The sequence below is a fragment of the Nomascus leucogenys genome, chromosome 7b (assembly GCF_006542625.1).
Source record: "Nomascus leucogenys isolate Asia chromosome 7b, Asia_NLE_v1, whole genome shotgun sequence".
Classification (NCBI taxonomy): domain Eukaryota; kingdom Metazoa; phylum Chordata; class Mammalia; order Primates; family Hylobatidae; genus Nomascus; species Nomascus leucogenys.
Window position 1 is genome coordinate 75426872 of NC_044387.1, and position 144179 is coordinate 75571050.

Here is a 144179-nt window from a genome sequence, read left to right on the forward strand (position 1 = left end):
TTTAGGGATGATTTTTGAGATGCCATTTGGCCTCTGACAATTAGAACCCGTCGTAATAATATCTGATATGGTTTGGCTGTGTCTCCACCCAAATCTCATCTTGAATTCCCATGTGTTGTGGGAGGGACACAGTGGGAGGTAATGGAATCACGGGGGCAAGTCTTTCCCATGCTGTTCTCGTGATAGTGAATAAGTCTCACGAGATCTGATGGTTTTAAAAACAGGAGTTCTGCTGCACAGGTTCTCTCTGTTTGCCTGCTGTCATTCATGTAAGACATGACTTGCTCCTCCTTGCCTTCCACCATGATTGTGAGGCTTCCCCAGATATGTGGAACTGTAAATCCAATTAAATCTCTTTCTTTTGTAAATTGCCCAGTCTCGGGTATGTCTTTATCAAACATGTGAAAACGGACTAATACAATGTCCTTAGAGGATATCACAGAAAAAAACTAGAGCCCTCCCTTCCAGATTCCAACACCCTAGAATTAAATGAGATAAAAGAATGACAGATGAAAAAGAACAAGTGTAAGGTATGTTACAACATGAAATAATTATGACCAAAGGGCAAATATTCTAGATTATTCTTTTTGAAAGTTACACTAGGTGAACTTTAAAAACGCCTGTGATTTCTGGTTTAAACTGCTATGTAGATGAAAAACTTTATAGGTTTTTAATTATCTTTAAAGAAAAAGGTTGGGTTGGCTGCCGTGGCTCACGCCTGTAATCGCAGCACTTTTGGAGGCCGAGGCGGGTGGATCACAAGGTCAAGAGATTGAGGCCATCCTGGCCAACATGGTGAAACCCCGTCTCTACTAAAAATACAAAAATTAGCTGAGCATGGTGGCATATGCCTGTAGTCCCAGCTACTGGGGAAGCTGAGGCAGGAGAATCGCTTGAACCCAGAAGGCAGATGTTGCAGTGAGCTGAGATCATGCCACTGCCCTCCAGCCTAGTGGCAGAGTGAGACTCCATCAAAAAAAAAAAAAAAAAAGAAAAAAGAAAGAAAAGGTTACTGAATTTTTAAAAATTAATCCTATGTGATCCAATTTCAGTTCCACTCACATTCTTTATGAGTAAAGTCTGGATGTTAATAAAATGAAAGTTATTCTATGTAGCCTGACTTAAAGGCAAGTCACTGTAGAGAGAAACCAGAATAAAAATAAGTGTACTTAAGTCAAGCGTGCAGTTCGTACCTACAGAGGCAAACACAGGCAGCTTGGTTCTTAAGAGAGAGCTAGCTGCCCACTTGGAGTTCTCCCAATTAAGAAGTTGGAGACAAAAATCTATTTTTTTTTCTATAGTTGCATGAGACTTTTAGGTATGAATCAGCTTCAGTTGAACTACACTGAATTTTTAGCATGGTGTAAGATAAGAGTATATTTATAACACTGTAGGATGACTATAGTTAATAATATTATGTAGTTTCAAATAGCTAGAAGGAGGATGTTGAGTGTTCTCAACATAAATAAATGATAAATGTTTGAGATGATGGATATGCTAATTACCCTGATCTGATCACTATGCATGATATGTATCAAAACATCACTATGTACCCCATGATACCGTACATTTGTTATTTTCAACTAAAAAATTTTTAAAAATTTGAAAAAGTAAATGTAACTACAAAAGACCAGAATGGTGCACTGACCTCCTTTCAAATTAACTTTAGATATTAGACATTATATTTTCAAAAAACATATCAACAATAAGTATTGCCACAAATTATTGATGAGATAGTGTGCATATGTCACTTAAAATTTCTCTGCAATTGAAGATACATTATTAAAGGAGCCATTGATCTTCAACACCCAATTGCTGCCAAACTCCTGCTCAATCTCTTCTTGTTTTCCTATGGAATTACTCCTTTACTGCAGTATGAATGACTTCTTTTTTCCTTTTAAAACAGTTATTATGGATCCTATTAGGTTTTCTAAGTACTAGACAGTGATTGATCTTCTTTTTCTTATAATTACTCCCCTGAAAATTGACTAGCAGTTAAGACACTCTGAAGGACCTGAGTAATTTGATTTTTGTAGGCCCGGTGCTCCATGAACCCGTGGAGGGGTTTAGAGAGCATCTCATTCCAGTCTAGCGCAGGCAGGACACTATACACATAAGGTCTCTGAGGCCTCAAGAGGGTCAGCAATCTCACAGAGCATCAGATATGAGTATTTAAAGCAAAGCATGATATTAAAAGTTATTTGTCTTTATGTCTCTAAAATGTCTACCTATTTAGTATTTTTGAAATATAGTAACAACATTCGTTGCTGCTCTGGTACTTGGTAGTACTGATGTTTCTCAATGCTGGTCTGTTTCATGATAGCAATACCCAGTTTCTCAGTACATTTCCTATACGAATACAGTGGCACTGCAGCTGTCTTCTGAATTTCTGAATACGTAGCCAAAGGCTATAGTCATATTTCCTTTTGTTAACAATCCTGGGTCATCCAATATTCATATCTATTATTGTCTCATAATAATAAATTAGGATCTAAAGCAAACAAGATTAACTTATAAAGTAGTTGCTATATTTCTTCCAAGTGACTAAGAAGTAACATGGCTTGCTGTTTATTGTTTATATTTGAAAGTGGAATATGCTTTATGTTTTGTGGGCATATCAAATGTTTTACTCATTTCTTGATATCATTTTATCATTTCTGAAATAGACATTTGGGGTGTTTTCTGCTTTGTGAGAGGCATTTTTGAACAAATGCCAGGTTTTAGTCTTTGTTTTTATGATTATAAACCACTTTATTGGTGAACAGCCAGAAGAGCTGAGCTCTGAGAAAGCTCCCAAATCTCCTGAGTGTGAGTCTCTGTGTGCTGGCTGCATACTGACTGTCTGTGTCCATTTTACTCAACTCCAAAACACTTGCCTGCTTCCTGCTCACCCCTGTGGCTCTGTGCCAGTCCTCAGAAGGTGTCTGTGAGTAAAGGTATGTCCTTTGTCTACACTGCATTCTTGGATGACTGTGCTGTCAAACAAGAAATGGAAAAGCCCCTCTGCCTTACTTTATTTCTCTGAATAATACAAATATTACAGATGATGCATCACATTATGAATTTTCATAGAATGCTGCAATGTATTTGATTCTGTTTAGTTCTCAAAATAGCCCTCTGGAATAGTATTTGCATTTTAGAAAGACGGAATTGAGGCTCAGAGGTGGCAAGTGACTTGTCTGAGATTATTTTGTTGTAAATGGCATTTCTAGGCCCTTAACTCAGGATTTCTGCCTTTCTGCCTCCTACCTCTCCATCACAGCTGCCTCAACTTGTTGTTAATTTTATATTAAGCTGTATTAATTGGGGCTAGGAGTCTTCATAATGCTAAATGTAAATTCTTTGTTTTGTTCAATGTTCTTATTCTATGGTCGACAAAAACAACAAAACAGCATTGACAACAACAACAGAAACAACCAACTGAAGCTGCAGCTTTTAATCTTTCTAAAGACAATAGGCTAAAGTGAGGTCCTCATAATAAGATGCTAGTCACCAGGAAGGAAGCCAGGGAAAATCTCCTCCCAGGGGGTAATTGATCCCTATTGGCCTAACACTGCATGTAGCACTGAGTTAGGAGGCTCCATGGAGAAGTGTCTGCTTCTTTTCCTCTGCTGTCAGAACAAAGTTCACAAACACCTTTGTTTTCCCCACACCCTTAGAGTTAGCTAGTTAGGGCCCCTATTTATGTCCAGGGGACCAGACCTGGACATTTGTAAAAGAACTGAATATAGATGGATAGCTAAGAAAAAAACAAATGTTAAGATTATCATTATTTATAGCCCAATGATTTAGTAATCTAAAAAAAATCTGAGAACAACAAAATAATCCCTAAGAAGGACAAGAATTTTAAAACATGCCGTTTAGAAAACCAAATTTATCAGGCCTAGAGTTCAAGTAAAAGAAAATCTGAGATAATGAAGTCTGGAACACTGGGCCTACATTCTGCTCCTGACTGTGCCCTTGGGTAAGACATTGAACTTCCCCACCCCAGATTCATGTGTCTAAGGAGGGTGTAGGATTTTGTAGCCTTCCTAGTGATGGCATACTATTAATCAGAACCTTAACCAGCTCTATTCTCACTATCCCAGTAAAATGATGTTAAAAATTACACCTCGTGACATGAGAGAAGAGGGGAAATTAATTACAGATTACAAAGAAAGTGTGGGATCTAATTTTAGGGTGAGATGTTTTACTGAACCTCTAGTGTTGGTCATAGCACCTGCCATATAGCAGGTATTCAATAAATGATGTGTAATGGGTGGTTAGACTGATGGAAAGGCAGGCCTTCCCAGTGATGGTAAAGGACCTGGAGCAAAAGAGACCTGTGGTTGAGTCCTGATCCCTACCCATTAGCACAGTGACTAGACGAAGTTATAAGCCTCAATTTCTTCCTGTGTAAAATGGAGATAATACCTCATAGGGTTATGAGGATTAAATAAGAAAATGCTTAGTTCAGCGCCTAATACACAGAAGCACACTGTAAATATTAGTTATTATTATTACTAATACTGTGATCATATCTTCCATCCAAAGACTTCTCTGAGGAGCAGGGGGCATTCAGAGATAAGAAGCCTGCAGGTGGGAAATCTGTTAGCCTTCTAGGGCCTTAGGTTTCTGCGGAACTCTGCACCTCTTCCCTGTCCTAGTTCTTAAGAACAGAAACTCTCCAGGGACCTCCGGTGAGGTAGTGGTGGGAAGATGAGATGCAGAAGTAAGCTGGGACGTGAGCCTCAATTTCGGCATCTTCTGCACTGAGACCCAAGCGGATCTTGCTTGGCCTGTATGCGTTACTGGGGGAAATGGATGTAGGCCTGAGCGCCGCAGTTGAGAGGGCGCTGCCTCGGGGCCGACCACCCGGCGGGGACACTGTAGCTGTCATTCCTCCTTCTGCAGGCGGGTAGGGGAAGCGGTGAACAAAGTGGGAGTCTACCGCTCAGCACAGTCTGAGTGTTGACCAGAAAAGTCTAGGCTCTTTCTAAATCTCGCCGCCAGACCTGGTGACCCATTCGCATGTATTTAAGGCGTTTGCACGCAGAACGTTATCACAGAATGTAGCCACCTTTCTTACGATCCGGGAAACCAGAGGTCTCTCCAGCTACTCAGGGTAGAGGAATTTCTCCTATCTCCATGTGACATCTTCTGATTTAGAAGAACTAATGTGAGATTTCTCTTGGGCCTTTCCACCTACAGCGATAGTCTTCCCTTTGTTTAGCTAAAATTGAGGCAGGTAGGAAAATATTATTGGGGGGCATAAGCCCATTAGTGTGTAAACGTATTTTTATGAAGTGTGCCTCCAGGGAGCCATTAAAAACTGACGTCTCAACCACAGAAATAGATGAGATTTTGAGAACACTGAGAAGCTGACTTTTGCAAAGTAAATTTGCAATGGTCCTTGACGAAGGGGGGTCGGGGGCGGGGAGAAGTCCAGCCGAGAGAGGAGCTCATGCCACGCTATATTTTTGCAGTTGAAAAGCTGCCTAATCATCGCTAACCGCTTCCCGCATAAGAGTTCTGGGAAGACTTCAGAAACAAGGCAAATGAAGACTTTTCACTGCCTCCTTCGGGCTGCCGCTTCCGGAAGCCGAAGTCCTAGCACGCAGAGCAGCAGGAGAGGGCTGCTTTCAGGCAATTCCACTGAGCAAAATAAATCATTTAATGGCATAACGTTCTGGCTTAAAAAATTGGAATTTATCAGAGGCAAAAATATCCTTCAAGAAACTATGGACACTCCGCGCCCTCATTCATTTCCATGGCAGCAGAGTATCTGCATCTTGAGCCACCTATACAGATTCATGACTCATATCGCTCTCACCTCCTTTCTTTTTGAAGTAAAGCCCTTTCCAAAGAAGGCGGCCAGAAAATGGACCCCACCGGGGGAAAAAAGAAAAATGAAACGCAAATCAGTTTGGCACTGCTTGCGTCTTCCAAAACGCGGTGGGGACAAGGCTATTGTCTATAACTAATTCTTTTATGTATATAAAATGTATACATATGTATTTTATATACATAAAAGAATTCATATATATGTATATAGCTATGTGGAGCCGTGAAGCAATTCTCCATGCTTTTGTCTCCCTCAAGTTCCCCAGGTGGAGGCAGTCATAAGCATTATAAGCCGCCTTAGTGACCACCAGGGACGGAAACCGTTAATTATCACGTTTCCTTTCATCTCCAGGGGCCCTTTGGCCCGTGACACAAGAGGCTTCGGTATTGGCGCTTTCCCAGAACTGGACCAGAGGAGCCAGTTCAGAGTCTGACGTCGGGTCTGCATTGAACGTACACACAGAGGTCTATCAGACTCCCCCGATTTTAGCGAAGTGTGCTGACTGCTGTGCTGCTAGAGGCTAGCAAGCTCCCTGTGTGCAGCTGATTAGTTTCAGCAACTCGCCACCTGGGCGCCTTTCTTTAAATTTTGAGAGTAAACTGGGAAAATAAAAAAATCTCCACGTCCACTGGCTCTCTCCCCTTCTCCAACTTCCTCTTTCGACTCGTTTGTGGTCCTCTTTGCTGGGACTATAATGTGATGCGCAATCGTTTGTGAATGAACAAAAGTCACCGGCAAGCAGGGAGACGGGGACAGATCGCTGACGACAGATTGAGGGTGGCAGCAAAGGCCCGGCCTCCGAGGATAATGGGGAGCCGTTTTCCCTCACGCCTGGTCTCTATGGCCTCCTTCGTCTTCCAGGTAAGATGAATGTTCCTTCATCCATCATCCGCAGAGTACCCTCAGGCGTGCGTAGAATCTGCTGATGAAACCTATTAGCCCCGACTGGGCAGCTTTGTGGAGCCAACCGAGGCTCTCCATTGTGGCCTTTGTCTGCAGAATTTAAGCATTTACATAATGCATTAGCACGGAACTCAGCACCGGGTGGGGACATCGCGTGCCGAGCCTGGCGCGGCCAACGCTTCAGCCGCTCCCTTACCCGGCAGCTGCCTAGGACCACCCTCAAGGATGCATTGGAGTCGGGCTGCAGGCGCACGGGCAAAGAACTTAGCATCTCATCCAGGTACTTCGCCTTCCTCGGCCGTCTCCGGGAGGTTATGCTTAAAGTCATAAAAATAAAAATAAAGGGAGGCGGACAAAGTTTCGGTGGGTGAACTGAAGCTGGGTCCATGTGACCCTGAAGCCGGAGAAATAAACTTAACATGAATCTTGCTTTCCTGGAGGAGGTTGGGACTTCGCCGTTTTTCATGCCGACCATTGGAAGCTTCGTACTCAACGGCCACAGGTGCCTAGGAGCGCAGAGAGGCCTCGAGTTCGAATCGCCGGCGCACAGGGCCTGGACTGGCAGGTAGCGACCCCCCTCAAACCCCCCCCCCACACACACACACCCGCGCGCCGGCTGAAACCATGGGGGATTCAGGGCATTTGAAGAAAGAGGGGCTGGGTGCGGTGGCTCACGCCTGTAATCCCAGCACTTTGGGAGGCCAAGACGGGCGGATCACTTGAGGTCAGGAGTTTGAGACCAGCCTGGCCAACACCAGCCTGGCCAACATGGTGAAACCCCGTGTCTACTAAAAATACAAAAATTAGCCAGGCATGGTGCCTGTAATCTCAGCTACTTGGGAGGCTGAGGCACGAGAATCGCTCGAACCTGGGAGGCGGAGGTTGCAGTGAGCCCAGATCGCGCCACCGCCCTCCTGCTCTGGGTGATAGAGCAAGGCACTGTCTCAAAACAAAACGAAAGATTCGGTCAAGAAAGAATCTGCAGGCATTCGAGGCCCTCGCACTTGGCAAAGTAAATGCAATCTATTAAGCCGAAGTCCCTCATATCTATCCTTTTAGAAGAAGGTGGTGCAACTCAGAAATCTCGCCCAAGAGGACTTTCCACCAAAGACGACCCCTAAGTGCCAGGAACTCGCCCCAGTCCCGACAGGTGCAGGACCTTTCGTGCCGCCACACCTTGGGACTCTACCTCCCTAAATAGGCCACTTAATAGCCAGTAGTGCAACCGGGATCCTGCGGCGGGAAAGAATCACTGTGCAGAACCCTGGAGCTGGGAGTCGGCCCGCCCTCCTCCCAAAGAAACCGGGATCCCGCGTCCTCCCCGCCGCCAGCGCTGCGCCCCGGCGGCACCCAATCAGTGAGCTTTCCGGGTCTGTGACGGCCTTCGGCTCCGCCCCCTCGACGGCCATAAAAAGTCGCAGCGAAGCCTGCACCTCTGAGCACGGCGCGCGGCCCTGTCCCCGGCACGGCCCCCAGGTGCGCTCCTTCTCCGGCTGCTTGTAGCACTGGTCTCACTGTCCCCGCCGTCAGCCACCGATTCCTTGTCCGTCTCATTCCCCATTGTGGCTTGGCTGAGCCCGTCGCCAGGCCTCGCTGTCCTCCTCCTTTGCCTTCCTCTCTCCTCAGAGGCCGTACTTTGCGCCATACCTCTCCTGGCCTGCAGGTGAGCAGCAGCGCAGCGCCCCTGTCCGGTGAGCTTAACTTGCCCAGCCCGGCCCCTGCCGGAGTGGCGCCGGCACCTCTCCAAGACTCCCTCTTCCCTGCAGGATGAAGAACCCCATGCTGGAGGTGGTGTCTTTACTACTGGAGAAGCTGCTCCTCATCTCCAACTTCACGCTCTTTAGTTCGGGAGCCGCGGGCGAAGACAAAGGGAGGAACAGTTTTTATGAAACCAGCTCTTTCCACCGAGGCGACGTGCTGGAGGTGCCCCGGACCCACCTGACCCACTATGGCATCTACCTAGGAGACAACCGTGTTGCCCACATGATGCCCGACATCCTGTTGGCCCTGACAGACAACATGGGGCGCACGCAGAAGGTGGTCTCCAACAAGCGTCTCATCCTGGGCGTCATTGTCAAAGTGGCCAGCATCCGCGTGGACACAGTGGAGGACTTCGCCTACGGAGCTAACATCCTGGTCAATCACCTGGACGAGTCCCTCCAGAAGAAGGCACTGCTCAACGAGGAGGTGGCGCGGAGGGCTGAGAAGCTGCTGGGCTTTACCCCCTACAGCCTGCTGTGGAACAACTGCGAGCACTTCGTGACCTACTGCAGATATGGCACCCCGATCAGTCCCCAGTCCGACAAGGTATGATGTGTGACTCCCAGGGGAAGCGGGCTCCGCGGAGATGCCCCCTCCCATCCCTGACCTTTTCTCTTCTCCGCGAGTAGGGATCTAATTCCTGGACACCTCCCCCACCACTTCCATACCATTCTTTTTTTCTTTTTGAGACGGAGTCTCGCTCTGTCGCCCAGGCTGGAGTGCAGTGGCGCGATCTCCACTCACTGCAAGCTCCGCCTCCCGAGTTCACGCCATTCTCCTGCCTCAGCCTCCTGAGTAGCTGGGACTACAGGCACTCGCCACCACGCCCGGCTAATTTATTTTTGTATTTTTAGTACAGACGGGGTTTCACCGTGTTAGCAAGGATGGTCTCGATCTCCTGACCTCGTGATCCTCCCGCCTGGGCATCCCAAAGTGCTGGGATTACAGGCGTGAGCCACCGCGCCCGGCCTTGCATAACATTCTTAAGGTTCTAGATTAAGTAAGGAAAGTTCTGGTGTTCCTAAGGTAGGCTAAGTAAATAAGCAAATGGCAACGTGCCTTGCAGGGTATCTCGAAATGCATAGAGAAAGGGTGTGGCAATGCAGGACCGCTTCCAGAGATTCCAGAGCTGCCCAGTATTGCTGCAGAAGTCATCAGGTGCCCACCCACAATGTAGTTCAAACGACAAAGGGCAAGTGACTGGGGGTGGGGGATACAAGGAATCAGTCACTGCTGCTTGCAACTTTAACCAAGAATTTCACTTGAAAGGAAGAGGTCCAGAGTTTATATTTAATCCATAACACTATAAACAAAGTTTGTGCCTTTAAAATAAGGAACCACGCAGTTTTCTCCCTTTGAAAGTTGCATAGAGGGATTTTTCATTGCTTGCTATAAGCTATCAAAATTCCCAGTAAGAGGGCCTCCCTGGTAGGTCCCTTATTCTTGTGTTGGTGCTTCAGAGTTGTATTTTCCTTGGTATTCTGAATTCTTTCTGGGTTGGCTTTAATCCCCATCTAGACTTCCTCATTGTTAAGGATCCTTTACCCATTAGCCCTAAAGGTAGAGTACATTGTTTATGGGTTCCCCAGAGATCAATACAACTAGTTTTCAAGAAGAGATGTTAAACATTGGAAGGTAATTTTTATGAGTATTTTGAAAAATACTCATGATTATTAAATTAGCCACAAATCCAAAGGGAAAAATGGATTTTTATTTCCTTTTAAAACCTCTTAACTTTTAAAGATAGTTAAGATTTTAAGCCTGAAACTTCATTTACAATTGGAAACTTTCTCAGCCTTCATTGCACTTGTTAAAGAAGTCATTGTTAATGTTCAGTCTTTATAATGGAAACCCGGGCAATAACATAATGAGCTTTAGTGTTACTCTCCATGTTTAGATACGTTTGGGACCAGAAAAAGCTAAGTCAATTTTTTTCATGTAACCAGTTTTTAATTGCTCCACATCTTGGTTAATATTTTTGACCCATTTGGGAACATCTTTCTCTATCCTCTGTGGGAGAGCATGGAAGTATTTTGCTTTTATAGATCGGTGTATGAAACTCCTTGTAGATTTTATAGAGCCACAAAAGACTCAATCTAGGAATTCTTTTCCAAGTAAAATAAAAATACAGTTAGAGCACTGTGCAGCGATTCAAGAATCACAGCTCTAGTCCAGGCCTGTTTAGAAATGAACTCCACCACATTTACAAACACTGGCTCCCAAAGTGTACAAAAGGAAACATGTCAGATTTGCTTAGGAACCAAGCAAATCGTTTCTCTAAGGAAAAACAGTATTTCTATCAGGTAATTAGGAGTTACCCTTTCGTGGAACACATATAGCGCTGCATTATATATTTCTACAGAAAAACAGTAACTAGTGCTTTTGTAAGGTAGTAAAATATTTAATCTGCATAAATAACTAGTCGGAGTAGTTTTTCATCTTTGGAAACTTTGTCAGGGTCTCCAGAAGTAGAGAAGTGTTTTAATTGCTGTTGCTGCATAGCACCTCTTGTGAAACTGAGTTTTGTCTTCACTTTGAATGGTCTAACAAACAATTTGGCCACAGAGTAGATTTCCCGGGGGAAAAAAAAAGTTTTCATCCCAAATTTCCTAATTCTACAAACTGTTTCGAACACGCACTGAGAGAAGTAGGTCATTAATACTGAAGGAAGGACTGGTTTCTACTTTTTAGAAACATAAGAAATTATTTGATTCTGGGTCTGATTGTTGAGTTCTCCATATATGCAACTAATATTAACATGAGAGTTACAAAGTTGCCTCTTACTTAAATTTGAGTTAATAAAAACTCTCAAGAACACACTACCCCTAAGGAAAACACTGTAATTAGTTTGCAAATGAATGAACTGGAAAATAACATTTACTCCTTTGTGGTAATACTCTTTTTTACAAGTTTAGAAGTCATAAAATTATGGGATTTTTATAATGCTGTTGACAATCAGTATTTTGTAAACTAAAAATTCCTTTGGTTAATAACTATTACTATTACTTATGCTTTTCTACTATTTTTTTTTTACTTTGTTAATACTGCTCTTTCATCGCCAAAAATGATTGCAAATGCCCTTTTTAATTTGTGTGGATTGAGTGCTCACAAAAGTGTTCCTACAGACTTATTGACCCCTTCTAGAAATTTCCTACTGTTGAGCACCACTAAAGATGCCTGCTGGTCTGCTGACCAAGTGAACAGGAACAGGGCATTAGACATGAGTTGCTTCTTGAGAAAAATCTGCTTTTGTGGGAAATACAGTCGAAAATGATTCTGATTGACTTAATTATAAATTATCAAGGAAAAAAATAAGGATAACTGTATTTACAACTTAGTCATTTACCAAAATATTTGTCTTCCATCAACCTCCTTTTCTCCCTGTCCTGAAAACTTCAATTTGATCTTCACCACCTTAAAATAGTATACTTCTCAATGCCTTGCTAATTTATTAAAAAGAGACAAATAGTATGTCTGATAGAAAAATAGGCCAACATCTAGATAAGAGTTTCACGCTTGCTTAGGTAATTGTGTAAAAGTATGGATAGAGATAACCATACTGTCAAAATGGTATATTAAAACATATTGAACTTGTTCATTCTATCCCTTAAGAATTTGGAAACCTAGCTGCCCAGTACCATGTAAGCCACTGTAGAAAACCCTAAAAGCATATACAATGCCATGTCTAGAAACAGAGCTTAAAATTAGTATGAATAGCAAAACCCATATAGAAATGACAATCACTGCATTCTGGCATCAACGGCAATATGGTAGAGATAATTGTCAACAAATAGAGTACTAATAATAATCATTGTAATACCTTACATTTATACAGCATGTAGAAGAATACAGAGGACTTGTGCATCAAACATCTCAGTTAATCCTCAGAACAATTTGAGTGTTCCCGTTTGACTACTTGAGGTGACACAGCCAATAAGAGCTGGAGCCAGGACTCAGACATAGGCCATCATTTCTAAGTAAAATTATTTTTCTAAGGAAAACATTACACATATTAGAAGGATGCATTCCTCAGGGGTAGGAACAATATTTGTCTTTTTTTCCAGCAGCCAGTTATGTGTCACATAATTGATCCTGAATTTAGCATATTTAGTCAGGAAGTGGGATTTGACAATAAAATTAGACTTTCTATGCCTGTAGATTTTGAGACATAAAAAAGTTATCATTGGTGTCATTAGATTTTAGAATGGCAGATTGGAGGAATTGAATCTACCTTTAATTGGCCAAATTCTATTATTTTTACTCAAGATTAGAGACACCTCTTTGCTCATCTAATTTTAAAATATGCTGTTGTTATTGATAAGCAGTTTGATATTTTAAACCTTTAGTCCTGGATAACTATGTGGTTTTGCTTTCCATAGTTTTCTATAAATGCTGTATTTACATAGGCAACTGCCATTATTAACTTAGTTGCCTAAGGGATCATTTCTGCTACTATATGGTATAGAATCAGAACTGGACTCTTAACATTGTAAATTTTCTTGTAAGTCATAAGAGAAATTCTAGTTCTTCTGGTAAACAGAAAATAGCTGGGAAAATGATTTACTGTTTGATATATGTGATTCTTCTTGGGTTTAGCCACCTTTCTTAATTTTCCAAAATTTTATTTTCCAGTTTTGTGAGACTGTGAAGATAATTATTCGTGATCAGAGAAGTGTTCTTGCTTCAGCAGTCTTGGGATTGGCATCTATAGTCTGTACGGGCTTGGTATCATACACTACCCTTCCTGCAATTTTTATTCCATTCTTCCTATGGATGGCTGGCTAACTTCTTACCCCCATGTCAGTGTGTGTATTCTGTATGTAAATATGTTTATATTTATAGAGCATCAATCAGTATAAGCATTATTGAGAAAAATGTGACCTGTAACACTGTGTTCTGGATAAAAATGTGATTAGGAATCACGCAAAGTGCTTACTGTGTAAGCCCAAGAACAAAGGCTTTCTGAATCTTCTCAGGCAGTTCAGATTTAAAGTTCCAAGTTCATCCAAACCTTGGAAATACGACAGGTTGTGATAGAATTCAGCAATATGAGAAAACCAGCCCCTAAGATGATAGCCGCAAGAGATTAATTGTGTTATTTTTTTTCTCCTGTAATCCTTGTACTGTTAGGCTGAATTTGAAGATTGGAAGACTTATATTGAGACCAGTAAGTTTACTGTAAATTTACTTTGTTTCATTGAAAAAACAAATTGACAGACTTATACTAAACTGGAAGAATTTTCCTTATTCAAATGAAAACATATTTGATAACTGGTCAAAAAATAAGCTCATAATCTATTTTTTTCATGTAGTATATAAGTCAAGAATGTTTTATTGTCATTATGTGAAACCAATATTGGCAAATAGTACTTTAATGATAAAGTAAATGACCAGAAATTATAGAAATCTGTGTTTTCCAGTAAAAATAGCACTGTAGTATCACTTGAACGATTCGACTTGGCTTTAGTTACTAGGAAGCCTGGAATTCATTATTTTTTTCCTTTTATGTGCCACTGTGGCTACTTTAAATCACTCTGAGAGGTAAATGGATATAGGATTGAAGTTATGTGGGTATTTGGCATGTGTGTGTGAAATAAATATGTAGATAGTCACATATACACAGATTGAGAGACAAATTGTTCTTGATTGCTTTATTATCATAATACTAGTGTGTTCATTATAGAGTATCTGTAAAGGTGAATGTAAAAGTAAGTCCAATCTATTTTCTTATGTCCTTGAATTTGTAGTGTTAACTTGCATATATGTTATTGGATGGATTTTCTTTTAAAGCATTTACTAATGTACTCTGAAATTTTTAAAAGCCTTCAGATTTGTTTTCTAGTCACTTTTCTCCATATCATTTCTAATTATAGTTTATATCCTTAAAAGAAGGATGCCACAGTAGTATGTAAAACCCAAACAAGTAGAACCCAAGCGAATAAAATTATTTAAAATAATTTTAAAGTGGCTTAGTACTGCCAGTCATGTAAATTGATTTTGCTGAGGGTCTTGTAAGAATTGAGATATAACAATGGTAAAACAAGCATTCAAGCACTTTTGCAAAATTACCAAATTCTTAAAATGAAGCCACAGCTAGGCTTGCATTTCAGGTATTAAAATTGCTTTCTTAACTGTCAAGAATCACAAAATAACAAATCATATTATGAGTGAATATGGGGAGGGCGGGGCCAATCAGTCAATGATAATCTGAACAAATTTTAAGAGCAGATTTTAGATTAAATAATGTTTTATCACCACTAATTTGCCCACAACAAACTTAGTGTTTTTCAAATTAAATATTAAATTATTTAAGTATTTTAAATAATTAAAATATTAAATGACAACACCACAGAATATAGGTGTTCTCTGAACCTGTTCCAATCACTTAAAATTATCTTAAGTATGCATACATAAAAGCAACCACTATAAGAACTACTGTGTTAGTGGTTTTTCACTTACTGTGTATTACCGTTGTAGGAATAGTTTAAGGAAATTCATTTCTTAAAAATATAGTATCCTCAAATAATTAAATTTTTTTGCAAACTTTAGTTATTACAGGCAGCAAAAACCACTGTCTGAAACTAAATCTGTGTTCAAAGATAAAGACCCCTCATTAAAAGCCAAGGACATTCTTAAGATTGGAACTGACATAATTAGTCTTGACTTACTTCATTAAAGCAAGATTCAATTCCTTGTTCATTAGAGTGTTCATTATATGCCAGGCATTGACCAGTTGCAATTTTATGGTCCAGAATTAATATTATTATTCGTAAACTAGCTATAATAGAGTATATACAGTGCTGTGGGAATACAGGGGAAGAAGCAATTAAATCTGCTAGAAGGGTAAGAGAAATCTATATGCAGGAGGCAATGCTAGCATTAAGCCAAGAAATAGTGTGAGGCGATCTTATCACACTGATGTGTTCAACTGTTTATGGGAAAAGGAAACTAGGATGGTTTTATTTGTGAAATGTTCTACAACACTAGAACTGTTGAACTTCTTGGGAGAAAAGGAGAGTCTTTGTTTTGTTGTGCTGAGTTTGATTAGTTGCTTAACAAAGTAGAAAGAAAAGCACATCTTCCTGATCACAGTTATAAAAGAACCCCTGAGGCTGGATGCAGTGGCTCAAGCCTGTAATCCCAGCACTTTGGGAGGCCGAGGAGGGAGGATCATGAGGTCAGGAGATCAAGACCATCCTGGCTAACACGGTGAAACCCCATCTCTACTAAAAATACAAAAATAGCTGGGCGTGGTGGCCAGTGCCTGTAGTCCCAGCTACTCATGAGGTTGAGGCAGGAGAATGGCGGGAACCCAGGAGGCGGAGCTTGTAGTGAGTGGAGATTGCGCCACTGCACTCCAGCCTGGGCAACAGAGCGAGACTCCATCTCAAAAAAAAAAAAAAAAAAGAAGAAACCCTGAGCCATTAATGTGTCTCGTAACTTGAGGAAGTTCACAAATTTCTCTGGGCTTCATCCGTTAAGATTCATCCTTATGCTCCTGCAAGTCTCTTATATTTATGTATTTCTATTCTGATTTCTGAAATGATAACCTAGTAGTGTCTGATGAAGTTTTTTCATGCTTATTTTATTCTTTGTCATAGATGAAGGAAGAATAGGACTAACTGGGGCTAAGATGAATTCATGTGTCAGATACTAGGCAGGTGTTAGGGATGAAATGATTAATGAGGCATGGACTTGTTCCTCAGAGTTTATGGCCCAGTAGACATAACTGTATTAGGACTTTCTGCAGTTGACATTTGCATAAAGCTGACTGACTGAAGGAACAGAAAGTGAGACGGTTGATTTTAACAGATATGACCAAATTTATACAAACCATGTACCAACACTTGAAAGATGGGTGGATATTTTCCAGGAAACAGATTTCGGGCAGGACATTCCATGCACTGAAAATAGCATGAGCAAATGCATGAAAATTGCCTACAACATGCCTGGCACATAGCTGTGAGGTACCCTACGAGTTGTTGACTTTGAAAACATGGACTGCACAGGGCATTCAGGCAAGTGCAAGTGGTTCAGGGGCCAGGGCAGAGCAAGAGTGCTGAGTAAAGATGTCAGAAAAGGAAAGCAATGGTCTGGTACAAGTCTTGTGTAGAACAAGAAGTTTAGACTTTTGAACAGGCAATCGAGATTTGGGGTTCAGAAAGATAAATCCCAAAAATATGGAGGACAAAGGGATTCATTTTAAAGGACTAGCTAAGATGCTCAATCTCTAAAAAAAAAAAAGGATCTGTAATCGTGAGAGTGGAGAGAAAGGTTGTTAAGGAAGAGTCAACAGACTTTAGCAAAATCCTTTTATTTGATTCATGCATAACTCTTGATGGAGTGTCAAAGAAGACTCATTCACTTTTCTTTCCTGCCAGAAAGTTGGTTCTTGCAAAATAGATTAACTTGATGACTATGTGTATATTGGATACTCCTAATTTTAGCTCTGTTAGATATGTTTCTTTCTAAGGACAAGCAACTATGTATAGATTTGTTGTTTAAATTTTTTTTCAGTATATATATGTTTCTTGTTTTTCTATTTTTCTACTTCATACTGTTAATGTCAAATATCAAAAATGTTTTCCAGTAATATCAAGTTATGGCAATGGCAAAAGTCCTTGTTGTAGATGAGAAGCATATAAGAAATGGTTGCCAATCTTTGTTTTGTATGATCTATTTAGGGTTTTAACCAACCTAGATCTGTCAGCTAAGCTAATTTTATATTTGGTATACATGCATGTCAAATAAAGTTAATTTTACATACTATTCTCTCTTGTCTTTGAATTTTAAATACATAAATGTAGATCACAAACTTTTTTTTTCAGCATGGTAGCCTGAAGAATTTTGCCTCTCCAAGCTTCCTTTACAGATTACCAAACATAGTTTTATGCATTTGAAGTTAAAACTTTATGTGGCTCTGTCTTCAGACTGATAATATCTATGTTATCCATATCTTGAAGCCTACCTTGATTGTGTAGGAATAGGTTCTGTGTAATGTTAAATAACATATCCCTTCTCCATTGCACAAAATTAAGTAACAATGACAACAAATAATTAGTCATAACATGAACTCTATACAGTTGACCCTTGGGCAAAACAAGTTTTGTTTGTTTGTTTTTGTTTTTGAGACAGCCTGTCTTACAGGCTGCAGTGTAGGGACAAAATCCTAGCTCACTGTAATCTCAAACTCCTGGTCTCAAGCGTTTCTCCTGCCTTAGCCTCCTAAGTAGCTGGGACTACAGGTGCATGCCACAATGCCCAGCTAATTTTAAATTTTTTCGCAGAGATGGAGTCTTGCTATGTTGCCTGGGCTGGTCTTGAACTCCTGGCTTTAATTGACCCTCCCACCTAAGCGTCCGAAAGCACTGGGATTATAGGTGTGAGCCACCAGGCCCAGCGACAACATGGTTTTAACTGGGTGGGTCCATTTACATGCAAAATTTTTCAACCAAATGTGGACAGAAAATAAAGTATTCCTAGGATCTGAAACCTGCTTATATAGGGAGGGCCAACTTCTGTATATGTGGGTTCCAGTTCCTGCAGGGCTGACTGCCAGACTTGATTATGTGTGGATTTAGGTGTACGTGGGGGTCCTGGGCCAGTCCTCTGAAGATATCGAGGAACACTGTAACCAGATTTATGGGTGAGGAGGGGATGGGATGTGAGTAGAAGCAAATTCCAGGGCCAGTCTTGAAATGCATTCATAGCAGTGCCAAGGACCATAGAAGTTACTGAGCTTAATGCTTAGCCATCCAGCAACATTTAAAGATGTGGAAAATCAGGCTCCTAGGGGTTGAGGTGCTTCAGAGAAAGACCCAGAACTTTGCTCCAGATTTCATTCCATTATACCTCCTTGAGGTATAATGGCTCCCTGAGGTCTCCCAGGGATTAGAAAAACTTTTCTCCAATGAATGTATTTATTTCTTGCACACCTTCTATGTACTTTAAGCAGGATCACACAAGAATAAACTGGTTAGAATCTTAGTCCTGGAATTGCTCAGACTAATGTAAAAGACTAATGTAAAAGAATGGCAAGATTTTAAAATAATGGTAGGCTTGTACAAGTGTCAGAAGAGCAGATATGAAACCTTTACCTGTCTGATAATGGTAGGCTTGTACAAGTGTCAGAAGAGCAGATAGGAAACCTTTACCTGTCTGATAATGGTAGGCTTGTACAAGTGTCAGAAGAGCAGATAGGAAACCTTTACCTGTCTGATGGGGACCAATGAAGGAGAGGGGTGTCATGTCACAGAAGTCTTCATTAATACCTTAACTGACCTGTAAAGAATATGAACACTTAAGGTGAAAAAGACCTCCTTTTTCCAGGCCTTTCAGGCACAGGGAGGAGCAACTATTACACAAAGCGGTGGAGTCAGGAGAACCCATATCACAGTTGGGTTACAACAGGGCATTAAGAACAATCACTTGAGATTATATTGTTGCTGTGAGAGAAAGGTGCCAGTCCTGCCACAAAGAACTCACCATTCCTTTGGAGAAGAACAAGTCTGACTCAGATGATGCTGCAGACAGGAGGCAAGTTCACAGAGGACTCTGCATTGTGAAAGTTTGGAGTGGAAAGAAAGCATTTCCCAAACTTTTCAACTGGCTCCGGTGAGTATTAGGAGCATGTGATTTTCTGAAACACATGAAGAAGAGGTGTGTAGTTAGTTTGTGAGGAAAAGAAACACTTTTTTTGTTTTGGATGGGGTTTCATTTAAGGTTACATGGAGAAGTGGGAAGTATAGAAATCACTTCAGCGCTCAGCAGATGAATAGTCACTGCTCCCTGCTCAGCTCACAACTGTTCCTGCATCCTCAAACAACTCTAGTGATACCTTCTTCTCGAGTCCGGATTCTGGTGCTGCTATTTGCTCCCATTTAGCTTATGATGGCTACTTGCATGGCAGCCCACCTACTGCCACTAACTCATACTGCACCATTGTTTCTGCTGCCTTGTGGTTTTCATTACACTTCTACCCTGTTACTTTTAGCTTCTGCTCCACCGTACCTGGTCGCTGTCTTTCATTTAAAATTGCAAAGGGCACTAACCAAGCTGACCAGTCACTACGCAATATTTGTAGTCACAGTAAACAGTTCTCTAGCCAGGCTACTGCGTGGACCATTGATTCCCCTGATGGCCTTTAGGTCTGGTACCTTCAGATCAGGTGACATCCTTAGGCTAATCACTTGTTGCCAAATTGCATGACCATGTGTTCCCAGGCATGGAGATCTACTCTTATTCTTAAGGAGCTACTCATAACTGATATCGCTTAGAGGATGGCTGTCTGCTTTAGTTTAAATGTGAGAGCTATATCTAATGATCACTTTAGAGAGCTTATTCTGTAGCAATATAGAGAATGGATTGGATGAAGAGATGTAAATTAAAGAATATGAAGTCTATTACCAAGATGCAGAAGAGAAATGATGAAGACTAGATGAAGTCAGTGTCAGTGGAGATGGAGGGGAGAGAATGGATTGATTTGAGGGGTGTGAAAGATGGAGAGTGTTTCATATAGGGTCCAACCAAGGAAACAAAAACCATTCTAGGTACTGTCCGGTGGTGTGTGTGCATAAGAGATACCATGGCTTCTCCTTTCCTTTCCTCTCACCCTCCAATCTCCTGTGAGGACTTCACATTGGGCAGCTAATGCAGAAACCAGCTAACAGGAGAGCCTGGAAAACAGCCTGCTGAGCAAGGCAAAAAATGTATCTGAGGGACAATAGGCTGAGGCAGGCACTAGATTAGTGTGACTGATTGTACTGTGGCATCATGGCTAATTTAGGGGAATTTTTTAAAAATGAGGCTTGGGAGAAGTATGAATCTGGATTTGGATCTATGAAGTCTGAGTAGCCCAGGGTCTCACAGTTCTCACAGGTAGGCAATAGGAAATTGGAGTCTCATAAGACAGAGTTCAGGGATAAGAATGTATTTGGGAGTTATTATAACAGTGGTGGTTCAGGCCAAGGATGTGAGTGAGCTAGACCATCCTGGGGAAGTTTATGAAGAACTTTTTTTAAGATGAGGATGGAAGACTAGGGTCACAAACAAGGGGAAGGAAGAATGATCCAGAATAGTTCTAGGAGGAGACTGCAAAATAATGGTACAAAAAGTTACAGCAGACCTCATACAGGAGAGATTGTATGAGGAAGCCAAGGAGGAGTGAGCTTTTGAAGGTATGGGTGTGAACAGCATCAAGATACAGAAGTGAGAAAAGAACTGATTAGTGCCTACATTGGATTTGGCAAAAAGGAGAATGTGAGTGACCTTGATTAACAGGCATTCCACTAACTTCAAGTATGGGGGTGTTAGGGATGTTGCGGTTGCCGGGAGAAGGCAGATTGTGGGTTGAGATGTAAATGGAAAATGACTACGAGCTTCTCTTTGTAGCAGTTTGGTGGGAGAAGAAAGAAACAGATAAAGCCCAAAGACTCAGAAAGCAGTATAACATGATATCTCTTACTACTTCCGCATGCTTTAGAACAAAATGTACCATGACCTGTCGCAAGTTAATTTTTGTAATTATTTTCTGAGGGACAAACACTCTTTTTTGTCACATTATCACAATTGTACTTTTTTTCCAAAACTGATTACTGTCAGAGGTTCAGTCTAATCAATGAGCATTCTCATTTCTACTGGCTTCTTTGAAAAGAACACATATTCAGATTCAGAGTCTAACAGGCTCAGAGGATTGGGAAAGGGTAGAAATTAAAACCACACTGCATGGGAATCTCGATTCTTGGGGTCTCATTCAAACAACCTGTTGAGGAAAGTTCATTACCATTCCTTCCCTTTCACGGAATGATGGAACAGTGAGATCAAGACACAGTGCAAGACTCAAACTTTCAGAAACTTTTTGACCAGCATGACCTCATAAATACTTCAGATTCTTTATAATTAAATTATTCATTGAAAAATATAATTGAAGGTTAAATAAATCCAGGTGGCTAACAGAGCCAATGACAATCAGACAAAGTAATGGTTTCTTATCCCTTTGTCCTATACTAACCCAATTCACATAGCATTTTGAGACCACTATATCTGGCACTTGACTGAATCACCATCCTTTGAAGAAGAATATGTTAATTGGTATTCCCAAAAAAACTTTCTTGTTTATGATGAGCCAAACAATGATTCCAAATTCAAAAATTTATCAGATAAACAACACTTGTCTGCTAAGCCTGGTTCAGCAGCAGCTGCCCCCAAGAATCTGTTCAGGCAGAAGAATCAGAGCTTTTTAAGCTTTATGTTGGTCTAGACACCTGATCTGACCAGGTTTCTCACTGCTGGGTAGAAATCTAAAAGGTAGCAATTGCTACATGCTTGATGAACATCAAGATTTATTTCTTCTTCAACCCCCCCATGCCCCCAATTCTCTTCTTTATACATCACATCTCCACACACATCTCTCTACCTCTGACAAGTCACAGACAAATGACTGCCAGGGAATTTAACCATGGTAAATTATTTCACACTACATGCAATTTTTCTGGATGGGAAGTTGAGGTGACAATAAACTTTACATTTAAAAATATAAAGGCATTTAAGGAATAATTCAAGATGGGAGAAAATCTGAAAATGAGATTGAAAGAAGTGGATTTGCACCACCTCAGTATGTTTGAGGGGGCAACTCCTCTGCAAAATGAAGCAGCAGGCAACCATCAGGGTTCATCTCACTGCTGCAGCAGCAGCTGGTGCATCGCCACAGCTCAGCCAGATTTCTCCACTTTGCTAGTGCTCCTCCTGAACACCCTGCGAGCCAGTGCAATGGGGATTCTCCCTCATCAGATATTTTTGAGACAATGTTCTTTTTGCATTTATTCTTGATACACCTCAGCTGTAGGATTTCTGGTCTCAAAATATGGTTCTTTGCTTGGTTTTCAAACTCAAACTTATCCCCGAAAAAGGAAGTCCATTCTTCAATTTGTACTAGAAAGTGGGAATGAATGGCGTACATTAGTTGCAGTCTTTTTCTTCTTCTAATAGGGCAGAAATACAAGTTTCAGTCACTATTTTGGGGTACTGTGTGGTTTGAATGGGCGTCACTGAAAGAATTGTCATCATGGCTTTACCTGAGAGTTTGGACGTTTACCCTCTTACAGTGTAATTAATCACATAAAATTTATCAACTTGCCGGTTTCCCCTTTATGTTTTATTATTATTTTATTTTATTTTATTTTATTTTTTTCTTGAGACGGAGTCTCACTCTGTCGCCCAGGCTGGAGTGCAGTGGCGCAATCTCGGCTCACTGCAAGCTCCACCTCCCGGGTTCACGCCATTCTCCTGCCTCAGCCTCTCCGAGTAGCTGGGACTACAGGCGCCCGCCACCACGCCCGGCTAATTTTTTTGTATTTTTAGTAGAGACGGGGTTTCACCGTGGTCTCGATCTCCTGACCTCGTGATCCGCCCGCCTCGGCCTCCCAAAGTGCTGGGATTACAAGTGTGAGCCACCACGCCCGGCTATTTTCTTACTTAGAGGAAAATGAATCAACTTTCATTCTCAGAACTTGGTCTTTATTTTTTTTCCAATGTAAAAGAAAACTTTGTGCTCATGTTCCCATCGTGTCTAGGCTCAGGTGCCTTAGCTCTCAAGGACTTCACCTGCTCTTCTGGACTTTTCCATGCAAGGTGAACAGATGCAACATGCAGAGTGAGCACTCTGCAAGAGACCAGAGTGTGAAAGCTTTATTAACATACTGAAACTATGGAATGTCACCACAACCTTGCCAAGCTGATTTATGATCAAAGTGCAGTGAAATGGCAATGCTATCTTGTAGTTACGTGACCAACGCTGAATATCATTCATAATAGCACAGAATGGGATCACAAGTTTCTTGAGGAGCCATGGATGCCCAAGTGTAGGGGAGAATCTTTAGATCATGAGCACTCCTGAACTCCAGTAATTATCAGTCAGAAGTGGACAGCCATGGCAACTGTTGGTGTGATCATCTAGTGAATCAAAAATGACAACACATTCAGAGCTCCTGGATGATAGGGCTCCCAGATGACAGAGAGACTTAGGCCATAGCCAATCTAATCCCTTCTCTTTATATGCAAGTTAGAGACCTATAATAACATAGGAAACTCCAGGAAATTTTGTAATAGAACCAGAGCAAAAAATCTGACATTCCTGACACTTATTCCCTGCTCTGCTCTGGGGATTCTATACTTATGTATTGTTTGCAAGCTCGCCAGCTGATATGATTCTTATTCCACACTGGTATCATTGGTAGCTTATTTGGAGAGAAAAACTTTGATCCCAAAGTTATCGTCCCACCTAGACAGCAGGGCAGACTCTTAGAAAAGTAGAAAAGATCAATTTTTATCCCTTCTGCCCCCTTTTTTGGACTGCTTGATTCTTTTCCTTGCCAGGCTCAAATAACTTGTACAAATTTTGCCTGGTATGGAAGATACCTGGTAGAATCAAGGAGTTCTTCCAAGAACCCAGAGGATCTGTAGGGTTCCACATTTGTAGCCTTAAAGCATTAACTTTTTCCTGGCAGGGCAAGGCAGCCAGCTTATTCCCATGATAGAGAATTCAGTTCCTTCACTCCTTTCATTCAGTTCACATGTATTCACTGTCCACAATATGCTAGGCATTGACTTGGCAGTGGGGCTACAGAGGTAAAGGACAAAAGTTTCCATTCTCATGGAAAAGGTATGTTGTGACCACAGAGTTACAATTATCTGAGTTGAAAACAGCTTCAGAAAATATATAGCATTTTAGGATTTATTATTTCATAACATACTTTCACATAAGTTTGCTCATTTAATAACTGTCACCTCCATAAGGCAAAGAAGAAACTGAGCCTATAAATATCAAATGACTTAGCTTATCATATAGCCATTTTAACCAACAAGGTAACTGTGATTCTTATTTTACAAACAAGAAGACTGAGGCTAAACACACTAAATGTTTTATTCAAGATCCTATAGTCAGTGGTGTTATATTAAGAATCATACCTCAGTATTTTCACTCAAAATTCTGTAATATATCACATGCCCTATTTGTAGGGAAACCAAGTAAATATAGTCATTACTTTCTTTCCAAGATCACAGTGCTACAGTTAGCCAGTGGCCACTTGACATGATGAGAAGGCAACACATTTATTTCTAATAAATAAATGTGCTTTTTGACTCACCTCACCTGTGCTTTTTGACTATAGAGTTTAAAGTTCAATATGACATAACACTTCTTAAGTTCTTAAAATCCTCACCTAGGGAAGTAGTATGGAAAGATATGGCAGTGCCTGCCCCTGGAGCCTGAAATTTAAGCTGACACAATTAATGCCTGGTTTTAGTTTTGTTAATGTATCTGTTATGGGCTGACTATGTGTGTATCTGCTAAATTCATATACTGAAATCCTAACCCGCAGTGTTACGATATTTGGAGGTGGAACCTTTGGGAGGTGATTAGAGTTAGATGACATCATAGGGTGGTGTCCCATGATGGTATTAGTGTCCTTAGAAGAAGAGAGACCAGATCTCTCTCTCTCTCTCTCTCTCTCTCTCTCTCTCTCCCTGCCATGTGAGGACACAGTGAGAAGGTGGCCATCTGCAAGCCAGGAAAAGGACCTCCACCAGGAATGGAATCTGCCAACACCTTGGTCTTGGACTTCTCAGACTCCAGAACAATGAGAAATAAATGTCTGTTAAGTCTATGGTATTTTCTTATAGCAGGTTGAGCTAAGACAGTAGCCATGCAAGTTGCACCCAGTTACACCACATACTTTTCATGTTCAGCAGTCCCCAGTGAGGACAGTATGGGGTTTATGAGCTGACACCATTATGAACAGTCTATATTCCACAGTGAACTGTTGGCAAAGCAACTTCCTTTTGTGAAGCAACGTCACAACAGGTATTAAGATGAAACAAAAGCCTGTAATCGTAAGAGATGTATCCCTGTATCTTGTTTGTTGGTATACATACAGATGCACACATAGGTTCCTAAACTGGGCATCTTGGTAATTGGGATTTACTCTCTAGGTGTATGAGAAAAGTTATTTCTGGGCAATAAAATGTGCCTTCCAAATTATAGTGCTGAAACTCACCTGGTTCAATGCTGAGAAGCTGGGATGCAGTGATGGCAAATGGACCACCCTGGCTCTCCACGAGTGGGGAATGGTGCAATCCTTCTCAAGGCCTCCAGGCCTATTGCAATGACAGACCTGGTTACAAATCAAAGGATATCATTTACATGTGTGATGTACGTAATGTTGATTCAGCAGAAATCTGTCTTGGCCATTTTCTAAGAGTAGACAGGCCTTAATCCTCCTATAGTTCTCCCTCAGAGTCTTTAGCACTTACAACCCAAGCCCTAGAATCTTTGCTGATGTTGTTGAGAATCCAAGAGCGAGGCCACTGTCAGGTCAGAATGGTGAGGTCCTGAAGAAGAAATTAGCCTAGGAGATGGGATATATGTTGGAAGGCAAAGTGGAAGACAGGCAGGGCAAGTGGTTCATGACAGTGCCTGTTGGAAGGCCATGTGGTCCAGTCTATTCTTATAAAGACAGTCCTTCCAGCTTCATATGGCCCCTCTAGGCACTTACTAAGTGCCAGCCTGAACATTTGCAGCAGTGTGGGAAAACAAAGACTATATCAAGTGCTCTCTGCAGATGGGGGCTCAATTGGTGGATGTAGGTCCAGCACCCTTCTTTTACCAGGGATTCTAAAATGAGGGATGGGAGGCTGAGTACAAAGGCTGGTTCTTGTAATCTCAGCTACTTGGGAGGCTGAGGCAGGAGGATGACTTGAGGCCAGGAGTTTGAGAACAGCCTGGGCAACAGAGCAAGACATGGTCTCTAAAAAATTTAAAAAGTTAGCCAGGTGTGGTGGTGCACCCCTGTAATCCCAGTTACTCAGGGGGCTGAAGTGGGAGGGTCACTTCAGCCTGGGAAGTCAAGGCTGCAGTAAGCTATGATAGTGCCACTGCACTCCAGCCTGGATGACACAATGAAACCCCGTCTTATAGATGATAGATAAAATGGGCAGTGGAGGCAGACAGAGCTCAAGAGGCTAAGCCACTCCAAAACACCTCTGTGCTGAAAGTTTGAAATTGATGAGTTTGCCTTGTTTACAGTTTGTCTTACTCTTTAACAAAATTATACACTTTTCAAAGGAGTTTCTTAGTGTCTAGTAGTCACAGTGTACATAGCACTCATAAATTATAAAGCGTGAATACAATTTCATGGTCCCCCAGAGTTATTTTATTTTTTATAAAGTCCTATAGACAGGCAATCAAGGTAAGGAAGATCTTTCATTTCTAGCTGCTCAGGAGACTTACCTGAGCATCTAACCAACCATTCTTTTTCTTTTTTCTTTCTACTTTCCTCCCTGCAACAAGTTTATACTGAGTACCTGAGCACAAAGCAGGTGCTGTGCCTGTTTCTGCTCTGGTTTAGAAGAAGAAACACCAAGTCTTCCTCACAATCAGAATGCAGAGGGTAGGTCTGTGTGGTCTCTCAATCTTATGCCTGACAGTATTAGTGGTGATATTATTCAGGCTGCGGCTTACATGCGTGCATAAACCTTGTACTTATCTCCATGCATTGTAAATTTCCTATTTAATCCTTTGCTTATCTTATCCCAGAGTTTGAAATCTCTATTCTTAAGACTGGCTCTGGGTTTAAGGTACAAAGGATTTTTCCTTTCTGTCTTCTTAAATTTCTTCTGTTGCCCAGATGACTATCATATAAAAAACCATTTTGATGTGCACCAATATGAAGTGGATTTGACTGGCTCTGAGAGTACCACAGTTTTCCAGGGTGTCTGCCCCACTGCCTGCTTGTAGGAACCCCATCAATTCAGCACATGAGCTTTTAGGTTGGCTACATTACCCATTTCCATCATTACTCTTATCATTAAAAATATATATAAATAAAATAAATAAATAAATACACTGCTCCTCTCTTGGATGTTCTTCTGTGTACCATCTAATTTAATGGGAGACTGTCAGGATGATTTTCTTATTTCTAGATTTAATGGGAATATAACTAGTCAAACTGGAAGTTTTGTTATTCAGTTCTCTAATTTTTCTGTATTGTTTCACAAATGTGGTCACATTTATTTGCAGTTCCTCACCACAATATGATTTTTCTCTGATGAGTTTATTCAGTCTTCATGGGGAAATCTCTGCGATAAAACAAAAAGGCCTGACATTTTTGTCTTGCTCCATTAAAATGATCCCCATTGAAAGTTATTACATCCACTGAAAATTATCTGTTTTAATTTTATCTAGTATAAATGGGGGTATTACTATTTACCTCTCAGGATTACTGTGAAGGTTAAAGTATGTTGAGCCCTTCAGTGGGCTTGGCACATAGACGTTCTTAATAAATGTTAACCAAGAGGCTGTAGGTAGTATCACCCCCTTCATATTCTGAACACCGTTTCTAGGCTTACAGTTCCTCCTAGTACCTACATATCAATTCTTTCTGCTAATGTTTATTAAAGAGATCCTTGTGTCTTCTAGCTTCTGCATCACAATTGAGCTCTCAGAATCAAAGCAGCTGCTTGGCCCTCCTGCTGCCAAACTTTGGGGAGCATGTCCAGGCCCTGTGGTTTCTGGGTGGCACTATGAGCCCTGGGGTGGCTGTTAGTCCCTCTAGCCACTCCATTTGACTGATCTGACCCAGCTGCCAAACTTTTGGAACTTTTGGAAATTCCAGTAATGGCCGGACTGGCTTGGCTTACAGCAACCAGATGTGATGGCTCTTTTAAAGCAATCAGTTTTTGAAGAGAAAGGATATGGGCTGTAAAGTGCTTTTTTTTTTTTTTTTTGGTCAAAGCTGCTGAACAAGAAAGTTTGTTTGTCAGGGAAAGGATGAGGGAGGGAAAAGGGAAGTGTAGCCTAAATAATAGAAGCCAGGAATACAAACCAAAGCATGTTTTATAAACGAACACCTCTTTTTCTGAAATCAGAACTTAGAAAAGTAAAATAACTGTTCAGTTATAATTAGCAATCATACTGATAATTCTGAGGTTTTACATCATTCAAGATTCCATCTGAAAGATTCACTTGTCTTTCCACCTGAAAGATTCACATAGATCAAGCTGTGTGTGTGTACATGTGTGTGCTGTGTTTCTTCTAAATATTTGGAAATAATAACACACACATAATAAGGCAATACTTAGTTAACTAAAATTTTTAATTAACACTGATACCCAATTTTCCAATATTCGTTATAAAGGAGAGTACATTTTCCTTGGGCTTACTGCCTCCATCAAACAGACTTCAAAAAACCGCCATAACGTCAGCCAATTTCCCCCTTATTCTGATTTCCTATGATACTGTTACTTAATGTGCATTCCATGAGCCACTTGCATCAGAGTTTCTCAGAAAACTTGTTAAAATTTCAGGTTTCTGGGGCAACATCCTACATCTACTGGAGCTTACTAGTTGGCTACCCCAACATCATAGTCCCTTTCCTCTTTAATAAAATGATCTTGACTTAAGTGGAATTAGCCATACACTTGGCCTTCTTTTCCATGTGACAAAGTTTTGACCAATCAAATAAAAGGAGATATGCTGCACAGGAATCCCAGGAAGCCTCCTTCAATGGGAAAGAATACAAAGTTTTCTTCTCCCATTTCTCTTGCTGCTAGGCTGGAAGTGGACAGCATGGCTAGAGACAAGAAGCCATTCCAGATCATGAGTGACTCTGTGGATGGAAGCTGGGCACATAGGGTGGTAAAACAGAAAGAATCTTGGGTCCCTGTGGTGCCAGCAGGTCGAGCTTGGACTGTCTTCCTCCAGAGGAAATAAGCTGCTAACTTATTCAAGCAGTTGAAGTTATTTTAGATTGTTCTCTTATATGCAGCTGACCTAAAGCCACTTGCTAATTCTCCTGATTTAAAATATATGAGGGTTGTGAAATCTGCATTTTGATAAACACCTAGGACAATTCTTGGACACAATCAAATTTTGAAAAAGCTGCCATGAGATACAAGATCTATAAATAATTTTATAATTATTTCTTGGAGATAGACCAGAGACAGGGATTGTATACATTATACCTTTACTTGTATTCTGCCGGATTTAGTACCATAACAAATAGGGCTGGTTCATCAAAGTTTGCAGAATAAATAAATTATTAAGAGGAGTCTTCTTTTCCACCCCTAATTTTCTTCTGTAAGCTACCAGAGAAAATGTTTCTTAATTGTGGACAGCCTTGAGGAACACCTGGCAGATCATTTCTCTATTTCTTTGAAAGGTCTAGATATATGACTGAACCACAAAACAATGAGCAGCAGCTTTGCAGTGACAATACAGTTTCTCAAATATGGTGGCTATTTTGCCTCTGGTGTCTCTTCCAGAGCTTGCTACCAGGATAGCATAAGTCCAGTAGGCGTACCAAGTCCTTCAATACTACTAGTCTCATGGGGAGGAAAACAAAAACCAGTCCTACACACCAAGCAATTAGGTGCTCACTGTGTTGTTTTTATGGTATCTTATTATATATATATATATATATGCATATATATATGCATATATATATATGCATATATATATATATACACATACACGTATATACCTATGGACAAATATACATGTACGTATGTGTACACCTGCACACACAAGACATCACTTTATAAATAAACTTCCAACTTCTCAGATATGTTTTCCAACATTATGGCAATTCATTACTGTGATAATTACGCTAATGAAATACCAGTTACTTGAATGAGAAGTTGTTTGTGGTGCTCAGAAGTAAAGGATGATGCCTGTTGGTGATCTATAGGATTCTCACTATAAATCCTGGAAATAGTCACCTGCATCCTTCAGCACATTCATTATCCAACATTTCTAAAATAGGGTTAGTCAATTTGGCTATTTGCCTGAGTTTCCAGATTCCTTATAGAGTCTGTCAGCTTACGCAAGTTGACAGACTCTATAAGTCAATAAACTGATTGCTGAAACAAAACAAAACAAAGAAACCTAAACTCTCTAAGCTTCAGCTTCCTTCTAGGTAAAATAGAGATAATAATAGCACTTTTCATAGAATTGTAGTGAAGAATAAATGAGATAAGGTATTTAAAGTTCTGGTACAGTGTCTAACAAAGTAAGTGCTCAATAAATGATAGTTATGATTTGTATTTTCTCCTTTTTGCTTTTTAAAGATGGAGTTTCACTCTTGTTGCCCAGGCTGGAGTACAATGGTGTGATCTTGGCTCACTGCCACCTCCACCTCCCAGGTTCAGGTGATTCTCCTGCCTCAGCCTCCCAAGTAGCTGGGATTATAGGCATGCACTACCATGCTTGGCTAATATTGTTTTTTTTTTTTTTTTTTTTTTTTTTTTTAGTAGAAACAGGGTTTCACCACATTGGTCAGTCTTGAACTCCTGACCTGAGGTGATTCACCTACCTTGGCCTCCCAAAGTGCTAGGATTACAGGTGTGAGTCACTGCACCTGGCCTGTATTTTCTCCTTTTATTAAATGTTTCATCTTCCTTGTGTGTTTCTGTCCAGAAGATAAAACATCTGTTAAACTTTATAAAATACATTATTTTAAACCTATTCTTTTAGGATTTTAATAAATGGGAAAATAGGATCACTTTTCTGAAAATTACCCATTTTTCAATTACTTCTTCAAACATCATCAAAATTAATAACAGAATGAAAACCCAGTGCTGCCACATTGGTCCAATGTTCACCAGGTCAGTTCGTTGGGGCCAGGGTTACAAGCCCAAATCCATAACCAGCTTTTCATTCCCTGGACCCCACCATGCCCACTTTCTGGTATTCCAGGTCACCCTAATTGCATGATGGGAAAAGAGAAAGAAAGAATAGCAGAAGATGGTTACAGAAGCCAAGTTCCATTTATAGTCTATTTATACTTCCTCCATTAAACTTCCTCTAAGGAGATGGAGTGATGAAAAAAGAGGGAAGCCTTGGAGTCCGTCCTTACAGGTTTGTATGTACCATTAGCAAGAAATGATAAAATAAGCTTACCAATTGAGTACCGCTGAGGGATAATCTTCATTTACATTATGAATTGTTTATTTGTATTATATCAAAAACATTCTCTTCTCACTTCTATATTTTTTAACGACTGAGTTCAGGGTTTCTGGTTCCTCATTAGATGGCTACTTTGCATTGGCAGCAAGCAGTTCCCCAGGACCAAACCCTGGAGTTGTCACAATTTCAAGACAGACCTCAAAGGATCTAAAAACCTATTGTTAAAAATGTGAGAAACCCTGAGAAGACTAAAAATGTTTTGGCAAAAAACAGCAGTCAAGATGTAGCAGGGTGGACATCATCGTGGGCGAAATTTTGGGAAGAGCTTGTGTGACATAATTTCATCACACAAATTCTACTGGGTGGAATACAACTTTGACACAGAAGCAGGAAAATGTCAGCACAGCTAGGGCACCTAGTGGGAGAGTTACATCAGCATTGGCTGTGGTGAAGAGTAGATAAAAATAGAGGCAGGTCCTGGAGTTGTCCCTTCTTCTCTATTCATCCCACGAGCACTGGGTACCATGACTAAAACATAGGAAGACCCTACTGGCTGATGGCCAGCTGCTGACTCCTTAAATAACCAAGAGGGGTACATTGTCCCTTGCCGCCAATTCACATTACTAATGAAAACTGCAGATGTGACTATAAACTCACAAAGAATATTAGACAACCAGATAGGGCAACGCCTACACAATAAACAAGCTATAGTAGATTAAGTTAATATCTTCCAAATGAAAATAAACTAACATATATTCTCCAAGAAATAAAGGAGGCTAACAGTAACATGAAGCAAGAACTAGTAGTTATTTAAAAAAAATAGGTGGAAACAGTTGTGTATTAAAAATATGATTTAAAATAAAATCTCAACAGGAAAGATAAATAGCAGAACAGATACAATCAATAAGTTAATTAGGAGCTGAAACCTACAAAGTCAAAGAACTTTACCAATAGCATCAGGGACAAATAAAAGGCCACACGGCGTAGTGGTTAAAAGTGTGCAACCCTATATCCCGAAGCCTGGGTTCAAATCTCGACTCTGCCAAATATTAGCTGAAACACTGAGCAATTCACTTAACTAATATGTAGTGACTTTTTTCATCTATAAAATGGGTAGATAACAATAGTACCTACACTATATGATTGTAATGAGGATTAAATGAGTTAATATATGCACAGTACACATAAGAGTCTCTGGCAAATAACTAATCCTGCATAAATATAAGCTATTACTATTTTAAAGAGTAGGAAATATAAAAGGGCTATTTGTGGGAGATGTAGGAGAGACACAAACATGTCACATAACTCACAGCAAACCTTGATGAGAAAAACAATTAGGTAGAAAGAAGGAAATATTAAAAGACTGACAATATTCTAGAATCAAAGAAAGACAAAAATCTCTGATCCTTCAGATTTCAATCTTCAGATGGATTATCACAGAGAATTCAACAAAATAGATGTAAAAAACCCTATATCTTGACACATTGTGATAAAATTTAAGATCAAAGAGAGAGAAATAATAAGTGATTACATAAAGGAAGAACATAAAATCCTCAAAAGAACAAGATTAAGTTGACATCAGACTCATCCATAATAACACTGGATGAAAAAAGATAATGATGTACTATTTCAAGGTACTGATGTAAAAAGAATTTATACACAGAAGAACTAATATCTAAAAATGATGGAGCAAGAAATATGATGATGTCAGACATTCAAGGCTCAGAAAGTTTGTATTCAAAGCCCAATTTTGAAAAGACTATTGGAAAAAATATCCTAAGAGAAATAAATCTAGGCAGTCATATAGGAATAAGGGTTGAGTAAATAACTAATTTAAATAATTTTTAAGAAAAAATGTGTGTGTGTGTGTGTGTGTGTGTATGTGTGCGTGTGATGATCCAAAACTAAAATTCTATGTAACAGCAACAAAGCAGGTATGTGTAGTTTGGCTGGGGAAGTGGGGAAGAAAACAGGGAGCTGAGAGAGTTCTGAAGTCTCTGTCTTAATCAGAAAGAAAACACAAATGTTGATAGGTATAGGTTGTAGTGGGTTAGTCAAATAGAATATATAATTTTCATATCAGCAGAAAAATAATAAATCTATCATAGGAGGTGGGAAAGGGAAAAAATAAAAGAACTCATTCAGTATCTTCTCCCATTGTGTTAAATCCCTACTTCCTTTATTCTTAAGTTCTTAATGCGTAAATTGGCAACCTCAGTATGAATTAACAAGTGGTAACACATTCAATTTGCTTATTCCCTTGTCACTACTAAGACCGGTAACATAGTGGCTTTAAGTTATGTACTGATATACCTAAAGTCTCATTAATTCAGATCTCAACAATTTGTATTTTGTGATATTCCTGACAGGGATGGGCTAAGGTTTAATTCTGCCAGAGTTTAAAAAAATTAGTAGCATGGCCAAGGGTACAAGACAGAAAAATTACTTTAGACAATCATTTAAGGATCCCAAACACTTCTGAAGAAGTCATTTATTTATACCCATTTACTTGCAAGTACACTAACTATAAATCACTCTTATGTATTCAATAAATCTGTTCTTAAAAGAAGTCATTTGGTCAGAATTTATTTTTCAAATTTCTGTATAAAATGGTAAATGCTTATTGTTAGTCTGGACATATAAAATATTTTAATTGTTTCTCAAGACAAAATCCCTTTTCCTCCTTTTAATCTGAATTAGTGAGGTAAGTTTCTACTGTAAAGAGAAATCTAGTGTTAAATCTTTACTGAGTGACTTCTTATAAACTTTAACCAATAGTGTCCACCCCATAGGTGAGAAGCTGACCGCCCCTGTGGTCATTCTAGTTCTCAGCCTAAACAGTATCTAGGTTTTGTGTTTTTTTTAACCTTGTGCATACATATCATAGGAGGTTGTGTTCAGACATGGCAACAAATGGTACATAATCAACTTACACATGCCTTATTAAAACAAAATCCAACACATATTTATTCAGCTAATTACAATGTTATCTTTTTTTCTTATGGCAGATGAAGGCTTGTTTTACTGAGTGACTGATAGATATAATTAGCCCATTTTCACATTGCTATAAAGATCCTACCTGAGACTGGGTAATTTATTTAAAAAAAAAAAACGTTTAATTGACTTGCAGTTCCCTATAGCTGGGGACGCCTCAGGAAACTTACAATTACGGCAGAAGATGAAGGGGAAGAAAGCACCTTCTTCACAAGGCAGCAGGAGAAAGAGAGAGTCCAGGGGAATCTGCCACTTTTAAACCATCAGATCTTGTGAGAACTCCCTATCATGAGAACAGCATGGGGGAAACTGCCCCCATGACCCAGTCACCTGCCACCAGGACCCTCCCTGGACTCACAGGGACTACAGCTTGAAATGAGATTTGGGTGGGGACACAGAGCCAAACCCTATCAAACACCATGCTTACATAAGAGAGGGGGGCCTTCATGTCTTCATCTCTTCCTGCTTGGACAGAGTCTTGGTTACCTCCTTCTTGGCCTGAAGTGGCTCCTCAGGGCACTCCTGTACTTCCTTGGTCTTAACCTTGGGGGCCTATCTGGTTAGCCAGGGGCTTCTTGCAGGCCTTCTCTGCCTTCAGCTTGTGGATGTGTTCCAGGAAAATCTGCTTGATTCTCATTCACCTAAAAGATAATGTAATTTTTAAGAGAAAAAAAGTCAGATATGTTATTTTTCTTTGAGTACCGTGGCCACAGCCATGCATCTTGCTCAGGCAACCGAAGAGGCATGCCTCCAGCAACCTCTGCCATGACAAAAAGGCCTCACAGGATCCCAATGAAACCAACCAAACAGTCAATGCCAACTCTAGCCAGCAGATCTGGAAGTTGATCAAAGATGGGCTGATCCCACCAGACTATGACTGTCCATTCTCAGGTTCCATGCCAGAAAGGGGCAGGCACATGGGTACATGTAATCCTAACGGCCCTGCAGATGCTGGAATGTCCCAGAAGGTAACCTGCATGAGGAAGAGGACTCTGCACCAGCTTCTTAGAAGATACAGTGAATCTGAAATTAACCACCACTTGTATCACAGCCTGTACCTGAAAAAGACTTGCAATTTTAGAACCTAGCACTGACTTGCCCATGCAGGATCCTGCAGAGTCTCCTTTCTCTCTGTCATGGCAACCTGCAATGTAACAACTAGTGATGCTCCATCAGTCTTGACTCCTGAGTAAAGAGCTGAAGGATGACTGCTTAGGATCAGAGCTACAGACACCACAGCTCCACAGAGAGATACACTTTGTTTTAAGCTGGAATTTGTGGGACTGTTTATTATTGCAGCATAACCCAGCCCATCATGACTGACACAGCATCTTACTTATTCCAGACAACAATCAGACAAGGTAAACAGTATTGCTAAAAAAAAAAAAAAAAAAAAAGGTAACTTATGTAAAAGTGGAGACTTGGGAAACTAAATAATTCATGTCCAAAGTTACACTGCCAGCATTTGACAGTGTAACTTGTCTCATTCCAAAGCCCACTGTATTTCCACCTTATCACTTTGACTCAAAAAATGTTTTGAAGTACAACTCATTAGACTTGCTATCATGATTAGAAATCAGAAAGTTCCAGACAAATATTTGTTGAGCAATGTTGAACATGCCCTTGAACCACTCTTTCAGTGATGAAGAGGATGAAGTCCTCTGTGCCAGCTAAGAATACTTCCAGAGGCTAAAGAGAAGGCTGGCTGAAAAATTTCCTTTAGGATATGCAGGAATTTAAGCTTCACCATAATTTCCATCACGGGATAAATGAATAAGAGCCACATAGATTGTCTAAAACCTAATTTTAGAGTCACATGCCCATCAATTTCAACATACTTTAGCCAAGACTTCTCTAAACTCTGGACATTACAAATGTCTTTCCACTCCTATTTTTTTAAAGGAACACTTTTATTTTTATTTATTTATTTATTTATTTTTATACTTTAAGTTCTAGAGTACATGAGCACAATGTGCAGGTTTGTTACATATGTATACATGTGCCATGTTGGTGTGCTGCGCCCATTAACTTGTCATTTACATTAAGTATATCTCCTAATGCTATCCCTCTCCCCTCCCTCTACCCCACAACAGGCCCCGGTGTGTGATGGTCCCCTTCCTGTATCCAGGTATTCTCATTGTTCAATTCCCACCTATGAGTGAAATCATGTGGTGTTTAGTTTTTCGTCTCTGCAACAGTTTGCTGAGAATGATGGTTTCCAGCTTCATCCATATCCCTACAAAGGACATGAACTCACCCTTTTTTATGGCTGCATAGTATTCCATGGTGTATATGTGCCACTTTCTTAATCCAGTCTATCATTGATGGACATTTGGGTTGGCTCCAAGTCTTTGCTGTTGTGAATAGTGCCACAATAAACATACGTATGCATGTGTCTTTATAGCAGCATGATTTATAGTCCTTTGGGTATATACCCAGTGATGGGATGGCTGGGTCAAATGGTATTTTTAGTTCTAGATCCTTGAGGAATTGCCACAGTCTTCCACAATGGTTGAACTAGTTTACAGTCCCACCAACAGTGTAAAAGTGTTCCTATTTCTCCACATCCTTTCCAGCACCTGTTGTTTCCTGACTTTTTAATGATCGCCATTCTAACTGGTGTGAGATGGTATCTCATTGTGGTTTGGATTTGCATTTCTCTGATGGCCAGTGATGATGAGCATTTTTTCATGTGTCTGTTGGCTGCATAAATGTCCTCTTTTGAGAACTGTCTGTTCATATCCTTTGCCCACTTGTTGATGGGGTTGTTTTTTTCTTGTAAGTTTGTTTGAGTTCTTTGTAGATTCTGGGTATTAGCCCTTTGTCAGATGAGATTGCAAAAATTTTCTCCCATTGTGTAGGTTGCCTGTTCACTCTGATGGTAGTTTCTTTTGCTGTGCAGAAGCTCTTTAGTTTAATTAGATCCCATTTGTCAATTTTGGCTTTTGTTGCCATTGCTTTTGGTGTTTTAGACATGAAGTCCTTGCCCATGCCTACGTCCTGAATGGTACTGCCTATGTCTAACATTTAGGTCTCTAATCCATCTTGAATTAATTTTTGTATAAGGTGTAAGGAAGGGATCCAGTTTCAGCTTTCTACATATGGCTAGCCAGTTTTCCCAGCACCATTTATTAAATAGGGAATCCTTTCCCCATTTCTTGTTTTTGTCAGGTTTGTCAAAGATCAGATGGTTGTAGATGTGTGGTATTATTTTTGAGGGCTCTGTTCTGTTCCATTGGTCTATATTTCTGTTTTGGTACCAGTACCATGCTGTTTTGGTTACTGTAGCCTTGTAGTATACTTGGAAGTCAGGTAGCGTGATGGCTCCAGCTTTGTTCTTTTTGCTTAGGATTGTCTTGGCAATGCAGGCTCTTTTTTGGTTCCATATAAACTTTAAAGTAGATTTTTCTAATTCTGTGTAGAAAGTCATTGGTAGCTTCATGGGGATGGCATTGAATCTACAAATTACCTTTGGCAGTATGGCCATTTTCATGATATTGATTCTTCCTATCCATGAGCATGGAATGTTCTTCCATTTGTTTGTGTCCTCTTTTATTTCTTTGAGCAGTGGTTTGTAGTTCTCTTTGAAGAGGTCCTTCACATCTTTTGTAAGCTGGATTCCTAGGTATTTTATTCTCTTTGAAGCAATTGTTAGTGGGAGTTCATTCATGATTTGGCTGTTTGTCTGTTATTGGTGTATAAGAATGCCTGTGATTTTTGCACATTCATTTTATATCCTGAGACTTTGCTGAAGTTGCCTACCAGCTTAAGGAAATTTTGGGCTGAGATGATGGGGTTTTCTAAATATACAATCACGTCATCTGCAAACAGGGACAACTTAACTTCCTCTTTTCCTAATTGAATACCCTTTATTTCTTTCTCCTGCATGATTGCCCTGGTCAGAACTTCCAGCACTATGTTGACTGGAGTGGTGAGAGAGGGCATCCCTGTCTTGTGCTAGTTTTCAAAGGGAATGCTTCCAGTTTTTGCCCATTCAGTATGATATTGGCTGTGGGTTTGCCATAAATAGCTCTTATTATTTTGAGATACATCCCATCAATACCTAATTTATTGAGAGTTTTTAGCATGAAGGGATGTTGAATTTTGTCGAAGGCCTTTTCTGCATCTATTGAGATAATCATGTGGTTTTTGTCTTTGGTTCTGTTTATATGATGGATTACATTTATTGATTTGCATATGTTGAACGAGCCTTGCATCCCAGGGATGAAGCCCACTTGATCATGGTGGATAAGCTTTTTGATGTGCTGCTGGATTCGGTTTGCAGTATTTTATTGCGGATTTTTGCATTGATGTTCATCAGGGATATTGGTCTAAAATTCTCTTTTTTTGTTGTGTCTCTGCCAGGTTTTGGTATCAGGATGATGCTGGCCTCATAAAACAAGTTAGGGAGGATTCCCTCTTTTTCTATTGATTGGAATAGTTTCAGAAGGAATGGTACCAGTTCCTCCTTGTACCTCTGGTAGAATTCGGCTGTGAATCCATCAGGTCCTGGACTCTTTTTGGTTGGTAAGCTATTGATTATTACCACAATTTCAGAGCCTGTTATTGGTCTATTCAGTGATTCAACTTCTTCCTGGTTTAGTCTTGGGAGGGTGTATGTGTCGAGGAATTTATCCATTTCTTCTAGATTTTCTAGTTTATCTGTGTAGAGATGTTTATAGTATTCTCTGATGGTAGTTTGTATTTCTGTGGGATTGATGGTGATATCCCCTTTATCATTTATTATTGCATCTATTTGATTCTTCTCTCTTTTTCTTATTAGTCTTACTAGCGGTCTATCAATTTTGTTGATCTTTTCAAAATCCAGCTCCTGAATTCACTGAATTTTTGAAGGTTTTTTTGTGTCTCTATCTCCTTCAGTTCTGCTCTGATCTTAGTTATTTCTTGCCTTCTGCTAGCTTTTGAGTGTGTTTGCTCTTGCTTCTCTAGTTGTTTTAATTGTGATGTTAGGGTGTCAATTTTAGATCTTTCCTGCTTTCTCTTGTGGGCATTTAATACTATAAATTTCCCTCTACACACTGCTTTAAATGTGTCCCAGAGATTCTGGTATGTTGTGTTTTCATTCGCACTGGTTTCAAAGAACATCTTTATTTCTGCCTTCATTTCGTTATGTACCCAGTAGTCATTCAGGAGCAGGTTGTTCAGTTTCCACATAGTTGAGCAGTTTTGAGTGAGTTTCTTAATCCTGAGTTCTAGTTTGATTGCACTGTGGTCTGAGAGAAAGTTTCTTATAATTTCTGTTCTTTTACATTTGCTGAGGAGTGCTTTACTTCCAATGATGTGGTCAATTTTGGAATAAGTGTAATGTGGTGCTGAGAAGAATGTGTATTCTGTTGATTTGGGGTAGAGAGTTCTGTGGATGTCTATTACGTCTGCTTGGTGCAGAGCTGAGTTCAATTCCTGGATATCCTTGTTAACTTTCTGTCTTGTAGATCTGTCTGATGTTGCCAGTGGGGTGTTAAAGTCTCCCATTATTATTGTGTGGGAGTCTAAGTCTCTTTGTAGGTCTCTAAGGACTTGCTTTATGACTCTGGGTGCTCCTGCATTGGGTGCATATCTATAGAGGACAGTTAGCTCTTCTTGTTGAATGGATCCCTTTACCATTATGTAATGGTCTTGTCTCTTTTGATCTTTGTTGGTTTAAAGTCTGTTTTATCAGAGACTAGGATTGCAACCCCTGCCTTTTTTTGTTTTCCATTTGCTTGGTAGATCTTCCTCCATCCCTTTATTGTGGGCTTATGTGTGTCTCTGCATGTGAGATGGGTCTCCTGAATACAGCACACTGATGGGGGGCTCTTTATCCAATTTGCCAGTCTGTGTCTTTTAATTGGAGCATTTAGCCCATTTACATTTAAGGTTAATATTGTTATGTATGAATTTGATCCTGTCGTTATGATGTTAACTGGTTATTTTTCTCGTTAGTTGATGCAGTTTCTTCCTAGCATCAGTGGTCTTTACAATTTGGCATGTTTTTGCAGTGGCTAGTACTGGTTGTTCCTTTCCATGTTTAGTGCTTCCTTCAGGAGCTCTTTTAGGGCAGGCCTGGTGGTGACAAAATCTCTCAGCATTTGCTCATCTGTAAAGGATTTTATTTCTCCTTCACTTATGAAGCTTAGTTTGGCTGGATGTGAAATTCTGGGTTGAAAATTCTTTTCTTTAAGAATGTTGAATATTGGCCCCCACTCTCTTCTGGCTTGTAGAATTTCTGCCAAGAGATCTGCTGCTAGTCTAAGGGGCTTCCCTTTGTGGGTAACCCGACCTTTCTCTCTCACTGCCCTTAACATTTTTTCCTTCATTTCAACTTTGGTGAATCTGACAATTATGTGTCTTGGAGTTGCTCTTCTCGAGACAATTATGTGTCTTGGAGTTGCTCTTCTCCAGAAGTATCTTTGTGGCATTCTCTGTATTTCCTGGATTTGAATGTTGGCCTGCCTTGCTAGGTTGGGGAAGTTCTCCTGGATAATATCCTGCAGAGTGTTTTCCAACTTGGTTCCATTCTCCCCGTCACTTTCAGGCACACCAATCAGACGTACATTTGGTCTTTTCACATAGTCCACATTTCTTGGAGGCTTTGTTCGTTTTTTTTTTATGCTTTTTTCTCTAAACTTCTCTTCTTGCTTCATTTCATTCATTTGATCTTCATTTGATCTTCGAATCAATCTTCTGAACAATCATTCCGAATTTACATCTTAGTCATTCCACTGATCACTCCCCTTCTTACCTCTTGAACCTCCAACTAATTGACCTATGAGCTACTCACCCAATCTTTACCCCACTAAACACATACTACAGAGTTATTCTATCTCATAGAATAACATTTATTAATAGAACTAAAGACCTCTATTTGGGTTACACAGAGCTACTGGACTGCACCAGAGAGGAAGTTCTAACTCAGTCTGGTTAGCCTGCCCCACATACATAGGGCCACAGGACTCAGTCTTAATGAAAACCAGAATTACAGATTATAGATGTTTTGAAAGTTTACATTTGAATTAATTATTCTGACAGCAGAACAAGACTGTTTTTTGGCCTTTTTTCTTTTTTTCGTCAGAAGGGTTTAGTAATTCAGTGTTGTTAAGACACAGATTGAGAGAAATGTATCTAATTTATTAAGAATCAGAATTGGAGTGGAGTAAGTAAAAAGTGGTAAAACATAAAAAGCCCATGATTTCAGGGATGCCCTAGGGATTGGGCATACAAGCTGATCAATGCAAATTAAGAGAGATATGGTGACTCATTAGAAAGATCTGATGCTTAGTTTGGAACCCAGACTGCATTATGGGTCATAATGGCATTCCTCTTTCCCCTTCGAGTTCCATGGACTCTCCTTATTTCCTGCATTTGAGAAATGCAAGCAAAGTGCCCTCTTGGGCACCAAGTGGGAGTCTCTCTCTGCTTCCTCTGCAGTGACAAATGACAGAGTTGGACTGTCACAGCTGGAATCATCTAGGGAAGATGCCATCCATGGAGTGCTAAGAGAGAAATGTCATGCCTAAGAAAGTGCTTTGCCTCAAACATCCTTCATGGCCAGGTGTTCTGAAGTGCCTGAACCAATGCTGGCCCTGCTGTCCTCAACCAAAATAATTTTCTTCATGGAATATATTTATGATGGCTTAAAAAAACTTAAAATGCAATTTAAAAGTTTCTGGGAGAACCAGAGTATCAGAATGAAAGTTATAAGAGAGGAGTTGGAGATCCAGTATTGCTGCTAAACTGGCTCTTTGATTGGGGTAAGTTAATTTCAGCTTTCCCAGCCAAATGATTGCTAAGGTGTCTTACAGCTCTGGTTTTCATTGTAACTTGTTACCCAGGGAAGCACACTACCAAACTTATCAAGTGAGATAAGACAGGAAAGATTTAATCACATTCTCTCTCAACCAAAGTTAATCAGTCTTCACTATCAGAAACTTATTTTTTTATTTCATATATTAGTTTCTTATGTTGTGAGTTAATCCTAGATCTCTCAGAGAAAAATAAGCGTATTTCCTCTGGCATCACCTATTTCTATTATTGTGGTTTATTTATGTATTTATTTTTAATAATTAGATAAGTGGATTCTGACGTTAACTAACAACTAATACCAATCTGAAAAGGGTTAGCTTTATGAGTACTTCCTTTAGTTTGCCCCTATGTCAACTGAGGCCTTGGTCATGGGTTTGGTCCATATATAGGCCATTATCTACATGTGAAGAAGATCTCAAGTTCTGATTTGCTGCCTTGGGAAGTGAGGTTGTTAATCATAGGAGGTACACTGACAGGATGTAAATATGGCTCATCACCATAACTGGAAAAAAGCAATGTTAACGTGCCTCTCCCACCACATGTAGTCATCTTGGTGTTGATGCTCACCTTCTAGTATAATGAAAAGTTCAAATTCATGTGTCAGGCAGAATGCATTAAACCAGGATAAGAAAGTAAGGGTCAGTGAATTAGAATAAATATACTTACTACATACATAAAATAAAACAAAACCCAAAATCCACACTTCCAAAACAGGTTTGAGATGACATTTGAATTGAAGATTCACCACATTAAAGAGTTCCTTGCTCCTGAGCGATGTGCTGTAGATCATTAATCCTATAAACATGCAAGTAGCTGCCATGTTTTTGGTGGATCTGTGTCATATCACTGCCACAGTGATAAAGGAAGCTGAAGAAGCTCCAACACATGGAAAATAAACCAGACCACTGCACAGGCTCATTTATATGGAACAGAGGACTAAGTTGGATTTTAAACATTTTAAAGATTTCCCATTGCTTCTCTTTCCTTTGTGGGGGGGTGTATTTTGCAGAATGTATATGAAAATAACTTCTAAGTGATATAAAAGCTTGCATTTTATATGGGGGAAATACATGTATTCAGAGTATTTTTAACCACTTGAATTTTGCATCTCTTCCTTTTTTTTTTGAGACGGGTTTTGCTCTATCATCCAGGCTGGAGTGCTGTGGCACGGTCATAGCTCACTGCACCCCCAAACTCCTGGGCTTAAGCGATCCTCTTGTCTCAGCCTAACTCAGAGTAGTTAGGACTACAGGTGTGTGCCACCACACCCAGCTCCTTCCAATTTTTTATTGATAACTTTTACTTCCCACGTCACACAGTCACTATTATTTCTCTTTCTGGTGTTTGCAGAGATCCCCTTCTATTTTCTCCCTTGTATGCCAAGTATCTTTCAACTCTTCTTTTTAGTCACAAACACCTTTACATTGCTTATCGTCTTCCTTCTTACTCATTTGGGTCACCTTTTCCCATAAGCTCAAATAATCTTAAAACAAATCCAATTTGGAACCTGTTACTGAAGAATTCTAGCTGATAAAAGTGTTTTGGATCTCTTTTGCTGGGAGCCTTGAGAAATAAAGTTAAAGGTCATTTCTTTAATTGTACATGCAGAAAATAGTTTTCATAGCATTTGAAAAGTATACTTATTAATAAACTTTTGGATAATAAAAACTTAGACAAAATCTAACCAAAATGACATACAATGTTAAGTATGGGAAGGGTCTTTAAACAACACTGTCTCATCTATGGCAAGGTTCTATGGTCTGACTGTAATGCCTGTTGAGAAGCCCTTGTCTATTTGGTTTTCTTTATACTTGGGGAGAAAAAAGACAAAAAGGGAAACAAGAAAACCAGCAATGTTCAACAACCTTTCAGGCTGTTTCCAAGAACAATCTTTGTACCTCACAACATCTCCACCTAGTGACTCCTTAAGGATCTTACAACAATTCCTAGAAATTACTTGTTTTAAATTTACACTAATATGCCTAACCTCATTTCAGACAGTTTAACCTTCAACACATGTATTTAGAATTACTAGGAATTGAGAAGGTACCGACATGAAAATGAAGAATGCGGAGAATCTTTTTCTGGAGAAATAAAAGAGCAACAAAAAATAGTAATCAATATAACAATCACAGTTCCCGAGGTAGAGAATTGGTGACATGTCAAACAAAGCCAACTAGTTCTATCAGTCTAGGTTTTCTAGTTGCTTTATTTTGAATGCATACATCTTATATAAAATGACATTTGTATTCATTGACTAAAGGGCAGACGGCTTACAAAAAATATTTGTTGAGCTCCCAGTGTGCATCTAGTATTATGCCAAGTTTTCTACTTGCTTCTGGACGTATTTTGAGACAGTACAGTAGAGTAATTATGTCTGTAGGTTTCAAACTGGAGCCACTTACTTGCTATATGACTTTGCCCAAACTACTTAAGGTTTCTGCATCTGTTTCCCCATCCACAAAGTAGGGCTAGTAACTTTACCAAAGTTACTGTGAGAATTAAATGAAAATATGAAAAGTCCTTCGGATTGTTTCTGGCATCTAAAAGTGCTCAATATTTGTTAATATCATTTATTATTTTATTCTCACAATCCCCACTTTAAACAGGGTCTGTCTGGCTCCAAAGTCCCTGCTAATTCCTCACTGTTGTATATTTAAAAATTAAAAATATACTTTAACAAAATTTAAATTGGTAGACATTCATTAGTTCCTTGAACATATGGAGAAAATACATTAGGAGTTAATGTGGAAGAAATCACCTTGAGGTTGGGAATAAGGAGATCCGTGTTACTCGGTGAATATTCTGGGCATGAAGTTCCTTGTTAATTAGAAAATCTACATGAGCTAGGTTCTTTATTGTCTAATATTCCATGAATCTAATATTATCTATAGATAAATAGTTTGTTCCTAAAGGTGGTTTTTTCTTTCCTCGTCTGCGTTTAATCTCGAGCTGTCTTCAAAGGAAGCAAAACTGAAGTTATGCGTACAGAATGCCAAACAACCCTATCTGTGAAAGTTGGTTTTACAGGAGCATAGAAACCAGTTCGGCAGTTCGCCTCTGCCAAACGTCTCTGCAAGCTGATTAGTGGTAGCGTCAGGCCTATCGCTAGTTCTCCTCATTTAACCCATTTTCTTAGCCATTTAAAACACTTATACTTTATACTTCTAGTCCTATTTGCAAATCCATCTTTAACTTTATAACCCACCTCCCGCCAGCCCTTAAGTTCAAAGGTCCACCGGATATATGTGGTTGTTTTGCGCCAAACTAGCAGTGGTTGTTTTGCGTCAAACTAGCAGTTTACGACAAGACTACATCAAACAAGAAATAGAACCATTACGATACATCTATGTTTTCCCTTAAGTACGGAATTTCACACTACAGCCCTTGTCTTCAAACACCTAAACAATGCACGTACGACCTTCATTTATTATTACGTGCCCACCCACACCCTAAAAATCGCTCTCTTCACCCAATTGCTCGAAATGCCTGTCACTCCAAGCACTTTGACTAGCCCCACTCTCTCCTCCTCGCCCCGCCCCGAAGCTAATCCCTGATTGGATGAGGCACCACTCCTCGTGGGGCTGCTTAGGCCACCGCGCGCGCTGCGCGCTGGGAAACCAGTGGAGACACGAGGACCAGCGCGAGCGTTCCCGGTGGGCTCCCCTCCCCCTGCGGCGACCCCCCCCCCCCCCCGCTCTGACCGACTGGTCCCCTAAACGGTGGTGGCGGTTTTTGGTCGTTGGGCCCCGGGATTTAGGACCAACATTTGGAGACCCGAAGGGGTGAGGAGGGGAAAGGGGAAACGGGGTCACTACCAGGCCACTGCTAACGGCTGGATACAGTGCCCGGCTCACTCTCACGCCGAATACACAGTGGGGGCTGGCGGCGGTGGCTGCGGGGTTCACCCCTCGTCCTTCCCCAGCCCCGTCGAGCAGTGGGAGGGCAAGTGTCCGAGACGCTGCTTCCCGCCCCGGCAGCATCTGGCCAGAAAGCGCCCTCGCCGTCACCCAGGCGCTGCATGGTGAGGGCCCAGCGGCCAGTCTCTTTGGGGCTTCTGGCGGCTTCTTCCGCCCCGCGGCGCCCTGCGCTCTCCGCCTTATTTCCGCTCTCCCCCGCTGCCTTCCGGCTGCTTCCCACCTGTGCTGCTTTCCGTGTTATTTTCCTGACACGCTCACGCCGACGACCAACGACCGATGCAGGCCCGGGCCGCCGCCTGGCCGTTGTAGGGCCCGCGCGTCCCCTGGAGGCTTTGGGACGCCGTCTGGGGCGTCCCGACGGCTGGGTGAGATTCAACAGTCTCGTTTCAGAATTGAATTCAGGCTGGGTGAGCTTTAGCGGGCTCCTCGTCGTTTTCATGAAGTTCTAGCCCGGGCTGAGCCTCGAACTTTACTCTGCCTTTGTCTCCTTCCTGTTTCTTCCCCAAGTACCTCCTGTGTGCTGGGCTGTGGGCAGTGGGAGGCCGCGGTTGTACAGGGAAGATAGCTAGCCTCTACCCCGACATACGGACGGCAGCACACGTCGTGGCACCACCTTTGTTTCCTGACATCTGGTAGTTTTTAAACCACTAGTTTAAAAATGTTTCTTTGGAGCTGCTGGAAAAACCACAGAACCAGCGGGAGTTAATCCTGGCGTTGATATTCTGAGATATTTCGAAGCTGCTTGATTTGGGCACCAGTTTTCTCCTATGTAAATTTAGCTTAGGTAATATTTAAGTTCTTTAAGCTTTAACTGTAAATTCTTGATAAATTCCCCGTAACCTTTATGTTATGTGTTAATCCTAATACAGGCAAATATAAAAGAGGAAGTATCATAAGGAGTTTTTTTGTTTTGTGTTTTTTGTGACGGAGTCTCGCTCTGTCGCCCAGGTGGGAGAGCAGTGGCAGGATCTCGGCTCACTGCAACCTCCGCCTCCCGGGTTCAAGCGATTCTCCTGCCTCCGGGAGTAGCTGTGACTACAGGCGCGCGCCACCACTTCCAGCTAATTTTTGTATTCTCAGTAGAGACGGGGTTTCACCATGTTGGCCAGGATGGTCTCGATCTCTGGACCTCATGATCCACCCGCCTCGGCCTCCCCAAGTGCTGGGATTACAGGCGTGAACCATCGCCGCCGAGCTTTTTAAGTCTTGGCTCCTCTTAAAAATTGGCATGATTTTGTGTTTGAGAATGGCGTTGTAACAGGAAGCAGGATATGTTGCGTGTATAAGGAGAATAACATATAAAGGACATGTTGAAGGGTCGGTAGAATTTTGCTTGTTTAAATAATGGGAAGATACTTTCGTTTCAAGAATCACCATGATGTATATATAGTTTGACAGACTTCCATTTGGATCTTTTCAGAATTGAATCTCCTTATGGGGGTCTAATGATAGACTTGTTTTCAGGGCACACATTTAAAACATTCTACTTTAAACTTTGTTTGCATCTGTCTGCATCTGTTTGCATTGTTAATAAAATTTGTTTGCATCTTTATAGACATAAAGATGACAGTGCTGCAATCACTAAATATTAATGCTTTCTGCTTAAGGCACTGCTTTGATTGCTAATTTTCACTTGAGGTTGGAGTAATGGACTTGAATATTATTGCCAAATATAATACATATCAACACTTAAAATATATACATTACTGGATATATCATGAAACAAGAATTATTAATGAGAACAAACCCAGTTTATGGACTGAAATTAAGCCTCAGGTTTAATGGTGTTATTTTATTGTTAGGAGAAGGAAGACATGTCAGTTTAAGTAGAGTTTGTGAATACAAATCAAGTAATTGCTGTAAAAATTGTCCAGATTTGCATATTAATGCCGAATATTATTTCTCATTTTACTACCCGATGATTGATGAGGCAAGAAAATGTGATCTCTGTGTTCAAATTGGTAACAGATTTAAAATAACAGATTATGAAGGACCTTGTGTAAGGAATGGTGTACTTAATTTGGACAAGAATATGTAAATATCTTTATCCTGAATTCAAAGAGCATATACACCTTTGTGTTCAAAGCAATATTTTTTAAAAGTATTAGTTACAGTTTTTTTAAGTAGTTCAATTTTTAAGTCATTCTGAATTTAAACTTAATATTAAAACTTTTTGTCCATTATATATTTAACTTCTAGCAATAAAATGTGCTCTCATTCTTTAATAAAAACAACTTAAAATGGAATTGAACTGATCCATCTATACACTTATTTCGAAATAATTTTAGACTTCCATATCCACACACTTTTGATTAACTCTTCTCATTTTCCAACCATGTTGGCTGTAGTGCAGTCTGTCACTAAAATGAATTGCTGCTTAAAAACAAACCGAAAACCTCCATTGACCTGGCAACCATGGTTTCCATGTACTAAATGACAACTGAACTAACAAATCAGCGGTTTAGTACCATGTAATTCAAGGACTGTCATAAACATTTAATGTGCACCTATAAAGGCACATTTTGATATTCTTAATTTTTTTCATTATTACATTGAGTTTTTAAAACCCACAGTAAGATTATATAATGTTCACTTTCACAGCTTTCTAAATTTTTACAGTAACTTGGAAGATGAAGTTTCAATTGAAGTAGTGTTAATACAGCTGACACAGTTCCTTTAAATAATTTTCATTAATGTTTTGCTTAAATTGTGCTTGTCTTTTTTTATTAATATACTTTCTGTTTTTGAAAGGCAGTACAAATTTGAAAATATATATTTTTTATAATTATTAAGAAGGTTAAAATTAAAGGAGATATAGTTAGCACTTAAAGATAAAGGCTTGATTCAGAGATTGTTACTTGAATAGCTTGTGATTTATTATCCTGTCTTGGCCTTTTGCTTCATACCTTAGAGAGGTTTTTTCCTTTCTTCTATTTTTTCTTTTGAAAGTGAGCTAGAGAGGAATCTTTGAAAGTCCACAGTTTAGGGAAAAAAATACATATCTGAAAGCTAGAGTTAAATATGGCACAACTTTTAATTTCTCATTCTCAGTTTGCAAAACCATTTTTGTCATTCTCCTGCTCAGAATCCCTCCTTCTCTTACTTGGATTACTTGGGTCAGCAGGGTAAGGAAACAAGTTTTTAGAACGCTTTGTAGTGTGACTCCACACCTGAAAGTGGCAGAGGACAAATTGAGTCTGGAAGCCTCAATTGGTATGTCAGTTTTGCTCTAATGTATAGGATAGTTGTGCTTTCTTGGATATTTAGGTAACAGGTTGATTCTGGAGTATTTTAGAATGAATGTATTGTATGCTTGTTTTAGATTTGATTATATTTCTCTGGCTATTCTTGAATTTTGCCTCTTTTAGAAATATACTTTTGTTAAATTAATATGTTAAAGTTAGGGAATTTTGAATTTTCTTGTGAATTATACACATGCATATATTTTGTTTTGGAGGCTTTGAGATAACGCTTTTTTTTTTCTAAAGAGAGTACAGGATTGGTGACTCTTCTGTGCGTCTTTTACTTCTGTAATTTCAAGCTTTTATAATATTTTGACTGAGATTTCTTGAGATATACAAAGTCTAGCATATGTTTCTAGTCATTATCTAGTAAAAGGAGCCTTTAATGTGTATGGACTGGCCTGTTATTTCAACGTAAAAACCTAGGTAATGTCTTTAAAAATAGAACTTTAGAGACATGAATTAACCCAAAAAATAGATGTGTAAGGTAATTGTAGAGAGGGGTTGGATTGCAGAAATCAGCCATTTGGAGGTAGCTATGAATTGTAGTAAAAAAAAAAAAAAGTCTTGTTTATTAAGTTAAATTCTACATTTTGGATAAAATGGGAGCATATTTATTACTTCTATAACCAGTAAGTAGCGTATGTAAGGTACCATATTAAGGTTGGTGCAAAAGTAATCACGGTTTTTGCCGTTACTTTTAATGGCAAAAACTTTTGCAACAGTCTTAACTAGATTCTTATTTTTTCTCTCACTGTTTTTCCTATAGCATGTTTAAAAAATACATATCTCGCAATTCCCTATTCACATTTTATCAACATGATCTTTAGTGTAGTGGGCCAGTATGATATCCTGTGGGATGTCGAGGCCATTAAAGACTCTCTCGACTAAATTATGGAAGAGAGTTCAGAGTTATGAATTTCTGAGGCTCCATGGTTTGGGCTCTTGGTCTTTTCGATTACTAATTTTGTGACTTTAAGCAGAACTCTTCACCGTATTTGCTTTTGGTTTTCTTGTCTACAGTATTGGAGGTCATCTAAGGTCCACTTGCAGTTCTAATATTTTCTTACTACAAAATCTTCAGTGATGGTGTAATGGCAAAACCTAGAGTCAAACAGTGTTAAGTTGAGAAAGGTAGTTATATCATTTAAAATGCTCTTAATTTTAAAGAAATGGTGATAGAAAAATATTGAATTTTTTAAAAGACAAAAGACTGAAATTGGTTGCTCAGTCAGTCCTTATCTTTTTTTTTTTTTTTTGAGATGGAGTCTCATTCTCTCCCCCAGGCTGGAGTGCAGTGGCACGATCTCAGCTCCACTGCAACCACTCTCAACTGCAACCTCCACCTCCTAGGTTCAAGCAGTTCCCCAGCCTCAGCCTCCTGAGTAGCTGGGATTACAGGCACATGCCGCTACACCTGGCTAATTTTTTTGTATTTTCAGTAGAGATGGTGTTTCACCATGTTGGCCAGACTGGTCTTGAACTCCTGACCCCAGGCAATCTGCCCTCCTCAGCCTCCCAGAGTGCTGGGATTACAGGTGTGAGCCACCGTACCTGGTCAGTCTTTATCTTATTAATGGTTCTGATTACAAAAAATAACATTTCTTTTATCTGAATCTATTAATAGTACATTGTTTTATTTATTGCATTTGGTGTCACATAAATCTGTCCATGAAGTATAGTGTAAGATATGCAGCTGATAATACAGACATAAGACTTTTCCCTTGATAAAAATTATTTTCTACTTTCTCTTTCTGCCATTTAATAAATGTGTGAGGATATTCATCTTAAATCTTCAGTTAAAAAAAAAAAAAAAACAGTAGGCCGGGTGTGATGGCTCACACCTTTAATCCCAGCACTTTGGGAGGCCGAGGCGGGTGGATCACGAGGTCAGGAGTTCAAGACAAGCCTGGCCAACATAGTGAAACCCCATCTCTACTAAAAATACAAAAATTAGCCGGGCATGATGGCACATGCCTGTAGTCCCTGCTACTTGGGAGGCTGAGGAGGGAGAATCACTTGAACCTGGGGGGTGGAGGTTGCAGTGAGCCACGATTGCACCATTGTATTCCAGCCTGGGTGACAGAGCAAGACTCCTTCTTGGAAAACAAAAACAATAAATGTGTGAGGTTAGTAAATTATAAGAACCTAAAAACAATATAAAGATAAATGAGATAGTACTTATATTGAAATGAACAAGAAAGGAGGAATTGAGGGAAAGCTGAATAGCCTTTTGTCCCTCTCTGGAGATAGATCTTTATAATATAACTCTATTATTTTTTAATAAGTGAGTTTCTATGGCTTCTTGGCCTTTTGGCCAAGATCAAGTATAATATGTGTTCTTACCAGTTTAATATCTGATATGTCTTCTATCTGAGGACAAATCTTTGTTTTTTTTATACTTTAAGTTCTAGGGTACAATGTGCAGGTTTGTTACATTATGTATACATGTGCCATGTTGGTGTGCTGCACCCATTAACCCGTCATTTACATTAGGTATATCTCCTAATACTATCCCTTCCCCCACCCTCCACCCCATGACAAGCCCCGATGTGTGATGTTCCCCACCCTGTGTCCAAGTGTTCTCATTGTTCATTTCCCACCTGTCAGTGAGAACATGCAATGTTTGGTTTTCTGTCCTCACGATAGTTTGCTGAGAATGATGGTTTCCAGCTTCATCCATGTCCCTAAAAAGGACATGAACTCACCCTTTTTTATGGCTGCATAGTGTTCCGTGGTGTATATGTGCCACATTTTCTTAATCCAGTCTACCATTGATGGACATTTGGGTTGGTTTCAAGTCTTTGCTATTGTGAATAGTGCCGCAGTAAACATACATGTGCATGTATCTTTATAGCAGCATGTTTTATAATCCTTTGGGTATATACCCAGTAATGGGATGGCTGGGTCAAATGGTATTTCTAGTTCTAGATCCTTGAGGAATCGCCACACTGTCTTCCACAATGGTTGAACTAGTTTACAGTCCCACAAACAGTGTAAAAGTCTTTCTACTTCTCCACATCCTCTCCAGCACCTGTTGTTTCCTGACTTTTTAATAATCGCCAGTCTAACTGGTATGAGATGATATCTCATTGTGGTTTTGATTTGCATTCTCTGATGGCGAGTGATGATGAGCATTTTTTCATGTGTCTGTTGGCTGCATAAATGTCTTCTTTTGAGAAGTGTCTGTTCATATCCTTCGCCCACTTTTTGATGGGGTTGTTTGATTTTTTTCTTGTAAATTTGTTTAAGTTCTTTGTAGATTCTGGATATTAGCCCTTTGTCAGATGGTTAGATTGTAAAAATTTTCTCCCAGTTTGTAGGTTGCCTGTTCACTCTGATGGTAGTTTCTTTTGCTGTGCAGAAGCTCTTTAGTTTAATTAGATCCCATTTGTCAATTTTGGGTTTTGTTGCCATTGCTTTTGGTGTTTTAGTCATGAAGTCCTTGCCCATGACTGTGTCCTCAGTGGTATTGCCTAGGTTTTCTTCTAGAGTTTTTATGGTTTTAGGTCTAACATTTAAGTCTTTAATCCATCTTGAATTAATTTTTGTATAAGGTGTAAGGAAGGGATCCAGTTTCAGCTTTCTACATATGGCTAGCCAGTTTTCCCAGCACTATTTATTAAATAGGGAATTGTTTCCCCATTTCTTGTTTTTGTCAGGTTTGTCAAAGATAAGATGGTTGTAGATGTGTGGTATTATTTCTGGGCTCTGTTCTGTTCATTGGTGTATATCTCTGTTTTGGTACCAGCACCATGCTGTTTTGGTTACTGTAGCCTTATAGTATAGTTTGAAGTCAGGTAGCTTGATGCCTCCAGCTTTGTTCTTTTTGCTTAGGATTGTCATGGCAATTAGGCTCTTTTTTGGTTCCATATGAACTTTAAAGTAGTTTTTTCCAATTCTGTGAAGAAAGTCAGTGGTAGCTTGATGGGGATGGCATTGAATCTATAAATTACCTTGGGCGGTATGGTCAGTTTCATGTATTGATTCTTCCTGTCTATGAAGCATGGAATGTTCTTCCATTTGTTTGTGTCCTCTTTTATTTTGTTGAGCAGTGGTTTGTAGTTCTCCTAGAAGAGGTCCTTCACATCCCTTGTAAGTTGGATTGCTAGGTATTTTATTCTCTTTGAAGCAATTGTGAATTGTTTCACATGATTTGGCTCTCTGTTTGTTATTGGTGTATAAGAATGCTCGTGATTTTTGCTCATTCATTTTGTATCGTGAGACTTTGCTGAAGTTGCATATCAGCTTAAGGAGATTTTGGGCTGAGACGATGGGGTTTTCCAAATATACAATCATGTCATCTGCAAACAGGTACAACTTAACTTCCTCTTTTCCTAATTGAATACCCTTTATTTCTTTCTCCTGCCTGATTGCCCTGGCCAGAACTTCCAACAGTATGTTGAGTAGGAGTGGTAAGAGAGGACATCCCTGTCTTGTGCCAGTTTTCAAAGGGAATGCGTCCAGTTTTTGCCCATTCAGTATGATATTGGCTGTGGGTTTGTCATAAATAGCTCTTATTATTTTGAGATACATCCCATCAATACCTAATTTATTGAGAGTTTTTAGCATGAAGGGCTGTTGAATTTTGTCAAAGGCCTTTTCTGCATCTATTGAGATAATCATGTGGTTTTTGTCTTTGGTTCTGTTTATATGATGGATTATGTTTAGTGATTTTTGTATGTTGAACCAGCCTTGCATCCCAGGGATGAAGCCCACTTGATCATGGTGGATAAGCTTTTTGATGTGCTGCTGGATTTGTTCGGTTTGCCAGTATTTTATTGAGGATTTTTGCATTGATGTTCATCAGGGATATTGGTCTAAAATTCTCTTTTTTGGTTGTGTCTCTGCCAGGCTTTGGTATCAGGATGATGCTGGCCTTATAAAATGAGTTAGGGAGGATTCCCTCTTTTTCTGTTGATTGGAATAGTTTTGGAAGGAATGGTACCAGCACCTCTTTGTACCTCTGGTAGAATTCGGCTTTGAATCTGTCTGGTCCTGGGCTTTTTTTGGTTGGTAGGCTATTAATTATTGCCTCAATTTCAGATCCTGTTACTGGTCTATTGAGGGATTCAGCTTCTTCCTGGTTGAGTCTTGGGAGGGTGTATGTGTCCAGGAATTTATCCATTTCTTCTAGATTTTCTAGTTTATCTGTGTAGAGGTGTTTATAGTATTCTCTGATGATAGTTTGTATTTCTGTGGGATCGGTGGTGATATCCCCTTTATCATTTTTTATTGCATTTATTTGATTCTTCTCTCTTTTCTTCTTTGTAAGTCTTGCTAGTAGTCTATCAATTTTGTTGATCTTTTCAAAAAAACCAGCCCCTGGATTCACTGATTTTTTTGAAGGGTTTTTTGTGTCTCTATCTCCTTCAGTTCTGCTCTGATCTTAGTTATTCCTTGCCTTCTGCTAGCTGTTGAATGTGTTTGCTCTTGCTTCTCTTGTTCTTTTAATTGTGATGTTAGGGTGTCAGTTTTAGATCTTTCCTGCTTTCTCTTGTGGGCATTTAGTGCTATAAAATTCCCTCTACACACTGCTTTAAATGTGTCCCAGAGATTCTGATATGTTGTGCTAAGGACAAATCTTAAATGGATTTTTGGAGCAAGGAGAGGGAATAGGAGCTTGCTCCATCTACTGCACTCATCGACTTGATATTGCAGTACCTCCAGGTATGGTGCATTCCCCTCGGGGGAATAAATTTTTAGAAAAAGCAAAATGAGTTTCTTCAGAATATCACATATACCTATTTTTCAAATGTAAATACATCGTTTTTTTTTTTTGAGACGGAGTCTTGCTCTGTCGCCCAGGCTGGAGTGCAGTGGCACGATCTCGCCTCAGTGCAAGCTCCACCTCAGTTCACGCCATTCTCCTGCCTCAGCTTCCCGAATAGCTGGGACTACAGGCGCCCGCCACCACGCCCGGCTAATTTTTTGTTTTTTAGTACAGACGGGGTTTCACCGTGTTAGCCAGGATGGTCTCGATCTCCTGACCTCATGATCCACCCGCCTCGGCCTCCCAAAGTGCTGGGATTACAGGCATGAGCTACCGCGCCCAGCCGTAAATACATCTTAAAATGAATTATCAGGGCCCAGATTGTATTGATGGGTAGATATTCCATGATATTACAATTATGAAACAATGTTGACTATTTAAGACAGTGCAGAATTCTATTACTCATTGGTCAAACTAGGGAAGTTTTAATATGTTTTCTATTTATATTTGGACAGATAGCTCTTAAGTTTGCTAATATGAAAAGTTTTATCTTGGAAAAGGGGGAGAAGTTAGCCATTTCATGCATGGGACAAGTGAGTAAAAGATCAGATAGGAGGTAGGAAGGACTGGCAGGTTGAATCTAATAACATGAGATTAAGTTGATTCTAAAATCTGGTTACTTGATATAGGGCGGGGCAGATTTGAGGTTTTTGTTGATAGCATGCTGAATTTCAACCAACAATAGCATGCAGCTTTGTAGAACACCATTGTGCTGTGTCTCTGTATTGCTGGAGTTTTCCATTTTGGCCAACCACACTTTGAAGGAAGAAGAGACAGGATAATGAGAGAACATAAACTATGTCATATAAGAAACAGTTAAGTAGCATTTTCCAGTGGTTCTGTAGAAACTTAATAGATAGGCCAAGGACAATTAGGGTATCATGCTGAAACACTTGAGTTAAAGCTGGAAAGTTCTTTTTAGCTGAAACTTTTCTTGGCCTTAAATACGCAGATGATCATTGTGATCCTTTTAAGAGGGATGTATAGTGATTTCTCAGATGTGTTTAGACATGGAACACATTTTGGAGACCTGTTAAATCACCTCTGGAACAATGTTTTAAGGGATGCCAGTTTAGGAAGTGTCTGGTTAAAATAACTGGTAATGAGGTCAGGTGCCGTGACTCGCGCCTGTAATTCCAGCACTTTGGGAGGCCAAGGCAGTGGATCACTTGAGCCCAAGAGTTCGAGACCATCCTGGGTAACATGTTGAAACCCCATCTCTATAAAAAGTTAGCTGGATGTGGTGGTGCATGACTGTAGTCCCAGGTACTTGGAAGTGAATCATCTTTAAAATGCAATTATATGAAAGAGGCAGGTTCACTTTTGCCAGAAGGTTAAAATCAGGATCGATATGTGAAAGCTACCAGGAAAGAGATTATGATACATTATAAGAAATAACTTTCTTAAATAATTATTCAAAGTTTAGTTGCTCTAGAGGATAATGAGTTCTTTGTAAGAATCAAAAATAAGATGGATATCTTCTTTGTGGCATTATTATAAAGAAGATACACATATCAGGTGGGTGGTTGAATTAGATGATTTTTAAGGTCTCTTATAAATCTGAAATTACTTTTATTAAGGATTTTCCAAAAGTTTTGTTGCTGAACTTTTCCATCTAAGTTAATGTTTGGATTGTTTTAAAAGCATGCAATAGTTTTTCAGAGAAGGTATGAATAATTGATTTGATGTTATAATCTAAAAAAATTGTGAAAAAATCTGGATTCAGGTACTTGTGTTGCTATTTGTAAGTTATATGAACTCAGGTAAATCACATAGCTTTTCAGAGATGTGAATTTTAAATATCTAAAATTAGGGTAATACAAGTAGGAGTTAGTAGCCCAGCATTTGGGCAAACAGATTTCTAATTTGAATACTGTATTTACCTTATCAATTTAACAGCACTATTACTTTCTCTCTTAGTCTCGTTTTATGTATTTTTTAAATGGGAAAGAAAAATATTTAGATTACTATAAAGAATAAATGAGATAATGTATATAAAGTGCCTGTCATTATATGTGGTATTTAATATGCCAAATCATTAAATGTAGAAGTAAAATGGAATTTCATAGATTAGGAAAGTAAAGGTCAGAGTTGTAAAGTACTTGCCAAAATCTCCTGACCAACAACTGGAATTCAGGTCTTCCACACAGTTGCATCATTTTTAGTTAAATCATGATGTCTCTCCTTCCATGTCTCATTCATTGAATGAACATTTATCATATGCCAGGGAGTCTGCATGGTGCTTGGGATTCAGAAATGAAAGGCTAGACCCTTTTCAATGTCTGGTAGTGGGAGGGAGATGGAGGGAATTGACAGTCACGGGACTCTGAAATGGATTCTGTGATATAAGTATGTATAAGGGAATACTTGATTTAGAGTTGAGAGGGAGAGTCAGGGAGGGTTTTCCTGGAGAATATTAGGAGTAGGAACGGCCAAGAAAGTACAGAAGGACTATAGGAACAATCTATATAAAGGAACATCTATGAGCACCTGGCATATTTGAGAATTTGCAAATAGGTCAGCATTGTTGTTGGCATATCATAAGAAATGAAGCTGGGGGGAGAGATGATGAAGAGATCCTTATGGCTTTCTAAAGAGTTTAGATTTTACTTTTTAGGAACTGGGAAACCCCTGAAAGGGCTTTTTATTTAATTGAGTAGTGCATGCTCTTGATAATCACAGAAAAGTGAAAAGTAAGGGTTACTTGACTGCTTATTCCTACTCACCAATAATAACTACCAGTAAAGTTCCTTGTAAACTGTTTCAACATTTTTATATTCCTACACAGCCATCTATGAATGTGTACATGTGTATCTTTAAAACAACACATACACAGCTGATATGAAAGTAAATATATTTTCTACTTGCTCTTTCTCACGTATTTCTTGAATATTTTTCCATATCAGTACACGCAAATCTATGATATTCTTTAATAGCTTCATAACATTCCTTGTGTAGTTGTATCCTGATTTTTGATGCAGTCCTCTACTGAAGAGCAGCTAGATATTTTCTAGACTGTTATTTCTATAGACAGTGTTTCAATGAACATTCTTATGCTTATATCTTTGTATACTCTTGCAGTTATATCTGTAGGTTAAATTTTTAGTAATTATGAAACATGTGCATTTTAGATTTTGATAACTATTATCAAATTTCCCTCTAAAAGGATAATTTCAGTAATGCATACATGCTAGCAGTGTATGCAGTCTTAAGTTTTCCCTGAGTTTTCTGGTGGGCTTCCTAGCAGGTAATTATTGAGGACCTTCTGTGTGCCAAAGACAATGGTGGGTACTAGAGAAAGTGTTCAAGGCCGAAGTGGTCTCTGCCCTCATGCAGCCCAGAGTTTGAACCATAGGAAGCCTGCAGGTGTTTTGTTTGGTCTGTACACTTTCATTACTGTTTGACAACTAATGTCAAACAGTAATGAAAATTAAAAGTAAATTAATTTTCAGTTTTTAAATATTGAGAGATTTTGAAAAATTGGAAAATTTGGTATAACTAGGCAAGCTGGATTCTCTTGTATTAGTTTGCTGGAGTTTAGTAGCCACTGCCTTTTTCAGATGGTGCATTGGACTTTCTAGGAGCACGGTCGATTCCATTTCTTATGGTCTCATTTCTTGACCTCTTAACATTTCTTGCCAGAGCCTTGTAAAAGCATTTGAGTGATCGTTAGATGTTCAAATTTAAAATACCTAAAACTGAACTCTGATCTTACCCCTAAAACCAGTTCTACTCAGTCTTCATCTCTCTCCTTGCTGCTTAGGCCAGAACTGTGGTATCATCCTTCACTTGCCTATTTACCTCACAGTATGTCAGAAAATTCTATTGGATGTACTTCAAAATATATCTTAAGTCAGACCACTTATCCCTTCCACCTCAACCTCTCTGGCCCATGCCACCATCATCTCTTGCCTGGATTTTAGTAGTAATCGTTTAAATGGTCTCACTGCTTCCACCTTTGCCCTTCTACCGACTCCCCACGTAACAGCCAGATGATCCTTTTAAAATGAAAGAACCTATTACTCGTATGCTCAGAATCTATAGTAGCTCCTCATTTAACTCAGAATAAAAGATAAAGTTTATAAGAAGTTACCTAACTTACAAGGTATACCTTGTACATGCCAAGTACACCTTTATATAAGGACTTTGTCTTGGTTTCTCCATTTATATGAGATGTTCTTCCCAGATAACTGCATGGGTAGGCTCCTTAATTCTTTGCTGGAAGGTTACCTTTTTGGTGAAGTCTGCACTAGCTTTCCTGTTTAAATTTGCAAGTTCTCTTCCCTTGTCAATCTTCCACTGACCCATGTGCCCTATTCCTGTTCCTTTTTTCCCTAAGTATTCTTACCTCTCATTTGCTTATTTTTTAATCATCTGTTATTTTTTCCCCATTAGAGTGTAAGCTATGCAAGGGAGAAATTCTGGCCTTTTATTTACTAATAATGTCCCAGATGTAAGGAGTAGTGCATAGAATATAGTTGTTCCTTAATAAATATTTGTTGAACAAATGAATGCATTTTGAATTTGCAGGCTCCGCTGTGCAGTTTGTTTTTCTTACTGTTTTATTAGGTAATAATAATAGGAAATACATGTATAGTGCTTATATGCAAAGACCTATTTTAAACCCTTTATTCTGAATCCCCTGAATCCTTCTACCCTGAGGTAGAAACTATTATTATCTACTTATTAAAGACAGGTAAACATAGACATTGAGAGGCTAAATAATTTGTCCAAAGTCAGAGCTTAGTAAAGGAAGAACCAGGATTCAGATTTTTTAGCCAGTCTTGAACCTGAGTCTGTACCTTATAACACCATGCTGTCCTTTTTATTTTAAGGAAATTAGCTCTTTATGATGTATTGCAGATCATTTTTCTGTGTAATTTTTTTGACTTAGTTTTTATGGATTTTTTTTTGCCTTGTAAAGTATTTTTATGTAGTAAAAAAATCTATTAATGTATTTTTTGAGGGATTTGTTTCAGACAGGATCTTGTCCTGTTGCCCAGGCCAGAGTGCAGTGGTTTGCAATCACGGCTCACTGCAGCCTCAAACTCCCAGGTACCTTTGAAGCTTTTAAACTTATTTTTTAGAAGGATCTCCCTAATTTTAACATTAATAATTTAGTCATTTTCTTCTTTGTTTTTGATTTGAAATAGAAGTTTAAATTAAGCAGATGTATATTTTATATCACCTTGACAGCATTATGGAGATTTTGTTTGAGGGCAACAAAATTAAAAGTTGGAACAATATTTAGGAACCTAGCACTAATTTAAGTAAGAAATAATTGTCTGAGAGCAGGCTGTAGGGATGGATGGGAATAGACTGATTTCAAGAAATATTTAGGGCTGGGTGCAGTGGCTCACACCTATAACGCCAGCACTTTGGGAGGCCTAGGTGGGTGGATTGCTTGAGCTCAGGAGTTTGAGACCAGCCTAGGCAACGTAGTGAAACCCAGTCTCTACACACACACAAAATAAATACAAAAATTAGCCGGGCATGGTGGTGTGTGCCTGTAGTCCCAGCTACTTGGGGGACTGAGGTGGGAGAGTCACCTGAGACCAGGGGGCCAACGCTGCAGGAGCCACCTTCACACCACTGCACTCTAGCCTGGGTGATAAAGTGAGACTGTCTCAAAAAATGAAATAAATAAATATTTGATAAAATCTTCCAGTCTTAGTGACTGATGAGCTGTGCATCAAAAGACTCTGGGATAACACCCAGATTTCTGGTTGTGAGAGTTTAGAAGAGAGGGATAACACCCAGATTTCTGGTTGTGAGAGTTTAGAAGAGAGGAAATATGTTTATTGGGGTGCCATTTATTGGTTGAATGTATGAATCATTGAAATGAGGTAAAACAGGAAGGAACAGGTTTGGAAGATAAAATGATACTCAGTTTTTCATATGTTGAATTTGAGATGCCTCATGGATATCTCGTTTTCAACACTTAAGTTCATTGGGCAATTTGATAAATGAGAGTCTTAGCTTAGAAAAGAAAATTGGGCTTAGAGATACTAGGTTTAGGGAAATACTAAACTCTGTGAGTGCATGAGCTACTTTTTTGCCTTGTTTTTTTTTTCCAGGATTATTACATTGGATATAATATAAAAATAGCTTGGGAACAGCTTTAAAGACTGTAAAAAGACTGTATGTTTGTGGTATGTATGATAGGGTGTTTTTGTAGCTATTTTCATTATCACTCAGAAAAGAGTATTAGTGTCTCTACAGGGGAGTCTGTCACGAAGGTGGGAGTAGAAAGGATGTCACCAAGGATCACTACTCTAGAGCAAAAATTCAGATATTTTAAAACTAGGAAGGACTTAGAGGCTACCTAATTTAGCAGTGACAATTTATAATTTCTGAATATTCCATTTGCATAAAAGCCAACTTGGGGGGCTTCCTGTTCTTTAGAAGACTCTCAGGTAAAGTTGCGACAGAAGATATGCCAAAATTATTTTCTTAGAAGAAAGGTATATTTGTGATTAAGCAGACCTGGGTTTGAATTCTGTCTATGCCACTTTCTGGCTCTGTGATCTTTTAACACAGGGTAACAAGGGGATCTTTTAACAAGGGGTAGTATGATTTTTCTCTCTCTCTCTAAGCCTCAGTTTCTTCCACTGCTTAAATGGAAATGGTAATTTTCTTTTAGCAAGGATGATAAATAGCTTCCACTAGCTTAGAGATTAGAGATAATGAGTGGAAGTGTCCCAACATTTCTAATAGACCTATTAAGTAAATAGAACCTCTTATGATCAATATTTTTTCAGCCTGTTTTTATCTTGTATCACAGCTTTATTTTGAAGCCAGTTACTCTAAAGAGAAGTTGAACAACTGTATTCTAAGCTATAGTTATTTGCAGATGTTTAATGATTTGAAGGGATCCAATGTATGCATAAAAATTGGCATTTGTGAATATTTGTATTGTCTAAGCCAAAAAACGACTCCTAGAGGATTTATTTTTACACAAATTAACTTATTTGTTATTCATAAAAACTCTGTGAGATAGGCATTATCTGCATATTGCAGATAAGGAAATTGAGGTATAGAGGTGCTAAGTAACTTATACAAAATTATATAGCTAGTAAGTGAAAAGAAAGTATTTGAATCCAGACAGTCTGGCTCCAGAGCCTCTGCTATACCAAGTACTACTGAGGATAACTGCAGTGACAGTTTCACTTACCTTAGAGCAGTGATTCTTTGTTGACATCTTTTCCATCTCCACCCTCATGACAGAATTCACAGTAAAGATGCTGGTACTCCTCCCTAGGTATGTATCTGCCATATCACATGTACCCCTCAACCTTTGAGAAAATGAAAGATGTTTCTGAAAAAAACAAATGATGCCTGTGTCAGCAGTGTGGGTTCACAAAAAATTAAGAAGCACTGCTTTCTAGTATTTATCAGAACTAACCTTTATTTGATTCTTATGGAAATTCAACAAGCTTCTTACATACTTAGTTTCCATAAATTTTAGCCGCAGCTATGTGGTAACTTGTATTGATACTCCATTTTCAAATGAAGAGACTAAGATTTAAAGAAATTGAATAAATTGCCCAAGGTTGTACAACTCAGAAGTCTGAAATGAAAGTGCTGTAACTCAAAATTTCATACTTTAAAAACGTTATGCTATGATGACTTGGTTTCTATTTATAATATGGAAGGTTCTATTGAAAGCCAAAATAGCTTTCTCTGTGTACTCTCCATTCTGTGAATTTTAATGTTTGCATTTATTCATGTTAACACTAAATGAGAGAGATATAAAATTAACCAAGAGACAGAATAAATCAAAGCATTATTTTTTTAGGGGAAAAACCTGAAGTATATGCTAATTAAGTTCATTTTAAAAAATTAAAATACATTTTTATATATGTGGTCAACATAGATCTCAGCTCTTCTACCCTAGCTCCTGCTCATCTATTGACATAACGTTAAGTTGCTGCCAATAGGAATTCACAGTAGCTCCTGTTTTTGCTCAGATGATAAGTGGTTGTGCTCTGTTCTCTCTGGTAACAACTTCTAGTAGATAGGAACAGGGGTTGGTTTGATGCTCTGTTTACTTATTCCAGCCATCTATTCAATTTTTGGTAACTGGTGAAGCTCTTGAAGATTACTGACAATGAGCAGTTTAGCTTTAGGCTGTGTGTATCTGACAAGTGTAAGCCACAGAAAAATCCAGTTGGCCTATATGATAAAATGATTTAAACTTTGGGCTATGTAGATTGGCAGGTATATTCATTGATGGCTTACATTTTGTTGTTATTCTGTTTGCTTTCCTTTTTCTTCTCTTTCACTTAATTTTGTTTTTCCATTCTTTGTTGCTTTCTCTTTTTCATTGTTTGCGTCCCTTTCTTACAACTTAGGCCTTCTAAAGGTACTGCATAATTGGTCAGTGACATCCAAAGAAGTTTCTAAGTTCCCACTGTAGGGAAGAGCTTTGGGGCAGAACCTCAGAGGACAGTGAAGGCTAATCAAACATGCCAGCCACAACTGTCTTTGTTTCTCTGCAACCCAAAGAAATGCCTTATAGATTCTTGGTATTCTGTTGTAAACTTAACCAGCGTTATTAAACTTTATTTTAGGAACTGCAACCATGAATGAAGAAAATATAGATGGAACAAATGGATGCAGTAAAGTTCGAACTGGTACTCAGAATGAAGCAGCATTACTTGCTTTGATGGAAAAGACTGGTTACAACATGGTTCAGGAAAATGGACAAAGGAAATTTGGTGGTCCTCCTCCAGGTGTGCATTTGTTTACAATTTTAAATTTAATTTTTAAATTTAATCTTTTAAATTTAATTTTTAAATTTAATCTTTTAAATTTAGGTTTTAAATTTAATCTTTTAAATTTAGGTTTTAAATTTAATCTTTTAAATTTAGGTTTTAAATTTAATCTTTTAAATTTAGGTTTTAAATTTAATCTTTTAAATTTAGGTTTTAAATTTAATCTTTTAAATTTAATCTTTAACCCGTCAGGTAGATTAGACGTGTATCCCCACAAGTATTCCAAACAATAGCTCTCTCCTTATAACTGCTTTAAGACTTTTTTTTTTTTTTTTTTTTTTTTTTTTTTTACTGTTGAGGAGAGTTAGATTACAAATGTTATTCATGTCTTACCATTACATTTTTTCAGCCCTGCTCTTCATCTAAGAAGCAGTTGAGAAAGAAGCTGGGCTAGGTTGAGAAAGAAGTCAGGATTAGGAAAGTAGGGAAAAGGGTGCTACTCTAGGTGTTAAAGAGGAGATCATTGGGGGAGGAATTTGAAACAGCAGTGAGTAGGTGAGTGGTGTTTAAACTAGAAAACCAAGTGGAAACAGGTAAATAGAATGTTCGACTTTTCTACCAATAGCCAGTACAATTCCTTTGCTCGAAACCCTTCAGTTTATCACACTTAAAATAAAAATCTGGCTTCTGGTTACCTCAGTGGCTACAGCACTTACCACTTCCTTTCTCAAGTACATGTTAGCTGTACAGGCTTCCGTAATCTGTGTTGCTCTGATATAAAAGCACTTGCTTTTTCTTCTTTCCGAATGCCCTTTTCCCAGGTAATCTTCATGGCCCACTCTCTCATTCTATTCAGGTCTCTGCTTAAATCTCATGTACCCAGAGATTTGCCTGACCACTCCCTTGATTTTCTTTGTAGCACTTATCACTCACTTGTTATCTCCCTTCTCTATTGAATATTAGCTTCATAAGGGAAGGGGCTTTATTTTGTCCACTATTGTATCACCAGTACCTAGAATTGTGAGTGGTGCATAGCACAGCAAATTTGTTGAATGAATATATGATTGAGTAATGAGTACAAATATCCGATTAGAATTTATGTGTCTATTCATTTTGTCTTTCAGGTTGGGAAGGTCCACCTCCACCTAGAGGCTGTGAAGTTTTTGTAGGAAAAATACCTCGTGATATGTATGAAGATGAGTTAGTTCCTGTATTTGAAAGAGCTGGGAAGATATATGAATTTCGACTTATGATGGAATTTAGTGGTGAAAATCGAGGTTATGCTTTTGTGATGTACACTACAAAAGAAGAAGCCCAATTAGCCATCAGAATTCTTAATAATTATGAAATTCGACCAGGGAAGTTTATTGGTGTGTGTGTAAGCTTAGATAATTGTAGATTATTTATTGGAGCTATTCCCAAGGAAAAGAAGAAAGAAGAAATTTTAGATGAAATGAAGAAAGTTACAGAAGGAGTTGTAGATGTCATTGTTTATCCAAGTGCAACTGATAAGACCAAAAATCGTGGTTTTGCATTTGTGGAATATGAATCTCACAGAGCTGCTGCTATGGCAAGGAGGAAACTAATTCCAGGTAAACTGATTCTTTTAAAGGTTGTTTTTCAATATTAACATTATTACAAATATGGAGAAATGATAGTACATCAGGGATCAATATTATCAAAATACATAATGCCACTTAAAGAGGAGTAAAGAATTGTTTGAGTAATGAAGTAAAATAAATCACATGATTCTAAAAGACAAGAAATTGTTCCAGTAAAATGAGTCCTATTTATGGTATTTTTACTGGATGTATACACTTTGAGCTGTTAATTGTTGTTTAATAAAAATCCAAAGGGTTAATTCTTCTGATAAAGATCTTATCAATTAATTCTTGTGATAAAAATCTATCTTTGAAGTGTATTTGTTCTATTGACTCTTAAATTACATAGTAAGTTTTAGTTGTTCAGTAACAATTTTTGTGTGAATAGGAAACAAATGCTTAACCAAATTTATTGATTTGTAGTTGAGTTTCTGCTTCTCTGGGGAAACAGTTTTACTGAACATCTTTAACTTTTATTCTTTATTTTAATTCTCTTCAAATTAATTTTTTTTTTTACAGGAACATTCCAACTATGGGGCCACACCATTCAGGTAGATTGGGCTGACCCAGAGAAAGAGGTGGATGAGGAAACCATGCAGAGAGTTAAAGTTCTTTATGTAAGAAATTTAATGATCTCAACTACAGAGGAAACAATTAAAGCAGAATTCAATAAATTTAAGCTTGGTGCAGTTGAACGGGTAAAGAAACTTAGAGATTATGCTTTTGTTCACTTTTTCAACCGAGAAGATGCAGTGGCTGCCATGTCTGTTATGAATGGAAAATGCATTGATGGAGCAAGTATTGAGGTAACACTAGCTAAACCAGTAAATAAAGAAAACACTTGGAGACAGCATCTTAACGGTCAGATTAGTCCAAATTCTGAAAATCTGATTGTGTTTGCTAACAAAGAAGAGAGCCACCCAAAAACTCTAGGCAAGCTGCCAACTCTTCCTGCTCGTCTCAATGGTCAGCATAGTCCAAGTCCACCTGAAGTTGAAAGATGCACTTACCCTTTTTATCCTGGAACAAAGCTTACTCCAATTAGTATGTATTCTTTAAAATCCAATCATTTTAATTCTGCAGTAATGCATTTGGATTATTACTGCAACAAAAATAATTGGGCACCACCAGAATATTATTTATATTCAACAACAAGTCAAGATGGGAAAGTACTCTTGGTATATAAGATAGTTATTCCTGCTATTGCAAATGGATCCCAGAGTTACTTCATGCCAGACAAACTCTGTACTACGTTAGAAGATGCAAAGGAACTGGCAGCCCAGTTTACGTTACTTCATTTGGGTAAGTTTAAAAATACTTTAAACAATGTATAATATGAAATTAGGAAATACTGTAGATTATTTTTAAATTCATTTATTTTGAACTCTTAACATTAGTGGTAAGTATGTAACATAAATTTTATCTCAATTTCAAAGTCATGATAACTTTTTTGAAACTTGTGCCCTGTAAAATCTTCCTACATTTAGCTTTTCTTTTTTTTTTTTTTGAGAGATGGAGTCTCACTGTGTCGCCTAGGCTCGTGTGCAGTGGCACGATCTTGGCTCACTGCAACCTCTGCCTCCTAGGTTCAAGCGATTCTCCTGCCTCAGCCTCCCACGTAGCTGGGACTACAGGTGCGTGCCACCACGCCCGGCTAATTTTTTGGCTAATTTTTTGTATTTTTAGTAGAGATGGGGTTTCACTGTGTTAGCCAGGATGGTCTCGATCTCCTGACCTCGTGATCTGCCCGCCTCGGCCTCCCAAAGTGCTGGGATTACAGGTGTGAGCCACTGCACCCAGCCTACATTTAGCTTTTTAAGCATTACTTAACCTGCAGGAAAATTTGGTTTTGACTTACTATAGTGTTCATAACCCTGTTTTATTTATTTATTGTTTTTTTAATGACTAATTCTCATTAGTCATTAAATTTTTTTTTATAAAACAAAATATTTTTTTGTATAAGTTACAGGATATGTTAATTAAACCAATTTATAATAGAGTGTCCCTGCATCTTTGGTGAAGTCTACATAATGATCTTTTTAAGCGGCAGGGGTAGGGAGTTAGTAAAATCAGTGGGATTTCAGATGGGCAGATGGGTCGTGTGTAGGCACAGCTTTATGCTCACCAATCTGGAAATTTGTCATTATCACTCATGAAAGACAAAAAGCATCATGAAGAGATGTTTGTGACCATTCTCTTTTTTAATTTCATGTTTTTCAAAAAGTAAATTTTCTTTAAAACGTTTGAAGGATAATTATGAAAGGCTTTGCAAAAGCATAGAAAGATATGCTCACTAAATATTTGACTTTGTGAAGGAAGAGACATAATATCACTATGGTGTTTTCCTACTTTTTACTGTTAGGTTAGCCTCCCCCACCTTCATCCCCCGAAACCTGTTTATTTTTTAATGCGGCTATAGATTTTAGTTGATGATTACTTTGTGTCCCAAATAATATTTATTGGAAGAGTAGTGGTTTCCTGAGAATCAAATAAAAGAGAAAGATCTTTTGAGGGTTATCATTGTTTCTAGATTATAATTGTGAAACTCTTCACTGAAAATTATTTTTTATATGGTTGCAGAACCATAGTACAGAAGCTTACATGTATTTAAAATTCATATTCTCAAGTTTAAGAGAAAATAGTCAAGAAAAACATTCTCAAAAGGGAGAATAATTTTTATATATTGTTTAGGCTTCCTTACGTACCATTGCCACTGCCATAGTATTATGAATTTTTTTTTTTTTTTTTTTTTGAGACGGAGTCTCGCTTTGTCACCCAGGCCTGAGTACAATAGCATGATCTCGGCTCACTGCAACCTCTGTCTCCTGGATTCAAGCAATTCTCCTGCCTCAGCCTCCTGAGTAGCTGGGATTACAGGCGCCCACCACCACGCCCAGCTAAGTTTTGTATTTTTAGTAGAGACAGGGTTTCACCATGTTGGCCAGGCTGGTCTCGAACTCCTGATCTCAGGCGACCCGCCCTCCTTGGCTTCACAAAGTATATTACAAATATTTTTAAGAGATTCTGATAAGGAGAGATCAACAAAACTTGTGGGACTAAAGGTAGGGTTCCGCTTGAAGACACGTTTAAGCAGTGTCCTCAATTATTAGTTTGGAGATATTTGGGGATTTAGCATCACTGAAGCTAATAAATTCTTAGTTCTTATTTCTATTGATGCACACAATAGAAGCCTTCAATTTTACTTTTAATAAAGACCGTCTAAGTTAAAGATAAAATTGTTAGATAGATAGCAAATAATTCAAATTAAGTTTCTTAGAGAAAAATGGGTCAAAACATTATTTTGGAGTGGGACGTAATTAGTTGCTAAGCAAGTTTCTCCCAAGGATACTTGTGTCTGATCTACCATGCTAATACTGAAAGATTTTTAAAATTTCTATCCCCCGTCATTCCCTTACACATAAACTTCTAAAATTCTTACAACATAGCCATGTTAGTTTAATTTATGGCAAAATTGTATGTAGACATTGTTTGCCCATTTCATAAAGAAGATTCAGATTCTATATGGAAGCAGAGCTTATAACTCCCTTATTACCATAGTTAACTAGATAACATAGTTAAACAAACATATAGTTCCCTAAGAAAACACCTAATCAGGTACAATATTTTCAACTTAATTATGGTTAATTAGTGATCAAGGTAACGTCAATAAATGAAATCCTTAGTGGGCACATGCAGATTGCTTTAGTCATCTATTCCAGATTTTATCAACCTTGTATCAATGCTGATTTTAATAAAAAGTTGAACAATTTGTATTTTATGTATTTCCTCAATCTGTATTCAGTCTCAGAACAGTTAATATAATGTAAGCAAAATTCACATATAAACAAAAAGATTAAACAAAACCCTAGGTCCTGTTTTGGTGGAGTACACAAAGCCTGAGGTCTTGTCTATGGACAGTAATACAGAAATCCTTATGGTGCTTGACTACCTATGTAAGTGAAGATTGTTGAGTTTGAGGCAGGAAAATATATTTAGGCAACTGAGAAGGTGAAAGAGAATTCAGGGAAGCAGAAGAGCCAGAGATCAGGGGTCTAGGAAACTTTGATCAGAAAACAAATGTCAGCCCTTCAGAGGTCATTAAAGTAGGGCCAGGAGCTGTAGACAGCAAGGAGGTTCCATGTTGCCCCATGGCAGGTTAAGAGTAGATTTGAGTGTTGCTATAGCAGTGTTCTGGATCACTTTTTCCCTTCTGTTAATTTTGGAGCCTCTGGGTTTTAAACAGTTGATGCCTTTCTAGTTATACCTTCTTTTGGTTAAAGGTAATAGGGTTTCATCGAATAGCTCAGAGTTGAGATCAATTGGTGGTAGTGGTGTGTTCTTGACATCCTAGTAAATACTTATGTAGTCCAAGAATTGAATTGTTTTGAAGTCTTGAGAGGTTGTTATTAGTTCCTAGAGTTTCTCAAACGAAGTTCCTTACCTATTAAGTCATCCTTTGGCTCTATTAAAGAATTTGAGAAGTCAAATTTTCTAGAGAATCCATTTAACTACTGTTTTTAAGATATTTTCTTTGGGGATAGTAATTTTTTTAAAGAATTTGCCTCAGTATCCTTATTTTAACCCTTTCAGTTCGATGCTATTTTGGGAATTACTGTCCAATCTTAACCTTGATGATCTTTTACTATTATATGTGATATAAACAGTCATTTTTTAAATTAATATTTCAGATCTCTTTAAGAGTGTACTTTTAATATCCACACGTTTTTGGTGCTACCACTTCTATTTCCCAAGTTTGAAAAATAAAAGAAAAAAAATTAGGCTTTATTTGCTTAAATGGCCATCATTGCTGTTATGAAAAAAAAATGTATGTCTTTTCAGGGATACATGAGTACTAGAAGTCATGGAGTTTACTTCTGGTGAGCATTTAGTGATCTTGCTAGCATCTCAAAAGTTCTTGGTTTACAGGTCCTTAAAATCAATTTTTAAAATATTTAGGTGCTTTTTTTGGTTCTATCTAAAGCAAGCTCTATTTTAAGCACAATACTGTTAATAAAAGAAAAGCTGGAAGTTGGGGTTAATGCCAAAATAGAATCTTCCTTATCCTTTTCACTTACTTCAAAATTAGAGACTATCTTCATCTTCATAATGGCAAGAAATGACCTCTCATCTCACTGGAAACTCATTACCTAACCAGCAGGATAAGAAATTATGGGCTGGGAGCGGTGGCTCACGCCTGTAATCCCAGCACTTTGGGAGGCCAAGGCGGGAGGATCACGAGGTCAGGAGATCGAGACCATCCTGGCGAACACGGTGAAACCCCATCTCTACTAAAAATACAAAAAAATTAGCCGGGCGTGGTGGCAGGCGCCTGTAGTCCCAGCTACTCTGGAGGCTGAGGCAGGAGAATGGCTTGAACCCGGGGGACAGAGCTTGCAGTGAGCCGACATCACGCCACTGCACTCCAGCCTGGGCAACAGAGCGAGACCACGTCTCAAAAAAAAATAATAAAAGGAAATTATGTATTTACTGGGTTATTTTTAGGGATCTGTAATCTGTAGATTAGTCAGTGAGTTTAATGGGTAGAATCCTGATATAGTTTGGACATTTGTCCCTGCCAAATCTCATGTTGAAATGTAATCCCCAGTGTTGGAGGTGGGGTCTGGTGGGAGGTGATTGGATCATGGCGGTGGATTTCTCATGAATGGTTTAGCACCATTCTCTTGGTGCTGTCTTCGCAATGGTGAATGATTCCTCACCACATCTGGTTGTTTAAAAGTGTGTAGCACCTTCTTGCTTTCTCTCTGTTGCTCCTGCTCTTGCCATGGGATGTGCCTGCCTCTGCTTCGCCCTCAGCCATGAGTAAAAGTTCCCTGAGGCCTTCCCAGTAGCCTAGCAGATTCTGGCACCATGCTTGTAAAGCTTACAGAACTGTGAGCCAATTAAACCTCTTTTCTTTATAAATTACCCAGTCTCAGGTATTCCTTTATAGCAGTGCCAGAATGATCTAAACCAAATATAGACTGGAGGGTTAGGATAGATAGGTTCTATATTAAATATTTGCTATATGGAGATATCTTGGGTCATTCAGTATCACTTATTTTTAAATAAGTCTTTTCTGTCTTCACAGTCTCGTTATCTGTTTAGTAATAAAGCACACTATCAAGGCGAATAGTACTGCTCTTTCTAAAAGTCAACTCTGTTTTGAATCTGGGTCTTTCAGTATTGCCACTGCTTTTCTTTGGAGGATTCTTTGCATTGTAGAAGTGGAATAAACAAAATCAAGGAGATCAAGGAACGTCCTGGAGAGTTAGAGTTTTGAAGAAGAAAGTCCTGGAGAATACTTAGTGGGAAGAGGAAGGTAGTCTTATCTGTATTGATAATTCACCTTGTTATATAATTTATTAGCAAATAATTTTAAGCAGGGCATCTCTTCTATGTTTGTGTAATACTGATACAAGTGGTATTTTTTTCTTACTTGTATGGCTGTTGGAAACTTTTTAAAACAGGGATGAAGAACCTGTCACAAACCAACTTGTGCCACTGATATAATTTCATCAGATTTGTGTACTGTTGTTCTGGCCAAAAATGATTAAGGTTTTTGTTTTTGTTTTTTTGAAGCAGGTCTTTTTTGAAAGCCTCTTACATGCTAAGTGTGTTTTCCTAAGCATTCTGGAGCTAAAGATAAATAAAACATTGTTTTTTTGTTTAACGAGTCACAGTCTAGTGATGAAGGCAGATTACACAAATTCTTTGCATAGGTTATTCTGGGCGTAGAAGAGGAAAAAGGTATGCCTCCCTGACCTCAGTTGTAAACCCTTTGCAGAGTTTGTGGTCAGAGAGGGGCACAACGTGAGCAAACTCCTCTTAGAAAAATAGCATAGTGGTGGTTTAATGGCAAGTAGTTCTGTATATTGTTTGCTTTCATGATTTCAATGAGATCTAGGAAGAATTAAAGGAGTTGAAAAGATGTAAATATTAGTTAATTAAAATTTCATTAGCCCTGTTTCTTAAAACTTTGCATTTTTTTTAGTGCATCTATGTTGGATATATCTGCTTTACCTCTGAGCAAATTTTTTTTTTCCTAGATGAATCCATCTTGATTTGCATGGACCATTTTTTGTGTGAATATTCATTCTTACAGTATCTTTTGTGCTTACTTATTTCAATATTCATTTTGTAATGGACTTGTATATTGCTTCTTATATTTGACTTTGAAATGGCATACATCAGTAGAATCTTGCATTTTTTTCTAGTAATTGAATAGTATTTAGTATATATATATTCTAAGCATGATAGTTGCTGTTAGCTTATCCTTTTATTCAAATGAAGCTTCTATTTCTGTTATCACTTGTAAATTTGTTGAAAGTTACACTTTTGTGAAACTATACTATTGTGAGAAGTTTTAATCTGAAAAACATTTGGTGCTTTTTTTCTTATGAGCTATTATTATTTCCAGATTGATGGGCAGAAATGCAAAACTACAAAATAATTTCAGATAAAAATATTCCAAACCATTGCTTTGAAAGAAAGAGAAACTTTCTCCAGGTTTTTTTAATTTAAGAAATAATTATAGGAGGCACTTAAGCCAAACATGAAATAATGATTCTATGATATTATAATGGAGTTATAAATTATAAATAGAAGAAAAATAATACTTTTCAGACTATTTTTTTCCAGTTTTAACTACAGCTCTAACTTTGATGATATTATTCAAACTGATATTTTAAAGAACAAAGGTAATTTGCAAAATTTATTTTAAAATTCACCTACTTAAATGAGAAATAGGCATCAGGATTGACATTTTACACATTTGTTTTCATATGACCAAGTGGTGACCAAAATTCCATTAACTCAACTATGTGTCTTTGACCCTCTGAGAGGGCTTAGTCATGAAAATGTATTTGTATTACTCTTGAAATTTACTTTTTTTTTCTGAAAGACCATTTCAATGAACATCTAGCAATACTTATAATTCTTATCTTACTAACACTTGTATTATTGCACCATATATATTATGGAGTTAGTACAGTGAGAGAAGCAGCTTAATAGAATCATTACTAGAATAATAGTATAAGAATTGAGAATCCTTTCTCAGCCATCGACAAACTGTGTAACCTTAGAATGGCAAATGAATTGTTTAGTCATTGGACTTCAATGTCCTCAGATCTAAAATATCAGGATTTTATTTAGTAAGTTTTAAGGAATCTTTTTTCTAAAAAGATTATGGTTTCATTTAAAATATGGTCAAAATCCTATGTAGAACCAAAAATAATACTTTTAAATATTTTATGTCTGCAGAGATACATGTTTGAGTACAAATAGTTTAAAACCAAGAGCTGCTTTTGCAAGAAATAATCCATCAGTTTAATATCCCTTCCTTTACAGAATTCAAAGCTTATGCCCCCCTACTTCACAGCAGAACAGCTGGACAAAAAGAAAAAAATGAAAGATTTAGTCAGTCAACTGTTTTATTTGCATGATGACAAGTAATTGTTTTTCAGTTATTTTCTTCTCTGAATCTGCTAATCAATTACTATAGCCAAAACCAAGGTTTTTATAAAACAAGTCAACTACTTAAAAGTTTGGAAACTAAGTTTTCTTTTTGTAACAAAGGATCTAGGAAAATAATGATGTGTATCAAAACATGCCATGTGGGGAGTATCTGTCCCATAGGTTTATTAACTGGTGAAAGTGATCCTTATTATTTCATTTACTTCATAAATCTATCTGATCATGCTTGATTCTTTACCCTATAACTTCTTAATGTCTTTGGTTAATACAGTCCTAAAATACTCCTTCTAATAAACTAGTTTTAATAGCAGCTACTGCTGTATTAATCTAATGTCTAATCTTATTTAATTCATATTTTAAAAAATGGTTTTAAAAATTTCCGTTTGTATCAGATGCCATTAGAAATTGTGTGTATATGTTCCATTCTTAAATGTTAGTAGCAGTTCATAATTTTGCCACATGATGTCCCTAAATACATATTTTTAATGTAGCTTTAAAAGGAAATTTAATGTTACATTGATTTTTAGCTCCTCTTTGTCTTACCGTTTCTTTTTTTTTTTTTTAGAATCAGAAAAATCTCTGTGAAATGCTCTACTTAGCCTTCTTCAGCCTGTCATGCCCTTATCTCTGCTTCCTGTTTAATATTTAGTAGACAATAATTTTTTATGGTATAGCAGTGTAATTAAGTGAATGGACTCATGAATAAGGAGACAGAAGATGTAGATTGATGGTTTTACTATGACGAATTTATTTTGTGCTTTTAACTACTTTAAAATTCAGTGTTTCTTCCAGGTCTTTTAGGTAAAATCAAACATAGTATCTGCCCTTACTAGTTAATATCTGATATATCATCAGTCCCAGAGCATTTCATCCTCTTTCCAAGACCTGGTAGTACATTATCTCCAAGAATGTTTCACTTTCCTGTGACGCTTCAAAATAGAAAGACAATAATTAAAAACCTTAGTATCCCCAAATAGTTAGAAACTTTAAATCACCAGAATGTGAATAACTCCATGGATTTTCATGCTACTTAAAGTGATGGTATTTGGTCAGAGATGTATTAATGACATGCGGGTCCTTATTTGTCTCATATATAGCAAGTAACATTTGAGCTATAAGAATGGCCTGCATATGAAATTTTATGTACATAATAGTTCATATTTTAAGAAAATAATTTGGGTAACTAAATAAATTTAGTTTGCCTATACATTGCTTTGATTCAGTAAATATAATCTTTATACTACACTAATAGTATTATCAGCTCTACTATAATTCTGTTTATAACTTTGGATTAAAAAGTATATAGGAGTACAATCATCAGAAAACATCAGCCTCTTACAGTTGTATTGCCTGATAATTTGGTTTGTGTACTTTGTGACTATTCTTGTGTGTTTAAACAGTATACCTTGATTTCTGTACACAAATTCAAGGGATTGGCACTTATTTAAATAAAAATGTAAACCATGACTTAAAACTCCAGCTTCTTTTTATAGAGTAGATAAATCTTTGCTGACTTATGCTTTACTTTTTCTTTTGTGCAGTTTGATTGTACTTCCATTATGTGGTCTAAGGATGTTTTTATTAGAGTTACTTTTTTTCTTTGTACTTTTCTTTAATCCTGTTTTGTATGTGGATTTTTGTAAGACTGAAGCCCATTTACTTAATTTTTTTCTTGTTAACTTTGTTTCAGCAATACATAGTTCCAGTCTACTTGTTTACTGGCCAGATTATGGGGTAAATGAATATTCACAAAATTTGCAGCATATGTGCCATATATGTGGATGGCTTTTTTTTCCTGCTGCCGCCCAGTTAATTTTTGGTCCAAGGGTGACCAAATCTGTAGTTACGAATTTATGGAAGTATTGGATAATTTGGGGCACAGAATTGATAAGGTTCCAGGTGAGCCATTATCAATATTTGGAAAACAGGTTAAGATTGTATTCTGCACTATAAATAATTCAAGCAGTGAAATGCTTGTTAATTTAAAGGCATTTCACCTGTCTACATGTGTATACATGTGTTTCGTTGAGAGAATAAGAATCCCTTAAGGGATTCCTTGGTGTGAACTTAGGTGTGTATATCAAGTATAGAAATAGTGATTATACCAGAACATTGAAAGATTATTTCTTTTCATTAAAAATTAAAGGGAAGAAATACTAAGCAAAAATATGATTGCTTTCACTGTGAAGGCACTCACTTAGTTTCAGAGAGGGATTTACAAATGAGACAGTAATGATTTTCTCTTTATTTCTTAATATTTTCCCTATTTTACTTAGTAGATAGACTTAAGATTTTTAAGTTATTGTATTGAAATACATATATGTATGTGTGACTCTTCTATTTCTCACTAATATACTAGTATTCTAAAACTCACTTTTACTGATTTTTTTAAATCTTTACATTTTATTTTCTTATTTATGTATTTTTTTATTGAGATTTATGCTTCAAGCAGGGTGTTGCTACATTAGCTAATGTGGCTTGGGAGAAGGATGGACAGGGTTTTCATCAATCCTCTGAGGCCTTGGAAAGCAGCTTGATGATGTCAGATGCTCTCATTTGAATTGATATATTGGTGAATTATTTCATTGCCTTTAGATTTAATCAGAATTTTTCAGTAATGATTCTTAATTTTAGTTTTTTTATTCTGAAATTACTTACAATGAGTTTTCTATGACAAAAACTTCTATAATCAACTCCCAAATATTTAGCTAGGAGGCATGAATAAATGGAAAGGAAATAATCTGAATATAGTTAGCTTATTTAATTGTTTATCCTAGAATGCTCTTTAAATATATAGTATATTGATTCTAGAAATTTACACAAATTCTATACAAAACCTAGCTTGGGAAAAGTTGGAAAGATGTTCAATTTCTCCTCCACTCAATTTCTTATCCTGCAGATATGACATTATTTCATACTGATGCAGTGCACTTACCTAAGTATTACATTAGTCTGCCCTCTGTCTTGTCTTCATCATTTTTACTGGTAGGGGTAGGTTATTCACTTTCATTCCTGCCTTATTCCACAAAAGATTTTAGGTGGCTCCTTAAAAATATGTAAAATACAAAAGGATTCAGATTTTAAATTGAAGAAACTGAGACAATTGGAAATTAGGAAAATAAAGCCAAGTGAAACCAAACAATAGGTTGTTTAGGGATAGATGATTATGAGTTAAAACCATAAAAATGCCAGGGAATTACTAGTATTTAAAAGTTACTAGTTGGAGGGAGAAATTGTAAAGAATTCAAAGGGACTTCTGAGGTATTGGTAATTTCCTATTGCTAAACCTGGGTGGTGAGTACATGTTTTCATTTTTTTAATTATGTAAGGCATACACATCTATATTGTATATATTTCTCTGTTTGTATATTTCATTATTAAATTGGGAAAAAATGAAAGCCAGCCAAGGGTGAGAACTTGTGTTATTTTGTCAAAATTGGAATAAGAGTCTTTCTACTCTAGAGATTCTGTAATATAACTCAAGGTAAAATAAGAAAGTTACATAGTATCAAGACTAAATAATTTTATTCTACTCAGACTATATTTGGAATGTTTTGGTTGCTTATGGGCACCACAATTTAATTCAACCTTGACAACTAGGGTGAGCTTGGAAACTCCATAATATGTAATAGGACAGTGAACAACTGAAATATTTGGAGCTGTTTAGTGTGTAAATACTAATACTCACAGAGGAAATGTGATTGCAGTTTTCAAATGTTTGAAGTGCTTGCACATGGAAAAGAGACTTTAGTCTTTATCTTTGGAGCTCTAGGGAGTGGAATTAAGTCTAAAAGAGAAAAGTTTTAAGGAGGTAGATTATGGCTTAATATAAGTCAGAACTATCTAAGCGTTTTGGCTGCTAAAAATTCTGTATTCCTCTCAGTACAAAACAACAAACAAAAATAATTTTTTTAACATTTATTTTAAACCCATGAAATATATGGGGGGAAGGAAAGAGTCTTTACTAGACTATTGTAACTCAGAATTATGTTCCCTAATACCACTTGGAATATAATGGCCTTGCCATTTTCAAGCCCTCTGAGAAATTTACTTTTTGCAAACTGATTAAGGAAGTTTCATTTGGGAATTTTTATTCTCATAAGAATATCCCTTTTGTTTATTATTCATTCCTTTAGGCTTCTGTTCTCATGTTTAGTTTATTAACTGGCAGATGGCAGACTGTTAAATCTTGTTAAAATGTGTTCCTTCAACAAATACTTACCTAAGGCTGTTTTGTGTAAAGTTATGAGGATCACTGTAGTGAATTAGACACAGTTGCTGCTTTCATAGACCTTACATTCTGTTGAGACCAATATTCAGTTAGGGTTCTGATAAATGCTCTGAAGTAGTACGGGGTGTTATGAGAACATACAATTGGATGACCTGACCTAAACTGGTATTGGGGTCAGGAAATGGTACATTGCACTTTAGAAAGAATTTCAGGAAAAGGAAATTAAGTACTATGGCATAGCATACAGGCAACATAGGAAAAAAGAGTATGGCATTTGGAGCCAGATTTCCTGGGTTCACGTTCTAGCTTCATTACTTAGTTGGAAAAGTTACTTAACTTCTCTGTCCTTCAGTTTCATCATTTGTAAAACAGGAATGATGGTAACAGTATTTATCTCATAGGGTAATTACATATATTAAATCAGTTAAAATTGTAAAGGGCCCAGAACATTCCCTTTTATATATATTAAGTACCATGTAAATAGTGAAGAATAATTATTCAGAAAGAAAATCCAAGATACAAGTTTCCAATCATATGTAATATAAATATTAGAAATAATAATAGTTGGCCAGGTGCAGTGGCTCATGCTTGTAATCCCAGAACTTTGGGAGGCCGAGGCGGGCGGATCACGAGGTCAGGAGATCGAGACCACGGTGAAACCCCGTCTCTACTAAAAATACAAAAAATCAGCCGGGCGTGGTGGCGGGCACCTGTACTCCCAGCTACTCAGAGAGGCTGAGGCAGGAGAATGGCGTGAACCTTGGAGGCGGAGCTTGCAGCGAGCCAAGATCGCGCCGCTGCGCTCCAGCTTGGGTGAGAGAGCGAGACTTCGTCTCAAAAAAAAAGAAAAATAGTAATAATAATAGTTAAGATTCTTTGAACACTATGTGTTCGATTTTGTGCTAAATGCCTTTACATGATGTATTAGTCTCACAGTTCTTTGTGGTAGATAGGGGTGTGTGTGTGTGTGTGTGTGTGTGTGTGTGTGTGTGTCAGTTTCTCTGTGTCACCCAGGCTGGAGTGCAGTGGTGCGATCTTGGTTCATTGCAACCTCTGCCTCCTGGGTTCAAGCGATTCTCCTGCCTCAGCCTCTCAAGTAGCTGGGATTACAGGTACGTACCACGATGCCTGGCTGATTTTCATATTTTTAGTAGAGACGGGGTTTCCCTGTGTTGGCCAGGCTGGTCACAAATTCCTGACCTCAAGTGATCTGCCTGTCTCAGCCTCCCAAAGTGCTAGGATTACAGGTGTGAGCGAACACGCCTGGCCTGTGGTAGATAGGATTTTAATGTTGACACTTCTTTACTTTTTTTTTTTTTCTTAACAAACAGGCTTCAGTATGTTAAATAATTTGCCCAAGATCCTAGTTAGCATAAGAGGCTGTGCTCTTAACTGCTATCCTTTTAAATTCACATGATTCCAATGAAAAACTGGTTTTTGTCTAATATTAAACATTTGGTAACAGACAGTGGACTTGTGAAATATTATTGGCAAATTATGTTTCTGTAAGTTAAAATACAATGAGATGGGCTTTTGGTCCTGCCTTACCTTTTTTCCAGAGACTATTTTGGCTTTAGGAAACCTACAGGCCCATGTATGAGACCCCACTCCATTGTAATGTTGACCTGAGACATCTGGTTGAATTCTGAGTTATTCCGAGTTAGAAAAATCCTGTAAACATATCTTGTTCACAAGGTAGCTTCATGATTTTTTTAATTTACCATAGGATCAGCATTACCAGCCAATGAATGGCATGTGTCAAGGTGGCAGATGATGTATGTCTTTCCCCCATCCAGATTCTAGACAGAACATCAAACAGGCAAAGTTTGTTTATATCTATTTCCTGGTCCCCTGTTACTTGGTACTCATTTTACTCTGATTATATTCAAAACATCCCAGTACATAGTTTAGCCATATAATTTATCAGTCCAAATAGGTTTATGCTTTTTCATTGTTACTTCCTTAGGAACCTATCATGGCTTGCTATTGTAGTATAATCAAATACTCTGAACTCCACATTCTCCTGTTCAGAATGCTCTACTGTTTGGCCCCACTTAACCTAACCATAGCCATACATTTCCTGCTGTGATCATCTGAATTTGCCATGCTCATTGGTAGGTCTAGGCCCTTCCTATTGCTGTGCACTGTGCTTAGAATATTCTGCTTATCATATACTTTTATATTAAGCTTTTATTGGACATAGTAACCCAAAATGACTTTTTCTTTATGATATTACTCAATAATTTTTGTATTTTTTATTTACTCAGAATTTTTCATCCATCAGTGTATATAAAGCCAGTGGACTTTGTACATGTATGATTTGTTGTTATTCCCTGCATTATATGGGTGAGTACTGTCTCCTTTAGTACTCAGCATACTCAGCATATGGTGCTTTCCAAATAATTTAAAGTTAAAAGATAAAGATTCCAAGGAAAGATTCATTTTGGCTGTGCTTTGAGCAGAAAGAAGAAAGGATTGGGAAAGAAATATATGAGATAGGAAGTTGACAGGTATGAACACAGGCATGGTTAAATTATGAATGGTGGTTAATGGGCTGAAATATCTGTATATATGTCACCAAGTAAAAATTATCAGTATATAATTTTTAACATGCTCATGTTGGAGGTTTCAAAATAGTAGAAACCCTTGAAATATAGACAGGGGCATATGGATGATTTTATATTGGATATGTGTATATTTTATATATATGTTATGTATATGTATATAAATTTGTATAGTGGAATAGTAGATTAAGGTTGTAATTGTTATTTTTAAACCCTCTGAGAAAACCGTTGTGTTTATATCAACCAAATATAGTATAGAATATAATGATTTATGTTATGTGCAATTTTTAAATCTTTTAAAATTCATTATATAATCCACAGTTATATCTAGCGTAATCTATAACGTTTGATCAAGGCTTCACAAATAGGAAATGTCAGTCGCTTATTGTATGTTACTTCTAATCTTAGTTTATTACTAGCATTATACTTTTATATTCTTCTACACAGGTTTAGACTGAGAAGATGGTGGCGTTCCTTTCAGTTTAGTTTCCTAAAGATAGGAAAAAAGCTTGAAAATTCGGGGTGCTAATATAGCAGGCTTATTTGGAATACACCGGAATCCTATGCACTCAGTTATTTTCTGTCTTCAAAAGAAGAAACAGTATAACATATCTGAGAGTCTGAAAATAATTTTTATTTTTCATATCATTTACTTTAAAATTTATATGGAATTTTCTCTCAAACTAAAGACCAGTAAAGGCTTCTTCAAAGATACAGAATATGCTTTTGTAATTAGTTTTCAGTGACTTTTTAAACCTCATCACATCTTTGTAGAACAAATCATCTATCTACAATGTGAATGTTTTCTTGAAAACAATGAAAGTTAGGAGCCTACTTAGATTTTTACTTACTTTTCCTTTATTTTGGCCCTTATTCCTACATAACTTCTAGAAAACTAAATATAAAACATTTAATGATTCCCATTTTACAGAGAGGTTGTAAAGATCCTGACTCTGGTGTCTGAAGTTTAATTTATCCTATTCTTATTCTCCGCTTTTTGACATGCCTTTTCTTTCCCCTAGTCTCTTTCTTATTGTCTTGCCTACTAAATAATCACTTTTGAAATAATTTCTCAGAATGTATTCATTAACAGTTGTCGCTTTTAAAAAGGAATGACACAAATAAGATGGTAAATTAAATTGGGTGAAAGTACCAGTAAGTAGCAACCTTGCATTTGACACGAAATTGAGACTCTGCTGATAGTTTTTGCTTTTGTTATGAGAATTATCACCATCTCTTCTGTATGCTGACAGAAATTTAATTCCTATACATTGGTAATTTAAATCCCAGCATTTTTCCTGTTAAATTTGATTTAATTCAAACCAAAGATTAACAAAGCTAATTCTAAAACTCTAGGTGGTAGATAGTGAAGGCATTATGAAGAAAAGAATTGTTCTGTATTTAATAATATTTCTATGTAGCATCTGTACTGAAAATCATTATAGTTTTAAAATTAGTCTGAATCACATATGCTCTATTTTGGTAGTAACTATAAAGTGATTTTATATTTTATCGTAATTATACATTATCAACTTCTCCTTTACATATATCACTGGCAGGTTTTTATCCCCTCCCCCCCCTCTTTTTTTTAAACTCCTTAAGCTATAACATTACATGCAAACAAACAGAAAAGTGCACAAATAATGAGTGTAAATTCAGTAAATTACCATGAGGGACTATGTCTGTATAACTCACCACTGAGGTAAAGACATAAAATATCAACACTCCAAAAGACTCTTTTGTATTTTCTCCAGACATTACTTTCCTTCGTGCTCAAAGGAGGCCACTCCTCTGACTTATTCTATGTATTTTTGACACTTATATACCATTTTATATCATCTTGTCTGGCTTCTTTTTACATTATGTTTGTGGATTGATTCATACTGTTTCAGGTAGCAGTACTGTTCATATGCTCTCATTGATACCTGTATTTCATTGGAATGTTATATATAACTTGCTGTCTTTGTTGATGAAAATATAAAGAACTATCAATTTGGGGCTGTTTGAATAATGACACTCTAAAGATTCTTGAATATAGTGTTTTTGGTGCTCATTTGCACACATTCCTGTTGAATATATAGGAGTGAAAGTGGTGGGTCATGTTTTTTAAACTGTAGTAAATAGGGCCAAATAGTTTTCCAAAGTAAGTGTACTGATTTACACTTTGCTAGCAGTAAATGGGAGTTCCAGTTGTTTCACATTCTTGCCAACACTTAGGTATCAGTCTTTTACATTTTGGATATTCTGATTAATGTATATTTCTTATTGAGATTGTAATTTTTATATGATGATAACTTACGATATTGATCATCTTAGGAGGATTATAGGGCATTACACTATTGTATTGGTGAAGTATCTTTCTTGTTCAAGTCTTGCTCCTTCATTTTATTGGTTTGTCTGTGTTTTTTATTAATATACAAGTCCTTTATTGAATATATTTTTGAAATATCTTGTTCCACTCTATGACTTACCTGTTTATTCAGGTATGTTTTGAAACATAGAAGTTCCTAATTTTCAGTTGATCAATCTTACTAGTGTCATTTGCATCCTGCTTAGAAAATCTTTACTCACCACAGGGTCATAAAATATTTTCTGTATTATCTTTTAGAAACTTCCTATCATCAAAATTTAGTGACAATGCGAAGTATCAGAGTCCCCCCCCCGTATGAATATTCACTTAACCAACACCATTTTTTGAAGACTTGCCATTTTCCCATGACTCTGCAGTGCCACCTTAATGTAAATCAAGTATGTGTATATACACTGCCTTCTAATACACACATACATATATGACTTATTCTGGATATTAACATTCTATTCCATTGATCTGTTTGTTTTTGCACCAATACCATATTGTCTTAATTCTGTAACTTTATATTTTGTAAATAATATTTTCTCACTTATTTTTCCTTCTTCACAATTATCTTGACTTTTCTCAGCCCTCAAGTTTCCATATGAATTTTAGAATCAGCTTGCAACTTTATACCCAAAACCAAAATCCTAATGGGATTTTGATTGGAATGGAATTGAATCTGTAGATCAATTTGAGAACAATAACATTTTTATAGTATTGGGTCTTCTGATCCATGAACAAGATACCTCTCTTCATTTACCTAGTAGTTTACCGCTTAAATATCTTCTACATCTTTCTCCAGACTTATACCTAGTGTTTTTCATAATGTTATCATAAAAAATAACTTAATTTCAGTTTCCAATTGTTCCTGCTTTATGTGAAAACTATTTTTTAATATATTCGATAAAACTACTTGTGTCAAATAATTCGACTCTTCAGTAATTTTTCTGCATACACTTTTATCAACCAAATGTAAACATCTTTTTCTTCCTTTCCATCCTTTATACATTTATTTTTTTTCTCTTGCCTTACTGCACTGGCTAGAACTACTTTTTCAACATTGCATACAAATGATGATAAAAACCATCTTTATAAACTTTCAGTATTTCTCCACTAAGATATGATGTGTGTTGTAGCTTTTATTGTAGAAGTCCTTTATCACTTAAGATATTCTCTTTTATTTCTGCTTTGTATGAGTTTTTATCATGATTGGGTAATGAATTTTGTCAAATACTTTTTTTTGCATCTAGTTAATTACATCATTTTTGTCTTTTATTCTTTTAATGCAATAAGTTGCATTGATTGATATTTTAATGTTACATGAATCTTATTTCCGAAGTAAACTCAATTTGGTCATGGAACATTATACTTTTTATATACTGCTAAAATTTATTTGTTATTTCCTTTAGGATTTTTACATCTGTGTTCATTAGTGAGATTGACTCATTCTTTTCCTCATAAGAATAATTAGGAAATGTTTTAAATTTCACTGTTCTCTGTAAGAATTTATATAAGATTGGTGTTACTTCATTTTTGAATATGTAGAATATTATTTAAGAGGCCATCTTAGTTAGAATTTTTAGCCTCTCTTTTATTAAGGTTACAAATATCTCTCCTAAGTATGGTTAGAGCTGCATCTCATACAGTTGGTTTTTCTTTCTTTTTTTCTTTTCTTTTTTTTTTTTTTTTTTTTTTTTTTTTTTTTGACACTGAGTCTCTCTCTGTCGCCCAGGCTGGAGTGCAGTGGCATGATCTCGGCTCACTGCAACCTCCGCCTCCTGGGTTCAAGCAATTCTCCTGCCTCAGCCTCCCAAGTAGCTGGGATTACAGGTGCGCACCACCACACCCAGCTGATTTTTGTATTTTTAGTAGAGATGGGGTTTCACCATGTTGGCCAGGCTGGTCTCGAACTCCTGACCTCAGGTGATCTGCCCGCCTTGGCTTCCCAAAGTGCTGGGATTACAGGTGTGATCCACCATGCCTGGCCTTGCGTTCCATACATTTTGATATGTTTTATTTTTATTATTTGTTTAAAAATATTTTCTCTTTTATGTTTTGATTTCTTCTTGAACCTTCAGTATTAATTTCTAAATATACATTTAATGTCCTTGCCAATATGCTTGGGATTAAGTCTCTCATTTTGCCGTTTGCATTCTGTTTTCTCTGCTTGTTCTATTTTTTTATTTCTTGCCTTTTTTTTTTACATAGTGTTTATTTTGACTTTCTTTAGCTGTATTGGTTATACAGTTTTTAATCTCTTAGTCCTTACTCTATAAATGCCAACATGCGTTCCTAACTTACTGAAGTCTAATATTAATTAGTATTTTATCACATCCTAGACAATACAAGGAACTTAGTACACTTTGACTTCTTTCATTTCTTTTACAATTTATGTAGTGTCATTGGTACTTATATATATTTTAAACCTTATACATTTAAAACCCCACAATACCCAATATAATAAAAATATCTAGTTATAATCGTTTTTAGACTTAATATACATTGATATTGATTTACACATTTATCATTTCCTTTGCCCTCTGTTTCTTCCATCTCTGAGCTTCCACTAGAATTGTTTATTTATTCTACCTAAAGAATACTTATTCATATTTTCTTTTGTGTGGATATGCTCATGACAAATTATCTCAATTTTTGTTTGTCTGAATGTATTCTTAGTTCACCTGCCATTTGAAAGGGTATTTTGCTAGGCCAACAGTTATTTTACTTCAGCCCTTTGCAGTTATGATTCCACTGTCCTTTAGCTTCTGTTGTTTCTCTTGGGAAATCTGTTGTTGATCAGCTTGTTACTCCTTTGAACGTACATTGTGCCATCATTCGCTGTACCCAACTACTTTTACTATTTTCTTTTTATCTATGATTTTCAGAAGTTTTACTATTATGGATGTGATTTTTGTATAATCTTCTTAGTTTTCTCTTGCTTGGTACTTTCACCACTTCTGAAGTCTAGATTAATGTATTAGTAAGTTCTACGTTATTGTGTTTTCAAATACTGCATTTGTTCATTTTCTCTCTTATTTCTTTACGGTAATGCAGCTACACATATGTTAAACCTTTTTACTGTAACCTGTATATTGATTATATTTCTTCTGTATTTTCCATCCTTTTGTATGTTCAGTCTGTATATTTTCTTACCTGTCTTCTGGTTTGTAATTTTTTTATCTGTAAAAAATTTAAAAGGTTTATCATAAGAACCATTCATTTAGATTCATTTCTCAGTTCTAGAATTAAATTTGAGTCTCTTTTATGATTTCTACTTCCTTCCAAAAATTTTAGTCTTTTATTTTCTTGAGTGTATTAGGCATTGTTATTTCAATACTCAGTTCTGAAATTTAATGATCTAAATACCCTGTGGATTGTTACTGTAGTTTGCTGTTTCTGTTGGTTTTAGGTGATACTGATTTTACCTCCTTGTATGACTGGTTATTTTTTATTCAATACCAGATATTGTGTATGAAAAATTGTAGAGACAATTTGAAGGCTAGCATGATGTTATATTTATTCATAGAAGATTTATTTTGGCTTCAGAAAGGTGGCCAAAGGACTGAAAAACCCAGATTGCTCTAATCGAGGCAGGGATTGAAGTTAAATTTAGTCTCTGTTAAAGTTTGTCTGTTTCTGGTTCATTTTAACTCAGTTCCAGTCATTCCTTGTTAGTAGTAGCTCTTTAGTTCTAGTTTTTGTCTTCCTAGCTTCATTTGTCTCTTGGCACCTTCTGTTAAATCCCAAGAGGGAGCTTTTGGGAATTGGCCAACCCTTCCAGGGGAAATGCACCTCCCAAAGAGGTGCATATACCTTTGGGTTTTCTTCTTGTCTGAGATCACAGCCCCATAATTCGTCACTGTCTTGGTTCTCAGTGATTTCAAACAAATGTTTGTTTTTAATAATTGCTTACATTTTCTAGTTCTTACCAAGAGGGTTGATAAATGTTACCTAGTTCATCATGTAAAAACAGAAGCTATTGTGACTATTTTTATACTGAATTATAATCTTTAGATGGTTATTTTTATGTCTAGTTTTCTATAGATGATGAGAAATTTTTCATTTGTTTATGCTTTTATACACAATTTCTTGCGTAGGTTTGGATACACATCCATAACAAAGCTTTAAGGCATACAAAGAGACAACCACTAAAATAGATGGATGCCCACAGTTGTACTATATATGACTAAATTAGATTTCAAGTAGATAAAATTTAGCTGTTAGGAAGAAAGATTTAAGTTTAGTATTATTTTGGCCATCTCTCTTTTTTAAGACAGCAAGGAAATGGTGTTTCATATGTAAAATAACTACACCTTATACAACATTTCTATTTCCCAAATTTGCTTAGATTCTTTGGCTTTCTGCTTATCAGAAATTTGGTGATCTCATTTATTTTTGAAGTCTCTTCTTTATCTTAGCAGGGTAGTAATATTTAGAAAGATAAACGATAATTTGTTTAGAAAGATAAATTTTTTTCTGATAATGTATTACTCATAATTTTCATTCAAATATCAAAATACTCTTCTCTTTGTTCATCTTTGTAGAACTCCAGAAGTAACTATTTGCCCCTTACTTCTTTTTCTCTAAATTTGTTTTTTTTATTTACTGATCAAAAGGTTTTTAACTAAAGTTATCAAGGATTCCATGCACTTCCAAGATAGGGATAACATCAATCTAAAGACTCAATTATTTTCTGTCTTCACTGCTTACAGATAGGGAACACAATCTCTTCAGCCTGGACCTGTGTAGAAGAATTTGGAGAAAATAAACAGGTAAGAGTTTATTAGGTAAAAGTCTCTTAGGAATATTAAGTAATATATTTAGTTGTCAGAAAACCAGTTTTAAATTGTTCTTTATAATGAAACAAATGAAACTTTATGAAGTATTTTTTATAATAGCCTTGTTAATTATAGACTCATTAAGCAAATGTTTTAAAAAGTTAAAGTGTTTTCTGTATTTCAGGTCTTCTCAAAACATTTAACATGCTAGTATACCTTGAACCACCAAGATGGTAAACAGTATTATAAATTAGATATATTTGGAGTTAGTGTGTTATTTATAGATTATCCAAGTATTTCTCAGAAGTATCTGAAAATAGGACTGTCTTGTTTTTCAACCTTAAATCTTATTGAAACAATTTGGGATAAAAGTTGTATTTACTAAGACATAGTGTTTAGTTTATTCAACAAGGTACTTCTTGAGGAAGATAAGTTTTAGTAGGAAGTTAAAAGATAGCTTATTTGAGTCAAGATTATTACTTTACAAAGTCTTTTTTTACATGTAGAGGCAAAAGAATGTGATGTTTTCTAGGATGTAATTCATGTACTACATCTGTGTCCTTGAGTAAGTTAACTTGACCTTTTTGTGCTTCACTTCCTCACTGACAAAGGGGATAATAATAGTACTTATAAGTCTGTTAACGTGGATTCAGTTGTACTAATCTTGTGTGGTTATTTTTATCACTTTATAAGTGATAAATAAATATTGCCGTTACAATTAATATAATCTGTTCTCAGACTCAGAAATGCTTGTTATACTTGAGACTTAAAGTTTTATTTTTACAGATCTTAATCTTAGCATAAAAATTCAAATAAGTGATGCCAGTCTTAGAGGTCCTTACAACTTTTTATAGTTCAAAATTTGAATTACAAGGACTGATTTTACTTATAGAAAAAAAACTTGAAAAGAATTGCTGTATTTTCTAAGGCTTTTCTTTTTTGCCCACATGGTTTATTTAGTGAGCTACAACTTTTTTTTTAACCTGTACTGAAGCCTACCTAGATTGCCGCAGCTCTGATTGTAATGTTTTCTCTCGTAAGCTGCTGTTCTAGTACTCACTTTCCAAATGGCCTAGAAAGTAGCACTAAAAGGAGTTGGACATAATTATCTCTTAATACAAAGGTAGCAAACTAGAAGCTCAAGATGTGATATTTTTTTTTAATGGAAAGCAACTAGACTTATTTTCAGTACAAATAAGTATCTGTTTTATTCTTGACCCTCTTTGTGTTCTTTTTGTTTGTGTGTTGCCTTGCCTCTGAAGGCATTTGAGCTTTTAATCGCTGTGTTTAATATATTTGAAGATTTGGGTCTGTTTTGCTTTTAATGTTTTCTCATTATGTATTAACTCCATTAAGATTTCTTCCCTGATATTCAAAATTCAGTGAAATAACTGCTTCTAGGTCAAACAGGTTTGGGAAAAACTGTATACTAAATACTTCCTTTGGAAAATCATAGTGCATACTAGCATCCTAGGTAATTGAGGTAGCAACCTGTTTAACGTATAAGCCTATCTGTTCTAAATTTTTCTTGAGATTATTTGGCTATAGGATGCTTGTTTTAAGAAATTCTTGCATTTTAATTGTACGGGATGTAGTTTGGGAAACACTGAAGCTAACCCAAAGACACACTTGAGTTTTATTTGTTTTTATTTAATATGTTTCTGACGTTATTGAAGTATAAATAAAATACAACAAAATGCCCATACTTAAAGTGTACAATTTGGTTCATTTTGATTTATGTCTACATCTATGAAATGACGCCACAATTAAGAAAACAAACATTTCCTTCGCCCCCAAAAGTTGCCCCTTGCCCCATTGTAATCCATTCTTCCTTCCATTCTCTTTCTCAGGCAACCACTCTAGATTAGTTTGCATTTTCTAGAATTTCAACGCCTTGCTTTTGAAGGCTTAAATTGTAATCTTTAGATAATTTAAAATTTCATTTCTTTAATTATTTCCTCTGCTTATTTAGCTCTTGATTTTCTGTACTAGAATAGAAAGTTCAAAATAAATGATAGATATTATTTATACTTATATTTTAATCTCTGTGTTTGAACCCAGCCATATTTTATGTTCTGGAAATGTACAGTAGTATAGCTAAAAAAAAAAAAAAAAAAAAAAAAATTTTTTTTTTCTTTTTTTTTGCAGATAAAATTTAGTGTTTCAGTGAAAGTAAGTTATTGAGATAGTTATTTCAGTTATGGTTATTGAATGTTAGAAATTGAAATAATAATAAAATGGTACAGTAAGGATTTTTTAAAAAAATTTCAACACAGATCTCATAGGTATCTAAAGAAATGCTTAAAATATGTGATAAAGGTCTGATAAACATACTTCATAGATGAAAAGATCAGGTGTCTCATCCTTAACACTGGTGGGAATGTAAAATAGTGTAGTCTTAGCTACCTTGGAAAACAGTTGAGAAATTTCTCAAAATGTTATACTGGGAATTACTGTATGACTCAGCAGTTTCATTCCTAGTTACTTACTAAAGAGAATTGAAAACATACGTTCACACAAACACTTTTGCATATTATTCCTTAGCGGTAAATAATGGCCAAAAAGTTGAAACAACCCAAATGACTATCAACTGATGAATGGATAAACAATGTGTAATCTAGCTATATAATGATATATTATTCAGCATTAAAAGGGATGAAGTTCTGATACATGCTACAACATGTATGAGCCTTGAAAGCATTATGTTACGAAGTCAGTTCCAAAAGACCACATAAATTTATACAAAAAGTCCAGAATAGGCAAGTCTATAGAAATACAAAGGCTAGTAGTTGCTGGGGCTGAGAGAAGAGAGAATGGGAGTGACTGCTAATAGATACAGAGTTTCTTTTTAGGATGATGAAAATGTTCTAGAATTTTATAGTGGTGCTAGTTGTACATGTGATAAAAATCACTAAGTTGCACACTTAAAGATATATCAGAAAGTGGATGGATGTGGTGGCAGAACTCACGGTAGCTAACAGAGAAGAAAGAAACCAATTATGAGGAATATATTTTTTAAATGAAAAATTAGTCTAAAGAGTATCTAGTCAGAAACAAAAGAAAAAGGGAGTCAAAATTAATATGAGAAGACACTTTTATCTCACTTTAAAGTCTCCAGTAAGGGTTTTCTTCATCTTTAAGACAGAAAAGCAGCTAAGAATTAGTTATGTTTGGTCAAGATGTGTAAGACGAGTTAGAAATAAAACAAATACATTGAAGCAATATATCTATCCACTGTTTACATTTTCACTGAGAAACGTACTGGTATTATTCACTACCAGACTGTTTTTGTGTTGAATACAGAAAGGTGGTAGACCAAGTTATAGTAGCCACATAGACAGGCCTGACAAGTATGTGGTGTATGTACTACCTACCAATCTCTACTCTTGCTCCTGTGTCAGTTGTGGCATAAGTCATCACTCCCTTTCCTGTTTATTCCAGACACACCACTGGAATCTTTTTGAATCTGGAATTCCTATTAGCCATTACTGCTTAATTAGAATTGCAACTTAAGGTTAAGCCTATTTGCTATTCTTTGTATATATCAAATTTGTTCTATGAAAATAATTTGTATTCCATATATAAATAGGAAATTAAAGATAACATTTGATCAGGTTTTCTATAATAATCCATTATGTCAGAGCAGTTGTTCTCTTTTTTTTTTTTTCCATGAAACAACCTTTTCTTCAAGTGAAAGTTTAGCATATAAAACAAGGGAATGCAGAGCTGCATGAGTTGAAATGAGAGGTTGGAATAGATATGATTAAAATTGCTGGCAGTACCAAATGTTAGAATGTGGAGCAACTGAAGTCTCATATTTTACTGGTGTGAATATAAAATGGTCATACTGGAGAACTCTTTAAGCAGTATGGGTCATCTATCCTATGACCTAGCAATCTCATTCCCAGATATTGACCCAAAAGAAATGAAAACATATATCCACCAAAAGATTTGTATAAAAATGTTCATAGCAGCTTTATTCATAATAAAACTTAGAAACAACCCAGATATTCATCATTAGGCAAATAGAAAATGAAATTGAAGTATATTCACACAGTGAAATAATAACCATAAAAATGAAGAAACTACTGAAAGATACAATATGAAGGAATCTTAGAAATTATATTGAGAGATTGTCTGGGTTATCTTTCTGGAATAATTTTACCAAAACAAGCTATTTGAGTTTCGACTTGGCAAGGCAAGATATGTCAGTGGATTCTCTTTGTGAATGGAAAAAAAAAAGCATTCTTATTTTGTATAGAGGCCTCCTCTTTTTCTAACTAATTTTTTATTGGTAAAAATTAATTCAAATGTACTTAAAATTATGTTGAGAGAAAGAAGATAGACATAAAAATACTTAATGCATATTATGTGAAGTCTAAGAATAGGCAAAACTAATCTATTGAAATAGAAATCAGAAGGTGGTTGCCTCCAAGTGAAGGTCTGTTGGCTGGAAAAGGGTATAGGAAATTTCTGGATTGGGGATATGTTTTATATCTTGTTTTGAGTATCAATTACATAGATTTATACAATTATCAAAACTCATTGAAATAAACATAGGATGTATGCATTTTATTTTATATAAATTGTATATCAATGTTCAAAGTGTTAAGGCAGTTGAATAACACTTAGTGCAAAACTTATATTCTGAAATTGGCTCTGTGTCATTCCTTAAGAAGGGATCTGTACTTCAGATCCCAGTCTGAGGCAGAAACAATGGGATTGAAGAGCTAAGGATGTTAATTGGGAAGAAGAACTAGGAGTGGGCAAATAAGTATATGCTAGGAATTTTAACTAATTTATTAATGTATTATTTTCTAAAAATTAGAATTTCTGCTTTTTATTTTCTATGATATGAAAATTATATGTTATAATAGACCTGAGGAAAACATGATTGTACTTTTAGGTTCATCCCACTAAGCATTTTCAGCTTACATTTCATTCATTGAAGTTTGGTTTGTATTGTATTTTCTAACTAGCTAGATGTCTTCCTGAATATATTTAGATTCTTAGTGATTTTAGTAATAAAATTTATTTTTGAAATGCCTGTAAAAATCTTATAAACTTCTGACACCTTTTGTTTCCTAATCTTTGTTATTTGTGAAGGTTTTTTTTTTATTTGTACTTTAAGTTTTAGGGTACATGTGCACAACGTGCAGGTTTGTTACATATGTATACATGCGCCATGTTGGTATGCTGCACCCATTAACTCTTCATTTAACATTAGGTATATCTCCTAATGCTATCCCTCCCCCCTCCCCCCACCCCACAACAGGCCTCGGTGTGTGATGTTCCCCTTCCTGTGTCCATGTGTTCTCATTGTTCAATTCCCACCTATGAGTGAGAACATGCGGTGTTTGGTTTTTTGTCCTTGCGATAGTTTGCTGAGAATGATGGTTTCCAGCTTCATCCTATCCTACAAAGGACATGAATTCATCATTTTTTATGGCTGCAAAGTATTCCATGGTGTATATGTGCCACATTTTCTTAATCCAGTCTATCATTGTTGGACATTTGTGTTGGTTCCAAGTCTTTGCTCTTGTGAATAGTGTGCATGTGTCTTTATAGCAGCATGTTTTATAATCCTTTGGGTATATACCCAGTAATGGGATGGCTGGGTCAAATGATATTTCTAGTTCTAGATCCCTGAGGAATCGCCACACTGTCTTCCACAATGGTTGAGCTAGCTTACAGTCCCACCAACAGTGTAAAAGTGTTCCTATTTCTCCACATCCTCTCCAGCACCTGTTGTTTCTTGACTTTTTAATGATTGCCCTTCTAACTGGTGTGAGATGGTATCTCATTGTGGTTTTGATTTGCATTTCTCTGATGGCCAGTGATGATGAGCATTTTTTCATGTGTCTTTTGGCTGCATAAATGTCTTCTTTTGAAAGTGTCTGTTCATATCCTTTGCCCACTTTTTGATGGGATTGTTTGTTTTTTTTTCTTGTAAATTTGTTTGAGTTCATTGTATTCTGGATATTAGCCCTTTGTCAGATGAGTAGTTTGCAAAAATTTTCTCCCATTCTGTAGGTTGCCTGTTCACTCTGATGGTAGTTTCTTTTGCTGTGCAGAAGCTCTTTAGTTTAATTAGATCCCATTTGTCAATTTTGGCTTTTGTTGCCGTTACTTTTGGTGTTTTAGACATGAAGTCCTTGCCCATGCCTATGTCCTGAATGGTATTGCCTAGGTTTTCTTTTAGGGTTTTTATGGTTTTAGGTCTAACATTTAAGTCTTTAATCCATCTTGAATTAATTTGTGTATAGAGTGTAAGGAAGGGATCCAGTTTAAGCTTTCTACATATGGCTAGCCAGTTTTCCCAGCACCATTTATTAAATAGGGAATCCTTTCCTCATTTCTTGTTTTTGTCAGGTTTGTCAAAGATCAGATAGTTGTAGATATGTGGCATTATTTCTGAGGGTTCTGTTCTGTTCCATTGGTCGATACCTCTGTTTTGGTACCAGTACCATGCTATTTTGTTTTTCTTTGGATTTATGCTACATGAATAAAGTCATAATCAACTTTTAATTTTGTATTTAATTTAGTCTCCTTGAAAATATGCAGTACAACAAATGATCATTGTATATATTTAAGGGCTTAAGTTCAAGGTTTACAGTGGGGACTATCAGGAATGCAGATAAGCTAAGCATTATGCTAATAGCCAACTGCTTGGCTATCCGCTTTCTGAAATCTTTCCCTGAAGTTACCTTCTGTGTTCACATTTCATGAATTAGGCTGCATTACCTGAAGATACTTTCAGTATCCACATTTCATAAATAGGCTGCATTACCTCTTGAGTGGATGTAAACTCAAAACACAAGTGATTTCTCTTTGAAAATTATATTTCCCTGTTTGCAGTAGCCTGCTCTTCTAAATTGTATTGTTGATTACCACATTGTTAAAATTTGAAGAACTAGGTGTATTACGGATAAATGGCTAATAAGGAATTGACTGTATTTGCATAATAATTTTCAGAAGGAAAGAATCAGACTTTTTTTAATAAAGCAGTTATTTGGGAATAGATGGAGCCAGTAATGGTCCCGTTTATACTCAATACCAAACCCTTCAGGTGAAGCGGATCCTTTAAAAAAAGAAAAAAAAAAAAAGCACGAGGCACAGTGGCTCACACCTGTAATCCCAGCACTTTGGGAGGCTGAGGCGGGTGGATCACCTGAGGTCAGTAGTTCAAGACCAGCCCGGCCAACATGGTGAAACACCATCTCTACTAAAAATACAAAAATTAACTGGGTATGGTGGTGGGTGCCTGTAATCCCAGCTACTTGGGAGACTGAGGCAAGAGAATCGCTTGAACCCAGCAGGCGGAGGTTGCAGTGAGCTGAGACCGCACCATTGCACTCCAGCCTGGGCAACAAGAGTGAAACTGCCTCAAATAAATAAATAAAAATAAATAAATAAATAAATTTTATGGTATGTAGAGTCATCCTACTTTGGATGTTAGAAAAGTAAATGGTATCAAAGTAATTTCTCATTCATTTTCAAAATACTGAAAATATTTGGAACTGGTTACTTTAAATGTATTTATGTCTTCCTGGAACAGATCACTTTGTTGATCTTATGGTATCATTCATAAAAAGGCTATAAAATTAGTCTAATTAGAGTTTTATAATGCTGGAAATTAAGCCTGTATTTAACTGATTTTCATTTTTCCTTTTTTTTTTTTTTTTCCTGAACTAGGTCCTTTCTGATGTTGCTTGAGCTTATTCTGCAGTTGATCTCATTCCTGTTGGCTAAACATTAAGTCCCATGACAACATTAAGTTAATGCACCTATGGTGTAGGCATCATTTATAGTACCAGGACAGTATTTTAGAAAAAAAACCTTACCTGTACATTAGATGACCTAATTTCTTTTCTTCCATTCCTAGAAACACCATAATGTTTCTAAATAATGATTTTATAGTCATTGTCACACCCTTTGCCTATTTTACACCAAAGAACATAGTTGAGTTTTTGGAAGGTACAGGATTTAAAAATTTGGTCTGTAATATATATACACACATATAAATGTTGCAGTTAATGAAACAGGAAATTATTGATGCATAAGATGAATGTTTATTGTGAAACAGCAGTATTTCATATATTATTTTTTAATAATTTGGTTTAATTGGATATTTTTCTGTACTCTTAAGTTGATAATGGTTTTTTTGAAGTAACTATAAGTTGATAATGGTTTTTTGAAGTTTATTTAATAAAGGTGATTCATTTTACTGTTTTATTGTACCAGTAGGACTTTTAATGTTAAATCAGTATGTTGAGTTAGATAAATGTTTATATTAGTATTTAAATAATGAAATATTGGCCAGCTAGTTTATACCAAATGTTTTTGCAGTCCAGGGGTAAATGTTTCTGCTGGTTTGATGCCTAATATAGCTTCAAAGAAAAAAAAAAGCGAATATGAATTCACTGTTTTTTATCTTTTCTTCATGGACTACCCCTTAGAACCAAATTTAAAAGAAGCTTCTTTGTAGAGCAAGAGAAATGAGACGTTCTCTTTTTCTGTAATCAAAACTCCAAGAAATAGTAGATATCCAAGAATTCATTCTGGTAAGATCTCTGAAACATTGTGTGAGTAAAGGAAAGGTAATACTGACAAAACTCTCAGGATTTGCAGTGCAGTGAATGCTGAAATAATCTTTAACCAGCAATATAGTATCATCAAGATTTCCAATGTTAGAACATTATGTTAAAATGTGATTATTGTTTTAATGCTTTGTCTCTTTAAATTTATGTCCATAAAGATGTGCAGCATAATTGTTCATGTATTTATTTACAGACTACAATTTCCATCGCAGCTCAGTAAATAGTCTTTCCCCTGTTAGTGCTACCCTCTCTTCTGGGACTCCCAGCGTGCTTCCTTATACTTCAAGGCCTTATTCTTGTCCAGGCTATCCCTTGTCACCAACAATATCACTTGCTAATGGCAGCCATGTTGGACAGCGACTATATATCTCCAGTCAGGCCTCATTCTTCTGAAGAAAATACTAACATTAGTATGAAAATTTGTGTAAATTTGTAGCATGAAAACTTGCAAATTAAAATACTATTTTATTTTAGAATTGGGTTTGCACATTTGGTTTTAAAAAGATATTTATTCCAAAGTACTAAATATCAGCTATAATTCAGAATAACATGGAGTTGTAGAATTTATAAAAATGCAAAGTTTAAAAAGTTATTCAGTGGTTTCTCTTGATAAAGGTACAGCAAACTACTATTCTTTTTAAACTTTTGGGATTTCTAATTCCTGAGTGGGCAATAGAACCTAGTCATTTATGTTAATTTTTTGCATAATTTTACTAAATAGTATTTCACAAATATTAAAGCACTTGAAGACAAGGGTTATAGTAGATTTGATTACCAAGGATCACTATCTGTACTGGAGATTAGAACAATTATATGACCAGAAGCATCTAACCATTATGTAGAAAGAAATGATGAGACAAAAAGATTAAGATACAAATTTTGTGCAGTACTAAAGAAAAAGCAGTCTACCATTGTGGTCCTTGAAAATAACTATAGATATTTTCATTATTTGTTAGACACAAATTATATTTTTGCTGTTAATGTATTTAAGCATTTTATAGTTATGTTTCATTTGTGTTTTTGATATTCTTTGTATTGTTAATAACAAGTGTTATGGGTTTTTAATGTTGAAATCATGTGTTAATTTTTGTACTTGAATTCAAATTTTTTGACATTAAATATGTGATGCTTCTGTTATGTGTGTTTTCTTTTTATTAGAATGACAAAACCTTTAGTTCTCACAATCACTTTTAGCTTTTCTTGAGAACAATTTCACTTACTAGTTACACAGTCATAGGCTCAGTGCTTTTATGAGACTCCAGTGAAGGATGTTGAAGAAAGAAAATTGTTTTTATATACCCAAAAGAATATAAATCATTCTATAAAGACACATGCACACGTATGTTTATTGTAGCACTATTTACAATAGCAAATACATGAAACCAATCCAAACGTCCATTAACGATAGACTGGCTAAAGAAAATGTGGTACATATACACCATGGAATAGTGTGCAGCCATAAAAAGGAATGAGATCATGTCCTTTGCAGGGACATGGATGAGGCTGGAGGCCATCATCAGCAGACTAACACAGGAACAGGAAACCATCACATGTTCTTGCTCATAAGTGGGAGCTGAACATTGAGAACACATGGTCACAGAGAGGAAAACAACACACACCAGGGCCCTTTGGGGGCTGGGGGTGAGGGGAGGGAATTTAGCAGATAGGTCAATAGGTGCAGCAAACCATCACACGTGTATCTATGTAACAAACCTGCATGTTCTGCACATGTATCCCATTTTTTTTGGAAGAAATATACATTGTTTTGTAAAATAGTAACAAAAATTATTTTCAAGGACTAATAGAAATACTTTGTTAGTAGACCCACTGAAGTTTCTGCCTTTCAGTTATGAATAATTAATGAATTCAAGTCATTTTGACTTAAATATTTTAGTATACATTTATAATTTCTAATGATAGTTTTTATAACTGATGTCTGAGAAATCTTTCAGATAGCAAACATTACTTTTTTTATCAACTCATTGTGCAACTATATGGGACATAGAATTTGTAAATAGAATTTGAAATAGTTGCAAATATTTTTTCTCGAGTTTCAAGCAGAAGTTATATGGAAATTAATCTCAGTTTTTTCAACCTTTAAATAATGTTCATTCCATATAAATCAAATACAATGCTTCCAGTTTACTGCCTTAGATTTTCTAATTTAAATGAGCATAGACACTGTGCTTAACAAATACTATTTTTCTCCTTACCTGTTTGAATTGCATAGATTTTGCTCTTTAATTGCCAGGTATATGTGGGGCTGACAGGTACATATCACTCAGCAAGCATACAGTGAGTATTTTGTTGGTGATTGTGGTAATACCCTTGAAACAGAGGTTACTCAGACTCTAAGCCAGAAGAAAAAGAGACACTAGTTTTTCATAGAAATGTTTGAAATAGCCCATCATAATAATTGCAAGTTGCCACATAGCTTTTTCACTTTCAATAAAAAACAATTGAGCTTACCAACCACACATTGTATTTGGAGATCCATGGTGATTGGATGAGAAGTACATAAGCTGTGTTAGTCAAATCCCACTCCATTAAGTAGCAGCTCTTTGAACTTGGACACAGTTTTTAATTTTAGCCATACTTTTCACTTCTGTAAAGTCGTAGTACACATAGGTAAAATGCCTGGCAAATGGAAGACATTCAGGTGGTGGGTGGTATTATATGGGTATAGTTACATGAAGAGCATAGTACTTTGTAGTTTTTCATCCCTACTCCCTTTCACTAGAAATAAAGAAATTAGTACATTCATGTCAAACACTGTCCCTTTCTGTGATGTTCTGGATGAGCAGTTAATCTTGTTTATACTGAATAAAATTTTATTTGAGTTGTGAACATAGCTACTAATTATTTGCTGCTGTAATTCTTACAGAATAAGCTGTATAAGGCATTTGCTCCAAATGAGGATTTCCTTAGATGATCACGAACTATTGATAAGTCTTAGCCATAGGATGTATCTCATTGGTCAGGGAAACAGTTCTAAAGACAGACTTTAAATTTTGTGTGCAACATTACGCAAAGAACCATGGCTGAAATGTGGAAGTTTATGACCTATGATGATGGAGCTAGGACCTGTCCTGCTTAAAATCCCTTGTAAGCAGAAAGATCAGAAGGTACGCAGAAAGTTTAATTAACCCTATCATTCTTCCCTAGTTTGTTTTATAATGTTAGGGAGGGAAAGACTTCTTTATGACTTAAAATGTAGAAACCATAATGGAAAAGGTTGCTAAATTCAATTTAAAAAGAAAAGTCTGCATGGCAAGGAAGTAACATAGGTATGTCAAAAGATGATAAATGACTCCATCTCAGAAAAAAAAAACAATACTTGCATATTGTTTTACAAAGGGCTAACCTCTAATATTTCTAGATATCAGAAAAAGTAACCACCCATGAAAAAAATGGATGTAATGTCTGAATAGGCAGATGACAAATGGCTCCCAAACCTATTAAAAAGATGGCTTATGTCATAGGAAAGGCACATTAAAAGTTCAAATTGGCAGAAATTCATAGTTTGATAAACTTTTGGTAAGCCTGTAAATAAATATTCTCATACATTGTCATTGGGATTAAAAATTGGTATTTATGTAAGAGGCAACTTGGCAGCTATTGTCCAAAATTACATACAAACATTTTGATCCAGCAATTCTACTTCTGGGATACACTTGGTTGTGTGTATGTGAAATGATATATGTGTAAAGGTATCTATCATTAGAGGACTGGTTAAGAATACATTTATCAGTACATACTAAGAAGCTATACAAAAGAGAATGACTATTCTTGTTACAGAAAGAGAATGTTAAGTGAAAAAGAGCAAGGCTTATTTAGGAATGTATGCATAATGCAGTGTTCTATGCTTTGGTAAAGAGGAAAAGAACATTTGTATGTGCTTATAGGTGCATACAGAACTCCAGAAGGATATGCAAAAAAAAGAATTATGAGAGAAGTGGATAGGATCACAGTGTGACATCTCTTTCACTTGCAGACACTGTAATGAATGATAAATAATTTTAAGTAAAAAGACACATAATTCTCAAACAAAATGAAGAGCTCTGGTGAACAGTAATCTTAAACAAAAACACATTAGGAAAAACTGCACTGGATCTCTTTACTGAGTGACCAGAAGTTGGTGGATTTTGAGTAGAAACCCAGGGCAAAAGCTCTGCAGATGGTAAACAGCACTGCAAACAGCTGTGAACTTCACTGCTTTTGACTCAGTGGGTCCCAATATACTTTTTTTTTTTTTTTTTTTTTTTTTTATTATACTTTAGGGTTTTAGGGTACATGTGCACAATGTGCAGGTTTGTTACATATGTATCCATGTGCCATGTTGATTTCCTGCACCCATTAACTCGTCATTTAGCATTAGGTGTATCTCCTAATGCTGTCCCTCCCCGCTCCCCCCACCCCACAACAGTCCCCGGAGTGTGATGTTCCCCTTCCTGTGTCCAGGAGTTCTCATTGTTCAATTCCCACCTATGAGTGAGAACATGCGGTGTTTGGTTTTTTGTCCTTGCGATAGTTTACGGAGAATGATGTTTTCCAGTTTCATCCATGTCCCTACAAAGGACACGAACTCATCATTTTTTATGGCTGCATAGTATTCCATGGTGTATATGTGCCACATTTTCTTAATCCAGTCTATCGTTGTTGGACATTTGGGTTGGTTCCAACTCTTTGCTATTGTGAATAGTGCCGCAATAAACATACGTGTGCATGTGTCTTTATAGCAGCATGATTTATAGTCCTTTGGGTATATACCCAGTAATGGGATGGCTGGGTCAAATGGTATTTCTAGTTCGAGATCCCTGAGGAATCGCCACACTGACTTCCACAATGGTTGAACTAGTTTACAGTCCCACCAACAGTGTAAAAGTGTTCCTATTTCTCCACATCCTCTCCAGCACCTGTTGTTTCCTGATTTTTGAATGATGGCCATTCTAACTGGTGTGAGATGGTATCTCACTGTGGTTTTGATTTGCATTTCTCTGATGGCCAGTGATGATGAGCATTTCTTCATGTGTTTTCTGGCTGCATAAATGTCTTCTTTTGAGAAGTGTCTGTTCATGTCCTCTGCCCACTTTTTGATGGGGTTGTTTGTTTTTTTCTTGTAAATTTGTTTGAGTTCATTATAGATTCTGGATATTAGCCCTTTGTCAGATGAGTAGGTTGCAAAAATTTTCTCCCATTCTGTAGGTTGCCTGTTAATTCTGATGATAGTTTCTTTTGCTGTGCAGAAGCTCTTTAGTTTAATGAGATCCCATTTGTCGATTTTGGCTTTTGTTGCCATTGCTTTTGGTGTTTTAGACATGAAGTCCTTGCCCACGCCTATGTCCTGAATGGTATTGCCTAGGTTTTCTTGTAGGATTTTAATGGTTTTAGGTCTAACATATAAGTCTTTAATCCATCTTGAATTAATTTTTGTATAAGGTGTAAGGAAGGGATCCAGTTGCAGCTTTCTACATATGGCTAGCCAGTTTTCCCAGCACCATTTATTAAATAGGGAATCCTTTCCCCATTTCTTGTTTTTGTCAGGTTTGTCAAAGATCAGATAGTTGTAGCTATGCGGCATCATTTCTGAGGGCTCTGTTCTGTTCCATTGATCTATGTCTCTGTTGTGGTACCAGTACCATGCTGTTTTGGTTACTGTAGCCTTGTAGTATAGTTTGAAGTCAGGTAGCGTGATGCCTCCAGCTTTGTTCTTTTGGCTTAGGATTGACTTGGCGATGCGGGCTCTTTTTTGGTTCCATATGAACTTTAAAGTAGTTTTTTCCAATTCTGTGAAGAAAGTCATTGGTAGCTTGATGGGGATGGCATTGAATCTATAAATTACCTTGGGCAGTATGGCCATTTTCACGATATTGATTCTTCCAACCCATGAGCATGGAATGTTCTTCCATTTGTTTGTATCCTCTTTGATTTCATTGAGCAGTGGTTTGTAGTTCTCCTTGAAGAGGTCCTTCACATCCCTTGTAAGTTGGATTCCTAGGTATTTTATTCTCTTTGAAGCAATTGTGAATGGGAGTTCACTCATGATTTGGCTCTCTGTTTGTCTGTTATTGGTGTACAAGAATGCTTGTGATTTTTGTACATTAATTTTGTATCCTGAGACTTCGCTGAAGTTGCTAATCAGCTTAAGGAGATTTTGGGCTGAGACAATGGGGTTTTCTAGATATACAATCATGTCATCTGCAAACAGGGACAATTTGACTTCCTCTTTTCCTAATTGAATACCTTTTATTTCCTTCTCCTGCCTGATTGCTCTGGCCAGAACTTCCAGCACTATGTTGAACAGGAGCGGTGAGAGAGGGCATCCCTGTCTTGTGCCAGTTTTCAGAGGGAATGCTTCCAGTTTTTGCCCATTCAGTATGATATTGGCTGTGGGTTTGTCATAGATAGCTCTTATTATTTTGAGATACATCCCATCAATACCTAATCTATTGAGAGTTTTTAGCATGAAGGGTTGTTGAATTTTGTCAAAGGCCTTTTCTGCATCTATTGAGATAATCATGTGGTTTTTGTCTTTGGTTCTGTTTATATGTTGGATTACATTTATTGATTTGCGTATGTTGAACCAGCCTTGCATCCCAGGGATGAAGCCCACTTGATCATGGTGGATAAGCTTTTTGATGTGCTGCTGGATTCGGTTTGCCAGTATTTTATTGAGGATTTTTGCATCAATGTTCATCAAGGATATTGGTCTGAAATTCTCTTTTTTGGTTATGTCTCTGCCAGGTTTTGGTATCAGGACGATGCTGGCTTCATAAAATGTGTTAGGGAGGATTCCCTCTTTTTCTATCGATTGGAATAGTTTCAGAAGGAATGGTACCAGTTCCTCCTTGTACCTCTGGTAGAATTCGGCTGTGAATCCATCAGGTCCTGGACTCTTTTTGGTTGGTAAGCTATTGATTATTGCCACAATTTCAGAACCTGTTATTGGTCTATTCAGAGATTCAACTTCTTCCTGGTTTAGTCTTGGGAGGGTGTATTTGTCGAGGAATTTATCCATTTCTTCTAGATTTTCTAGTTTATTTGCATAGAGGTGTTTGTAGTATTCTCTGATGGTAGATTGTATTTCTGTGGGATCGGTGGTGATATCCCCTTTTTCGTTTTTTATTGCATCTATTTGATTCTTCTCTCTTTTCTTCTTTATTAGTCTTGCTAGCGGTCCATCAATTTTGTTGATCTTTTCAAATAACCAGCTCCTGGATTCATTAATTTTTTGAAGGGTTTTTTGTGTCTCTATTTCCTTCAGTTCTGCTCTGATTTTAGTTATTTCTAGCCTTCTGCTAGCTTTTGAATGTGTTTGTTCTTGCTTTTCTAGTTCTTTTAATTGTGATGTTAGGGAGTCAATTTTGGATCTTTCCTGCTTTCTCTTGTGGGCATTTAGTGCTATAAATTTCCCTCTACACACTGCTTTGAATGTGTCCCAGAGATTCTGGTATGTTGTGTCTTTGTTCTCGTTGGTTTCAAAGAACATCTTTATTTCTGCCTTCATTTCATTATGTACCCAATAGTCATTCAGGAGCAGGTTGTTCAGTTTCCATGTAGTAGAGCGGTTTTGAGTGAGTTTCTTAATCCTGAGTTCTAGTTTGATTGCACTGTGGTCTGAGAGACAGTTTGTTATAATTTCTGTTCTTTTACATTTGCTGAGGAGAGCTTTACTTCCAACTATGTGGTCAATTTTGGAATAGGTGTGGTGTGGTGCTGAAAAAAATGTATATTCTGTTGACTTGGGGTGGAGAGTTCTGTAGATGTCTATTAGGTCCACTTTATGTAGAGCTGAGTTCAATTCCTGGATATCCTTGTTAACTTTCTGTCTCGTTGATCTGTCTAATGCTGACAGTGGGGTGTTAAAATCTCCCATTATTATTGTGTGGGAGTTTAAGTCCCTTAGTAGGTCACTCAGGACTTGCTTTATGAATCTGGGTGCTCCTGTGTTGGGTGCATATATATTTAGGATAGTTAGCTCTTCTTGATGAATTGATCCCTTTACCATTATGTAATGGCCTTCTTTGTCTCTTTTGATCTTTGTTGGTTTAAAGTCTATTTTATCAGAGACTAGGATTGCAACCCCTGCCTTTTTTTGTTTTCCAGTTGCTTGATAGATCTTCCTCCATCCCTTTATTTTGAGTCTATGTGTGTCTCTGCATGTAAGATGGGTTTCCTGAATACAGCACACTGATGGGTCCTGACTCCTTATCCAGTTTGCCAGTCTGTGTCTTTTGATTGGAGCATTTAGCCCATTTACATTTAACGTTAATATTGTTATGTGTGAATCTGATCCTGTCATTATGATGTTAGTTGGTTATTTTGCTCGTTAGTTGATGCAGTTTCTTCCTAGCCTGGATGGTCTTTACAATTTGGCATGTTTTTGCAGGGGCTGGTACCGGTTGTTCCTTTCCATGTTTAGTGCTTCCTTCAGGAGCTCTTTTAGGGCAGGCCTGGTGGTGACAAAATCACTCAGCATTTGCTTGTCTGTAAAGTATTTTATTTCTCCTTCACTTATGAAGCTTAGTTTGGTGGGATAGGAGATTCTGGGTTGAAAATTCTTTTCTTTAAGAATGTTGAATATCGGCCCCCACTCTCTTCTGGCTTGTAGAGTTTCTGCTGAGAGATCAGCTGTTAGTCTGATGGGCTTCCCTTTGTGGGTAACCCGACCTTTCTCTCTGGCTGCCCTTAACATTTTTTCTTTCATTTCAACTTTGGTGAATCTGACAATAATGTGTCTTGGAGTTGCCCTTCTTGAGGAGTATCTTTGTGGCGTTCTCTGTATTTCCTGAATCTGAATGCTGGCCTGCCTTGCTAGATTGGGGAAGTTCTCCTGGATAATATCTTGCAGAGTGTTTTCCAACTTGGTTCCATTCTCCCCATCATTTTCAGGTACACCAATCAGACGTAGGTTTGGTCTTTTCACATAGTCCCAAATTTCTTGGAGGCTTTGTTCATTTCTTTTTATCCTTTTTTCTCTAAACTTCCCTTCTCTTTTCATTTCATTCATTTCATCTTCCATCAGTGATACCCTTTCTTCCAGTTGATCGCATCTGCTACTGAGGCTTCTGCAATCTTCGCGTAGTTCTCGAAACTTGGCTTTCAGCTCCATCGGCTCCTTGAAGCCCTTCTCTCCATTGGTTATTCTAGTTATCCATTCTTCTAATTTTTTTTCAAAGTTTTTAACTTCTTTGCTGTTGTTTTGAATTTCCTCTCGTAGCTCAGAGTAGTTTGATCGTCTGAAGCCTTCTTCTCTCAACTCATCAAAGTCATCCTCCATCCAGCTTTGTTCCGTTGCTGGTGAGGAACTGCGTTCCTTTGGAGGAGGAGAGGTGCTCTGTTTTTTAGAGTTTCCAGTTTTTTTGGTCTGTTTTTTCCCCATCTTTGTGGTTTTATCTACTTTTTGTCTTTGATGATGGTGATGTACAGATGGGTTTTTGGTGTGGATGTCCTTTCTGTTTGTTAGTTTTCCTTCTACCAGACAGGACCCTCAGCTGCAGGTCTGTTGGAGTTTACTAGAGGTGCACTCCAGACCCTGTTTGGCTGGGTGTCAGCAGCGGTGGCTGCAGAACAGCAGATTTTCGTGAGACCACAAATTCAGCTGTCTGATAGTTCCTCTGAAAGTTTTGTCTCAGAGAAGTACCGGGTTGAATGAGGTGTCAGTCTGTCCCTACTGGGGGGGTGCCTCCCAGTTAGGCTGCTCAGGGGTGAGGGACCCACTTTAGGAGGCAGTCTGACTGTTCTCAGATCTCCAGCTGCATGCTGGGAGAACCACTACTCTCTTCAAAGCTGTCAGTCAGACAGGGACATTTAAGTCTGTGGAAGTTCTTGCAGAGTTTTTGTTTGTCTGTGCCCTGCCCCCAGAGGTGGAGCCTACAGAGGCAGGCAGGCCTCCTTGAGCTGTGGTGGGCTCCACCCAGTTCGAGCTTCCTGGCTGCTTTGTTTACCTAAGCAAGCCTGGGCAATGGCGGGCGCCCCTCCCGCAGCCTCGCTGCCGCCTCGCAGCTTGATCTCAGACTGCTGTGCTAGCAATTAGCGAGACTCCGTGGGCATAGGACCCTCCAAGCCAGGTGCGGGACACAATCTCCTAGTGTGCCGTTTTCCAGGCCCGTTGGAAAAGCGCAGTTAGGGTGGGACTGACCCGATATTCCAGGTGCCGTCTGCTTCCCCTTTCTTTGACTAGGAAAGGGAACTCCCTGACCCCTTGCGCTTCCCGAGTGAGTCAATGCCTCGCCCTGCTTCGGCTCGCGCACAGTGCGCTTCACCGACTGTCCTGCACCCACTGTTAGGCACTCCCTAGTGAGATGAAACCAGTACCTCAAGCAGAAATGCAGAAATCACCCATCTTCTGTGTCGCTGGGGCTGGGAGCTGGAGACCGGAGCTGTTCCTATTCGGCCATCTCGGGTCCCAATATACTTGAAATGTCTTTCACTAATTATGATGTCTGTGGATACGAAGCACGTTCAGTCTGGTAGGAAAATCACAGTGAGGGCCTGTAGGATTTGATGCAAAGTTGTGTTCTCTTAGGCAAAGAATTAGTCTGCTTTTGAGAAATAACTCATAGCCAGTTATTAAGCCCTAATAGTAGTGACTATGGGATACCCATCACGAATTGGGTGTTATTTGATCACGAAATTCATAAAGTTGAGCATGTTCAACAGCACTGCTACAAAGTGGAATATGGTGACAGTCTAGAGGCTTCTTTCTGCCATACTACCATCACTTGGCCTGTTACATCATGGAATGTACCTAAGATCAGTTGGCTGAGGGAGAAAACTTTGGAACCTAGTATCCTAAGGATAATGGAAGTCACCCAAAACAAATCTCTTTACACATCTTGTACAAACTATATAGAAAAATAATAAAAAGCAAATGAAACCACACATGATCCGCACCTTCAGCACAACCAGAGAACACTATAACTTTTCAAATTACCTGTTAATAAAAATAAATATATATGGACATCAAGTTCCAGCAATTATGTTTTTAGCTCTTGCCACAAGCCTTTGGAGAAGAAGGGGTGTCTTGAGGGGCTGGAAAACTACACGAAAGAGAACAAGAGTGCAGAGGGCCTAAAGGTGAGCTAACAATGTCCATCCCAGGTATGAAAATACTGTAAGAATACCCTGGTATATAAAAATACTGACTAATGGAGAATGACTTAAAATCACGTAGACTTGAGATGGCAGTTTTGGAAAGGCATCACTTCTGGGAGAAAAGAGTTAAAAAGAACTGGGAGGTACCCTTTTGTTGTGGTAGATGAAAGAGAAAAAAGCAAAGGGGAAATTCAGAATCCTGCAAGACAAAGAGAACCAAAAGAGCATGGGTGACATCAGCAAGATGGCAGAATAGGAATCCCTAGACCTTTCTTCCCTTACGGAAATGTGGATTTAGTAATACGTGGACCAAATTGAAGCCCAATAGGAAGATTTGTGGCACTATCACCAGAGCCCCTACCCCCAGCATGGTGAGGCTGAATTGGGAGGAAATTTACAATTCCTGTTTTCTTCCTGGAGAGTGAAAAGAGTAGAATGTAGGTCCAACACATTGACTTTCAGATTTACCAGAGGAGCCAGTAGTTATCATGCTTGAAACCAAACACTGACAGGAATATGGCCTACCCAGTGGGCGGGGGTTGCGGGGGGTGCTCTCCAAAAACAAAGTACACCAAAGTCTGCGGTACCACAGAAACTAGGTGGAGCTTCAGCACTAAGGCTTTTTATAGCACCAGAGTTGCCACAGTATGGCAGAGAGACATCAGGGTAGAAACTGGCAAATCTCTTCAATTAGGAGATTACACACACGAGACCAGAGGGGGCACGTTTTCAGAAAAGGTTTGAGATATCTTCAGAATTTCTAGCTGGACTGAGTAAAGAAAGTTCTTGTTGTATGAAACTAGATCATAAAATTTGGGAGAGGTGGCTGATTCTTCGAGTGGCAAAATCCCAGTAAAAAATAAAAAGACATACAAAGAAACATGACACATTTAAATGAATAAATATCCAAAAACCAACCCTCAATAAATGTAGAAATATTAATTACCAAAGAAGTAAAAATTACCATTATAAGGATGTTCAGTGAATTAAAAGCACAAATAGACAATTAAATGAAATCAGGAAAACTATAAAAAACAAAATGAAAATATCGACAAAGAGAAACTATGAAGAAGAACCAAACAAATTTTTGGACTGAAAAATACAATAGCTGAATTGAAAAATTCACTAGAAGGAATCAACAGCAGACTTAACGAATCACGACAAAGCATCAGCAAATTCTCAAGACGGGACTTTTGAGATTACCAAAGCAAAGAAGCAAAAGAAAATGACAGGATAAAAGTGAAATAGTAGAAACATATATTTCATGTAATTAGGAATATAAAAAGAGTAGGGATGGCCATACTTAGAAAATGTAGACTTTAAGAAAAAACTGTCAGAGGCAAAGATGGATTTTATCTATCTATCTATCTATCTATATGACTAAAAGGGTCAATTCATAAAAATAACACATATGCATCTGACATTAAAGCTGTCAAATATGTGAGGAAAATACAGAACTGAAGAGAGAAATAGATAGCAACACAATGGTTTTAGGATACTTCAATACCCCATTTTCAGTTGTAGACAAAACAGAAAAGCAACAAGGAAACAGAAAACTTGAACACTGTAGACCAATTGGAACTAAAAGATACATACAGAACAGTTTACCCAACAACAGTGGAATGCATATTCCTTTTTTTATTATTATTATACTTTAAGTTTTAGGGTACATGTGCACAATGTGCAGGTTTGTTACATATGTATACATGTGCCATGTTGGTGTGCTGCACCCATTAACTCGTCATTTAGCATTAGGTATATCTCCTAATGCTATTCCTCCCCCTCCCTCACCCCACAGCAGTCCCCGGAGTGTGATGTTCCCCTTCCTGTGTCCATGTGTTCTCATTGTTCAATTCCCACCTATGAGTGAGAACATGCGGTGTTTGGTTTTTTGTCCTTGCGGTAGTTTACTGAGAATGATGGTTTCCAGTTTCATCCATGTCCCTACAAAGGACATGAACTCATCATTTTTATGGCTGCATAGTATTCCATGGTGTATATGTGCCACGTTTTCTTAATCCAGTCTATCGTTGTTGGACATTTGTGTTGGTTCCAAGTCTTTGCTATTGTGAATAGTGCCACAATAAACATACCTGTGAATGTGTACTTATAGCAGCATGATTTATAATTCTTTGGGTATATACCCAGTAATGGGATGGCTGGGTCAAATGGTATTTCTAGTTCTCGATCCCTGAGGAATTGCCACACTGACTTCCACAATGGTTGAACTAGTTTACAGTCCCACCAACAGTGTAAAAGTGTTCCTATTTCTCCACATCCTCTCCAGCACCTGTTGTTTCCTGACTTTTTAATGATGGCCATTCTAACTGGTGTGAGATGGTATCTCATTGTGGTTTTGATTTACATTTCTCTGATGGCCAGTGATGATGAGCATTTTTTCACGTGTTTTTTGGCTGCATAAATGTCTTCTTTTGAGAAGTGTCTGTTCATGTCCTTCGCTCACTTTTTGATGGGGTTGTTTGTTTTTTTCTTGTAAATTTCTTTGAGTTCATTGTAGATTCTGGATATTAGCCCTTTGTCAGATGAGTAGGTTACGAAAATTTTCTCCCATCTGTAGGTTGCCTGTTCACTCTGATGGTAGTTTCTTTTGCTGTGCAGAAGCTCTTTAGTTTAATTAGATCCCATTTGTCAATTTTGGCTTTTGTTGCCATTGCTTTTGGTGTTTTAGACATGAAGTCCTTGCCCATGCCTATGTCCTGACTGGTATTGCCTAGGTTTTCTTCTAGGGTTTTTATGGGTTTAGGTCTAATATTTAAGTCTTTAATCCATCTTGAATTAATTTGTGTATAAGGTGTAAGGAAGGGATCCAGTTTCAGCTTTCTACATATGGCTAGCCAGGTTTCCCAGCACCATTTATTAAATAGGGAATCCTTTCCTCATTTCTTGTTTTTGTCAGGTTTGTCAAAGATCAGATAGTTGTAGATATGTGGCATTATTTCTGAGGGCTCTGTTCTGTTCCATTGATCTATATCTCTGTTTTGGTACCAGTATCATGCTGTTTTGGTTACTGTAGCATTGTAGTATAGTTTGAAGTCAGGTAGCGTGATGCCTCCAGCTTTGTTCTTTTGGCTTAGCATTGACTTGGCAATGCGGGCTCTTTTTGGGTTCCATATGAACTTTAAAGTATTTTTTTCCAATTCTGTGAAGAAAGTCATTGGTAGCTTGATGGGGATGGCATTGAATCTTTAAATTACCTTGGGCAATATGGCCACTTTCACAATATTGATTCTTCCAACCCATGAGCATGGAATGTTCTTCCATTTGTTTGTATCCTCTTTGATTTCATTGAGCAGTGGTTTGTAGTTCTCCTTCAAGAGGACCTTCACATCCCTTGTAAGTTGGATTCCTAGGTATTTTATTCTCTTTGAAGCAATTGTGAATGGGAGTTCACTCATGATTTGGCTCTCTGTTTGTCTGTTATTGGTGTATAAGAATGCTTGTGATTTTTGTACATTGATTTTGTATCCTGAGACTTTGCTGAAGTTGCTTATCAGCTTAAGGAGATTCTGGGCTGAGACAATGGGGTTTTCTAGATATGCAATCATGTCATCTGCAAACAAGGACAATTTGACTTCCTCTTTTCCTAATTGAATACCCTTTATTTCCTTCTCCTGCCTAATTGCCCTGGCCAGAACTTCCAACACTATTTTGAATAGGAGTGGTGAGAGAGGGCATCCCTGTCTTGTGCCAGTTTTCAGAGGGAATGCTTCCAGTTTTTGCCCATTCAATATGATATTGACTGTGGGTTTGTCATAGATAGCTCTTATTATTTTGAGATATGTCCCATCAATACCTAATTTATTGAGAGTTTTTAGCATGAAGGTTGTTGAATTTTGTCAAAGGCCTTTTCTGCATCTATTGAGAAAATCATGTGGTTTCTGTCTTTGGTTCTGTTTATATGTTGGATTACATTTATTGATTTCCATATGTTGAACCAGCCTTGCATCCCAGGGATGAAGCCCAGTTGATCATGGTGGATAAGCTTTTTGATGTGCTGCTGGATTTGGTTTGCCAGTATTTTATTGAGGATTTTTGCATCAATGTTCATCAAGGATATTGGTCTAAAATTCTCTTTTTTGGTTGTGTCTCTGCCTGGCTTTGGTATCAGGATGATGCTGGCCTCATAAAATGAGTTAGGGAGGATTCCCTCTTTTTCTGTGGATTGGAATAGTTTCAGAAGGAATGGTACCAGTTCCTCCTTGTACCTCTGGTAGAATTCGGCTATGAATCCATCTGGTCCTGGACTCTGTTTGGTTGGTAAGCTATTGATTATTGCCACAATTTCAGAGCCTGTTATTGGTCTATTCAGAGATTCAACTTCTTCCTGGTTTAGTCTTGGGAGGGTGTATGTGTCCAGGAATTTATCCATTTCTTCTAGATTTTCTAGTTTATTTGCGTAGAGGTGTTTGTAGTATTCTCTGATGGTAGTTTATATTTCTGTGGGATCGGTGGTGATATCCCCTTTATCATTTTTTATTGCATTTATTTGATTCTTCTCTCTTTTCTTTATTGGTATTGCTAGTGGTCTATCAATTTTGCTGATCTTTTCAAAAAAAACAGCTCCTGGATTCATTAATTTTTTGAAGGTTTTTTTGTGTCTCTATTTCCTTCAGTTCTGCTCTGATTTTAGTTATTTCTTGCCTTCTGCTAGCTTTTGAATGTGTTTGCTCTTGCTTTTCTAGCTCTTTTAATTGTGATGTTAGGGTATCACTTTTGGATCTTTCCTGCTTTCTCTTGTGGGCATTTAGTGCTATAAATTTCCCTCTACACACTGCTTTGAATGTGTCCCAGAGATTCTGGTATGTTGTGTCTTTGTTCTCGTTGGTTTCAAAGAATGTCTTTATTTCTGCCTTCATTTCGTTATGTACCCAGTAGTCATTCAGAAGCAGGTTGTTCAGTTTCCATGTAGTTGAGCGGTTTTGAGTGAGTTTCTTAATACTGAGTTCTAGTTTGATTGCACTGTGGTCTGAGACACAGTTTGCTATAATTTCTGTTCTTTTACATTTGCTGAGGAGAGCTTAACTTCCAACTATGTGGTCAATTTTGGAATAGGTGTGGTGTGGTGCTGAAAAAAAATGTATATTCTGTTGATTTTGGGTGGAGAGTTCTGTAGATGTCTATTAGGTCTGCTTGGTGCAGAGCTGAGTTCAATTCCTGGGTATCCTTGTTAACTTTCTGTCTCGTTGATCTGTCTAATGTTGACAGTGGGGTGTTAAAGTCTCCCATTATTATTGTGTAGGAGTCTAAATCTCTTTGTATGTCACTCAGGGCTTGCTTTATGAATCTGGGTGCTCCTGTATTGGATGCATATATATTTAGGATAGTTAGCTCTTCTTGTTGAATTGATCCCTTTACCATTACGTAATGGCCTTCTTTGTCTCTTTTGATCTTTGTTGGTTTAAAGTCTGTTTTATCAGAGACTAGGATTGCAACCCCTGCCTTTTTTTGTTTTCCATTTGCTTGGTAGATCTTCCTCCATCCTTTTATTTTGAGCCTATATGTGTCTCTGAACGTGAGATGGGTTTCCTGAATACAGCACACTGATGGGTCTTGACTCTTTATCCAATTTGCCAGTCTGTGTCTTTTAATTGGAGCATTTAGTCCATTTACATTTAAAGTTAATATTGTTATGTGTGAATTTGATCCTGTCATTATGATGTTAGCTGGTTATTTTGCTCGTTAGTTGATGCAGTTTCTTCCTAGCCTGGATGGTCTTTACAATTTGGCATGTTTTTGCAGGGGCTGGTACCAGTTGTTCCTTTCCATGTTTAGTGCTTCCTTCAGGAGCTCTTTTAGGGCAGGCCTGGTGGTGACAAAAATCTCTCAGCATTTGCTTGTCTGTAAAGTATTTTATTTCTCCTTCACTTATGAAGCTTAGTTTGGCTGGATATGAAATTCTGGGTTGAAAATTCTTTTCTTTAAGAATGTTGAATATTGGCCCCCACTCTCTTCTGGCTTGTAGAGTTTCTGCCGAGAGATCCGCTGTTAGTCTGATGGGCTTCCCTTTGTGGGTAACCCGACCTTTCTCTTTGGCTGCTCTTAACATTTTTTCCTTCATTTCAACTTTAGTGAATCTTACAATTATGTGTCTTGGAGTTGCTCTTCTCGAGGAGTATCTTTGTGGTGTTCTCTGTATTTCCTGAATCTGAATGTTGGCCTGCCTCGCTAGATTGGGGAAGTTCTCCTGGAAAATATCCTGCAGAGTGTTTTCCAACTTGGTACCATTCTCCCCGTCATCTTTAGGTACACCAATCAGACGTAGATTTGGTCTTTTCACATAGTCCCATATTTCTTGGAGGCTTTGTTTGTTTCTTTTTATTCTTTTTTCTCTAAACTTCTCTTCTTGCTTCATTTCATTCATTTCATCTTCCATCACTGATACCCTTTCTTCCCATTGATCTCATTGGCTCCTGAGGCTTCTGCATTCTTCATGTAGTTCTCAAGCCTTGGCTTTCAGCTCCATCAGCTCCTTTAAGCACTTCTCTGTATTGGTTATTCTAGTTATACATTCATCTAATTTTTTTTCAAAGTTTTTAACTTCTTTGCCATTGGTTTGAATTTCCTCCTGTAGCTCGGAGTAGTTTGATTGTCTGAAGCCTTCTTCTCTCAACTAGTCAAAGTCATTCTCCATCCAGCTTTGTTCTGTTGCTGGTGAGGAACTGTGTTCCTTTGGAGGAGGAGAGGCACTCTGCTTTTTAGAGTTTCCAGTTTTTCTGCTCTGTTTTTTCCCCATCTTCGTGGTTTTATCTACTTTTGGTCTTTGATGATGGGGATGTACAGATGGGTTTTTCGTGTGGATGTCCTTTATGTTTGTTAGTTTTTCTTCTACCAGACAGGACCCTCAGCTGCAGGTCTGTTGGAGTTTGCTAGAGGTCCACTCCAGACTCTGTTTGCCTGGGTATCAGCAGTGGTGGCTGCAGAACAGTGGATTTTCATGAACCACAAATGCTGCTGCCTGATCATTTCTCTGCAAGTTTTGTCTCAGAGGAGTACCCAGCCTTGTGAGGTGTCAGTCTGTCCCTACTGGGGGGTGCCTCCCAGTTAGGCTGCCTGGGGGTCAGGGATCAGGGACCCACTTGAGGAGGCAGTCTGCCCATTCTCAGATCTCCAGCTGCATGCTGGGAGAACCACTACTCTCTTCAAAGCTGTCAGAGAGGGACATTTAAGTCTGCAGAGGTTACTGCTGTCTTTTTGTTTGTCTGTGCCCTGCCCCCAGAGGTGGAGCCTACAGAAGCAGGCAGGCATCCTTGAGCTGTGGTGGGGTCCACCCAGTTCGAGCTTCCCCACTGCTTTGTTTACCTAAGGAAGCCTGGGCAATGGCGGGCACCCCTCCCCCAGCCTTGCTGCCACCTTGCAGTTTGATCTCAGACTGCTGTACTAGCAATCAGCGATACTCCGTGAGCATAAGACCCTCCGAGCCAGGTGCGGGATATAATCTCCTGGTGTGCCATTTTTTAAGCCCCTTGGAAAAGTGCAGTATTAGGGTGGGAGTGACCCGATTTTCCAGGTGCCGTCTGTCACCCCTTTCTCTGACTAAGAAAGGGAACTCCCTGACCCCTTGCGCTTCCTGAGTGAGGCAATGCCTCACCCTGCTTCGGCTCACGCACGGTGCGCTGCACTCACTGTCCTGCTCCCATTCTCTGGCACTCCCTAGTGAGATGAACCTGGTACCTCAGATGGAAATGCAGAAATCACCCATCTTCTGCATCGCTCATGCTGGGAGCTGTAGACCAGAGCTTTTCCTATTCGGCCATCTTGGCTCCACCAGAATCCATATTCTTAAATGCAGATGGAGCATTCTCCAACATAGACTACATGTTTGGCCGTAAAACAAGTCAACAGATTCAAGATTATTGAAATCATACAAAGTATCCTCTCATACCGCAACAGAATGAAACTAGCAATCAATAGCAGAAGGAAAATGAAAATTCACAAATATGTGGATATTAAACAATATACCCTTAGGCAACCAATGGGCCATAGAAGATATCACAAGATTTAGAAAGTATCTGGAGACAAACAGAAACAAATCACACCAAAAGTTATGGGATGCAGCAAAATCAGTACTAAAAGGGAACTTTATAGTGGTAAATGCTTATAGTAAACAAAGGATCTCAAATCAACAGCTTAACCTTACACCTCAGGAACTAGAACAAGAAAAATAAATAAAACCTAAGGCTAGCAAAAGGAAGAAAATAAGGACTAAAGTAGAAATAAATAGAGGATAGAAAAGAGAAAACAAATTAGTTAAACCAAGAGTTAGTTTTTGGAAAGATCAAGAAAATTGACAAACCCATAGCTAGACTAAGAAAAAAACAGGACTCAATTATCTAAAATTAGAAATAAAAGAGGGAAAACTACAACAGATGTCACATAAATAAAAATAATTATCAAAGACTACTATAAACAATTATACACTAACAAATTGGCAAAACTAGAAGAAATAGATAATTTATAGAAACAAAACCTACCGAGAGTGACTCATGATTAAATTAAAAATCTGAACAGACCTATAACTAGTAAGGAGAATGAGACAGTAATCAAAAACCTCTCAAAAAGAAAAGCCCAGGACCAGATGGCTTTACTGAAGGATTCTATTAAACATTTAAAGAAAAATTAGGGCTGGGCATGGTGGCTCATGTCTATAATCCAAGAACTTTGAGAGTCTGAGGTGGGAGGATCACTTGAGCAGAGCAAACTGAATTCAACAGCACATTAAAAGGATCATACACCATGACTGCAGGGATCTGTCCTGCAGACCCCAGCTGCACAATGGATGAGACACGTACTCAGACACCAATATTCAGTGAAAGAGTGGGCCAGGGGGCTGCCAGCACTGGCGGCCAAAGAGAGTTTGCAGCACCTCCTAGCTGGCAACCATTTATTTAGTACAGATTTAATTGACAAAGGCTTCATTTTAAAATTTTTCCCACCAGCTTGACTGAACTCCCACATCTCCCTCTTCTCTGTTTTTATGCATCGGGTTCTGTTGATTGAAGCATGCAGATATGTGCAACAACAGGTCTGTCAGGCAAGGCAGTCATTGCTCTTATTCTGGCATTGCATCCTAGAATTAGCAAATAACATAAGACAGTCATGAGTATAATTAGCAACATTCTTTTCCAATCAAGGAACGACTTGCAGCATTGCTTGGTGCTTCAGTTTGATGTGTGCTGTTACTAAGGAACCTCACTGGGGGGTAAGTTAACCCCTTCCAGCCAAGCAGTCTCATTGTTAGAAGCTGGGAAGGAAGTATCTGCTCAGATAACAGGGCTGAAAAAAGGCAGATTTAGAAGATGAGCTTAATTGAGTGTAGCAGGTATAGGTAGCAGGCACAGGAAGACAATAAAAAAGGAATATATTATCTGGAGTGAATGGTGTCTGTGCCCGGAGCAGGATTTGCTCAGTCTTCTGACTTGTCTTCTTCAGCATAATATCTGGGGCCTGTGTTGTTTGAGGAAGCCACATCCTCCGGGGATGCAGGTCCTGTAGGGTCAGTTCCTTCATTTCTGGTACTGGCTTGTTTCCCAGCCATGTCACGGTGTGGTTTGATGCATCACGCTGGAATCCAAAGAGGACCTGAGGGGGTGTGGACACAAGCATACCCTCTTCCCCAAGTTAACAGTTCATTCGGACAACATCGTACATTGCTGTTTACATCTTTCAATAAAACTCCAGGTTTTATGTCTTGAGAGGTTTCAGCAAAGTGCTTTTCTACAGTTGATTGAAATTTATCATCTAAATTTAGAAAATTAAGGTTAAATAAGACTTGTGCCAATAGTGTTGCAGGGTCTTTACTCATACTCCCCCTTTTTTATTTTTTGAGCATATTTTTAAGGGTTGAATGGGAACGTTCTACTATGGCCTGTCCTTGGGGGTTATATGGGATGCCTGTGGAATGTTGGATGTTCCAAGTGTGAGAAAATTGTTGAAATTGTAAGCTGGCATAAGCTGGACAATTACCAGTTTTAATTTTAGTGGGCTGTCCCATAAGTGCAAAAGTTAAAAGAAGATGTTTAATGACATATTGAGTGGACTCTCCAGGAAAGGCATGGGTACTAATTAGATGAGTGTTGGTATCAACGGACACATGTACATATCTTAGTTTTCCAAATTCAGGGATGTGTGTAACATCTATTTGCCATACTGATTAGGTTCTAATCCTCTAGGGTTAACACCTGTTGAAGGAGGGGACATGCCTGTGAGCTGGAAATCCAGGCATTGTAGGATAATTAGTTTAGCCAGTCTCCGGGTAAGTTGAAATTGTTTAGATAAGTTTCTTCAATTTTGGTGGGAAAATTGATGTGATTGGGTGGCTTGGTCAAGCAGTGATGTCATAACCTGAAGGTCTGCTTGATTAAGCCAATGGGCCAGGCAGTGAGCTGTGGGCTTGAATGGGTATAATAAAAATAGGATGTGTATATTGATCTAACAATTGCTGAAGTCAGAGAAAAAGAGCACACAAGGTGGGCTCCAGAGTGGACTTAATTAGGGCTGTCTCAAGGTTCTGCAATAAAAAGTAGGCAGAATCACTAATAATATTGAGGGGCTGAGCAGAAACAGTTTCCAAAGCCAATATTAAGGCCCAAATTTCAGCTTTTTGAGTGCTAGTAAACCTAGATCAAGTGAATGCATTATGTGGTCTCCACCAGACTGCTGCCTTTCCATGTTTACCAGAACCATCAGTAAACAGTGTCAATGCATTAGGTATGGGGGAGTGAACTATTTTTGTAGCAAGATCACAGGAGTATGACATAAGAAATGAAGGAGTTTTATCAGCAGGAAGTACATGCTCTATTTGTCCTGCGTAATCAGAGAGTGCTATTTGCAGATCCATCGATAAGGACAATAATGCTTCGAGTTGCTTTTTACTTAAAGGAATCCTGATGATATCAGGATCATAACCTAGCAACTGATTGCATCATTCTATATGGGTAGCTTTTAATTGCTCCTCAACAAATTTATGAGCCCTTTGTAATTTCTGTCCCTTTAGAGGTTATTATTTTATTTAAATTGGATTTGGAGAGAGTTATGTTAAGGTTAGAAGAGAAATAACAATAGTGGCCATTATTAGGTCTTTTAAATTTTTAAATTTTACTTAGATCTTAGCAGAGAATTATAATCTGGGATGTCACTTGCATACAAGGAACACATGAAATTTTGCTCTGGGCTGCCTGTGGAACTGGAGAGCTGAGAAGGCGGGTCCCAGGGCGGTGGCCATGTTGTGCCCTCCTAGTCGCTGCTTTTTGTTTGGGCTGTGTTTTTTTCTGTGCTGCTCCCTACCCCTGCCACCAGTAGGGCTGCTGCTGGCTGGCAGACATTCCCGTGCATGCCTTCTGCCCCTCCCTAGCAGGCCAGCTCTGGCACGCTGGGCCTGGCTTCTGGTGGCCACCGCCACTGTGCAGGCTGAGCTCTTGGGAGCAATTGCTGGCTTCGCGTTTGTGAGCTTACCCACCGCTGAGCCTTTCCTTCTACCTACCGCTTGCTTGGCTATGCAGCTCCAGCCTCTAATGACTTTTCTTATCTTTTTATAAATGTTAAAATAAATGGGTTTATATACCTGATTGCCTTGTCAATCTAGCATTACCAGGCAGGCTAAGAGCTCCACTTCCAATGCTGCTTGCTTAAGACAGTGTCTTATAGCTGTAGCATATCACTTGCCTCTTTCCCAATTCATTGGAGGAGGGGGTTCAGGCAAGACCTCCATTTCCTCTTTGTTATTTTGGTCCAGTGATAGGGGGGCTGAGGGAAAAGGAGGTGGTGAGGCAGGTGACAGTTCCTTCTCCTTCCCCATTTTAGGCTCTTCTGTGTATAACGGAGTCAGGGCCACCCTAGCTAAAGCCCATAGCATTAGAGATGATACTGGGACCCGTTGCCGTTGCACATGATGTTGTTTAAGATTTCTCCCCACTTGTTCCCAGAGCTCTACATCTAGTATCTAGCCCCAGCTCCTGCTTAGCTAAGACATGGTGTTACATTAGGTTAGAGAGAACTATACCAAGGACCAAGTTTGCAAAGCTTGCTATTAGACCAAAAAAATAGTTCTAATAGATAAAACACACATGAAAGTCACAGTTGCTTCATTATTTCAACAACACAGAGGGCTTTTCATGATTGGAAAGAGTATCATGAGGGCTAATGATGCAAGATGAAAATTGTTTACATTCAATTCAACAAGCATTGATTGAACACATCCTATGTGTTGAGTTCTAGAAAGATGCATATTAATACGGTTCCCAACCTCAAAGAAATCATAGTACTAGAAAGCAGATAAACATATAAACAAATAAAATATAACATTGTGATATGGTTTGGCTGTGTCCCCACCAAAATCTCATCTCGAATTCCCATTTGCTATGGGAGGAACCTGGTGGGAGGCAATTGAATCATGGGGGTGGGTGTTTCCCATGCTGTTCTCATAATGAAAAAGTCTGTTGAGATCAGATGGTTTTAAAAATGGGAGTCTCCCTGCAGAAGTTCTCTTCTCTTGCCTGTCACCGTGTGAGACGTGCCTTTCACCTTCTGCCATGATTGTGAGGCCTCCCCAGTCACGTGGAAGTGTAAGTCCAATAAAACTCTTTCTTGGTTATGTCTTTATCAGCAGTGTGAAAATTGACTAATACAATAAATTGGTACTAGTAGAGTGGGGTGCTGCTGAAAAGATACCCCAAAATGATGAGACTTATGAGATGTGGTGATTTTAAAAAGAGGAGTTTCCCTGCACAAACTCTCTTTTCTTATCTGCTGTCATGTGAGATGTACCTTTTCCCTTCTATCATGATTGTGATGCCTCCCCAGCCATGTGGAACTGTAAGCCCAGTAAACCTCTTTCTTTTGTAAATTGCCCAGTCTTGGGTATGTCTTTATCAACAGTGTGAAAACAAACTGATACACATAGTGAGGCCAGAAAATTGTCAAAAGCATCTAGATAGAAATTACTGGAACTAGAATTCCAGGGTCATGTAGAAGATTATTCTGTGTCCTGAATCATAGAAAATTTCATGATTCTTCTGTTGCCCAGTATGCCATAAGTGTAGGTGATAATATATTTTAGACTAACATAAAAATTTTAAAAACTGTTTATATAAGCTAAGCCTCCCTTCACATTTAAACATTCCTCACTGTCCCCTATTATACTATGATGGTAACATTCTAAAATAAGCAACAGGAGCAATTCTCAAGAAAGATAGGAGCAGCTGGCTGTAAGTTACCTCTTGCCCCTAATTTGAAAGGTTTCATCCTTGAATATCTTATATGTTCAATTTGTAAACCTCTTATATTCACATACTCAGCAGATATTTAATTTATGCCTACTACATGCACGTGGTAATCAGTGTTGGATATACAATGATGAGAGTGCACTGTCCCTCTTCTCATGGAGAGCAGCACTGACCAATCAATATATAAAAGTCCCCTTGAGTCAAAGCTTCTGTATTTCTCAGTGACAGGGATATTCCTGAGAACAAGTGTCTGCATCAGTATCCAGTCCTCAATAAATTAGGTGAACATCAGAATTGCATGAAATCCTATAGAGCACAAATGTTCAGGTAAATTACCTCTGCTCTGATTATGTAACTATGTACCTGTTCCAAAAGGGCTCTGTAGAATCTTTTCCAACAATAGGTAATGCTTAAAAACGATATTCAGAGAACACTTAAGAGAGGAATGCCAACCAAATTGTCTTCCGCCGAAGGATCTTTGACCCTTGAACTGGATGCTTAGTCTATCTTATGTCAATTCTACTTGTGTACCAGTTTCCATGCCACTGAAATAGTACAAGTGATTAACTATCTGGGGTGTCAGTAAACAATTATTGATAATATGCTGTGTGACGTAGGAAAAGTAGTTTTCTAAGATGAGAAGGAGGCATGGTATTTCAGTTAGAAAAAATAATATATGGAAACATGGCATTGTGAGATGGCACAGCACTTATAGAGAATTAGATGTTTGGAATGAAGGAAACCTAAATTGCAGAATTAGAAGAAGGTGAGAATGAGATAGTCAAACATAAGCCTGGAAAGGAAGGCAGAGATCAGGTCAGGAGGAAATTTGTGAGCTTGTGCTTTGTTCTGTAGTTCATGGGAAACTAGATAACAGCCTTAAATAGAGAAAAGAAGTAATATTATTTGAATTTCTGAAAGTCGCTTTAGTTGCCAAGACAAGTTTTGGAAGACTTGCAGAAGGCAAGTTAGTAATGAGTGAGGTCTTGAGGAAGAGATTCCAGTTAGGAAGCTTGTTTTAGTAATCCAGGTGATAGAGGGATAGCCTGAACTAGGACATAGCAACTGAGGTAGAGGGGAAAGGATGGGTTTGAAAGGTTTGGGAAGGGATTGGCTATAGACATTGGGGATGAGAAAAGAAATCAGGGGAAGCTTTAGTTTTCCTACTAGTAGAATTAGGTGGTATGCAGGGTATGATATATTGGCAATGAGTTTTATTTATGCTCTTCTTTATTCCCTCCTATATTGTAAGGGCAGAAAGGCTAAAAACTACATTTTCCAGATTCCTTTGCGGTGACGGTTCTGGGTTTGATTCAGGTAGTGTGAATAAGATGCACTCACAGGACCCCTGGAATTTGAAGGTGAGACAGAGGCCTTCTTTCTATTGCTGTGCTGGCTGGTGACAATAGTTAAATATATATGTTTTCAGTAGCAGATGGCAATTTCTAGTGTCTAGTCATGAGCTTTGAGGGTGTGAGGCAGTTGTGTGGCAGTAGTTGTGGTAGCAGCAACACCAGCAGCTACCTGATTAAATTGCAGCTTGGGGCAAGGGGGTGTGATCTTGAAATCCAAATTGTCCAGGGGTGGATTCCTTACTTATGTTTCTGTCTAGCAATTTTTTAAGTACACAATTTCCTGTGCTAAGTCCCCTTCTGTGTGAAATATCTAGAATGGTTTCTGTTTCTTGTGCTGAAGCTTGACTGGCATGGTTGGGAATCAATATCTTGCTGTATTTGATATGTGGCAACCGTCTCTACTAAGTTGCTGGTTATGTTCATCAGTCACTGAGTATCTGAAATTTTAACCTTTGCAGAGAATTAAGCTGAGATATTGAAACCTATGTAGGTCAATATAGGTGAAGTGTCAATTAGATCAGCAAAAACGCTTAAAAATTTAGAAAATACCATGAGATTCTTGTCTTGCCATGTATTATACACTGCTAATAAAGATATACCTGAGACTGGATAATTTATAAAGGAAAAGGTTTAATTTACTCACAGTTCCACATGGCTAAAGAGGCTGCACAATCATGGCAGAAGTCAAATAGAAGCGTCTTACATGGCAGCAGGCAACAGAGTGTGTGCAGGGAAACTCCCATTTATAAAACCATCAGATCTCATGAGACTTATTCACTATCATGAGAACAGCATGATAATGACCCACCACCATGATTCAATTACATCCCACCAGGTCCCTCCCATGACCTGTGGAAATTATGGGAACTACAATTCAAGATAAGATTTGGGTGGGGACACAGTCAAACCGTATAATTCCACCCCTGGTCTCTCCCAAATCTCATGTCCTCACGTTTCAAAACCAATCATGACTTCCCAACAGTTCCCCAAAGTCTTAACTCATTTCAGCCTTAACTCAAAAGTCCATAGTCCAAAGTCTTATCTGAGTCAAGGAAGTCCCTTCCATCTATGAGCCTGTAAAATCAAAAGCAAGTTAGGTCCTTTCTAGATACAATGGAGGTACAGGCATTGGGTAAATAGAGTTGTTCGCAATGGGAGAAATTGGCCAAAATGAAGGGGCTACAGATCCCATGCAAGTCCAAAATCCAGGGGGCAGTCAAATCTTAAAGCTCCAAAATTATTTCCTTTGACTCCATGTCTCACATCTAGGTCACACTGATGCAAGAGGTAGATTCCCCATGGTCTTGGACAGATCCACCCCTGTGGCTTTGCAGGTTACAGCCCCCTTCCTGGCTGCTTTCATGAGCTGGTGTTGAGTGTCTGCAGCTTTTCCAGTTGCACAGTGCAAGCTGTTGGTGGATCTTGCATTCTGGGGTCTGGAGGATGGTGGCCCTCTTCTCATAGCTCCACTAGGCAGTGCCCTCATGGGGACTCTGTGAGGAGGCTGCAACCCCACATTTCCCTTATGCACTGCCCTAGCAGAGGTTCTCCATGAGGGTTCCACCCCTGCAGTCCACCTCTGCCTGGACATTCATGCATTGCCATACATCCTCTGAAGTCTAGGTGGAGGTTCCCAAACCTCAATTTTTGACTTCAGTGCACCCACAGGCCCAACACCATGTGTAAGCTTCCAAGTCTTGGGGCTTGCACTGTGTGAAGCAGTGACCTGAGGTATACATTGGCCCCTTTTAGCCATGGCTGGTACACAGAGCCCCAAGTCCTGAGACTGCACAAAGCAGCAAGGCCCTGGGCCTGGCCCAGGAAACCATTTTTTCCTCCTAGGCCTCCTGACTTGGGATGGAAGGGGCTGCAGTGAAGTCCTCTGACATGCCCTAGAGACATATTCCTCATTGTCTTGGCAATTAACATTTGGCTCCTCATTACTGTTGCAAATTTCTGCAGCTGGCTTGAATTTCTCCTCAGAAAGTGGGTTTTTCTTTCCTATTGCATAGTCAGGCTGCAAATTTTCTGAACTTTTATGCTCTGCTTCCTTTTTAAACATAAGTTCTAATTCCAAACCATATCTTTGTGAATACATAAAACTCAGTGCTTTTTAACAGTACCCAAGTCACCTCTTGAACACTTTGCTGCTTAGAAATTTCTTCCACTAGATACCCTAAATCATCTCTCTCAAGTTCAAAGTTCTCCAAATCTCTAGGGTAGGGGCAAAATGCCACCAGTCTCTTTGCTAAAATGTAGCAAGAGTCACCTTTGCTCCAGTTCCTCATCTCCATCTGAGACCACCTCAGCGTAGACTTTATTGTCCATTTCATTATCAGCATTTGGGTCAAAGCCATTCAATAAGTCTCTAGGAAGTTCCAAACTTTCCCACATCTTCCTGTCTTCTGAGCCCTCCAAGTCATTAGGAAGTTCCAAACTTTCCCACATTTTCCTCTCTTCTTCTGAGCCCTCCAAACTGTTTCAACCTCTGCCTGTTACGCAGTTGTAAAGTCACTTCCACATTTTTGGGTATCTTTACAGCAGTACCCCACTACCCAGTACCAATTTACTGTATTAGTCTGTTCTCATGCTGCTAATAAAGACATACCCGAGACTGGGTAATTTATAAAGGAAAGGAGTTTAATTGACTCACAGTTCCACGTGGCTGGGGAGGCCTCACAATCATGGTGGAAGATGAAGGAAGAGCAAAGACATGTCTTACATTGCAGCAGGCAAGACAGTGTGTGCAGGGGATCTCCGCTTTACAAACCCATCAGATCTTGTGAGACTTATTCACTATCATGAGAACAGTACAGGAAAAACCTGCCCCCATGATTAAATTACCTCCCACCAAGTTTCTCCCATGACACTTGGAAATTATGGGAGGTACAATTCAAGATGAGATTTGGGTGGGGACCCAGCCAAACCATATTATGTATGACCCACCAAAACAAAAAACCCTGGTGGATGAAGAAATAAAATGTTAAAAATTGAACACATAATCATGTTCACTCCACAATAAGAGAATAATCCCAGACATAAAATGGGCCTCAAGTTGTCACCCCATTTTAGGAAACAGTCACAAGCTAGCCTACCTTCTCAACCACCTCCTTAGATATTCCTGCCCCGTAACTCTATATAATCAGAACCCATAGCTATTCTAAGGGCAGACCAGAAGGAGGAAATTTCATGCATCATGCTTCTTTTTGTTCGAGGTTTATGGGGAGGAGAAAAGAATGAGTATGTCTTCTTCACCTAGATTTGCCAAAATTTATGCAAAAGAATGCACCTCAGTGGCGACTTTTTCCAAGCTGCCTTCTCTCAGAAGCCCTGAAAAGAAGTGGGACCAATGTTTTTTCCTACCCCTGGCAAGAATAATGAGTGTTCCAGAAGCTGTTAAAGGTTATGAAGTTACCTGAGTTTTCCTGCAGGGGGAAACATCCTCCAGTTTATGAGGAATAAAATATCTATCAAACCGTACAGCATCAGCAATCTGGCTTAGTAAAGACTGTGCTTTTTAAAAATAAAAGTTGTGTGTGCTTGATTCCTATACTATTTTTATTTAGTGAAGGATAATCCTGTGCCTTTTTTTTAATAAAAAAGAGGAACTTTAAACGGATATGTGTTATCTTAGATAACTCCTAGTTGACCCTTGTATAGTATTTATTGCATGTATAGTTCTTGGATGGCCTGCATCCTCTGTGAGCATAACTGGCCACCTACTATAACTTGTTATTAAAATTGCAGAGCTAGAAAGAGTGACTAGGATCTGAAGTAAAGGCTAAAGGAATGAGTGAGATATTCAGAAAAGAATAGGGTAGGAATTACTGTTCCTTCATGCATTCACTCAATCAAATTTATTAACTGCGTCTCATGTGTGAGACACTGTGCTGCGTGCTAGGGATACCAAAGTGAATAATGTTTTTGACTTTGAATTCGAAGTGAAAAAAATTAATGTTGGTCGGTAAGCATTGTAAACATTTCTTTTCAATTTGATTTTTACAACTTTATTTTTCAGAAAGGTAAATGGGTCATATTGTTGTCATCTGACTTTGCCTTTGAGCCTAGAAAGGAGAGATCAGTTTTACTTTCTTTATGGTATTTTACCTGGTCCTCAACCACTTAATGGCAATACCCAGAGGACTTTGCCAGATCTTCACTTTCTTTAACTTTTCTGCATCATTTAGTGCCATTTCTTAGAAGTCTTTACTTGTATGCAATTTGCAAAGTGGTTACACAAGTACTGTTTTATTTTTTTATTATTGTACTTTAGGTTTTAGGGTACATGTGCACAATGTGCAGGTTTGTTACATATGTATCCATGTGCCGTGTTGGTTTGCTGCACCCATTAACTCGTCATTTAGCATTAGGTATATCTCCTAATGCTGTCCCTCCCCTCTCCCCCTACCCCACAACAGTCCCTGGAGTGCGATGTTCCCCTTCCTGTGTCCATGAGTTCTCATTGTTCAATTCCCACCTATGAGTGAGAACATGCAGTGTTTGGTTTTTTGTCCTTGCGATAGTTTACTGAGAATGATGTTTTCCAGTTTCATCCATGTCCCTACAAAGGACATGAACTCATCATTTTTTATGGCTGCATAGTATTCCATGGTGTATATGTGCCACATTTTCTGAATCCAGTCTATCATTGTTGGACATTTGGGTTGGTTCCAACTCTTTGCTATTGTGAATAGTGCCGCAATAAACATACGTGTGCATGTGTCTTTAGAGCAGCATGACTTATAGTCCTTTGGGTATATACCCAGTAATGGGATGGCTGGGTCAAATGGTATTTCTAGTTCTAGATCCCTGAGGAATCGCCACACTGACTTCCACAATGGCTGTACTGTTTTTTAATCCTCCTTTCAAGTTCTCTAATGTTAACAGTTCAGTGAAGCTGAGTTACAGTGAAATTACGTGAAATGACAAATATCACTTCTCCCACACCTAAGCATGTTATCAAAGGTATTATTATTACTATATAGATCTTCTTCATGGGACCTCTAGCTATCTAGTGGGTATCTAAAACTCAACATATCTATAACTTGAGTAAACATGACTCTTATCTCTTAAGTCAATTATTCTTTTTCCAAATGTGTATAAGCACTAAAGTACCTTCATTCTTCAGGTCTCTGAGGTTTAAAATCCTGATCCTCTTACTTCCATCAGTCACAAAATCTTCCCTTTTCACTTCCAAATGTATTTTGCTTTATTTCCATCTTGTTGACCTGCTGCTGACACTCTCTAGAGCCTGAAACAATGGTTCAGGTTAGTTCTTGCCTGGACAATTGCAGTAGCTTTCAAATTGAGCTTGATATTGAAGTCTTTTTTTCTTTAATAAACAAAGCTTATAATTACATATTGTTGGTGAGTGTATTTTTTATTACCTATTTCCTTGAAGGCAAGGAAGGACCCATGTATATACAGCACTTAGGATAATACATAAAAGTTTCTCAATAACTGTTAGTTGAATGAAAGTTGGATTGATGAATGCTGCTATAATAAATCTTCCTGGATGGGCACAATGGCTCATGCCTGTAATTCCAACACTTTGGGAGGCTGAGGCAGGTGGATTGCTTATGCTCAGGAGTTACAGACCAGCCTGGGCAACATGGCAAAACTCCATCTCCAAAAAAAAAAAAAAATTAGCTGAGCACGGTGGCACGTGCCTGCGGTCTCAGCTACCTGGGAGGCTGAGGTGATGGGATCACCTGAGCCTCGGTGGTTGTGGCTGCAGTGAGGCAAAATCACACCACTATACTCCAGCATGGGTGACAGAGTGAGACCCTGTCTCAAAAAAAAAAAAATAAAAAATAAAAAAATAAATCTTCCCAAAGCCTAGTTCTGAATATATCAACCTTGCCCCAAAGCTTCCACAGCCCACCCAGGTCTAAACTCCGTTGTCACTGTCTGCCCTACACCTATTTTTCCAGTTGTTTTTGACAGGGATCTTTGTTTATAAGGCACTTAAATTAATGAAAACTAGTTTAAATAAAAACGGGCATCTATTTTGGGAAGTTGCAGATGTATGTATCTCACAGAATGTGATATGCAAGAGCACATAATGCAGGCTAGTCTCATGAGGGATTATAACCAACTGTAAAGAAACTCATCCAAAGTCAAGGTTCCATCTCTCCTTCACCTAGTCTCTTATCTGTGCTTTTCTTTTGGTGTCTGCTTCATTCTTCACCTTTTCTGTGGACTGGCTTTCATTCATTCACTAATTCAATAAATTCTTATAGAGTAATACTATGTGCTGGGTACCGTTCTACACTGTTCTAGATAGAGGTAAAAAGCACAAATCCCTGCCCTCATGGAGCTTATGATCTAGTTGGAGAGAAACCTAATTAATAACCATAGAAATATACTGTCAGGTAGGTGCTTTGAAGAAAACAGGGATAAGGAAAAGTGAGCGAAGAGTCATATAGGAGGAAGGGTGACATTTGAGAAGATAATTGAATAAGGAAATACTGAGCTCCAGTGACGGATCAAGGTGGGAGTCTAAAGGTACAACCATTTTAGCCCAGAGAAAGATAATAATGAGGCGCCATTCAGTGCCAGACTTTCCTGTGGTGTTGGCACAAGATGTCAGGCCTGCACTTCCCTTCCTTGCATAGGTATTGAGCCCAAGGTCACTCCTTAGTAAACATTCTAAACACTAACCTCTACCGCAGAGTCTGCTTCCTAGAGCCTACTACCTACTCTTGGTTGGTACCAAGAGTCTGCAGAGAAAGCAAGTGATAATATTGAGATTTGGAGCCAGACCACTCCCTGCTGAGCTGGCAACAAAGGCTCCATCTCTGGTAGATAGAGTGCGAATAGCTCCTGGTACCAGCATATGCTGCAACTGTTAAAAACTAACAGTGTAGGTGAATTGGGATGATATGCTGGTAAAAAGGAATATGGTCACTGGTGCAATGTATCAACTATTTGAAAGTAGGGAGGAAATGTAAACTTTAAGAACAACAGAATTTGATGGCTGTAGGTGAATTTGATGCATGCTCTAAAAATTATGAGAAGCTGAAAGCATTTAATAGCAATTGAAAATCAAATGTGAAAGCCAGAGGACCTATATATCTTACAAAGAGGCTCTCATCTTTTGAAGAGGGTAGATCAGATAAAGCTGTGGACTCGCCCAGGACTTAACTGTCAGAGTAACTCAGCTCCAGAAAGGGTTAAACTACTAACCTAGGCAGGTGGGCTATACAAAGGTAAGAGCCCCCTGGTTGAGACAGAATGGAACCCTGACATATAGACTGGTGACATCTCAGGGGATTCCCTCCATCTCCAAATCTTGAGCACCCAGACTCCCCTGAATTAACCCCTCTCCATGCCTGGAGACAATGCAAAGGCCGCTCTCCTCAAAGTCAGTGTATTCCCCACCCCTACTCCTCGACCCACCCAGGATCTTCCCCTATGTCTCCTCCTGGCCTTGAGGCCTGGACCTAGAGTTAAGTCTCAGCAGAATCCAGCTGGCAAGCTCTGGGCCTAATAAGGGAGGAAAGGGAATACACCTCAAAGGCATTGCAAGACTGAGTCACCACGTATCAGCAAAAGACAAGATCCTATAAATGGGAAAGGATTCTAAGGGTGCTTGGTCTGTCAAGGAGGCTAGCATATAAAATTGATGAATACAGAATTTATTGATTTGTGAGCATTCTTCTGCAATACAAGATTTGATACCCCAGGAAGGATCCCAGAAGATGGTGTGAACTCAATACCAGGATGGTTGCTACCAGGATGGGTGCCAGGGCGCTGATGCACAAGCTGAAATGTGAAAAAGTGGTGGCAAGTAGCCAAGCCAAGGGAGGTTGTGGGTGGCTGGCATTGGGACAGGGCAATGTTAGGCGGCTTCTCCTGAGTTGTTGGCCAGGCCTCACTGCCCTTGCTGCTGCTCAATCACTGCTGCAGACTGTCCTGTGCTCCTCAAAGAGTCTGCTCCTCAAACTCCTACTCCCCAAGGCACAGCATTTAAGCTTCTACGAGCTTTCTACCTCCAGAAAATCTCATCCTTTCCTTATATGCATGTGGTGGAAGTAAATATAAATCTGCTTTAAGATTGTTTTTAAATAAGAAACCTAAGAACACCCCAGTGGTTTTCTCTAAGCAGCAGATGTCCTGGTAGGAATTCAGACCTGAGCATCCAGAGGTTATCTTAAAAATCGTGGTCTATTGCCTCCTTGTCCTCCATCAGCTCACCTTCCAATGAATATTCTAAAACTTAATCTCTTAACATCTCTCCTTAAATATATTATATGTGAGAGAACAGAAGAAGGTTTTAGGCTAGATATTCATTTGTTTAGAGATTTCAATGTGAACAGTCTCTGAAAGTATTAAAAAAAAAAAGGGCCTAGAAATAAAAGATACAACTCGAAGGCCTGTGGCTGGAGCATAGCGTGTGATGATTGCAATGGCAAGGTATGAAGCAGGAGAGCCAAGCAGGGGCAGATGATGCCAGGTTTTATAAACCAGGCTAAAAAGTCATAACCTAGGGTAGTAGTGAGCAAAAGGGGGGCTTTATTCAGAGCTGCATCATCGTCAAGTTACACCTTTTTATAGTCTGGAGAATAACTTTGAAAGGGGGGATTTTATTGAGTACATTTTACTTGGTAACCTTAAATATTTATTGAAGTAAACATATATATAAAATATTTATAAAAGTAAATAAAATGCTTATGAATTTCAAAATACATATTTAATACATCATAAATTGTATTTTATAAGTGAAAAAATAATATTTATTAAGTCCCTTTTAAATATAAAACATATGTTAAGGCACTGTTCATTTCATCTATATACATCTCACATATCATTTCATTGCCCAGCTTAAAATTCCACACCTCATAAAACCTTTGCTGACTCTTCCAGTATTTTTTGATTATTGTTATGAACTCTTAAGGTACTTATGTATGGCATGCATTGAAAAAGCTTTTGGTGGCATGGTGGTTCACATCTGTGATCCCAGCACTTTGGGAGGCCGAGGCGGACAGATCACTTGAGGCCAGGAGTTCAAGACCAGCCTGGCCAACATGGTGAAACACCGTCTCTACTAAAAATACAAAAATTAGCTGGGCATAGTGGCACACTCCTGTATTCCCAGATACTCGGGAGGCTGAGGCACAAGAATCACTTAAACCCAGGTGGCAGAGTTTGCAGTGAGCTAAGATTGGGCCACTGCAGTCCAGCCTGGGCAACAGAGCAAGACTCCATCTCAAAAACAAAAACAAAAACAAAAGAAAAAGCTTTTGGTTATGCATGTATTTCCTTGACAGTTTTCATTATGTGATTTAGACACAGCTTAACAAGATTTGCATTAACTGGATCCCAGCTGGTTATAATGCTGGTCACAACTGGGAACTATACATTTACAAATGGGAGAGCAGTGTTGCTTTTTGCTCTCTAGCATTTCTGATTTTTCATTCTGTGGTGCTTTGTTTATCATTGCATTCCTTTGTTCTCTTGTTTACCTTTTGAACTTTGCTAGAAGCAAAATTGCAAAAATAAAGGTCATGGGTGACAGAGAAAGAAAAAACAGTTATTGAATATGTGGATTAGAGATCAAAGGAGGAAGATTTTACAGCTGCTTTTATCAGTTTTAATCCACCAACTTACTGTTTTTAACTTGCAATAACAGCATGTACTTACAGGATATTTTGCTTTAAAAATGATGTTTTTTAGTGAAATTTCTGCAGGGTTAACGGTTTTGCATAGTGAGTCTGAAGTTGTCTAGCTGAACCTGCATCTCTTTAAATTAATAGTGTTTACACATTTTTTTGATATCTTAAGGTTTCTTAGGACCTTATGTGTGTAATTATAACAGCATATGCCACACACCACTGTGATAAAGTATGTAATTGTTTAATGGTTGAAATATTATTTACTGAATGGGATTTAAAAGTCCTCAAAGGATGGTAACCCGATGAACACTTACTTGGATTTTCCTATTGCTTAACAAAATCCTAGGCACACAATAGGAGGAGGGAGGAGGAAAGAGGAGGGGAAGAGATCCAGTATCAAGTGTTGACTGATTAAAGTCCAGTTTTAATGGGCTTTAGTTAAAAAGCTCTGAGATTCTTTTCTCAGCTTGGTCTATTCTGCTATTAATACTTATGATGGCATTATAGCATTATTGTTGTATGTTTTTCAGCTCTATCAGGTCGGTTATGTTCTTTTCGATCCTGGCTATTTTGTCTGTCAGCTTCTGTATTGTTTTATTGTGATTCTTAGCTTCCTTGGATTAGCATTTTAAGTAAATTCACTGGCAGAGGAAATCAACTTTGTAATTGCTTTTCTAAACATTTCGTAGACCCAAGAATTCATAGTAACAGACCTCACAGCAACTCATGTGGACATGCAGAACTTGATAATGCATAGAAAATTTCCTGTAAGACAGACCCAGGTCAAACAAGGGATTCAGGTAATAGAATTTATAAAAAACACAAATGGAGGGAAGGCTTTCCTAGATGTCATAGTTACTCTGGGCTCAACCACTTTATTGGAAAAAGCTAATTTGATTTTTTTTTACCTGATTTTATAAATAATCATATTGTTCTTACTTGTAGCTTGATGTAATGGGAAAAGAAAGCATAGCTCTAATACTTAGTCAACAAAAAGAGTCAAACTCTGTAAAATATTTGAAGAGATTTATTCTGAGCCAAATATGAGTGACCATGGCCCAGGACACAGCCCTCAGAAGATCCTGAGAACATGTGCCCAAGGTGGTCAGGATGCAGTTCATTTTTTTTTTTTTTACATTATAGGGAGACATGAGACATCAATCAAATACATTTAAGATATACCTTGGTTTGGTCCAGAAAAATGGGACAATTTGAAGCAAGTGGGCTTTCAGGTTATAAGTAGATTTAAAAATTTTCCGATGGCAATTGGTTGAAAGAGTTATTATCTATAGAAAGGAATGTCTGGGTTTTAAGAGGTTGTGAAGACCAAGTTTTTGTGATGCAGATGAAGCTTCCAGGTAGCAGGCTTCAGAGAGAATAGATTGTAAATGTTTCTTATCAGACTTAAGGTCTGTGTTGATGTTAAATGCTGGTCAGATTTTCCTGAATTCCAAAAGGGAGGAGGGCATAATGAAACATGTCCAACACTATCCCTTCCAGTAATGGACTGAACCAGCCTTTCAGGTTAACTTTGGAGTGCCCTGGCCCAGAAGAGGGAGTCTATTCAAATGGTTGGGGGAAGAGGGAGCTTCAAATTTTATTTTTGGTTTGAACTTACCAGCAGGGTGATGTAAGCTAAATTACTTAATATCTCTGATTTAACTTTCCACATTGGTAAAATGGGAAAACTAGTATTCCATAAGTTAATGCATGTGAAAGCACTCAGCACTGGCGTATAACTAGTAATAAACAACACTAGATTGCTGGGTAACAAGCTGAAATTATTAATTCAGAGAGCTTTCCATAAGTTGTATCAGATAACCAATTACTGAATGCTATTTAGAGGCAGTATTATAAGATGAAGAGAGCAAATTCAATCAGTTGCACTTCGTAGCACCTGTGACTGCTACTTAAACTTCATGTACCTCAGTTTCATGGCTTGAAAACTGAAGATGAAAAGTCCTCCCTTGCAGTGAGGATTAAATCATTTGTTATATGAGAAGCATTTACAACAGTTCTTGTCAATGGCAAACACTCAATAAATCTTGGTGAGCATTAAATTACATATAAAGGTTATGCTAGGAGTTGTAGAGAATAATAACTCTCAAAGATGAATGTGATTCAATTCTTTTTTCAAAGACTTTATAATATATTGCATACGGTGGAAGGCCTCATTCTACGTTAATGAATTAGCATTGCATGCAAAACCACCCTTACCCAATTCCAAAATACCTTCCCATTCTCTTCTACTCCTACATTTTCCATTGCCTCCTACATTCCTTGAAAATAAGAACAGAATCACACACGTCTTTCAGAATTGTCCTTTACGACTCCCAGTAATGTGCAATAAAAAACTTCTAAAAGTTCTCTGTGAGCAGGAAAATAACACAGTCCATTTTGTGCTTAAGGAGCAAAGCAAATCTCTGTGCACAGAGAATATGAGAAGTTGGAGGAAAGAAGAGCAGTTAGAACCCATCCTAGTTGTCTCAGTGGGCAGACATTGTTAGTTGCCTACCCACACTTTGTTTTTGCTAATAGTACTCTGATTTTGTTCAGATAGCTGGTAGTCTGAGGTGAATCAGGAAATGTTGGCTTGTGATTGGTTTAGGGAATAGTCCTACAACCTACTTATGGCCAAGGAGGCATAGGAGAGGTTTGTTGGGTAGGCCTCCTGGAAATTGTTTCCTAGCCCAGAGAAAAAGATTCATTTGAGGAACTGCCTCTTTTATGTTTTGAAGTTGCTATCCATAGGTGGTTCCTGGAACATCACCTGTCCTGTGATCATGAGGGGAGTCAGTGAGGATAACAAGCTGAGGTGCTGATTGATGTATTTGTGTGTGAATATTACTTATTGCCAGAATGAGACAGAGCTCATCAACAATTCTATTTATATTATTCACTCTTGCAGATTTTATCGGGGGAACCAGCCCCCAATATTTCAACATAGTTCTTTTCTATCTTCCCTGTGTGTTGGCCAGTCTGAGAAATAAAGGGAAGGAGTACAAAAGAGGGAAAATTTTAAAGCTGGGTGTCCGGGGGTGACATCACATGTCGGCAGGTTCCGTGATGCCCCTTGAGCTGCAAAACCAGCAAGTTTTTATTATGGATTTCAAAAGGGGAGGGGTGTACGAGTAGTGTGTGGGTCATAGAGATCACATGCTTCAAGGTCAATAAAATATCACAAGGCAAATGGGGGCAGAGTGAGATCACAGGACCAGGGCAAAATTAGAATTGCTGATGAAGTTTCATCTCCCAGTGGGCATTCATTATCATTGATAACATCTTATCAGGAGACAGGGTTTGAGAGCAGACAACCAGTCTGACTAAAATTTACTAGGCAGGAATTTCCTAATCCTGCTAAGCCTGGGGGCACTACAGGAGACTGGGGCTTATTTTGTCCCTTATCCACAACTGTATAAGACTGATACTCCCAGAGCGGCCATTTTAGAGAACTCCCCCTGGGAATGCATTCTCTTTCTCAGGGCTGTTTCTTGCTCAGAAAAAGAATTCAGCGATATTTCTACTATTTGCTTTTGTAAGAAGAGAAATATGACTCTGTTCTGTCCAGCCCTGCAGGCAGTCAGGCCCAATGGTTATATCCCTTGTTCCCTGAAAATCACAGCCATCCTGTTCCTTTTGGATGCCCAGCTTTCATAGTGTTCAAACACACATGCTCAACAAACAATTTGTGCAGATAACTCAATCATCACAGGATCCTGAGGTGACACACATCCTCAGCTTAGGAAGATGATGGGATTAAAAGATTAAAGTAAAGACAGGCATAGGAAATTATAAGAGTATTGATTGGGGAAGTGATAAATGTCCATGAAATCTTCACAATTTATGTTCAGAGATTGCTGTAAAGACAGGTGTAAGAAATTATAATAGTGTTAATTTGGGGAACTAATAAATGTCCATGAAATCTTCACAATTTATGTTCTTCTGCCATGGCTTCAGCTGGTCCCTCTGTTTGGGGTCCCTGACTTCCCACAACAAAATTTAGATGCTGAGAAACTTTTTTACCTAAATAAGTAAAAGGGAATGAAAGAAGTTTTGTTTTAATAGTGTCTCATTTTTTTGAATTCCTTTTGGATTATTGCTCTAATATCAAAAATGTATTTTTATGATCTGTCAGCTGACATTCGGTCCTCCTTTAATTCTATTGAAAGTGAAAAATATAGTTATCTAAATAATATAACAACAAAAAATATTTAAAGATTTGTAATGCAGTCAGTAGAGCCATTCACTTTCTCAACTGAGAACTGATATTTCTAACTGTTCCTTTGTTTGGTATGCAAAGGTTTTTAACACCCCAAGGCTGGGTACCATTACAAATTCTGATGAGTAGAGAAATGTGTGTGTGTGTGTGTGTGTGTGTGTTTCCCCTTCTTTTGGAGGTGGAAGAGAGATTCTGAAGAAAGGAATGATGATGGGAGACAAAAACCAGAATTAGGTCTGAAATTCAGGCACGTCTTAAGGCAGGTATGTTTTAGGAAAAAAACTACTTAAAGAAATAAAACACCTTGATGCTAATCTCATGGTATTAAGCCTGTTCCAGTACTCCTTGAAATGTCTCACATACTCCAGGATTATAAAGATGATGAGGCCAACAACTTCTAGAATGAAAACTGTAAAAGATAATACTGAAAGAGTCTGTTGAGACTCAGCCCTGTGGCAAAGAAGAGATTAGGAGCAGCGAGCCCCATGTTAGCCTACACTAAATTGAAAAAGAGAGAGTCTTGTTGGCAATAGAAAGCAAGAAAATACAACACACTCTGAGAATTCTGTCTAGGAAAGAGCACTGAGTGTGGTTATTGGCACATGGATATGACTGGAAATAAGTAGTCCGGAAGGCATTGGAAGAAATGATATTGCGAATGTCAGGAGCCTTTTAACAACTCTCAGGCTCCCCAGCTTAAATGAGTAGGAAGCAGTCACAAAAGCCATATGACCCCAAAGAAGACATACTTCTCGACACCCGCTTCAGATGTAGCCATTGAGGACAATGTACAGAGAAGAATCATTCTACCTGCTCCTTTTCTCTTGCAACATGTGAATTCAGTAATGTGAGCATACATTCCCTCTTTCCTCTTCAGCCTGCTTTTCCCCTTTAAATATTATAGCTCTCAAAATAATCTTTGGAAAAAGACATGGACCACACAGATTGTTCCTGTGGTTTTGTGTTCTTTTTTCCTAGGCATGTTGTTAACCTTGGCTAAATAAACCTCTCAATTTATTGAGACATGTCTCAGATACTTTTTGGTTTACAAGGTCAAGCCAGGGACACAGAGAACAATGGGCAAAGGAACTTCCTCCAGAGAGAAGAATCAGTACCTGATTAAGGAAATCCCCCAGCTTCCAGGATAGAGCTTCCTAAAAATTCCTGTCTGGAAGAATTACAACATTGTTGTGGACCAGTGACTATTTATCATTTTTCAAATGGAAATCTATATTGTAGCTACTGTGTGTTGAAGGGGACAGACAACTTATATTTTTAGGTTATAAGTCACTGGGCCATAAGAAGACACCCCTATACGTGATGGAGGGGAATATGCATCACCCAAAGACCCTGGTATTGGAGCTAGATGCAGTACCTGGATGGGACTTTGGCTTCTATCCCTCTAGGAGGGGCTAACTGTGTTTCTTGTGTGGAAAGAAGAGTGGAATGGATATTTAATGAGCAGAAGGTTGGGCTGTGCCAGAGCCTGAGTAGCCATTTACTAAGCCTGTTTCCTCTTTTTCTCTTGAGACTACAGGTAGATTTTATTTCCTGGCCTTCTGCTATGGACTGATTATATCCCCTCCAAATTCCTCTGTTGAAGTTGAAACCCCCAATGTGACTGCATCTGGAGATAGGTTCTTCAAGAGACAATTAAGGTTAAATGAGGATATAAGGTGGGGCCCTAATCTGATAGGGCCGTAGTCTTGCAAGAAGAGGAAGAGAGAGAGAGATCTTACTCCTCTTTTTCTCTTCCTTGTGAGGACACAGTAAAAAGGAGGTCATCTTCAAGCCAAGAAAAGAGCCCTCGCCTGGAACCAAATTGACTGGCACCTTGACCTTGGACTTTCCAGCACCAGAACTCCAATAAACTTCTGTTGTTTTAGCCACCCAGACTATAGTATTTTGTTATGGAAGCCCAAGCAGACTAACACACTGTAAGGTACAAGGATGTGCTTTGGTGAAGAATTAGGCTGAGGCCTCCAGCCTGCATGATTCAGCGGGATTGCAGTGCAGGCACATACCTCCACTTGCTATATAATCTATTTGCGTAAGCTCATACTTAGCTCTATGCCACTATTGTCTGTAAAACATATAATTGCCTTGCTGACACTGTACAGGTGCTGCTGGTGCCCAGAGAGAGAGAGTGTGAAGCTGCTGACCCCTTTAAGGCAGAGCTGTTTATCTTGCAGATGGACATGGGGGGCAAGAGCCAGAAACCAGCAAGCGTGTCCAGAGGGAAAGAGTTAAGCTGCTGAGCAGGGCTGTGGCTAGAGACAGTGAAGCCACAGAACCTGAAGGGAGAACTGGCTGTGCAGCTGTGCATGGGAGCAGCAGGGGCTGCAGAGCCAGCTGCTCAGAGGAGCCGCAGAGCCAGAACAGACAGTTGAGATAAAGGTGGATAGTGTGAGAGAGCTGCTGAAGAGACATCTGCTGAATAAAAACATATTTCACCTGCCTACGGCCCCCACAAGTGTTCTTTCAGCTATTTACCACTCATCCACCCACTCCTCTCAGGCCTCAGCTGGGGCTGGAACCTAACACATACCTTCCTTAGATCTGGTCATATGAATGAGTTCTAGTTAATAGTCTATGAACGGAAGTGCTGTGCATCATTTTCAGCATTGGCCAAAGAATCAAAAATAAATCATAATTAAAATTTTGTCTTACTTTCCATGCTCTTTTTTCTTCTAATGGCTCCATGAAGACATACTCAATTACCTTAAAAGCCAAGTGTTAAAGATGACAAAGTCATAATACAAAAGGTGCTTGAGTCTCTGAGTCACTACTGGCAGAGAGCAGTCCATTGATTAGGACCACTATTTTGGACTGTACATGTGCAAGCAATAACTTTCGTTGTGTCAAGCCACTAAGATTTTCAGAGGTCATTTATTATAGCTGTTGGCATAATCCTGATAAAATAGGAATGTCACCAGATAACACAGGGGGAAAAGGGACAAATTTTTTTGGGGGGAGAAATATATTAGTTCAATGTTTTTGATGTCCCAACAGGCAGCTGGGAATTCAGATCAGGATCTCCAGAGAGATCAAAATGAGAAGAACACAAACTTAAAGAATGTCTACTTTTTAAGGAGTTAGAAAATTAAGGAGACCCAACCAGAGAGATTGAGGAGAAACAGAGAGATGAGACAAAAGCCCAACCAATTAAAGCACTTTAGGAGACAAGGAGGGAAAGAGATTCAGGTGAGAGGTGAATAATATGTCAGTTCCCAGGGGGATGAGGATGAATTTGCAGAGAAACGAATCTGTGGGTGAAGCCCTTGCTCTGAGAAGCTTGGCAATGGAAGAAATGATGCATAGGGAGCAGCACCTTGAGGAAAAAGGACTGCCAAGGATTTGCTTGTTTATTCTTGTTTGTTATGGCAGAGAATACTTGGGGATATTTATTTATCAGGAAGAAGGAATTATTGGTGGGGAGAGGGGATTGAAATTTTGAGGGAGAAAAGGATTCACAGAGAAAAACAGATTCTTGAGGAGACAGAATTGCCTGCACAATTTCTAGTGAATACTTCCTTAATGAATTTAGAACCTCTCAGCTTTCACATTTGCAGAAAGGTAAATTTCATCCTATTTATCTTCCTTTAATTTTTTTCGAACTCATTCAAATTGGAACAGATGGATCTTCCCTTGCTTCTTTTTCTAAGCAAATAATGGGTTGCTATGAGTCAAAAAATATTTTGTAGTTATATTTCTTACTAACTACCATTATTTCTTGTTTTATCTTATTTGAGGCTTATAAATTACTTTGACTAACTCTGGATTTAGAAGACTGTGTATTTAAATCTGGAGCTTCACTTTATATGTTTCAAAATATGAGTAGTATAACTTGTTCCTCTATGTGCAGAGTTTTGGAACTTTATCTGCTTTTTTATTGTTGACAGGTCAGAGAAAGTATGACTGTAACACCTATTGTCTATTGGAAAGAGAAGGAGAGCAGGAGAGAGTGATGGCAGAAAGAGGAGTGAGAGAGAGAGAGAGAGAGCGAGCTATAGAACTTCCAGAGATTTCAAATTTATTATTTCAAGTGTAACATCAATTGTTGAGGAGAAAATTAGTATGCAGTGGCTTGGGGTCAATCAGGCCTATCTTGAATTATCTGTTTCTGTAAAAATGGGGGGAAAATGAGATGTAGGTCTCTGTGAGGATTAGGAGTGGAAATTATATAAGATAACATAAACATTGTATGTGAAACTTCTTAATAGCAGAGCACATTGTAGGGGGATCAATAGGCATTAATTTGTAGATATTAATAGACTATTTTCATAATTTTAAACTTTGTTTTTCCAAGTCCATGATTAAAAATATTTTCCAGCATATTAACTACTGCCTTTTATTCCTAATGTCCTTTGAAAAATGATTGGTCATTGAAATAAATGTACTAATATCTCTAACTTCTGGTCTGAAGATATGCTTAAAATAAATCCCACGTTGTAAGAAGAGTCTTAATACTTCAGTGAATCAGCACCTTTAGAAGTCACGATAGGGGAACAATGAACTATCAATAATTTACTTAACATTTAATTGTTTTTTTTCTTTAAAAAAACAATAATAGCCTAACTTTGATAGCTATCTGATAGCTATTTATTATGATAATCAAATTGAACCAATTTAGCTTCATAATGCTAGAATTCAATCTTACAAAATGATAGAATGCCTGTTTATGGGATCAATAGGTTTTCACATGATTGAGTGTTAATGTAAAGATTAGACACAAATTTTCAAAATGCCTTTTAATCTTTGCAGATAGATACATATCTATCTTCATCTCCATCTTCATCTCTATCTTTACATGTAGATCTTCCTATTATAGATCTCACATATATCTGTGGCATTAATATAGGAGATATGACTTAGCAACTTTCAGAAAATGGAAATGTTAGCAGAGAATTGTATTTAAAACAAAAACAAGCCAACATTAACCTTTTCAGAATGATATGTATTTTTTTGGTGAGAAATAAAACAAAACAAGAGAAATGACCACATCACTAAAATTTAATTTCATCAAAGACATACAGGCAAAGACCAAGGTCATGATCAATTCAGTTGTTTTCTTTGCATTAGGAATATGCCCACTTGAAAAGGAGATTTAAATGGACTACTTTAGTTTAACACAAAAGAAATATCTGGCACAAATCTATTTTTCAACATTTCCATGTGAAAATTTTCTGCTAAGTTGCACTCTAATAAATATTCAAAGGATTTAGGATTCATTTAGCATTAGGAAGGTCACTGTTTTTTTAATTTTTTAATATCTTGAAGCATTTCTGTTTCAGTTTTGAAAGCAACAGCTGTGTATTTTCTCCCTAGATACTCACTTTAATGATTCCCTGGACACTCACCCTAATGAAGATACTAAGTCTCTCTAGGATTCTTGTTTCTTCACTTTGACCTCCTTCTGATGTTTAATGACTCATGAGACATAGTTTGGTGATATATCTAAATAAGCATATTATCAAGGGGTGATATTTGGATGGGTTTTGAAAGGGCGCTGACACCAAGATATATTTATAGTGAAGGCACCCTTTGGAAGCCCAGGTATTTAAATCTCTGTGAAGATTGTTAAGTCTCCTTTTTACATTTCAGGTTGTAGTTGTAGAACCAGGTGAAGTCATTCAACCCAATACTTTGATGGAGCTAGCCTTCATGGGAAAGAGTTTAGGACATATGATCACAATTCCTCTGAAGTCCTACAGATAAGCTGTGCAAGTTTTCCTAGATTTCCTTATGTCCTGCATTTGGTTCTGAATCTTGACACCATGATCAGAGTAAGAGAGAAATGACAACCTGGGTGAAGTTATTTGCAAAGTCTAAAATGAGTGATGGAATGATATTTACAATAAACAAGAAATACTTCCAAATTACTGAGAAGGAGAGGAAAAAAAAGAATGTTAATGGGCAATTAAGAGAAGATGAAACTGAAAAGAGAAATTCTTACGCAGATCCACAAAGGAACATGTTTACAGATGTTCACTATAGCAGCATTTATGATAGCAGGGAGCTGAAGGTAATCTAGTATCCATTTGGGGGATGGAGTGGATAAATGGGTAATCAAAAACTGGGAGCTTCCCACTAGGAACTACTATGCTACAGTTTGAAGCTAGATTTTCATATAGCAACATGAATTGATGGTAATAACAGAATTCTTTGAAAAAATATGTAAGAATCAGGATTCAATCTGCACCTTAAGATCATTTATGAAAACTTAAAATATATATTCATGGAGCAACACTACATGTTTTGCAAGAGGTGGAACAGGAAGAATGTAAATAGTTAATAATTATATAGAGCATCTCTGAAGCTTTCCTAAAATAGGGTATACAGGACTGTGCTGGTTGTATTCTAGATCTTGGTGGAGAAGTTAAATTTGATGCCATATTGGAATACAGCTCCTCACCAGCTAAGCTGGAAATGAAAATAATTGTTTTCCCCAATTATCTGAAATTGAAATGTTATGGCATGAAATCTACCTTTGTAACAAGAAGTATAGAAACCCAAAGGCATTCCTGGTAAAAATATGGGTGGTGTCAGTGGTGGCCACAGTGGCATTGTAAGTAGAGGACCCTAACTCTGTGGTTACTCTAGTCAGTCATACACCGTGCTAGCTGATAACCCCACAGCCATTTCATTAAGCCCTGGACAAATTGGAGAAGTACAATAAATAGCTTTTAAGAAATTCTTCCAGGTTATCACTTCATATTTTATTCTCTGAAACTTACTGAGCATGGAATTCCCTTGCAGATTTAGAGGCATTGAATGGTACTGTAGGCCATGTCCTAATTCAGGGGGCCCAGTTTTTTACTGTCACAAATCTACCAGTAGATCAGTTATAGGGTGAGACGATCCTCTCCATACACCACTTAGGCAAACACGTCAAAAACCTGGTACTGCCTCTCGTAACTGCTTTGGCTAAAAATTAAAAATATCATGACCTTTATCTTATATCATGATTCTATTACCAGTACTGCCAATATCATTCTCTTCCATCCTTTCTTACTGGACAAGTCCATTATCTTTAAGGTGATAGGGAAGGAGGAAGATTTTCCCATCATCACATGTCAGGTCTGTGATTGGCTAGTACCCAGTTTGCAGCAGAGTTTTATTAGGTTATCCCATTTTGTACAGGATTCTTTATAAAGCATAAAAATGGAGATACATCTAGCTTTCTCCCAGTGTTATCAGAATTTCAAAGCCGACAGTATCATGTTAAACTGCTTTTAGATGTCTCTGATAGCCAATCTTATCAATTTCTTGGGGGCATGAGTATTAAAATAAACTACTTATGAGCCCACAATCTGGTCTTGTAGATGTTCCTCAATCAATTCTAATATTGTATGGTGTCATTAGGCGTGTGAAAAGATTAGTAAACTCGAAAACACAGCACGAGAGATTATTCAAAAGTACACAGAGAAGATAGGATTAAAAAAAAAAGAAAAAGAACCATGCGTTGGAAAAATTCAATTGTCCTAATGTATATAATGACAGTGAAGAAATATCTTTATAATACTGAAAGAAAACATCTGTCAATCTAGAATTCTATAACCAAGAAAAATATCTGCAAAAACAAATGAAATGAAGTTTAAAATCCCCTCCTTTAGCCTTTCTCTTTCTCAGGACTTCCTGTTTCACAGACTCTCTGTCAATTAGCATATGCAAATAGGTACTTGGGTGTATCAACTTTGATATTCACTTAACAACATCCAACCGGGAAGTGCTGCCATATGAGTTATCTCGCAGAACTTAATTGGGTGGTTACTTAATTTTTATTTGCATAACCAAAAGAGCCTACTGTTGTAGTGCTTCTCCAAACCAAAGGAGAGTATGCTCCAAAGGCAAATTCCAGTCTCTATTTAAGAAGCTAGTGAGGCTTAGGCAGGCAATCACTTGAGCCCAGCAGTTTGAGAGCAGCCTGGGCAACAAGGTGAAACAGTTTCTACAAAAAAAAAAAAAAAAATGGCTGGGCATGGTGGTGTACACTTGTAATTCCAGCTACCTTAGAGGCTGACGTGAGAGAATTGCTTGAGCCTAGGAGGCAGAGGTTGCAGTGAGCCAAGATTATGTCACAGCACTCCAGCCTGGGTGACAGAATGAGACCCTGTCTCAAAAAGTATATATATGCTAGCAAGTATATTCTTTGGT

The 144179-nt window shown here is 38.0% G+C and overlaps 2 protein-coding genes, 1 non-coding gene and 1 pseudogene across 6 annotated transcripts; all 4 read left to right on the top strand.

The window, feature by feature from the left end:
• The first annotated feature begins 5050 nt into the window (after positions 1–5050).
• LRAT (lecithin retinol acyltransferase) lies at positions 5051–17253 on the top strand. 2 transcript variants are annotated; one of them, XM_003257866.3, is made up of 3 exons: positions 5051–5104; positions 8494–9034; positions 13121–15179. In XM_003257866.3, the coding sequence occupies exons 2-3, from the start codon at positions 8495–8497 to the stop codon at positions 13271–13273; spliced, it is 693 nt and encodes a 230-aa protein (XP_003257914.1). In that variant the 5' UTR covers positions 5051–5104; position 8494; the 3' UTR covers positions 13274–15179. The 2 variants fall into 2 exon arrangements, with proteins under 2 accessions (XP_003257914.1, XP_030672119.1); XM_030816259.1 differs by lacking the exon at positions 5051–5104 and adding an exon at positions 8136–8390 and having other exon boundaries at positions 13121–17253.
• Positions 17254–45856: 28603 nt separating this feature from the next.
• On the top strand, positions 45857–97626 carry RBM46 (RNA binding motif protein 46). 3 transcript variants are annotated; one of them, XM_012508012.2, is made up of 6 exons: positions 45857–46027; positions 63751–63912; positions 65019–65486; positions 66015–66797; positions 87828–87887; positions 95589–97626. In XM_012508012.2, exons 2-5 carry the CDS (start codon positions 63762–63764, stop codon positions 87881–87883), a joined length of 1458 nt encoding a protein of 485 aa, XP_012363466.1. In that variant the 5' UTR covers positions 45857–46027; positions 63751–63761; the 3' UTR covers positions 87884–87887; positions 95589–97626. The 3 variants fall into 3 exon arrangements, with proteins under 3 accessions (XP_012363466.1, XP_003257915.1, XP_003257916.1); XM_003257867.3 differs by lacking the exon at positions 87828–87887 and having other exon boundaries at positions 96687–97626; XM_003257868.1 differs by lacking the exons at positions 45857–46027; positions 87828–87887 and adding an exon at positions 46104–46266.
• LOC115836201 lies at positions 51702–51811 on the top strand (annotated as a pseudogene).
• Positions 54897–55090, top strand: LOC115836204. The gene has a single exon (XR_004031179.1). It is a non-coding gene; the product is annotated as a U2 spliceosomal RNA (small nuclear RNA).
• Positions 97627–144179: the final 46553 nt, after the last annotated feature.

Excerpts from the sequence above, each read along its gene's own strand:
- RBM46 (XM_003257867.3), top strand. The coding sequence starts at position 63,762 with ATGAATGAAGAAAATATAGATGGAACAAATGGATGCAGTAAAGTTCGA. Across the intron at positions 63,913-65,018 it reads ATTTGGTGGTCCTCCTCCAG|GTTGGGAAGGTCCACCTCCA; the intron begins GTGTGCATTTGT and ends TTTGTCTTTCAG. Across the intron at positions 66,798-96,686 it reads GTTTACGTTACTTCATTTGG|ACTACAATTTCCATCGCAGC; the intron begins GTAAGTTTAAAA and ends ATTTATTTACAG.
- LRAT (XM_003257866.3), top strand. The coding sequence starts at position 8,495 with ATGAAGAACCCCATGCTGGAGGTGGTGTCTTTACTACTGGAGAAGCTG. Across the intron at positions 9,035-13,120 it reads TCAGTCCCCAGTCCGACAAG|TTTTGTGAGACTGTGAAGAT; the intron begins GTATGATGTGTG and ends TTTATTTTCCAG.